This window comes from Gopherus flavomarginatus, chromosome 10 (genome assembly GCF_025201925.1).
Source record: "Gopherus flavomarginatus isolate rGopFla2 chromosome 10, rGopFla2.mat.asm, whole genome shotgun sequence".
In the NCBI taxonomy this organism is placed as follows: Eukaryota; Metazoa; Chordata; order Testudines; family Testudinidae; genus Gopherus; species Gopherus flavomarginatus.
Window position 1 is genome coordinate 72,742,046 of NC_066626.1, and position 144,179 is coordinate 72,886,224.

The following is a 144,179-nucleotide window of genomic DNA, read 5'->3' on the forward strand; positions in this document are numbered from 1 at the left end:
AGAATCCATGACTAAGAAGATTGAAGTGTCAGTAGTTTGACAGCGTGAACCAGGGGGAACCAGATGAGAAGCCCAGAACAATAGAGGAAATTGAAGAGATGAAATAAACACGGGGATGGATGTCACCATTAATAAAAATCAGCAGAGCAGTCAAACTAATGAAGAAGAAGACTCCCAAGGAGTGAACAATCAACTCCTCAGAGAGATCTACAACACACAGAGGGGGAAGAAACTCAGGAGAATCAGAAGCCAGGCAAGAAAGAGAGAGAAAAGTTATCATCCAGTGAAAAAAGGAAGGAGGGGCAAATACAGCAGTGTTCGAGCACCCAGGATATATTCTGCTCTGAGTGACGCAACCCCAGTGAGACCAGTGCACACTGGTATAACAAAGAGAAGAATTTAACTGGTTTAATGGTTGGGTGCGGAAGAACACCGGGCTCTAATGGTCTGATGGGGAAAGGGAGCATCATGTGTACTAGGAATTCTTATTTCTGAGGGGGTTTGTTTTACTCATTTCTTTTAAAAACTCTGGGCCAAATTCTCCTTTCAGTTACACAAGTGTACTCAGCAGGAATTTAGGACATCTTGTTTTGAGTGGACTATATCCTTCGTTTCAGAGTCTGATAGTCTTTTGCATACTAAGGCTATGAAGTAAAGCTGACAGCCCTAGACCGGCTAGCAACCAAGAGAGTGTCTCTTTAAGAATGCCCTCAGAAGGCATAAGGTTGGTTCATTTCCATGTTGATCAGCTGAGCCAGGCGTGTAATGCTCCCAGCAGGCTGGGAATGAGCAATTTTTTCTTAGCATGGTGATTGTTTTATTTCCTGTAAGTTCTGTAATACACTGCTAGCCCTTGTCAAGGCAAAGCATGAGACAGGATTCCGCATTATTCATTTGGGAAGCACTTGCAAGAGAGATGAATTTAGGTGCCCGCATTAGGAAATGGCTGGTTTGCTTCAATAATCAACTGATGTTACCATTATTATTAATCTAGTTTAGTTACGAGTATCTTATTCTTTAGAAGAATCTTTTTTTAACAAATGCCTATGGTAATTCAAGCGGGCTCACTACATTTGCAACTCTGGAATACATGCGGGAAAGCACATCTCTGGCAGTTCAAAGTGGCAGAACAGTTAATGGTCTTTAATCAATAGGGATCTTTGATATGATGAAAACCTTCCTGAAGACTCAGACATTCTCAGAGAAATAGCCCACTCCTTTCCCAGAAGTTAATGCAGGCCAGCGCCTCAAAAGAGCACCTCATCCAGTAGTTTGCACCCAGGGCATCTCAGTGTTGCTGCTATGAACATTTGAAAATCTGGTGATCAGCATAGAAAGTTCTGGCCAAACTATTCCACATCAGGAACCAAGAAAGCTCACAGAGTGTGTCTTCATTGCATGGGTAGCTCAAGTGATACCTCGAATTTTACCTCTGCTGTAACTCCCATCCACACACAAAAATCTCTAGCTCAGGTTAAGTGGCGCTTTATTCTTGAGCTAGCTGTCCCATTGTGGGGGGTGGGGGGGGCTTGGGTTGAAGCTTGAGTGCTGCTGAAGCTTGAGCTAGTAATGCAGTGGAGATGCAGCAGCTCAAGTTACAACTCCTCAGTATGTAATCCAATGACTCTGTGTAACTCCAATGTTGTTTTGAAGTGTGGTCACTCTCGTTTGCACTAGGCTAGCGAGTACAGTAGTTTGAGCACACTACATCGAGCTACCTGTTGCCATGAAGACAAGCTCATAGCGCTGCTGTTGAAATCATTTAAAAACAGTGACTGTTGTGCACATGAAATGCAAGGCATGTGTATTCCACAATTAGCAGCCATGGCAGTTGCCATGGAACTATGCTGCCTGATTTAAGCTTCCGTTTAAAAAAAGTTTCTCGTGATTGTGACGATAAACTTGTGAATGTGAAGAGGAGGAAAATACCGTTATATCTCAATTGGATGTTAACCCTGAAACCTAAAGATGGCCATTCAATATCAACCCCATCAGCTTTCTGACAGCAGATCATTTTAGCAGAACCATCCAGCAAATGTGCTTCTCTCACAATCCCACTCTGTCTCCCAGGCCTAGCCTGGAGGGGACATTTAGTATCCAACTAACACAGGAGCTGCTGTACTGAGTATCATTCATTTTCACATTTGATGCATTAAATTTGTTGCATTTTAACTTAAGTGAGTGACTTTCTGGCTCACTGCATTAACGCTGCAGAACCATTTCCTTCAGGAACCTTTCTGCAGATCTCATAGCCTTTGTCTCCGAAGGAATACTGGGTTGGAAACTAATCCAGATCAGCTCTAGCTCCTGAGCACTGGAAATGGACTGGGTTTGTTTTCCATGTGTGACCAGCAAGCTGAGCTCCCTCAACTCTCACTGAAATCAAAATACAATTCAATTTGATTTCTGGGAGTGGGAAGGTGCTAAACATCATGCAGAATTGGGCCTTAAATCTTTGACCCTTAATGCTTTTTAGGGAGACCGAGGGCCTTACTGGGGTTATACTGATGTAAAACTGGAGCCATGCAATGTTGACTGCTGGATGTTGCATACCTTTTCCCCTCCTGGATTGTTCCAATTTATACAAATAAACCCTGCTGGGTCTGCAGGATCAGGCCCGGGTTAGTACAAGTGGTTTATTATATCATTTCATGAGTCTACAGTAATTTTAATGGCACAAAAACAATGAACAACTCTGATTATTTTGCCCTAATTTTAACATCATGGCTTGGTACATAAAGAAGTTTGGAATGCTGCAATATGGCATCTGAAATTTACAGATTCATATCACATGTTAAATGGATCTTTTATGAGTTTGGAATGATGCCTGTAATTTGAAGTCAGAGTGTGCGACATCCTCTGCTAATGCTGCCAATGAGCTAAAAACATTTGAAAAAGGAGATTTTGGAGGAGATGTGGCTTTTAAGAAAGCCTCATTTGGCCACTAGACTCTTATTCTTACAAATCAGTTGTCAGTGCGCAGCCTGCTGATCGCTTCCCTAGGAAAGCGCTCCAATAATTTGCAATTGCTTTTTACTCTGCACAAGCCCTGAAACACCAAACTGCTTCCAGACTCAAAGCTTATAAAAATTTAAATGCTCCAATAATTTCAACTTGAGTCTGCTCGGTGTTGCTGGAGCTTGCCCTTCATTCCACCACTTTTCAGGGGGAAAGGGGAGAGGAGGAGGAAGAAGGTCCGTTTATTAGTGCTTCACTTTGGAAACGAGTCAAACAGCATCATAGCAGAGCACTTCAGCAGCTGCTGAGCTGATTCTCAGTGTATCATGAAAAAGGATTAGGAAAGCAAGAAGACTGCCTTGAAGGGAAAGAACCAACAGAGTCATGGCAAGAGGAGAATAATATGAAAAGAAGCAAAGGGCATAATCCTGAACTGGGCTCTGAAGAGTGGGCTGGGTGACCTAATAGATGGTTTTGTATATCCTTTACTCCCCAGTGAGATGTAGCTTCCTCTGGGGTGGAACCCAGCAGCTGTTCAACAGCACACAGAACATTAGCCAAAACATATACAGAACCATTGCAACTATGCAATGGTTTAGGACAGGAACTGAAGGCAAACATCATACCCAACTGAAATTGCAGAAGAAATGCAGGGAAGCAGAATGCAATTATCTGGAAACTAAGTAATTTGGTCATCTCTCATGAAAAGTGCCATGGGATTGGCAGGCCCTGATTCTGGACAGCATCCCTATTTAATACAGCTCTTAAGCATATCAAGTTAAGCATGTGCCTAAGGGCTGTCCAGAATAGGACTGGAATTAAGCAAGTGCTTTCCTGAATTAGGGCCACAATGACCACATACGATCAAGGCCTGACTTCTGCATCATTTGAAAGATGAAAGTCTCTTTAAAAGTTATTCACTATAAATCTGCCTCATCTGCAATTATTCTAAGAAAATGTGCTGAGAGCACTATTACAGCTAAAAAGCCGTGATACGCCCTTGCCAAATGAGACAGCACACGGAGAGAGTCTGGGTGAATGGGGGGGCACAGATGAGGGAGGGCACCTCCCTGGCAGTTTTGCTAGACCAATAATTATGAGCTTCTTTCTGGCCAGAGCAACAAATCTCATCCTTGTACAAACTAGAAAAACTGGAGAATTATATCACAGTTCTGCTAAAATAGCTATTTCCAGAATCTGGTGCTGAGGAACAGAAGAGAAGACACACCTTTGATGAAGTTAAAAAGAGAACTAAGTGAGCAAAATAAATCACTGATGCAGTGTTCTGCCTTGCTAGGCTGAAAACTGAATAGGATAATGAAGTATCCTTGTTTAACCCTCCGCAGGATGCCTGGAATTTTACAGAAATTGCTGCAACATTTCTCCCCGTGGGGAACAACTGAAGCATAGGATGGGATGTTTCAAAACAGCTATATCCTAACCTGAAGTCACAAAGGTATAATGCCCGGTAAGGTTTTATTACTTTAGCAAGGAGTCTGGATCTATGGGATTAAAACATAATCAGTTCTTTAATTGTAGCTTATTGAAATAGTTTATGAGTTTGCAAAGCCCACTATAAACTCTGTACATGAGACAGATTAGACCAGTGGTTCTCAACTGTTTTTTGGACCAGGACTCATCTGTAAACGTTGATGGCCAGTCCCAACGCAGTAAATAGCTTCAGTAGAAAATATGCAAGTATTTTGGCCCCCAAATATTTATTAGTCTCTACACAGCACCATAAATCCCTCCCGCCTGCACCCAGCCTTAGCCCTGTCACGGACCCTGCAATGGCTGTAGCCTCCCCCTTTATTCCTCACCCATTGCTTGGTGCTCTGTGTAGCCTCTCCAGGAGCATGGTACCTGCCTGCAGAGGAGCGCAGTCCTGGAGCCTCTACCTCTGCCCCGTCACCCCCAGCTATCTGCAGGGCGCTGTGCCCAGCTGCCCCCAAGCTGCCCAACTGTGCCAACTTCTCAGGAAAGGCCGAATGCGGCATGCTCTGCCCCTGGCTCCTAAGCGAACCCTGCGGCACTACCAGCAGGGCCAAAATGTGCACAGCCAGCCCCTGCCTCACTGCAGGTGCCCAGTGCACTTTTGCATGGGCACACGCAGAGCGCCGCAGGGCCCAGACACTTGCAGAATGCCAGGTGCACTGGCTGCAAGAGCATCCACTGGGGACTCTCACCTTCCCCCAGCTCCCCTTGGACTCCAGTCCCCCAGGATTCCAGTATCTGCCACTGCTTTGTGAGGCAGGAATAATCCCCCTTTCTCTCCCCCTGTGCTTACCAGCTGCCCCAGGTCAGGAAGGGGCTGTTCAGGAGCATTTTCCCTCTCGGAGCTGCTGCAGCGCAGGGCCGGGTGATGAAGGTGGGGTGCTGAAAGTTACTGGGGCTGAGTAGGAGACACATGAAGCTCCCTCCTGCCAGACTGGCCTTGCTTTCCTTGCCTGCAATCTCCATCTCCTGTCTCACACCTGCCTCCCCTCACGGGAGCAGCCACATGTCCTTTGGGTTGCCAACTTTCTAATTGCTGAAAATCAAACACCCTTGCCATGCCCCCTGCCCTTTCTTTTCCCTCAAGGTCCCATCCCAGCCCCGCCTCTTCCCCTGAGGTCCTGCCCCCCCGCTCACTCCTTTCTCTCCATCGCTCGCTATCCCACCCCCAGCCCGCTCACTCTCCTCTCTCCCGGGACTTACCTGCTGTCTGCAGAGCCAGACTGGGAGGAGCTGACACAGAGCCTGCCCACTTGCCCAACTGGGCCATAGCAGGGTGTGGGGGGGTTGGTCCTCAGAGCAAGGGGCCAGGAGTTGGAGAGGGGTCAGTCCCCATAGTGAGAGGCCAGGACCAGAGCAATCAGGGCACAGCAGAGGGGGCAGATAGGATGCTACCCAAGGCAGCGGCACCTACTTCTCGGAGCCCAGTCCAGAAGCCAGCCACTGCTCTCTGTCAGGTGTCAGCAGCTGAGCACAGAGCAGCCCTTCCATGTGGCTCCAGGCACAGTTCTTGCTCTTCCTGCCCCTCCAGTGATGGAGGCTGGTTACTGTGGCCAATCAGACTTTTAGTATCCAGTCAGTTGTGTTGACCGGACACTGCCAGATTCCCTTTTCGACCGGACACCCAGTAATCCTACATATCCTCCGAGTAGCAAGCCGCTTGCAAGGCAGCTGGGCACCAGCAGAGGCCATCATGTGTTGGGATGCTGCCAAATTGGTGTGGTCATACTGAATGAAAGGTGTGAGAACATGACTTGACATGACTGAACTGCGAAAGAGGATTCTGGGAGCAGAATCCTTCTCTTAGCATCAGGCAGATGGCAGAGGTGAAACTGACTGCCTCCATGCTGCGTGTATGATCAACACTGATCTTTAATTCAGCAAATATGTCCACTTGAAAACAAACAACATGTGTAGAACATCCGGAGTGGAGCATGGGCTCACCAGGGCACCTTGACCCTGTTGAAGGACATCATGCACGGGGCTGAAGTGAATTACTGATAAGGGAGTGAATGTGGGGTAATGTTCAGTTGGCACCACACTGAAGTATCCTCCTAAAAATACTAATTAGGTAAAAATTAGTAACCACACACCCACTGGGCATGCTTTTAAGACATGTGACTCCTTTGAGGAAAAAGAGTATAAAAATCAAGCAAATTAAATTACTGTTGGGATTCCTTAATTAACACTTAAAGAAGCAACGCTGCTCGACAGAGTAGCCAAAACTCTGCTCCATGGGCTCGAGTAGGATTGTGACCAGAGGGGTGTCAAGGCAGCCAAGCCCTTGCCTCGAGGGAATCCGAGACAGACCAGAGGGCTGAGAAGAACAGACCTGGAAGGAAGAAGCCATCCATAAAATTCGTAACCACCTTCTCTGTTTGCCAAGCAGGATCTGCATGAAGCGAGTGCAGGGCCTGTTTGTGTATGTTTGTGAAAGAGACTCATTAAGGTTATAGCTTTGTTAAGGGGAATGTCTAGCTCTGAATGTCTAACATAGGAGTTATGTGCTTGATCTAACCCTTTACCGCTTGTGTCATTCCTTCTCAATAAACTGCTGTGCATTGAAAAGAATTACTGTGGACCTTTCTCACTGGTATGACAGTAATCTGCTCCACCACGGCAACACTCCATTTCAGTGGTAGTAGCGCCCCCTGTTGTCAACACCATGCACATGGCAGAAATAGGCGGCTAGGCCAATAGTGTCTACCACATCTCTTCCGGAGGCAGTCAGCTGTGGGGGCTGAGATGGAAGAAAGCTGTTCCCCAGTGCACTCTTTCCCATAACTCTTTGCATCCGATTGGCTAATGGGTGGCACCCGCATGTTCAAATAACTTTATTAGTATGCACAGTATTAACATACGGCGAAGCACAGGAGCCATCTATTTTAAAAAATTGTATGCAAAATATCATCTATTTTTAAAGTTTCATACATTCTAGGTTGTGACCCATGGGTTGAGAAACGCTGGATGGGACAGACAGATGGCAGTGTGCACATCTTGTAGGGTAGTTTTTGAGGGACATTTTGTCCTGCAACATTTCATTGCCCATTATTACATGTGGATCTGGAGGTAGAAACCATAAATCAAGATCCCTAGTAATATGTAACAATGGAAGCAAAATGCCCAGAAAAAAAATCACATGATGAAATCTTCCATGATTATACATAACTCTTCCCAACCTTACTGATGACATGGAAACCTCCTACCAATCATTCCACCAAATTGTTCTTCAGTAAATTCCATCCTGTTCTTCCAAATGCTTACATAAATCATCGGTGTTGTCTCAAAGTCCAGTGTACATGCTTCCCTCTGCTGCTAAATATATATTTAAAGCCAAGTCACAGAAAATAATTTCCTGGCTATAAAGGGTGGGCAGATTTAAAATTACATTGTCTTTATTTGTAATAGTGCCTTTAATACTAGAGGAGCTTTCCCAGTCAGTTTTATACAAATTTTCAGACCCCTTGTTTGGGGAAAAGGGGAATTTTTTTCAATTTAGCAGAAAGATACATTTTGAGTGAGAGGCCAGAATGCAAAAAACCCCATCCCCGTTCCCAAACCTCCTTCCTCTTAATGTGCTCTGTTTAAAAAAAGCAACCAGCCCAACCCACAGTCACGTTATAGCTTTGTTTTCTGGGGAACGAGGCTAATCACGTTTCCATTACTGGGCATCTCTTTCTCGTCTTCTTTTTTTGTTAGGTCTTCGGGATCCACGCTAATGTAGAAATATCCCATGATGGAGAAAATGATACACACGGCAAAGAGGAGGCAAGCGAACAAGACAAACTCAGCCCACTGGAGAAGAAAAAGAACAACTCTGAGGACTCTGTACCTAACACGAAGGGCATCACACTTCATTTTAAAGTGGCTCCTTAAAAACAGTACCTTGACTTCCAGGAGTGCTCATGGTGGAAGTCGTGAGTGACTTTTCTTGTAAGCCACTTAGAAGCCTGCCTTACATATACCATGCTAATTATAAACAGATGGATTATAGATCAAACTAATTGGACCAATCAAATTAGTTTAATTAGGGCTTCTCCTCAGAATCCACTCTGAGTGTGCCCTATCTGCTTCCCCCCTTTTCAATGAATGGGAATACACTCTAACAGCTTATGGGCTAGGCAAAAATCTGTTCTGTTCCTGTGTATTTGAATTTAGTGTTAAATTTTAACTTAAATCAACCCCAGCCAGAACCTTTTCTGCAAGCCCCCCTAGAATACGGACAGTCTGCAGAAAACCATATCCAAATCCAACCCTGACTGATTCAGACCAACAGGGACAGCTACCCCTTGGGGACTCATGGGGCTCAGCCTGACCAATAATGACACAGATGTGTTGTGTGACGGGTGTTCTGAAGGTTGCAGTACCCTTTGCTGCCACTAGAGATCTCCTGGTGGAGCTAGAGATAGCTGCACAAACCCGAGAGGCTGCAGGATGCTTGGCTGCCTCCAGTGGAGTACAGGCAGCCAAGGCAAAAGACAGGGATTAACAGACTTCTGGGAGGCTACTGCAGCTCAGGCCCACAGAGGCAGGGTATATACAACATTCCACACATGCTCCCTGCTGCCTCTGCTCCAGCAACACCGCTTGTTCTGAGCACCAGCTGCTACTGAACAATTAAATAACAGTGCAGCCTCAGCCCGTCTCCAATTTGAACTGCCTGATTTGTGGGGGTGCAGAGAACCCCTTGCTCCCGCTGCGGCCAATGAGGCTGCTGAATGCTTGGAAAGAAAATAATTGGGCCCTAAATCTACCAAATGCTTTGCTAGCAGAGAGCCGGTCTTGGGATTCTGCCAATGTCATGACCTCGGTTCGAACGCGGTCAGTAACATTCAAAGTCATACCTGCTCCAGCAGCGCTGCTTGGGCAACAATGAGCACAATGACATTTCCAAAGGCCACGGTGAGCAGCCAGCCTGCCTGGAGCACTGATTTCATGCTGATGGGAGCCTGAAAATAACAACGCAGAGGCCTGATAAGTGGGTTTTCCTTGGTTTTCATGTTCAGCTGCTTTCCTTCCCTGTTATTTCCTGGCTTACAGGTGTGTGGAGGGGTGGGTGCTCTACAGAGAGAAACAGGACTGAGGTGGGAGGAATTTTCTTCTCTACCATGGCCACTTTCTGCCTGGCCCATGGCTGCAAGGTGATTACCAAGGGGCTGCACACTTAATTGTCCCCCATTCCTCCAAGCAGAGCCACACTTCTGGTCTAACACAGAGCCTGGGTCACGAGCACAGGGGCTTTCCAGGATGTGTGTAGACTGGGTCCAGGATGGGGTGTGTCAGGATAAAGGAGACATGTCTGGGACAGACCTGTGCCCCTGCTAGCCCCACTGCTGCAAGCCCCATAGATTCATACATTTTAAGGCCAGAAATGATCATCTAGTCTGACCCCCTGTATAGCACAGGCCAGCCATAGAATTCAACCCAATCAATTCAACCGCTCTAGCCCAATACCTTGTGGTTGGATCAGAGCTGAAAGAGACCCAGTCATGACTAAAAGTCTCCCAACTGATGGAGAATTTACCACATCCCTTCATAAACTGTCCCAATGGTTAATTATCTTCACAGTTAAAAATGTGTACCATATTCCCAGTGTAACTTTGTCTAAATTCAACATCCAGATGAATGGATCTTGTTATGCCCTTTTCTGCTAGATTAGCCCTCTGGTAGCAGATGCCTTCTCTCCATATAAGCACCTATTGACCATGCTCAAGACTCCTCTTGCCTTCTCTTCACTAAGTTTCTCTGAGTTCCTTTAGTCTCTCATTGCAAGACAAGTTTTCTTGTAGCTCTTTCTTGAACCCTCTTAAAATTTACAACATCCTTTTTAATTTGGAGACACTAAACCTGGGCTCCACTGCTGTACACAGAGACTAGGGTAGGTATATCTTCTTATTCCTCCTCAGTATTTCACTATTTCTACATCCAAGGACCACCCCCATTTCTCTAGTGAGAATCCAACTGAAAAGACAGGAAAGAGTTAAATAGTGAGGTTTTAGAGCCCAAATTTCCCTTGCATTACACCTGTGTAACCCCAATAATGGCATGAGGTGTGCACAGCTGTAAATGCAGTGGGCTTACATATGAGTAGCAGCAAGGGATCATTTGACTTCTAGATAACAGGTCAAATTATCGGCTGGTGTCCATTGGAGTCAGTAGAGCTGCATCAACTTGCACCAGCAGTGAACAGAGTCATTCATGTTACATTTTGGCTGCTGTCTCTATAAAATATGCACCAAAAATGAGAAGAAGAAAATCATCTTGGGGGAAACTGGTGCTATGGCATTTGGGTCCTTCCCCTTGAAAAGTGACTGACCCAAATTCTGCTTGTTGTTTCAGTCCTGACTTGATGGGAGATTGCCTGAGTATAGTTTAGAGCAGAATTTGGACCATCTACATTAACCATTTCCCCAAGTCTGCCTCACAATCCCAATTTCTTATAACTGCAACCAAGTAATATTTTGCCTTCCTAAAGCATTCTTCTTCCAAGGGTCTCAAGGCACTTTCAACACTTGACTGAATTTAGCTTCACACCCCTTCTGTGAGATAGACACATCACTATCCTCATTTTAAACTGAAGCACAGAGATGTTACCACTAAGTGTCATGCCCAAGGCCCTGTTACAACTCAGTGGCAGAGGCAGGAATAGAAGAAGGAAAAAAGAGTCAAGACTAATGGATTCTAAACTACAAACCATCAATTCCAAGTGCAATACCTGAGAATAAGAGAATGCTAATCCCGTAATGGAGAACATCACTTCCCCGGCTGATATTAACAGGTACTGTGGCAATTGCCAAGCAATATGGACATTGTTGGCCATGATATCTTCTGTCTTCCATGCTTCAATAGTGTTTGCAGAAGTCTAAGTGAGAAAATAAAAAGTCACATTGATTAGCTGCTGAAGTGTGAGATCTATATTACATTGGCTTCCATGCAGAATTTACCAAAAATGGGTTTTCCTTTAAAGATTGAAGCAAAATCCTGCCCTTGAACTCACTAGGTGGATCTGAACTGTGCTCTTCCTCTCTACTAGTAAAATTCTGGGCAAGTCAGGAGTGCAAGATACTGGAATCACAATGCTCTGCGCAGATCCAAGAGAGGATTATTGTTCTAAACCTCTGCCAGACGGACCCATATGGTTTATTGTAAATTCATTTACAATGCTTTTATTTTATTTTCCTAGATTTCAGTAAAATCTGCTCCAATTCAGAGAGAGAAAAATTTGAGTGGTAGCCAAGAAAACACTGGGCTACATTGACTAAAAGTCAACAGCAAACTCTGCTTTCAGGAAGGATATTATGTAGAACAGAAACCTGCAGAAGATGCACTTAATCACCCTAAAGGGAGGCAAATCGAGAGAGTGTATTTAGAAGGCTGAAAGCGGGGAGAAGAATTTCTGTGCTCACTAGACCCCAAAGAAATATCACTAACCCCTTAAAATAACTGGAGATTGATGAAAGCCAGATGGAGACACCGTCTCTAGCGATTTACATCTTACAGTTCAACCGTGCTAACATGCATACATGGCGTGTAGTTCATTTATTTATGCAGCACCCATCACAGGGGATCTGAGTGCTGTACAATTCATAGTAATAATTAGAACTGAGCTGGGCCTAGAGAGAAATGGCCACTGAGTCTACAGAAAAAAAAAATTTTGCCCAGAGGGGAAGAAATGGTAAAATGGAGAGGTCAGGAAGGTCAAAGATGACCTCAGACAAATGGGAAGGCCTTGCATGGAGCCTTAAGAGACAGCCACAGCAGGACTGTGGTCAGCGATAGAGTCTGATAGATGGAGCCCCTGAACTGAGCATCCCCTGCCCCATCCCTGTCCGCTTGGAGACAGAGCAATAGAGATGAACATGGACAGCCCAGAAAGGACAGCGTATGAGTGACGATCATTCAAGTACCTTGGACAACAATTCTTGAGGGCCTTGTATACCATGAGCACAACCATGAGCTGAATCCATTGTCCAACCTGGTACTGCTGCAAGGTGTTACTCATTCCCTCATTCTGATAGGAAGGAGCAAACAGTGGGGCCAGATTCCAAAGCCTCCACTTGGTCATAACTCAAGCTAAACTCCTTTTTGAAGAAACTGAGTGAGAATGTCAGGCTTTGTCCCAATTGGTTAGGTCATGACTGGCCATCCCTCCAGCCACCTGTGGCTTCCCTCAATACCAATCTACTTGAAGAGCTGCTGAAACTCTTGGGGCTAGTTCGTTATTTTTATGCATTAGTACAATATTGGCCAATCACTGTGGGGATAAACAAAAGTGAAATGAACATCCTTGATTTTCAATGTCCAAGCTGAAGGAAATGCTGCAAACAAAAAAATAAATAAGGAAAGAGCATAAACAAGCAAAGGGCTTGGGAGACTCTTGCATTTTTAGTATTAAAGGGGGTGGTCTTAATAACGTAGGTCAAGAACTCTTTGTTTATAGCACATGGCTTTTGTGTTAGTGGCCCCTTACTGATGGAGGGCAAAAATAGGAAGTAAACAAAAAATAGCCACATTGATTTATGTCCTGTGCCATAGGCTTGTGGGAATACATGGAAACAATTGGTCTTTGTGTGCACAGGGGTGCAATCTCTTTTGACAAATAAGAAAGCCCCTAAATGCACATTTTAAAAATAAAAGTAAGTGTGTGGGAGGGGCTAAGGGCTCCCCTGAGTCCTCACCAGCCCCCACTTCAAGTTGTTTATGTCCCCTCTACCTCCATTCATAGAATACAAGGGGTTCTTTAAGCAAAACAAACAAACCAACAACAACAACAGAAAAGACTTTTTCTCAGGGGAAGGATCACTTGATGATCACCTGTTCTGTTCATTCCCTCTTGGGCACCTGGCATTGGCCGCACATGTCGGAACACAGGACACTGGGCTAGATGGACCTTTGGTCTGATCCAGTATGGTCATTCTTATGCTCTCTTTTCCTTTTGAGATGGGAATCCAGAGGAAAGCAAAGGAAGGCACAGGTGGCAGTCTTAGGCAGTCTTTCACAAGTCAGCCCTTTGGGCTTGGGCTTTCAGCAGGTCTATTGCCTTTAATTAAAAGTCTACATCCAGCCCCTCTTCTTGGGGCATTCTGCTCTACAGCTGGTCCATGCAGTTCCAGGAAAGGCGAGACCAGCACCTGTGTTCCTCTTGGCTGATCTCTCCGTGGTCAGTAGTCTCTGACTGTTCAGCGCCTCCTTCCTGTGGCAGGTTTTTCCTTTTTAAACTCCCCCCTCCCCTCCCCTGCAGGCAGAGCTAGCTTTACAGGTATGTGCACCTCATTAGTGCTGAACAAGCCCAGAAGAGTTCATGAATCTCCTCTCCACTGGAGGGGGGTGGGCGGCTCCTGCACAGTACGGCTAATTTCAGTTCAGTAGCCTCAGTCTAGGAAGAGCAACATCTACCCTAAAAATAATGGGCTGGGCCTGAGCTAGAGCTAACCAGTGTCCCTCCATTCAAGTCAGTGCAGCTGCACCAGTTTACACGGCTGATGATCTGGTCCAATATATCATAATAAATCTGTGTCTGCTAGGGCTATACAGATGTTACTCTTCTGCATAGCACTGACAATAGGAATAGAATCCAAATTCTCGTGCTTCCAAAACACAGACTTCTACCATTTAAAATGAAGGAGAAACACCATTAGCGTCAGGGCCTATGATACATAGCTGAATCTGAGCAGTCCTGATTCCATCCAGCGGAGGGCAGCATTATGCATATATCTGAGTCAGCTCATTCCAACGTGATTATTTACACTATAAACCGACTTTTACTTAATCACACTACTGATAACATGAGTTGCAGAGATAAGAAAAACATCCCTTTGCAGAGGATAAACAAATTGGCCAAGATCCATTTGCTGATTTGTAGAACCGGACTGAGGTTGTTAAGGTAACCAAAATTGTAAAAGTTATCTGAGCAAAAAGATACCATGAAAATGATGCTGCTTATTGTGGCAAATGCAGATAGGAGGCTGGCATATCAAAGATTAATGCATAAACTTTGGAATGCTTGGAGTTCAGAGACAGACTTAAGAGTATATTCTCAAGGACTGGGTGAGTGTGATTCCTGATAGCATTTATAGGTTAGCTACATAAATCCCTGTTCATAAAGATGACAGCGTATGTCTATTCCCTCTAGAATTCTACACCCCGTTCTAGCCACGGCTGGTTATTTTGTGGTTGCAGTTTTTTCTTTAGATCGTTGGGCTTTCCAGACATGGACAGATCCTATTAATTATCCAAAAGGGAGACTTTATTATCAGGGAGTAGTTAACGGCACTTTGCTATCCGAATCACAAGACTGTGGTCAGAGACAGAGAGGACAGCTGAGCAGTGTTTTCCTGTCAGACCTGGTTTATCTGTATGGCTGTGCACTGGAAAGGCTTAAATAGTAACTGATCTCATCACATTTATATACTTAGCCTTTGCCAACCAGAACAGAACAGAACAGAAGATTTGAGCAAGGGCATCAGTTAAAAGGATTTGACCGTACATGGCTCAGAAGGTGCTCAAACCCCAACAAGGAGTGTTTTATTCATGAAACTCTTCCTTTCCATTGCTCTAAACCAGCTAAGAATAAAGGCTTTCCTTGGTAACAGCCCAAATTTATTACTTTGACCCCAACTGAGGACTGGAAGGACAGAGCAAGGTCTTTCCAATCTTACTCACCGTTTTGCACCCTAACCCCATCTAAAATCCACAAAACATGTCATATTGGCCTAGAAATTGGTAGTTTAGGTCTGGGGACATGGTAGAATGTTTCTGCAAAGTGATGTGGGCAAGGGGTTTCCGTTAGGATAGTATTTCAGTGACCACATATAGACAAGACCAGAATGCCTCATTCAAAAGATGATGTTTCCATCAGCACAGCAGCCCACTAGTACTTGCTGGGTCAGTATTAACGCAGTGCAAACAATGTTGCTTAGTGGAATTGCCAAGAGCAATTAGAAGATCACATGGTTTTCCTTACAGGGTTCCCATCCAATGTACTTGCCAGGCCTTACCCCTTATCTGACAAGATGACACCTTGTGGTGGGATGGCTGCAGGCTGCATTAATTCACACGGGTGGGTACCAAAAATCTTCCTCAAGCTCCCATTGACCCACATGTAATTCATGCCTTTAAATGGCCACTCCCCCATTACTACCAGGGCAAAGGAACAGTTGCCAGTGGAAGAGCAAGAGCAGTGACAGATATGGGCTGAATGCAGCATGGAAACAATATGTTAAAATAAAAGTGTACTTACGTTAGTTATAACAATGGTGTACGATGCTCCGAAGTCAAGCAGGCCTAGATCCAGGGTGACTTCCGTAGCTTCAGTTTTGCATTGTACATTGTATCTTGATACAAGGACAAAGTACAGTATTTCCTGGTTAGTTTCATAGACAAAGAGCACAGAACAGAGCCATTAAAAATACTCCTGAAGTGGACTAGGGGGATTGAATAGCCTACAGTTGTAGTCATATAAATCTCCATGGGCTGCTCTAGAGTTTTTCCTATTGCTTTGAGTTCCCTTCCTTTTAGGACTACTTTGTGAGTATTGGTTAAATTCAGCTTATGGTACATTAAATTCCTGGCGTTTTTTAATGATTTCTGCTTCCATCTGGCACTGATCTCCTAATTTCCTAAATTTATTTTTCTTCAAAATTAAATCCCGCTCCTTCAAGGTTTGTGGACCAGACACTTCAGAAGGGCCCATAGAGTCTTCAGCTCTCTTAAGAAAATGAGCTCTCCACCTCCACAATCTAGTTAACCATTTGCTTTCAAAAGAACAGGACTTGCCTTCAGATGTGTTCGTCTTGCTGTGGACAAGTGAGATTTCCATTCAGATGCATAGGGGCTGGATGCAGTTACCAGAGTGGCAGCTGAATCTCAGCAATAAAGTTCTTGGGCAGGGGTGCATAGGAAGGGGGGAGTTGTGCAAACTTTTTTTGAACCTAACAGGTGTTAGAGTGATGGGCACCTTAGAAATACCAGCGTATTCAGTTCAGACAGTGCTGCCAAACCTGAAGCCCAGCAGAGACAGGCTGAAATACCAGCGTGGCTTCTCCCAAGTCCCAGCCATACGAATGGCTATGGTGCCGACATCTCAGTGCTGATTATAACTTGAGCCCCACAGAGAATCACGCTTGTTATCATCACTTCAGCAGGGGCACTGTGCAGCTCTCCCGTAGTCCTGGTTAACAGATAACCATCCCTACAATTCCCCTGCCTCCAGCAAATCACACACCAGTTCTGGATGCCTTGCCCATTCTCTCCTCCTACATTTCCCAGACGACACGGAATAAGAATTTGGAGCAAGTGGGAGAAAGTCACACACTGTATTTTTGACACATTCCAAGAGGTTTGCTTGACTTGGCCCTTACAATAGCTAAAGTAAGATACTGGGCCAAACTGCTACATCTTTACTTGGGTAATGGAAATCCAGATTATGGATTTCAGAATTTGCCCCCTTCACTGTATCTTAATCATCTATCCCAAGCAGTAACAGCCTTGGAGAAAGAGCTAGTCTTGGCATTGACCAGATGCTGAATTAATCTGACTACAGATCACACAAAGGGACCTTGATCTGCTGGACACCCTGTGGCGTAACAACTCTGCTTCCCTCCAAGTCTATCCGAATGGGACAAGACTCTTGTCCCGCTCTCTACTCGGCCGACGTGTCTGCTTTTACAAATGTAGTGAGCAAACTGGGAGATGGTGCTCAAGGACCTTCGTATCAGCCCGAGAGAAGCCCCACCTAGCCAGAGGGGAGAATGAAATCTAGATGTAGGCTTTAGCTGAGTTAAGGAATCTTACTTTCCCCTCTCTAACGTTGTGTATTTTGAAACACTGTAGTTCTTATTAACACTGATGATCTCCTCTCTGCCAATGGTGACGTTGACATCTTGGTCCAAAGCATTAATGAACCTGCAAGGAAGCCATATTTTATTATGATGTCATATGAATCCGGAGAAATACAGCACCAGATATTTTACATGAGCCTCTCAATCTCTCCTAATGCACTTTTTACCTTTCAATTGTTATGGCCTGCCAGATACCAACATTTAAGCCTGGGCTGTTGCCCACCTATTCATTCTATGATTACTGGTTCCCACCCTCATATAATTTAACCCCTTATTTCCCCCAGAGTTGATTGCCACTGCACCCCCTTCCTCCCCTATGAACTGACTGTTAGAACTCGCAGGCAATCTCTGCGGGGCTGCTCCATGAGAAGATTTGACCTCTTCCAAGGAAACTAGGCCTTGCCTGCACAGTGTAGCTGTACTGGCAAGTTGACATGCAATTCATACTGGGAGTGCATTTGCCGGGATAGCTTATACCAGTTCCAAGTGAAATAAGTTTTACTAGCAAAAGGATTTTTTTGCCAGTATAACTGTGTTTACACTAGTGTTTGTGCTTGCATTTTGATGTTGGTCAGGGGTGTGATTATTTTTTTTTTTATGCTCCTAACAGACACGACTATTTCAGCAAAACATTTAAGTGCAGATCAGGCCTAAATATTGGAGCTGGTTATAATTTTTTTAAAACAAACAATGTTTTTTTCATCTACATGGAAGTTTCTATAGAAATGTCTTTTTCGACACAACATTTTGGATTGTTCATTGAAAAATCAATGTTGTTTCAGTTGCCAAAAACTGAAAAAATTTAGGTGGTCAGGAGAAAAGTCTCAGTAAAAGCAAAAATGTTTGCCCAACCAGCTGAAATTTTTCAGTTGCCAAAAACTGGAAAAAAAAAATTAAACTGTCTTATTGGCCAAAAAACAATCAAACCAAATGTTTTCAGTGTAAACCCCAAAAATTTTGAAGAAAAGAACTCAAGGAAAACTGAAAACCTTTTTCATTTTGTCAGAATTTTCCCCAGGAAAATAAAAAACTTCCTGATCAGCTCTACTAAGCATGTCTCCCTGTGATGTTCAGTCACTACTGACAGTGGTTATGAAAGTGCTACTAGATTCAGCTAACCCATAAGGCAATGAATGATACATTCTACTGGGGCTGTGCACCAAGCTATCTGGCCATTAGTAACGTATGTCTTCAGCAGAGAGGTTCTTCTTCATACCTTCCTTCCAAGAGGGACTTGCACTGCAGAGTTTGAAATCAGTACCCTCTTGTACAGTACTCGGTGCTGCCTCTGCAGCAGCCTGGACACAAGGGACAGGCCAGGCAGGGCTGGCTCCAGTGTTTTTGCTGCCCCAAGCGGCAAAAAAAAAAAAAAAAAAAAAAAAAAAAAAAAAAAAAAAAAAGCTGAGATTGGCGGCACTTTGGTGGCATCTCTACCGCTGCCGCTTCTTCGGCAACAATTCGGCGGCAGGTCCTTCCCTCCGAGAGGGACTGAGGGACCCGCCGCCGAATTGCCGCCGAAGAGCCGGACGTGCCACCCCTGTCTGTTGGCCGCCCCAAGCACCTGTTTGCTGCGCTGGTGCCTGGAGCTGGCCATGAGGCCAGGGCAGGCCTGGGACTGGGCATTCTGGAGATGAGAGGAAGGAAGCAGGAGGAAAGGGGGTGCAGCAGAGGCAGATCAGCGTGTGACAGACTGTCAGTACCCTGTAATGTACTGAACAAATTTTATGGATTTAAGTTAAACTTTATTGAATTAGGGTTAACACCTTTGGGGTACACAGTATTAAAAATGCCATTGTGTATGTGTTGTTGTGACATTGTATGTACCTTCTCAAGTAGGGAGAGGGGAGGCTAATGAACTTTCTCCATTATCAACCCTTTGATGTCACCTCCCTGGGGAGAAATGCACATACTCATTCAAACTGGATTCTCCAGAGATCAACCAGGGTTTAGATACACTCAGGCCCTTCTTCCTGATCCAGCACGTGACCAAAACCCCTGGTCCTTGGCAGGCCCCAGTCCTTAAGGAAGGATTGGGAGGACTTGACCTACGAGGAGCTCCTAAGATTGTGTGCTTGTTCTGATCTGAAGCTCTGATGAACTTGTAACCACAAGGATGCTCCTCGGTAGGAGCGCCGCCAGCTTTTTTGCCACCCTAGCTGGCAGAAGGACTCGCCCCCGAAATGCTGCCCCCGACAGAGGCGGCAGAAGGTCCGGCTGCCGCAGTCACCGCCCCCCAAATGTTAGCACCTTAAGCGACCGCCTAGGTTGCCTAATGGGTTGCACCGGCCCTACCCCTTGGGCAAGGTATGAAAAGACTGCACTTGCCAGAACCCACATGAGAGTTGGGATGAACTCTGGGAAGCTTATTAACCTGCATGGAGGATCTTTCATGGTTTTTAATATGTTTTCTCTGTACTGCTTTCACCTTAGGAACAAAGGCTGGCTTAGAAAGAGCTGTGGGGTGACATATGTGTAGCAATTATGCTGCTATCCATCTCTGAAGAGAAAAAAAGCAGGTATCCTAGAACAACTGTCTGGCCTGGACATACGCTGGTCAAAAGGGAGAGAGGAGTGTCTCCACGCAAGAGAGGCAACAGCTGGGGATCTGGAAACCGAGTGTGGGTGCCCTAGCTGTACCACTGAGAAGAAATACCCTTACCTGGGACACAGCACTTCTGTACAACTCCACCAAGGGTGCAAGTTAGGTCAACCATGTGCCAGGGGGCAAAACAGGCGGCCTCCCATTAACCTCAGTGCCATCCCAGCAGCGGCGTTGACACTGAATCCATCCCTGGGGGCCTGATTCTCTGCTGCCTGACACCTTGTATAATCCTTTACACCTGAGCAACATGGAGGTCAAACCCTGCCATCGCTTGGAATGGAGAATTCTGGTTTGATAGCTGTAGACAGATGCCCGCAAGGGTCAATGACTGCACAAGGTGAAGGAGAGGGGAGAATCAGGCCTGAGGTGGGTTGAGATGAATGATCATCATGGGTTGGGAAATTTCCAGAGCAGCAATGACAGGCCCAGTTAGCTGGTGCAGTTTTCCAGCCTGCTTGCTCCTGGTGCTGTCAGATCAGGTGCAATAGAGGACTATAGTGTCCTCCTCCTTCAAAGTGACAAGAAAGCAGTTGTTTTCTTGATTTGTGGTGGGTTTTTTTTCGCCATCTCAATTCTGAACTTCTTAGGAGGTGACTGCTAGTAATACCTGATTCTGCCTGGCAAGCGTGATGGGAACTTTACAGCTCACCAGGGACTGAGCCAAAGCGGCTGACACCTGAAGCCTCCTTCCACTCAGGAATATTGATTGGATTCAAACTCTGGCTGAGAAGAGCATCCAAGTTCCATTATCCCCAAACCCCATTAGATAGCACCATACAATCAACCCAAAAGCAATTCCCACCTGACAGCAGTCAGTCCCTTGTCTGGTTTTGTTTCCATGTCTGCAATCTAGAAATAAATCAAATAAATAATTACTATGGTTGCCTTTCAAAAGAGGTGCAGGGAAAAATGTAGAAATCAGGGGAATTAGGAACCTGATCCAAAGCCCACTGAAGTCAGTGGGAATCTGTAATGGGCTTTGATTCAGGCCCTAGGGATGAAATCCTGACCCCACTGAAGTCAATGGCCAAATTCCCATTGATTCCAATGGGGGCAGGATTAATAGACTTTCAGGCTAGACGGGACCATTAGATCATCTAGTCTGACCTGCTGAGTAATGCAAGCCATAAAATTTCACGCAATTACCCCTGTATTGAGTCCAATAACTTATGTTTGACACGAGCACATCTTCCAGAAAGGTGTCTGGTCTTGGTCTGAAGATATCAAGAGGTGGAGAACCCACTACTTCCTTTGGTAGTTTCTTCCCAATGACTAATCACCCTCACTGTTAAAAGTCTGTGCCTTATTTCTAATTCAGATTTGTCCGGCTTTAACTTCTTGCCATTGGTTCTTGTTATGCCTCGTGTTATGCCTTTCTTCACTAGATGAAAGAGCCCATTCGTATCCAGTGTTTTCTCCCTGTGAAAGTGCTTATATACTGTAATCCAGCCACCTCTTCATCTTCATTTGGATACGCTGAACAGGTGGAGCTTGTTAAGTCTCTCACTATTAGGCATTTTCTCCAGCCCTCAAATCATTGTTGTGACTCTTCATTTAATCATCATTTTATGATCACTCTATGCAGCTCCTTGTTAGGACCCCCAAAGGGGACACATGGAGGGTACGCAAATACACCCTGGAGATGAGAAGCGTAGCAGCAATTCTAAGATTAATTATATTCTCTCTTTTTATTTGAGGAAGGCCAACTGTGTTCAGGGCTGGGAAAAACAGGAAAACATGGTCCCTACCCAAAGGGGTCATAAAATCATATGGACAGATCCTCAGCCAGTGTAGCTCCATTGATGTTCTGTGGCCATTGAAGTCAGTGGAGCTATACCAGTTTACACCAGCCAAGGATGTGGCCCATACCATGCACAAGGTGATCAAAATATGGGTTTATCTCAAAGTAGTGCAAACGTTTTACATTCCACACCACTACACACACTTCTTTCCCTAGATTAGACTGAGTTTCTCAGGGCAAGGACCTTGTCTTCTGACATGCCTATAAAATGCCTATCATGTTTTTGGTGCTGTCTGCTGCTCTATACAGAATAAACAGTCATAATGGATAGTAAACACATGTATAATACGTAACAGCAGCATTTATTTAAATGGTGGATACATGGGAAATAACATCACCTTTTAGTGAGGCAGGCCAGTTAAATTATTATTGGCTGTAATCAATGCACCCTAGAGCTGTTTATTTCTTTATCTACAGTTCAGGGGCTCCAAAGATGGGAGAACATCACAGAAAGCTTCTCCAGGCTGGCTCTTACAAGGAAAGCACCACAGACCTGTGTCAGCAATGGGCAAACCCAGCAGTCCCTCACAACGGTGAGATATGTCCTGCTCTCAGAGCCAGCAGTACAGTTCCACTGACATCACAGAATGTAGCCAGTGAGAAAGCTGGCCCATTGCCTGCAGTGTAAATGAGGGTATCATTTGGACCCCAGGCTTTAGAAAAATAAGGGTCAGCTACAGCTCTAAAGCATGAAATGTGCACCTGCCCCTCCTGTATTCCTAGGCAGGTGAACCGGATGGAGGGGTGTCTCCCTCTGAGTGCAAACTCTGCCTCCTGGGTCCTGCCACTGGGGCATAGGGCAGGTATAAATTCCAACTGAGGCTGCATAGCAGCCCTGTCGACTGGGTTTATCTCAAAGTAGTGCCTAGGTGATGAGCTCACAGTCAGCCTTGCCTGGCTCCTCCCATGTTTCCCTTGAATTTGTGGCTGTCTTGGATAACTCCAGGCCCCAAGGCACAGTGTAGGGCTTGCAGCAAAGGTGCCAACCTGGCCCTAAAATTTACAAGTGATGCTGAGGAGCACTGAATCCTGGCACATTCAGAGCTGTTCTCAAAGCTCTTCCGAGCACATACCCGCAAGCCAACATAGTACTACTTCATTCTTTTAAGGGAGAAGATGACAAAAGTTTTGTGCTGCCAACTCTTGTGATTTTATCCTGAGCCTTGGGTATCTGATGTTTTTTCTTAAAGCCCCAGCTTCTGGAATCAAGAGTTCTCATGAGAGTTGTAGATTTGGAGTTTTTTTTTAAAAGCGAGTTTCTAGTCCTCACGATTGTGGAGAAAAGCTTGAGAATGGGACCCAAATGCAACCCAAAGGCTCCAAAACCCAGAAAGACCATGAAAATGAACTTCAGATGCAAACTGATTGTTTTTTATAATCTCCTGAGTTTTCAGCCAATCTTGTGATTTTGAGCATTCAAATTCGCAGTTTTCAAATGCGTGGGGCTGGCAACACAGAGTGACAAGGTTGAGAAATCCCAGGAGGAAGCATGTTTCAACATGAGGTCAGATTCCAATCACATTTACCCCTTGGTCAAATTTGGAGTACCTCTATTCACTTCAATGGAGTTTCTTTGGCTTCATGTAGGTGATCAGAATCTGGCACATAGTGTCCAATATACATCTCCAAGGCCATTGCAGCAATTCCTGAAACTGCACACCAAGCTGGCTCTGCTGCCGGCGCAGCGAGAAGCTAGCGTAATCATTTGTTCTGTTCAGTAAAACGAATGGCCCTCCTGTGTGTTTTTAGTAGACTTGTAATAACTAAACCTACAGACATTCCACTGATGTTTTCATTCTATGCCTGGCCCTCGAGTCTCTTTTTAACGTCATTGCTGTATAGAAGCTCAGATGCTCAGCTTCCCTATCTTCTGTGGCCCTGCTGCCTGGCAGGCACTATTCCGCTCTCTTGCTGCAGCATTCACCAGTTTAAACAGTGCCCAGTAACACTTGATGCCATAAAATCTGCTAGTTCGTTAATCACCAGCAGAACTGAGCACAGATTCAATGCTGCTAACTGCAAAGTCAAGTTTACAGCGTCTGAGAGCAATTAGACTCTGCAACTGAGCGAATGAATTAATGAACCCATTACCCCACTGTATCATCTCAGCCATTGAATTAATACTGTATTTACACTTCAGTCTTCACTTACTAAGTGGCTTGATAGGTTTCCCTCTGACTTGTAGACAATTAAGCTGTATACTGATTTTTCCTGCATGGTGTGGTAAAAAGTGGACATTGATCCTGGGGACTGCAGCTCAAACTCAAGATTTTGTTGTGCTCCATTCAACATTAATTTTGAATACTCAGCTGGGTCCTGCAAAAAGAAAACGGGCTCTGTTACATATTGTCTTCATAAGAGAAAAGATCAAGTTCCTCCTCGGGAACTGTAATCTCATTCTGGATTCCAGGAAAGTTGTAGAGACAGATTAATAGGGAGGGGAGTTAAGGTTAGCTGAAAGCATCCCAGCGTTTCTTGGTAAATGACATATGTTGACCTATGTGCTTGATGCTAGTCTACCCAGAGCTCAGAGCGACTCCTCCAGGTTTAATGCTACCCACTGCTCAGGGCATTCTCTCTGTGCTTGCTGCTACTGCAGCAGGACAGATCTTCCCCTGGGCTTGTTGCGCCACTCAACAAACTCTATAGCTACAAAAGAAGATTATGGACAGTCAGTGGCCAATGTGTTACCATGCTGAACACCTAACGAGGCTGGCATCCAATGTACTTTGGATCCTGAAAGGAGAGAGAACTAAGTTGCCAGGTTCAAGTTTGAGTAACCCCCCGTCCCTCCTTTTCTTTTATTCTTTCCAGGTAAATACATTTAAAGTCTAAAATTCAAATCCCAGCAGTGACATTTGATTTACATCTAAGCAATGAGAGACGCAGACTGAATGTGTTTTTTTTTTCTTCCTCCTGCACATGTTCATCCTGGGACAATTATCCTTTATTCCTAGTTATAGGTGAACGCAATTAGCCATCTGTTCATCTTCTGCTTAAATGCAACTCAAAAATCTCTGTTTAAATTTTGCCACCAAAGGCACAGTGCTCTGTCTCCAGAAGGCACTCCTTCCAGGCAGGGCTGGCTCAGGGAGTGAAAGGTAACAGCTTTCTGAGTCTCTAAACATATGGGAGTGTGAATGTTTCCTCTTGCAAGTGGGAGCCACAGGGCCCCGCCTGCTGAGATAACACCTGAGCTTTCTGTGAATTAGGAAGTCTATGTAGGAAGTATTCAATTCAGGAGAATACAAATTTGGGCTAATATTTGCTGCATACATTATTTGAGGTGCCATTATACTCCTACTGCCACTGTTCAAGGGCTTCATCTAAGGCCATGGACGACACTGGAAAGAATCTCTTTGGTTTCAATGGACTTTGCATCAGGCCCTTAATCCCAAAATATATTCTTACCTGAAAAGCCCCAGTGGGTTGCTGAAATAGGTCTTGGCCTTGGATTTTCACATGAACACTGTCATTTGCCAGATTCAGAACCTGAATGAAACTTTCTTTCGGAACAGGCGAGGGCATACTGGTTTCCTGATTAAAACAAAATGCTTTAAGTGCTAGTTTTACCCTTTATTATAGCTGCTTAATACCACTCAGTTCCTAGCTGTAATATTCTGCCTCTCTGCAGCGAGGATGCTGTCGGGTGCTGCGCTGTGAGACAGCTGATTGTAACTCTGATTTAGGAAGAGCTTACTTGGTAGGAACCTCACTGCCTGATCTACCATTCTTTGGAAAGGTGGTCTTCACACCCACCCCCATCAAATACACAAGAGAGATGCTTGGATACTTTTCCTGGATAGTTGGCCCAAGCTGATTTTTACACTGTACATTTCCCAAGTGCAGAGGTTTAATTGAATAGTGTATTACCATGTTAGATAGTGATACAATTATAGTGATGTCCATAGGTAGTGTTTTTGAATGCACCCAGCAACAATCTAACTCTGTTCCCATTGACGTCAACAAGTATAACTCCCATTGACTTCAAATGGGAGCAGAATCAGGCATGCTGAACACTGTGTCTCTATGTCTATAAGAGATCTTTCTAGCTTACATATACAATCACAATATCAAAGGGCTATTTATACATGTCTTTATCTATTGACAGAGAGGCAGAGAAACAAACATACATACGTGTACTTAGATCCTTATTGGAAATAATTTGTTAGTAAGAGCTTTTCAGAAGCATCTTGCATTATTTGCACACCTAACGCAAACCAGAACAGTCTGTTTTTAACCAGCCCACCCCACTTTTAGTGACTGCAAAGGCTGCAGTAATGCCTGGTTGGTTCTGATTTTTTTGTCTGATGTTATAAATCACTTGTCTTTGATAGAGATTTTAATGGCAAAAACTCTCATGGAGTCTGTTTTCCACACAAAGGTGCAATGCCTCATTGGGAAATAACCACACCCTGGGACCAATGCTCAGACAGAACTCTCATTGATTTCAGTGACAGTTTTGCCTGGCAAAGGAATACAGAATGGGGAGGAGAAATGAACCCACAAAATCTCATTTCAGCGAGTGGTTTCCCAATGACTTCATGAGAGCAGCAGTAAATAAAAGCCCAACTCTATGGGCCATAGCAAGTTAGGGATTACTCTGTGTCAAAGATATCTTGATGGGTTGGATCTTTTATCAGTCTCAGTGGAAGTTTTAAAAATTAATTCCTTATTAATTTTTTAAAAGGAAAAGATCAACCTATGTCTTCAAAATACCTGCCATGCTCAGCCTAGAAACAACAAATCGTAGTAACATGTATGACAGACATACAGAAATTGCAAGTGATTAGAAAACACCCAGAAAATAGGACAACTGATTACAAATGACTGTAACTAAATAAGTCTGAGTACACTCAAACCCATTGTTATTGAAAGCATTATCCATGCAAACAAATCTAATCCTAATGTAATCACATGGGAAGGAACAAAACCATTCCTACTTAAACACAGGCAGGATAAAACATTAGACAGAAGACAGGATACACTACCTATTGGAATTAGCCACTAGTGTTAATTAGATGTTTGTAAAGCACATCAACAATAGACAGCACTATATACTATAAACTGATACAGAGGATTGGCACATCAGAACGGCAAAGATTAGGAGGTGAGAGAAGCAGATAAGGTGATAAGTATTATTAAAAGTAACAGTGTGCTTAATTGTAAAGTATATGTTAATGAAGGAGATCAAGCTGTACAATACTTACAAGGAGTGTTATCCAACAGACATTAATAAAATAGCCCACTGGAAGCTATGTATCTACGTGGATTTGTGTGTATCGCCACATACGCAACGGCTCTGTACTTACATTTATTTTGATTTCTACAATGGCTGCAGCTGCAAACGCCAGACCTGCAAGGATCATACCTGTTGTCATTTTTCTAATAGGCCTGCAGAGTGAATGGAAGAGATTTCCTGAATCAAAGTGTAATGTAAAATGTGTAATACCATCCCTCAGAGTCAAAGATATTCCAAAGGCACGTATTAAACTGTCCAAACAGGTGCCATTGTGGATGATGGGCTGTTGAAATTGACAATCGTTTAACTTCAAACTATTCTATTATACAGTACAAGGCCAGCACTGAGGCCAATTAAAATTGATATGCCATGAAAAAAGCTCTTTGCTTGCAAGTTTCATATTATCTTGTTCCAAGCTCTTCTAGTGGGAATAGATTCTGGCATTATGTTAACTTGTAACGTTTGAAGAAGCACCACAAATGATCTATCTTCAAGTCCTTTTGGGGAAAAACAAAAAAGGTAGCAGGCTATTTAGCTCCAGACTTCAAGAACAAAAATATAGTTCACATCTTCAAAAATTCCAACCAGCTGCATTATCTGTGTGTTATTTCTCATGCAAATACATTTAGAGTCCTATTCAGACCAGGCTTACTGTACTTGGTGTAAACCAAGAGTAACTCCCCTGGAGTTACAGGAGTGATACAGATATGGAACCAGTTAAAATGAGATCTGAAGTCAGGTCCGAGCTGAAAATTTAAATTAACGCTAGACCCAAACCAAAACAACTCTGGATGCTTAGGCTGTCCAAAACCCAAATGTGGATCCATATCCAAATAATGCAAATGGCTCCAGATCCAAATTTCCTGAATGTTGGACTGTTGGAATTCCAGCTAGGAAGCCAATTTTTCAAGTCTGAGCCCGTCTCTCAGTTAAGTGTAACGAAAAACACTTGTTGACTCTTTACGCTGTTATAATAAATGAACCCATTTTGGCCCTGATCCTGCAGTAGGATCTAACAATCCAGACCCCTGCAGCCTTGTCGAGTCCTTTGGGGACCCTGCATAGCGCTAGCAGATGTAAATGTAAGACAGGGCATTGGTTTGTCAGCACCCGTGTCTTGGGGAGGGAAAGCGATTGAGTTTAATTCAGAATTATTTTTAGAGGCTTTTTTTTAGATACAGTATAATACTAAGATGGAGCAGAGTCTGAAACATGGAGCTTTCTCTGGTCCCTGTGCATGGCAGAGCTTTTAATCGGCATGTGAATTTAGGGCTCATGAGTGGAATGGATGAAGAATGGGTTATAATGTGGCTAGATGTCCAATCAGCTCTGCCAGCGTAAGGCCCTTTGAGGCGGGGTGGAGAAGCACTGCTCCAGTGTGCGCTCCACAGGGCACCATGTCTCAGGAGGGTATAATGCTTTCTTCTCTGAGGCGCGCATGGGGGAGTGTGACCATGACACTCCTCTGGAAGAGGGTGCAGCTTCTTGCCCTCTCTGCATCTTTCCAGCTCTGCTCACACAAGCAACTTGTTCTCTGAGGACCTGATCCAAAGACCACCAAAGTCAATGGAAGACTCCTGAGAGCAAGGACTGCCAATGAGTGTAGCTCCCTTCTTTCCTGGTGGGGCCTAAGTGGGGAAAGCCTCATTCAGGCCCTAAAACAAGAGGTCAATTATTTAGAGTAGTGCGAGAGGGTGCAATGAGGAGCTGTGGGATGAAATTAAGAAAGGGAGTGATGAGATTGACTGCTGGGGAAAATTCACTGTCAACAAGATCTGCTAGCGCCTGGGACACTCTGTCAAGGCTCAGGGAATCCGTTTCATGAGACATTTACTTTGGACTAGACAAAGCCCTACTGAACGCTCACTTGGGAACAATCCGGCACCCTCAGTAGTCAGTAGGGAACAACCCCCTGATGCGGAACTGGAAGAGCAGACCTAATTGCTCTTTTCCCTCTGTAAAGTCCATGGACTATGTGTTAGCTTGGTGGTGTTGCCAAATGCAGGACAGAAAGCTAAAAGCAAGAATAGGTTGTGGAATGAATGTAAGCTCAAGTGTCTTGTCCACCCAATCTTGTATAAACTTATTGTGGGTGGCAGGAGAGCTGCAAAGCTGCAAAGGAATAAAAACTTGGCAGTATGCACTGCCTCAAATACTTACGTGAAATTAAATCTGCACATGTCAATCAGGGGGTAGACTCCAAGGTCAAAAATTGGGATGAAGATCAGAATCAGGAGTGGGTTCAAGAACTGCAGCACCAATGGATGGGAGAGATTAGGCAATACAAAGTGATTTACAGTAATTAAACCCATAAAGCAGAAATAATTCCATTATAGGAATGACACAAACAAACACTCAAAACCTCCCTTAAAAATATAATCATACTTTGCACTTCAATATCTTCCTCCGTTTAAGGTTCACAGACATGAATATATTCATCCTTACAACACCCCTAGGAGGTGAATAAGTGTTATGAACCCAGTATTACCAATGGGGAAACTGAGGCACTACATTTTTAAAGAGCACAAAGAAATGCATTAACAACAGAGATGGGAGAATTTCCAAAGGCTCAGAGCTCTGATTAGGGAATCAACCCAATAATTCACATGTTTAATCAACAATGATGCACAAATCTTGGGTCTTCATTGTAGGGTTAAAAATCTCATGAGAACAGACTCTTTTTGTGAGATTTCCAACACAGACTGTTTCCAGTCTGCTCAGAAGTCTCATGAGAGCAGCTTTTCTTCTGGGACATCTGTGTGCATGCTGCCAAACAGCAGTGCAAATACAGGGAAATGAATAATGGCTGTGGGGAACAAACATCAAGGAACGTTCAGCTTGAGTTTTGAGTGAAGATTGTGGGGAAGAGATGACTGAATTTCTCTGAAGCAGTTCAGCCACACCTAGAGAGCACACAAGTACTGTAATCAACTGTGATTACACTGCACAGTCCTGGAGCCTTAAAATTCCACCTTCCCTGCAGGAAAGGACAGAGAATTTCTCTGTCCGGCGATGCTGAGCACAGCCCAGGCACCAGGAAAAAGGAGAGGTGGCTTGTGCCTCTTCTATGCAGGGGCTGCTGGGGGCTGGTTCCACCATCAGTGCATGTTGGAGCAGTTTAGAGGCCCACTCTAATTTGTACCCCAGCTGCAAAGACCCTAAGGAACCATTATGACAACAGAGAACAGTCAGGGAAGAGAAAAGCCGTGGCTGCACTCTCCCAAATCCCAACCCCAGCCCACACTGACATGCCCTTGACACATTTCCTGCATTGGACATTCCTGGACCGGGGGGTGGGATAAAGCTGGCTGTGCCAGCTCTGCACCAGTTAGCAAAACCCTCTGTGCTCACCTGTATTATGCCAGCATACCATGACTGCAGCACAATCATTTGGTCTTGCCTCAGAGCAGGACGCTGGACTAGATGACCTCTTGAGGTCCCTTCCAGCCCTACGTTCCTATGATTCTAGGAATTCCCTCTGAAGTCCCTTGTTTTACAGGAACTCACCGTTAGTCAACAGAATTCACCTGGCAGGGTAGGAAATCCCCTGCAGCACAAGGGGAAGTTCTTCTTCGAGTGATTGCTCACATCCATTCCAGTTAGGTGTGCGCGCCGCGCGTGCACGTTAGTCGGAAACTTTTTACCCTAGCAACTCCAGTGGGCCGGCAGGTCGCCCCCTGGAGTGGCGCCGCCATGGCGCCCAATATATATCCCTGCTGGCCCACCCGCTCCTCAGTTCCTTCTTACCGCCGTGTCGGTCGTTGGAACTGTGGAGCGCGGCATAGCTGTCCTCCACGTCCCTAGCTCTCCTTGTTATCTATCGTTTATCTCTAGCACTATTGTAGTTGTTAATTAGATTGTTAAGTGTAGATAGTAGTAGTTAAGTTCAGTAGTTTGTAAATAGTTCTTCGCCGGGGGCTTAGCCCTTCCCGGCACCCGGCACCAGGCTCATGCCTGGTTCGCCGGGCTTCAAGCAGTGTGCGGCCTGCAAGAAGCCCATGCCTACCAGCGATCCCCACGACGCGTGCCTGAAGTGCCTGGGGGAATCGCACAGATCCGACAAGTGCCGCATCTGCAAGGCTTTTAAGCCAAGGACAAAGAAGGAGAGGGATCAAAGGCTCTGGACTCTCCTTATGGAGGCGGCACTTGACCCGGCGGCTTCGCAGGCCGTGATCTCGGCGCCGGCACCGGATCGCACCGGCACCGAGAAGACTCCCCGGCACCGACCTTCTCCGGCACCGGGGACAGAGCCTAGGCCGTCGAAGTCTATTACTCCGGCCAGGCAGACCCGACTGGAGCGCCCGGCCTCAACATCGGCCGCGGCGCCGCCGGCACCGTCGACTCCGGGCCCGGCGGGTCCGTCGAGTCCGGTGCCGCCAAGCTCCCCCATGACATCTGGGGTTGAGATAGTGGTGCCATCCACACCGGAGACCTTCGCCTCGGCACGGGACCTCATAGCCATGACTGAGCCCACTCAGCTGCCACCCCCCGGTACCTCCGGTGCGGGTCGTGTCCAGAGGCAAGCCTATGATGTCGGCACCGTCTCGGGACTCACGTTCTCGATCCAGGTCCCGACGTCACGGTCGCTCCAGATCCTGCCGCCGCTCGCAGTCCCGGCACCGCTCCCCTCAGCGGTACCGGTCGCACTCGCGGCGCCGGTCGACATCAAGACGATCGCGGTCGGACTCCAGCCGCTGATACCGGCACCGCGATTCCAGGAGCCGATCCAGACATTACTCGCCGCACCGGTCGACCTCCCGGCACCGAGCTGGTGGCAGGTCCCGGTCCCGGTCGACCTCCCGGCACCGAGCTGGTGGCAGGTCCCGATCCCGGCACCGAAGCGGCGCCCGGTACCGGTCCAGATCCCGGCACCGTGACAGAACCCGGTCCCGGTCCCGGCACCGATATGACTCCCGGCACCGGTCCCCGGCACCGAGAAGATCGTCCGTGCCGGCCCGCGCAGACCCTTACCATCCAGGGTCCGCCCCGCCATGGCCCTCTAGGCAGCCGTCCGTATCTTCGCAAACGGACAGCGGGTATGCGCTGGGCACCGACCGGCAGGCGGCGCTGTTCAGCGATCCGCCACAGCAGGACCAAGGCCCGCATCAATGGGGATTCTGGACACCCTGGGCATACCATCAGGCCCAGGGCCCCCAACAGCTCCCTGCTAGGCCGGCGACTGCGGAGCGCAGGGCACCTGAAGCCTCGTTGTCTCGCCCCCCTCCCTCCCCGGATGGGGAGGAAGGGTCCAAGCATCAAGACTCCGCTTTGGCTCCTGAGGCAGAGGCGAGGGCCGAAGGAGACCCGCCGTTAGACACTCTCTTGCCGGGGGTCTCCTCATCCTCCTCCCCGGATGAAGCGGTGGCTGGTACCTCCTCCAACAGCCCCCCCCCGCTGGACCTCAGGGCGCACCAAGACCTCCTCAGGCGAGTAGCCCAAAATCTGAGTCTGCAAGCCGAGGAGGTCTCGGAGATAGAGGATCCAATTGTTACCATCCTCTCGGCAGACGCTCCCACCAGAGTCGCCCTACCATTCGTACGAACCATCCAGGCCAACGCCAACACCATCTGGCAGTCTCCGGCCTCCATTCCTCCTACTGCGAAGGGCGTCGAGAGGAAGTACATGGCTCCTTCTAAGGGCTACGAGTACCTCCATGTGCACCCGACTCCGTGTTCCCTGGTGGTTCAATCAGTGAACGATAAGGAGCGTCACGGCCAGGAGGCTCCAGCCCCCAAATCCAGGGAGGCCAGGCGGATGGACCTCCTCGGCCGTAAGGTGTACTCGGCTGGGGCGCTGCAGCTCAGGGTCTCCAACCAGCAAGCCCTACTGAGCAGATACGCCTTCAACTCCTGGGTGGCAGCAGACAAATTCAAGGAGCTGCTGCCACAAGATGCTCGCCAGGAGTTTACGGCCATCTTGGAGGAAGGCAAGAAGGTCGCATGCACGTCCTTGCAAGCCTCTTTGGACGCTGCAGACTCGGCTGCCCGTACCCTCGCGTCGGGCGTAACAATGCGTCGCATCTCCTGGCTGCAGGTTTCTGGCCTTCCGCCGGAGCTCCAGCACACTATACAGGACCTTCCTTTCGAAGGCCAGGGCTTGTTCTCGGAAAAGACAGACCCCAGACTCAAGAGTCTGAAAGACAACCGAGTCATCATGCGGTCACTCGGGATGCACACACCCGTGACGCAACGCAGACCCTTCCGGCCGCAGCAGCAACAACAGCGCAGGCCGTATTCCCAGTTCCGCCAGCGGCAGGACCTTAACAGGCGCCGCGGCAGGAACAGAAGGCGCAGGCACTCGGGGAACCAAGGGGGGCAGAACCAAGGCTCCTCTAAAGCCCCGCCTGGACCTAAGCCTTCATTTTGAAGGTGCGCCCGAGGGCGCAGTAACAGTTTCCCCAATGGATCCTTCCCCCCCGTTTTCCAACCGCCTTTCGTTTTTCCTCCCAGCGTGGTCCCTAATAACATCAGACCGCTGGGTCTTAAGCACGGTGCAGTCGGGATACCGCCTGCAGTTTGTTTCATTTCCTCCTTCCCGCCCCCCTTCCTCGTCCCTCTTCAGGGACCCCTCTCACGAGCAATTCCTTCGACAGGAGGTGCAGACGCTCCTCGGCAAAGGAGCTATAGAGGCGGTGCCGGAGAACGAGAAAGGCAAGGGGTTTTATTCCCGCTACTTTCTGATCCCCAAGGCCAAGGGGGGCCTCAGGCCTATCCTCGACCTGCGAGAGCTCAACAAGTACCTGGTGAAGTTGAAGTTCCGCATGGTATCCCTGGGGACCATTATCCCATCCCTGGATCCGGGAGACTGGTACGCCGCCCTCGACATGCAGGACGCGTATTTTCACATTGCCATCTGGCCACGTCACAGACGTTTCCTTCGCTTCGTTGTGGGGCCTCTTCATTATCAATTTGCAGTCCTCCCATTTGGCCTGTCCACGGCCCCGAGGGTGTTTACGAAATGCATGGCAGTTGTTGTGGCGCAGCTTCGGCGCAGTCGTATCCACGTGTTTCCGTATCTGGACGATTGGTTGATTCGGGGCACGTCGGAACAACAAGTCTGCAGCCATGTCCGCGTGATCATCTCGGCTGGGGGGCCCACCTAGGGACCCTGAGGACACAGGGCCTGTGGTCCCAGGAGGAGGTGGGGCTACACATCAACATGCGGGAGTTGAGAGCGGTCCGTCTTGCTTGTCAAACGTTCTGTCATCAGCTTCAGGGTCGCTGTGTCGCGGTGTTCACCGACAACACGACGACCATGTATTATATCAACAAGCAGGGCGGCACCAGATCCTCCTCCCTGTGCCACGAGGCGATACGACTCTGGGACTTTTGTGTAGCCCACTCCATTCACCTCATGGCTTCCTTCCTCCCCGGAGTACGGAACACGCTGGCGGATCGATTGAGCAGATCCTTCCTGTCACACGAGTGGTCCCTTCGCCCAGACGTCGCCCTCTCCATCTTCCGGAGGTGGGGTTATCCCCGGGTGGACCTCTTCGCGTCCAAGGGGAACAGGAAGTGCCAAGCGTTCTGCTCCTTTCAGGGCAGGGAGCCCGGGTTGATAGCGGATGCCTTCCTCATCCAGTGGTCGACCCACCTGTACTATGCGTTTCCCCCATTCCCTCTGGTTCACAGGGTCCTCCTGAAGGTGCGCAGGGACAGGGCTCACGTGATCATGGTAGCCCCGGCATGGCCCAGACAGCACTGGTACCCCATGCTGCTGGACCTGACCATAGCCGACCCAGTTCCCCTGCCGCTTCATCCGGACCTGATTACCCAGGGGCACGGGACCCTCTGTCACCCGGACCTGCAGTCGCTGCACCTAGCGGCGTGGCTCCTGCGTGGCTGACTGGCTCTGAGCTGCGCTGTTCCACGCCGGTGAGGGAGGTGCTCTTGGGCAGCAGGAAGCCGTCCACAAGAGCAACATATTTGGCCAAATGGAAACGCTTCTCCTGTTGGTGCGTGGAGAGAAATCTCCGCCCTTTGGAAGTTTCGGTAGCCGACATCTTAGACTACATTTGGTCCCTCAAAGGGCAAGGTCTGGCCATATCGTCGTTGCGAGTCCACCTGGCAGCTATCTCCACCTTTCACCCGGGTGCGGATGGTCGCTCTGTTTTTTCTCACCCGACGGTGTCTAGATTCCTTAAGGGGCTGGAACGTTTATACCCTAACGTCCGTCCCCCTGCTCCAACCTGGGATCTTAACCTGGTGTTGTCCCGGCTCATGGGGCCCCCCTTTGAGCCGTTAGCTACTTGCTCCCTGCTTTACCTCTCTTGGAAGACGGCCTTTCTAGTAGCTATCACCTCAGCTAGAAGGGTGTCGGAACTCCGGGCTCTTGTGGTAGACCCCCCATATACGGTCTTCCACAAAGACAAGGTGCAGCTGAGACCACACCCTGCTTTTCTCCCCAAGGTGGTCTCAGCCTTCCACGTCAACCAAGAGATATTCCTCCCGGTTTTTTTCCCGAAACCTCACTCCTCAGGCAGGGAGCAGCAGCTCCACTCGCTTGATGTCCGTAGGGCTCTCGCGTTCTACGTGGAGAGGACCAAGCCCTTCCGCAAATCCCCCCAGCTTTTCGTGGCAGTAGCGGACCGCATGAAAGGGCTTCCTATCTCCTCCCAGAGGTTATCCTCTTGGGTAACGTCCTGCATCAGGACCTGCTATGACTTGGCCCATGTCCCTACGGGCCGTGTGACTGCGCATTCTACCAGGGCGCAGGCGTCGTCGCTGGCTTTCCTCGCCCGTGTGCCCATCCAGGAAATCTGTCGGGCAGCGACCTGGTCATCGGTCCACACCTTTGCTTCCCACTACGCCCTGGTCCAGCAGTCAAGAGACGACGCGGCCTTCGGAACTGCAGTGCTCCATGCCGCGACTTCTCACTCCGACCCCACCGCCTAGGTATGGCTTGGGATTCACCTAACTGGAATGGATGTGAGCAATCACTCGAAGAAGAAAAGACGGTTACTCACCTTTGTAACTGTTGTTCTTCGAGATGTGTTGCTCACATCCATTCCACACCCGCCCTCCTTCCCCACTGTCGGAGTAGCCGGCAAGAAGGAACCGAGGAGCGGGTGGGCCGGCAGGGATATATATTGGGCGCCATGGCGGCGCCACTCCAGGGGGCGACCTGCCGGCCCACTGGAGTTGCTAGGGTAAAAAGTTTCCGACGAACGTGCACGCACGGCGCGCACACCTAACTGGAATGGATGTGAGCAACACATCTCGAAGAACAACAGTTACAAAGGTGAGTAACCGTCTTTTGTATCGCCAGAGGACTACGTTTCACCAAATACATAGCAAAATTAAGGAATTGATCCTGCACCATTAAAGTCAGTAGGAATTTTGCCATTGTCTTTAATAAGAGCTGGACTGGGGTGTGAGTCTAGTGAGTGAAATATGAATAAGAAAGACAACACATATACAAGGACTGTGCACTTTGTTCTATGGGTTCTTTTACCTGCATTTGGTCTGGCTTAAAGACTACTCCTCCCTGAAATAGACAGACATGCAAACTGATTAGTCAACACAACATAATACCATGTCTATTGATAGCAACTAAGCAAACAGCCCACAATATAGACCTGGGTAGCTGAACTGTCTTCTTGGGTTCTTTATCTTTGCTTGAGTGGTGGATGCTGTGTTCTCCTTGACATTTCTCTCCTAAGGATATGGTGTTTGAACTGAGCCCTTTGTAGAAGGGACATAAATCCCTGCACAGAGGACAACTGGGGGAGATCCGAACCCTGAAAATGTTTTGCTAACACTAGAAGCTACTGCCCCAGATTTGAACAGCCCTAAACTTGGTAGAGAAAGAAGAATGGGTATTATGGAATCCAGACTGGGATCCAAATGTTGAGCTTCCCCTCTACATCCATAATGGGATGAGCCAAACCTTTGCAACATAATGCTCCCAAATTCTGGGCAGCTTCCAAATATGGTTGTGGGATTGTTTTATTTAAGCCCATTTCTGGACAATGCCTGCCATTTGGCACAACTGTAACCCACACCCACTCAACCTGGTGCTCTGGCCCCCTCTCCAGGTGGTAGAACCCTAGTTCTAAAAGCATGAGCCTCTAATTCTGTTAGCCAAAGCTGTATCAGGCTCAACTACCTGGCCATGAGGCCCCTACGCCATTGGCAGGGATAGAACGCTGCACTTCGTGTGTGGGGGTGGGTGGGGAGGGGCGCTGCACAACCTAGTACTCCAAAAATTACTCTTTGGAAATATTTTTAGGAGTGAGGGATGTGTATAAGTGCCTGAAAGGAATAGCTTGGCAGTCTCCAGAGAGGAGGAAGTATGCATTTCCCCAGCGGCAGGTGTTTCTCTGAGCACAGAGCAAACAGATATTTTCAGTCAGAATGACTTTCATTTTAGAGAGACGAACCACCCCCCCCGCAAAGAGAACAAAAGTAAAATCTCCATGAAAGAACACAGCGTGCATTTGTCTCCTCTCTGAGAGAGTGCACTGAGCTGAGTGCAAAATGGCTGCGGGTCTCTGCAGACAGCAGAATCTGTGAGAGTCACAATTGCAAAGCTAAATATGCTGTGGCAGGGAAATATCCACTCCTTCCATCAGTTTGCATACTGTGTGCAAATTTGACATTAGTAAATAAGAGTCTACATATTTCAGCTCACACACGAACATATCAGACTTCCTTTTTCCTGTTAATGCTCAGTCCTTACTGAAGGACGACGCTTGACTGAGAAAGCAAGAGGGATTTTACAAAGAGAAATGTCAGGAGGCCTTGAAGAAACAGTTTGCCCTTGCTGTGCACAGAGGAAGTTGGACAGGTTGATACATTAGCCAAAAATCCATAGGAACTGTTGGGACAAAATGCTGAGAACAGTTTTATTTTCAGCCAGAGAGTGTTTAGTAAATGAGTTCTGTCAATTCTTAGATGTTTCATTAAGACATCACTAAACACAGAGACTATAATATTTCTAGTTACCAGTCATAAGGGCTGTGTGAACTTTCCTTCCAGGGAGGGAGGTATAAAATACAGAATTGCAATCTTTTCATGCCTCTCTTGTATTAATTACCCTAACAAGTGACAAATGCCATGGGCCCAATCTTCAAATGTGAGTGATATAATAGGACTCGCACTTTGGAGATTAAATCTGAATTTACACAAAGAAAATGGCCGTTTACATGCCCAAGTACTGATCTAAGTGTCCACATGTAAGATGTGGATGGCCTATTAAGACATACACGCAGTGCTTAATTTGTGCCAGGACTTGCTGGGGCTGAGTCCCGGCACCTCTTGGTTTAGCAGTTCATAGTCCCAGCCCCTTTGGGCTTTCTGTATCAGGTGTGAAAATAAAAAAACTGTTTGAGCTCTGGCACCTAATTGCTTGATCCCTGGCACCTCTTTCATTGCAAATTAAACGCTGCATACACATCTGTAAATGGGACCCTGTATGAAAAAATCCTTACCCAGCTGATTTACAAACATTATACTTGACTGCACGCTGTTCCATTGGCAATTTACATCATAAAAGGACTTTATGGATATTAACTAATAGATCCTCACAACATCTCCACATTTTACACCCGAAGGAGAGAAGTTAAGTGACTTGCTCAAGGTCACAGAAGTAGAACGCAGGTAGTCCTAGCTCGCAGGACTGGGCTTAGTTTACTAGGCCTCACTTCTTTCCGTAATGTTTCATGATCATTATGAATTCTGGTACGTACATCTACAACATTTTTTCTAATCCATAAAAGTGCAACTCTTACGAGGTTGTAAAGCAGCAGGTTTAACTATTGTGAACAATTAATTTAAAAAAGCCAGGGTTACTACTAGTTTTATAATCCCTAGTAATCTTAAATACTTACAAAGTCTGCATTCATTTGAGTAGCTTGCAGAGTCCATCTAGATCCCTAAGGACAAAACAGACCATTCTAAGTACCCTGGTGTGCTCTGAGGGATGGGAGAATAAGGGAACAGAGGAGAAGTGAGTGCTGGAAGGGCCTGACTTCTCTTCCTCTTCCTTCACTCATTCTCCCAGTATCTCTTCTGCTGTTTTCTCCCGCCTCTGGTTCCCTTCACTCAGCCTTCTTTTTCCCCTGTTTATAGGCATGGCACCTTCTTTTCAACCACCTCTGGCATCCACCCCATCCTAGAAACCAAGCAGGAGATTGAAGGCCAGATGCCCATGAATGGCAAGTGCTGCCTCATCAAGGCAAGTGGATATCTATTGGGAAGACAAGACCTCTGCTGCCCTCAATGCACTGTGATTTCCATGAGGTTACCCCAGATTTATATTGGCATGATGAATATCAGAACCTGGCACAATAACCATGTCTGTGATTTGTTATACTTTACCTGTTGATCAAAGAGAGCCCAGAACATTGGCAGTGGGATAAACAGGAAAAGAACTCGTGTCACCATTTTAATCTCCTGGATCAGTTGCTTCTATTAAGAGAAAAAAGCAGAAAGAGAAAATAAGAGTGGAAGAGCTAACAACAATTTCAGTCCCCATGTGTGAAGGTCCCTAATTAACTCCAAGGAATGGTGTGTCAAATTTTTTCATACTTAAACATGCTACTTTCACTATTTGCATTACAGAGAGCCTAGAGTCTCCGGTCAGAATCAAAGTCCCATTGTACATACACAGAGGTAGACATAGTCCAGGTGCTAAGGAGTTTACAATTTAGGAAGGCAAGTAATAAAGAAAGGCTGGCGGGAGAGACAACCAAATATACAGTATTTATATACATAGGCCCTATGAGATACTCATGTACTGGAGATGCTGTGTAGTGCTCAGTGCAGCACGGCTTTTTTAGTGCTGCATTTGTTTTACATCTTGAAGTTCACTAATGTTAATTAATTTCAGTGTATGGGGAAATTCATCTGTTCTGGCAATTGCTCAATGGCTCAGACACACAGCTTGACACAAGGTGTCCCTTTAAGGCTACCTTATTACAGCCCAAGAACCCAAGACGCCACCCAGCCCATGCCAGATCAAAGAACCAGACACTCAGTCACTTACATGTAAGTCATCACTTACTGAGTATTTTTCTGATGCCCAGTCTAGCCAGTGCTCCCTCTTCGGAATCTGTTTGGAGTGGTTTTTTAGTCGGTTTGTAATAGCAAACTAGAGGGAAGATCAAATGAATAACAAGGGTAACTTATGTGTATGTCAACCAGTCAGACCATCTCCCTTACCTCATCTTTCATCCCCCCTATCCACGTAGAATTTCCAGCTCAAAACTCCCCTCATCATTCTCAAACCTCCAAGGTATGGCCTATGCAGCCACAGAAACTATGCAATCCTGTTTTCTTTGTTCTGTGCCTCTATGTTCCTAGGATTCTGCTGCCCGCAGGAGCAGCTGCCTTTTTGCCAGGCAAAGTCAATGCTGCATGCTACACAGAAGACACACACAGTGTGCTCTCTCTCTTCCCACATGGAGACTTTTCTTGCTTTGCAGTTTTTCTAAATCAAACTGATATGGTTGTCCTTTGCATGGGGAAACTTAACACATGAAGTCACTCAATATTTTCCTGACCTCAGAATGTCTACCTGCATCTTCCTACACCCTCACCCCTCAGATGCTCACTCCAGCCCCAGATCTGCCCTTCTCCTCAATATTACACATTTGGTGTAATTCCTCTTCATGTCCTGCTCCCATCCTTTGGCTCTCCCACCAAAGAACCCTCTGAATCCCTTCCTCTTTTTAACTATCACTGTATTTTTTCCCCCTTATGTCTTTACTTTGGGATCGGTCCTGGGAGTCTCTGGCATCTCCTGAGGGATGCTCACAACTGAAGTCAGCAGGAACTGAGGGGTTGCAGGATAGGCTTTTTGAGAGTGATTCTCTCAGGGACTTCTCTTTTGATGCTGGTCTGTTTAAGAGGATCAGCTACATCCTATTCTTATCTCTCAAAGGCAAAGGTGACACCAGCCACCATGATCATTTCCTTCTTGTTTTAAAACCAGTCACAGGAAAAATCTTCTTATTTGAAATTCACTTAACATAACTTCATTTATTTTCCTTTTCTAAAAAGCACAGTTTAAATTGACCACTGGCAGGAAGGAATAAATGCCTCATTATTTACAGCAACTTCACAGCCAGAGGCTACGCCTACACTATGGACCTTACGGTGGCACAGCTGTACCACTGCAAGGTCCCCTGCATAGCTGCTATGGGAGAGAGTTCTCCTGTCCGAAAAATTAATCCAGTCCCCAATGAGTGGCACAAGAGCGTCTCGCGCCGGCATAGCGCGCGGTCCAACTGGTGCTTCTGTTGATCTAACTTATGTTGGGAGGGAGTATGGTTTTTTTCACACCCCTGACCAACAAAAGTGTTAGTGTAGACATAGCCAGAATTTTCATTCCTCTGTTTTCCTGCAGGTCTGTTTGTCGATTAACACTGTTGTCCCTTTCTCGAGCAATAGCTGATTTCAGGGCCTTGCAGGCTGGTTTCCCATCGGAGGACAAGTGGTTATTTTCTACATGTGATTTGTTTATTTACACTGTCTACACCAGTCCTTGAGAAACCAATAGCCTGTTCCCAGGAATAAGGACTGAGTCCAGTTAGAGACATTAAGGCAGACGGAAAATGCTTGCTGTTTGTAACAACTGCCCCAGATAGAAACTATATGGGAAAACTAGCAACAATACTGTACTTCTTCAAAGACTGTACACAGCTTGCATGCCAGGAAAAAGGACTAGTAAAACTGTGTGTTACAGTGCACTGGTGACTCCCACCATAACAATACCAAGCTGAGCTTGGTTAGTGGTGTCATAACCTTAGTCCCAGATTTGGACCTTAGCGTCCAAAATATGGGGGTTAGCATGAAAACCTCCAAGCTTAGTTACCAGCTTGGACCTGGTACTTGCTGCCACCACCCAAAAAATTAGAGTGTTTTGGGGCACTCTGGTCCCTCTGAAAAACCTTCCCTGGGGACCCCAAGACCCAAATCCCTTGAGTCTCACAACAAAGGGAAATAATCCTTTTTCCCTTCCCCCCTCCAGGTGCTCCTGGAGAGATACACAGACACAAGCTCTGTGAAACTACACAGAGTGACTCCCCCTCTCCGTTCCCAATCCTGGAAACCAAAAGCACTTTCCTATTCCCCCAGAGGGAATGCAAAATCAGGCTAGCAAATCCAACACACAGATCTCCCCTGATTTTTTCCTCCCACCAATTCCCTGGTGAGTACAGACTCAATTTCCCTGAAGTAAAGAAAAAACTCCAACAGGTCTTAAAAGAAAGCTTTATATAAAAAGAAAGAAAAATACATACAAATGGTCTCTCTGTATTAAGATGATACAATACAGGGTCAATTGCTTAAAAGAAATATTGAATAAACAGCCTTATTCAAAAAGAATACAAATCAAAGCACTCCAGCACTTATATTCATGCAAATACCAAAGAAAAGAAACCATATAACTTACTATCTGATCTCTTTGTCCTTACACTTAGAAACAGAAGACTAGAAAGTAGAAACTACTTCTCCAAAACTCAGAGAAAGCAGGCAGAAGACAAAAGACTCAGACACTAAATTCCCTCCATCCAAAGTTGAAAAAATCCGGTTTCCTGATTGGTCCTCTGGTCAGGTGCTTCAGGTGAAAGAGACATTAACCCTTAGCTATCTGTTTATGACAAGTGGGTACGTGTACTACTGCTCTCTGCTGAACTAATCAACTTTGGAAAAGTTACAGGACAGCTAAAAAGAAAAATGAACCTGTGATTCGGCCACTCTGTGACTTTTCAGAGTTTCCTCTCAGAGAGCATAAGGGTCAGATTCTACTATCCTCACTCTGCAAGTCACCCCACTGACCTCAGGAGAACACCTTGTGGAGTAAGGCACCATTCAGCATGAGGAAGGGTGTTAAAATCTGTCCCCAAATGAGTTTCCTTTCCTCACATCTCATCAGTGGCACCACCAAGAGCAGAACCCAGGTGTTCCTGGCTCCCAGATATCTCCAGATTACATTATTATATAAAAAAGGTACAAAACTTACCCCAATGAAAATGTGCTTTTACAATGCTACAACCTGTGAACGGTGCAGGAAAATGATGGGACAGAAACAAGCTCACCGCAATGCACTGGCAAACTTCAAGTAGGATGTTCCCTCGCGGCGGTGTTTTTTTGTACATTCCACTTCCAGCAATAAATACAACTGTAAAACATTAGAATCCAAATCTGGAATTCTTCCTGGTGCCACATGGCTGTGGGCTTCTTCCTGTGCAGAGAACTCCCAGTGACTTCAACAGGAGTTGCACTCGCAACAGGATTGGACCCAGGGTGTATGTAGCATAAAACAAACACATAAGCATGCATGTACCATCTACCCCCCCGACTGTGAGTATAATGTGTCATTTACATGTATTCAGTGGCAGACACTGTATACAGGGAGATTTTCAAGGACTCACAGGGCAGTTTGGCACCCAATCCCCCTTGGAGATCAATGAGGCACCTAATTCCTATGCGAGCCTTTGAAAAGAAACCCCACTTTGCATGGTCTGAGGCAACATTATAAACAGCCATGAACTAGGCAGGCCATTCATCCAGTTTTAAACTGGACAGTCCTCTCTGTGGTTGGGTTGTTGCCTGTCCAGTACTGAGATAAAACTGGATGTAGTTTTGTCCAGAATCAAATGGGGGACACCATTTTGATGAGCACACTGCTCCGCTGCCACCAACATCTGCGTGAGAGGTCACCTTGGCAGGAGTGGAGCAGCCTGCTCTTCAAAATGGCATCCACATGGTGCATACACAGCCCATGCCACTCCTGGAAGTACTGGAATGTCTGGTATTCTGAGACTGCAAGAGTAGTCACTCTACCCTAAACCAGGGGCTGAAATCTGAAACTCGAACCAGATCTAAATGTTGCATTTGGTCCTTATCTGCAACACAGGCTGAGCCGAATGAACCCCTACCATTTATGAACACCTAGAACTTTGGCAAGTGGAATCCAGATGCAAGACTGCATCCAAATTTTGCATCTTGAGGCCATTTCTAGCATTATCAGTCAATCAAAGTTGTTTTTTTCATAGATTCCAAGGCTGGAAGGGAACATTGTGATCATCTAGTCTGACCTTCTATATAACACAGGTCGTTGAACGTCCCCAATATAATTCCTAGACCAGATCTTTTTAAAAAACATCCAATCTGGATTTAAAACATCCAATCTGGATTTTAAAATCGTCAGTGATGCAGAATCCACCACAACGCCTGGTAAAATTGTTCCATGATGCTCACTGGAGTTCACAGAGATCAGCTCTGAGTATGATGAGATGGACAATTTGAAAGATCTTTCCATGCCAAATCATTCTCCCCAAGCACAAGATATATCCACAGCAGAACAGGCTTCCTAGAGTGTTTGTCTGAGATGGGGATATTCAGGATGAAGTATCTCAAATACCAGGGTTACCTTAATTACCTGCATTGGCAAAATGCTGTCAGTTTTAATGGCGCAATGCTCTCCCTTTCACAGATGTGTAAAATGAAGCACAGAAATGGCTAAAAGCCTTGTGCAGAGTCACAGATTGTGAAACAGAACCCATGGAGTCTTCATTTCTAATCCCCTGCTCTAGCCACTAGACACATGTAGTGCAGCTTGGCAGGAGGTTAAACTAGATGACCCTTGTGGTCCCTTCTAACCCCATGGTTCTATGATTTCCAGCCTTCCATTGTAATGAGTATATATTCCGTGTCCTAACACGTTGCACCTGGACCCCATTCATTTTGACATTTATTCAGCATGCTGTAGGAGAACCACAGCAGAAAATAGATTTATAGTCAATTTGTGCAATGAAATTGTGCAATATTTGCAAGTCAGTTTTCCCAGGCTATTGATACCCTGCTAGAACTATTTGTCATATACGTGTGTAGGAAACATCCGGTAGTCTCTTAAACTGATTGGAACAAACCTTGTGGGAAAATGGGCCGCTTCTCAGAGCCAGTGACCATGCACTTTTTGAAATCAATTGCTGTCACATTAATCGTTGGCTCATTATCTTTTTCTAGTGTCCTGTTCTGTCCTCTTTGCTGGAGGCTCTCCAGAAAGATGCCATGTTCATTATCTCTGGAAGAGTGAATTTCCAGGTCACTGATGTTACGGCTAAGCCAATATTTTTTGAAAACTGCATGATCTCTTGGACTGTTAATTAAACTAACAATCTGGAAGAGAACTCACACAATGCAGTGACGAAAACTCTTGAGTGCGGCATAATAAGGGGAATGAATGGGACTTGTTCTCAACGGTCGTTAACAATTTTAAAAGAGAAACAAACAAGTCAGTGTTTCTATTGGTCACTGAGGAATGGCAACAGAAACGCAGCCAGCATTTGCTATTTTATAAGGCCTATAAGAGACATATGTTCGCAATAAGATGATGCGGCTGAAGTGTTGAATTTGGGAAGCTATGTGCCTGAGACTGAGGAATCGTAATGTACAGTATTCTTAGGCTGTAACAGTAATTGAACGAGCAATCACAGCCAATCAAAGCAAGGCAGTTGCTCTAGTCTCAGTTAACCCTCCTGTGGGAATCTCTGGATTGTGAGTAGGTCATGAAGCAAACATTGGATACAAAGTTGAGATGGCCCTGAGCTGCAAACTGTGTGAGTTTGAGGCAGAAGCACTGTGATCAGCTTCCATCCCACACATTGGGGAGCCTATTGTGACAGATATGGTAATTTCCTGAAATATGTTTGGACTATCTTACTGTACTACGTGTATGTATCGTTGTGGGCCAGAGATTGTATGTAGTTCCCTGTGGGAGGGTGACCGCAGCCCCTCCAGGAACTAAGAACAGTGTGTGTGGTGGGGGGTTGGCAAATTCATTCAGGTTGGAACATCCCCAAAGACGTCCCACCACCTGGAGAAGCTTGTACATACTAGTTCAGACTGGATTCTCCAGAGTCCAACAGACAAAGAAAGGACCTTTAGATAAACAGCCTGAGTTTAAACTAACTCAGAGCTTTCTTTCTGAGTCAGCAGACAGACAAGCCCTTCCCTCCAAGGAGGGCCCCAATCCTTCTTGGGAAGGATTGGAAGAACTTTGGCCTACAGAGACCCCATAATACTGATGGGTGGCCTCTGGTTAGCTTTTAGCATGCATCTAGGAACTCTATTTATATCTATGTTTTTGCTGAAATGCTTTCACCTCAAGAATAAATGTGCTTGCTTAGAAAGAGCTATATGCTAACTTATAACAGCTGGCAATTCCACTGTTCATAGATTTCAGAAAGAAAGAAAAGTATAGACACCAGTCTGTTTAGGCAGTCTGGCTTGCTGGAAATATCTTAGTGTAGGCAGGGAACTGTGCCACTTGGAAAAACCCCAGCCAGGAGGGAAAGACTGGTGACAGCTGAGGAGTCAGCAGCCTAGAGTGAGTGCCCTTGGTGGACCATGAAGGGGAAATCCAGGTGCAATTGCCCTGAACTGAGAGACCTAGGACTGCATATTGTGGAGGCCCCAGAGGCCAAATTTGCTCAAGGACAAAGTTGCAAACTACCGCACTGGGACATTTGCTTTGCAGCCTCTCGAAGCAGAATCATATGAGGCCATCATATTGTGAGATACACCTCACAGCATCAGCAGATAAGTGTCACAACATGGCACACGCTGCAGAAAGGCCATGATGTGACAGCCGCTAATCTGAACTGCCATTTTATAGGACATAGCCAGGCCCATCCTGTGAAAGTGACAACAGGTGGCAAGGCAACTCCTTGCATAGGGGGATCAGCGGAACAGAACATGTGGATTGTCCTGCTAGTAGGGATTTGTGCGAGGGAGTTCGACACTTCCTTTGTTCTCTGTGCAGCAGAGGAGGAGAGGTGTACTGGGCAGTGAGAGGAAGCCTCCTGAATGGAACATTCTAAACATTGTGATTGTTTCCACTTACCCAGGGCTATAACCATGAGTGCTGCTGGGACACCGAAAGCCAAGGCATAGCAATCTCCTCCGAAGCATTTCACATCCCCTAAAAGAGATCATCATCAAAGCATCTCATTTCACCATGTTTAAATTCAACGCATGCTCCCCACCCTGACTCCTCCACTGCGACCTCTGCTGAAGCAGTCACCTCTCTCAGCTCTCCACTTGTGCAGCGGGTTTCGACATTGTGCACCCAACCCACTTAAAACAAGCGTGCTGGGTCTCCACTGATGGTGGCAGTTTGGAAGCAGAACTGGCACAGCAGCCTCTTCCAACTACAGCAACGGTGAAAGGGGCCAGTCCTAACCACGCTATTGCGACGAGCAGTAGCAGATGCTGCATGGGGCAGAGGGTGCTGCTACTAAAGCAGGGAGTAGCAGCAGGGTCAGAGAAAGCAGGGGAGGGCCCCCTGAGTGGATAAAAAAGCCCTGCATAAAATAAACTGATCATTTTACATTTATTTTAATAGGCTTGGGTAATCAGTACAGTGGTTCTCCACCATTTGGGGGCATCTTATCTCACTTCTATCCCTGTAATCAGGAGTAGCCAGGGTGAAGCCATTGGTATACCAGGGTAGGTGAGATCACAGAATCAGACCCTAAGATTTCAGCTGTATGAACCAACTCCCTCTGTATTCTATTGACTTGTGTCCCCCTGCCTGGCCCCAAGGGAAATAGCCTGCTCCAAACCCCAGTCCTGTGATAACTCATAATGAAAGTAGCATTGTGAGAATGGGGAATGGAGCAGTTCATGCTACAGTACAGTGTGGGAACATAGCACAGAGTTGTACCACGACCCAGCACAGCTCCATTCCTGTGGGTGCCTGGAGAACCAATCCCAAACAGAGATTCAGTAGTATATCTGCACACCAATGGTTAGAAACTACTGCTATTCGTACACTCGATAGTAGTAAATAAATGTGGTTTAAAAACCCACATAGCTAAAGCAAAACAGGAAACCACTGAGCGAAACCTCCGGTCATTACTGTGTATTATTCATGTGCAAAGACACAGTCAGTTTCAAAGTTGTGTGTGTCTATCATTTATCTGGCCACTTTCCAAAGAATTAGCTGAAATCCAATAAACCGAACAGTGACACTCTAACATGTACATTTAACTTGTGACATACAGCATGGGCAGAAACGGTTGGATTTTGCCATCTAAATCCACATATTCAACATGAAGCTGCCAAGTTTCAAAGGAATTGCTTCTCTCTCCTCTTCAGGAATCGCAGAAAATGATTAGAAAACCTACACCTTCCTTTATACTCTCACTCTCCAGTTTGGTTTGATGTTCCACTGCACTGACATAGAGAAAAAATTTTAAGGGAACTGGATTTTCATCCACCCACAGAACAAATTTAGCAACAGCCTCTTAGCAGTGAAATGTTGACATGGGTAAGAGAGAGAGAGAGTTGTAGTTTGTCTTTTGCTGTGTGCTTTGGCACGAATATAGCGGACACACACACCTCTAACTCCAGGAAACAAGCAGGATATTAAAATAATCACTCAGAAGAAAACCTTCTGGAAGATGTCAGAAAAAATTGCTATTGAATGTGCCAGGTACCTCAGTTTATGGGACACTGCCCTCTTCTCTGTATGTTTGCCTATTTATAGATACGGCCCTACCAAATTCACGGTCCATTTTGGTCAATTTCACAGTCATAGGATTTTAAAAATAGTAAATTTCATAATTTCAGCTATTTAAAATCTGAAATTTCATGGTGTAATTGTAGAGGTCCTGACCCAAAAGGCGTTGTGTGTGTGTATGTGTTGTGGGGATGTCACAGGATTGTTGTAGTGGGGGTTGCAGTACTGCTATTCTTACTTCTGTACTGCTGCTGGTGGCAGAACTGCTTTCAGAGCTGGACAGCTGGAGAGCGGCTGCTGCTGGCCGGGAGCTCAGCTCTGAAGGCAGAATCACTGCCAGCAGCAACGCAGAAGTAAAGTTGGTATGGCATGGTATTGCCACCCTTACTTCTGCACTGCAGCGGGGTGCTGCCTTCAGAGCTGGGCACCAGGCCAACAGCCACCGCTGTCTGGCTGCCCAGCTCTGAAGGCAGCGCAGAAGTAAGGGTGGCAATACCATAAATACCCCTGTAAAATAACCTTGTGACCCCCTTTTTAGGTCAAGACTCCCCATTTGAGAAAAGCTGGTCTCCCCTGTGAAATCTGTACAGTATATGGTAAAAGCACACAAAAGATCAGATTTCGCCATCCGTGATGTGTTTTTCATGGCTGTGAATTTGGTAGGGCCCTATTTATAGGGTGCCAGTCACTGAGGTATCTGGGCACTGAAATACAGTGACATAAGTGCTGCAAGACTCAGAACAAAAATGGGTTCTGCACAATGGGTGGAATGCAAAATAGGCCTTAAATAAGGCATAGGCCTTGTGCGGGTCCTCAAAACAAGCCACTCTAGGCCATGATCTGCAACCTGATCCACGCAGGCTGAGCTTTATGCCTGTCTGGAGTCCCACTGAAGCGAGTGGGGCTCTGCATGAGAGCAGGGGTCAGTTTGCAGAACTGGAGCCCTAGGCAGCACTGCTAAAGTAACCTAGAATTAAAGCCTACAAGGAGTAGGGTCAGATCAATCATTATCAATATGTTACCTATGGGCTGCAGAATATGCCAATTCCACATTAGCAGGGAGATGGCCTGATGGGTCTTCTCCATCTCTAAATTTTCGATTCTATGACTCAGGCTGGCTTTAAAGAAAATAAACACAGCCTGTAGCATGGTATGTCTGACTCTTCTGCTAGTTTCCATAAATCTGTTATGCAGCTTCAGCAGGATTAACAAGGCATACATTCAACACCCTGGTCACTCAGAAGATAATGTAATCTCTGACATTCAATCATTATAAGAACCTAACCATCCATAGCAGAACAGTCACAGTGCAGCTAATTTAGTGGTTCATTCTCAATCAACACTGACCTCTCAATACAGGAGTAACAAATGTGGAGATCAAACTTCCCGCATTAATAGCTAGATAGAAGACTGAAAAGAATTTGCTCCTTTCTTTGGCCTAAAACGAGACAAGGTAACATCAATATCACGGACAAAGCGCAGCATTGGATTTGCAAACGGAACACTATCAATGCTCTTGTTAGGAGGGCTGGGTTAATATTGACACATGGTGCATAAAATACAAGCTAAAGGCAGGCAAACCAGCTTGCTTTTAGGTGATGGGATAGGTTCACACAAATTAGTTCATGTTACTGAAAAGCACTTTGGGTCTCTTGGCATTTTGGAGGAAAAGCTGCTGCTCTGTAGCTGTCAGGAAGTTGGAGGGGGTAAGTGTTTACTTATTCGGAACAAGTAGCTTGATTCAGATTCTCTGTCACCTAATTCAATCCAATTTGGCAGCGCTTGACAGATTGTCATTTGTTCCCACATCCTGGTTTTTTTTTTCCTCAATAGAAACAGAAACCTATGCATTTTGAGGAGCTTGCAATGACAGCACAAATGAGACAGTGTGTGTGAGAGAGACTGATCTGCTGGAGAGTCTGGGAGGAGAAGCTAAGAATTACGAAACTGACTGTTGTGATGATTTAACCAGCCTCAAACAAATAGGATCCATTAAACCAGGGGATCTGATGCTATGTGGTTTCACCAACCATTGCTACCCTTAGAGGAGTCATGGGGGCTACTGCAGCCTGTGCGGGAAAGGTGCTTTGGTCTCTGGTCTCTGCAGCGAAGTGAAGAAAGTGAAGAGCCAGCTGCTTGGACTGTTCACTGATCTCCTGGATTTGGTCCCTACTGATGGTTTAGGCCTTGTCAGTGCCAGCCAATCTAGCCTGCATATTGTTAGTGAATGGTTTATCTAGGAGTAAGGACCAATGAACCTTTATTCAGATAACTGCCCTCGTAGTTCATGTTTTTGGTTAATGGTAAACAGTGCCGGATTCTATTAAGTCCATATTGCTATTTTTAGCTCTCGCAATCTATTTCAGTTAGTTAATAATCTTCAGAGCTAGTCTATATAGTTAAAATATTACACTTTTCTAGTCACCCTACTCCTGCGAGGTACTTATAGTTACAAGGGGCTGAGGGACCCAGCACTGATCTACCTCCAATAGCAGGCAACACTTTTACAATGGGATAAAGATGGGGTGGAAGATTACTTCTCTGCTCACTTGGGTTCTAAGTTCTCAGACCACACCTCTAACCCTTGGTATTTGAATGCCACTGCATTTTTTTATTTGTTTAGCAGGATTCAAATCCATGACCTTTGACATCATAAAACTGCTGAGCCATAGAGCCCTCTGGATGAGAAAGTTTTAGTCTGGTCTCCTCTTTCACTTCCCAGTATGCAAAGGGTAGCTTGAAAGGAACAGCCAAAGAAAGCTCACTCAGGCTCTGCCGGTTTTGAACACAAAATATCGCACTGAATAAAAACTGGTGCCATGGGTAAATTAAGAGCATTGGTGGCAATGACAGTTTAGGCTTTGAAAGAGGAGCTAAGAGCAATTTTAACAAATACAAATAACATTCACCTCATTGTGGGCCGGTTTCTGAGAGAGAACCTCTGTGAAATTAGTAAGGCACTTTCAGATCCTTGGATGTTAATGAAAGGGGGTGGAATTGTGTCTTTAGATATAACGGGGTGAAATCAAATAGACTGAATAGCAGGGAAAATATCTTAATGGAGAGATCTCTTTGATCATGCAAGAATCTCCCAAAAGAAGTGTGAAAGACCATTTGCTTGAGACATTTAAAATGAGACTGAACAAAGCTCTAGGAAATATGTAGGCAGGCAGGTGGGTGAACAAAATGACCATATGGTCTTTCCATGTGTAAATTTAACTATATATAATGTCTACTAGATTAGCAAAAAAGATAAACATTAATACTTGTAATTTAAATAGCACAGAAGTAGAAGTGCCTTACAAGTACCCGCAACTTAAACCCTCAGAAAACCCTTGAAAACACTTAACAGATAGGTAAACTGAGGCACAGAGTGGGTCAGTATCTTGCCCAAAGTCACATTTGTATCTGAAACAGGAGTAGAATGCAGGAGTCCTGACCCTCAATTCCTTGCTCTAATCACCAGATAAAAATTGTGCTTCTTGCACATGATATTGCAAACAGATTGCTTTTTGTAATAACATGATTATTTTACCAGCACGTGGCTATTTTGTAAAGAGAACAGTGATTTGTAAAGAATTTTGGTCATCACATTTCACACGTTTACAGATTTCAACGACTTCAAAAAATGATCTGAATGCCAGAAGTGTGAACATAAAAAATGACCTAGCAATTTTTATATTACACTCATTAGAAAAATATATCCTTCCTTGCTTTCTTAATCTTTGCAGCAGACATATGTTCATATCATGATTTGGATTAGCAAATTCTGAAAAAGGTACCATTCATGATCATCCTGATCGCCCTAGCAACAGGAAAATAAAGAAACAAAGAAATGGTTTTCTGTATTATACAAAGCATAACACATTGTTTGAAAGCAGAATAATAATGCATAGAAGCTTTTGCATTTACACAAAATCTTGCCAATCTGATTTTGTTCAGCTATATTTAGTCTGGACAACCAGTTGTCTACAGACAAAAATGCTTGGAGAGGAAATTTCCTGCAAATAAATCTTTTTTTTTTTTTTTGCGTGTGTTCTACCTTACCTGCAGCTCTGAGCCAGTGGCCCCTATAATTGTTCATGGAAGCACTGCCCAAAACATGGCAGGTCCAAGGACAATTATATTCATAAAGTTCTTTGAAGAAAACGTGTTCAGTATTAGGGATTAAATTCAGGTTTGGTGTAAGTAGCTGACACCCTACTGACATCAGTGCAATTCTGCCCACAGGTACCACAGAACTGAATTTGTCTCTAGATAAAAAACTTTTCAGCGTCCCCATGAGGTTAATTAAAGGAAGGTTACTTATCAGAGTTGCAGGAGCACTCTTGTTATATAGTCTCTGCAGGTCCTCACTTAGATAAATAGGGATCTGCAGAGGCAGTTTTATGTATGTAGAAATATTACTATCTCCACCATTTTACATATGGAGAAACTAAATCAGTGATCTCAAGTACTTGCTGAAGGTCACAGGAGTCAGTATAATTGGGTGAGAACCAGACTTTTTATTTTGCAGGAAATTTCATGATTTTAAAATGTCTTCTACTCCAAAATGGGGGTGAAGGAATCTATATTGCTCACAAAATGGAATTCTGGGGGGAAAAAAAACATTTCATTCCAACAAAATGAGAAAGTTTTGTTCTTATTTTGACTTTTTAAATTTTATATTCTGTGATATAATAGAAAACTTTTTTAAAATGAAACACAAAGTAGTTTCAAAACAGAAAATCAAAATGGAATTTGAAAATGTCAATTCTGTAAAATTGCCACAAAAAGCATTTAATTTCAAGTCAATTTGACATTAATCTGAGTCTGCCTGAACTGCTTTGGTGCCTCATGGGAGTTGCAGTTTGGGTGCATCATGCTCCTGTTCTCTTCTATAGGCTGGGCTCCCTGGCTGGACTACATATCCGATGACACACTAGTCTCCCCTCCAACTGAGCCATTTTGGTGCATCATGGGAGTCCCCTGACTGTGGTGCATCATGGGAGATGCAGTCTGGCTAGAGATCCCAGCCCAGAGGGGAGAATGGTGGCACGAAGCACCTGGACTACAGTGCTCATGAGGCACTATAATAACTAAGCTAAAATGAAACATTGTGCTATTTCCAAATTGAAAATTTTCAGAACATTCTGTTCTGTGAAAAATTTAGATATTTTGACTTTTTACCCTGATTTGGTTCCAAAACAAATGTCAACATATTGGAATTACCCCCAGGATAGAAATTCTGATTTCCAATCAGCTCTAATAAACAAGGAAGCAACTGGTTGGATGGAAAACGTCAATGAACACCTAGAATCTTCAGTCAGCAGTGCTGGTGATGTGGTAGGTAGCACTCTCCTGTCTGGCTTAGTATGAACCAGTGTTGCTAAGGATCACAAAGCCAATGAAAGTGCTGCCTTTTGGATAAGATATAAAGCTGAGGTGCTCAACACTTGTTGTCATTAAAGAGGCAATTTCACACATATAGAGGTGACAATTTTGGTGTCTTCCAACTCAGGAAATAATCTGTCTACCTACTTCTCCCCTGTGCCCCAGTTTTAATCAAATATAATATTTTTCTTTTCTTAGTGCCCCCAAATTATTATTTTGTGCAGCTACATGTTAGTGACAGAGTTACTGAGTTGGCTCAGAGGCAGCAGCAGTTCAGTGGTGACTGAAGCTTTACCTCTCTCAAGGCTGTTGTGAGGGGCCATTAACTAATGTTTGTGAAGTGCTTTGAGATTCAAGGCAGAACAGTGAAGTACTATAATCTCTCTTTCTCAAGGCAGAGCATGCTTTCATTTGATTGTAGTTTGATCACGTCATATACCTCCCCGTACACTGATACACCAGACACTGCATAGTTTAGAAAATAAAATCTTACATGTTCTTCTTCAAACTGGTCCCCACCAAAGGCAGCCACACAGGGTTTGATACCTCCCGTTCCAAGAGCAATCAAAGCCAGGCCAAGCATGGACAGAACCCTTCAAATAGGGAGGAAAAACTTCAGCACAGAACCCCTTTAGGATAAAGCAGAGCACTCTAGCTACATCTTAAACCAGATGTGTCATTTATTAATCTGCACATAGGCTGTGAGTGAAGAGCAAGCTGAGATGGGCTAGGAACAAAAGAATTATCCCCAACCCCATCCCAAACCATCAAAACATAAACCGAACCATTGCTTTCGGAGTGTTGGATAAACTCAATTAACTTTGTCGTTTTCTTGCATTTCTGAGTATCAACCAGGTATGAAAGTAGAAGTGCAGAGATGCATGAGAAAGTCAATTTCTGGTCCAGCTGGAAGCAGGAAGTACCAGAGGTCAAGAGAGAGAGTGAACTTTTTCTTGTAAGATTTTCAGGCCAGATTTGCCAGCAAAAAAGGTTTTGATCAGCATCACTTTTGGGTTCTTTCTGCACCCAAACTCCTAACCTAGTGAGATCCATACATTGCTAATTGCAATCAGACAGTGGCCTTCCAGAATGCTTCCCAGCTAGCTTTAAAATACATGGGGTTGGACGGATCCAGGGAACTTAGAAAGGTGTCTAGTAAATCTGATGTTGTTTTGCCTGTTGTGCACATTTTCTGAGCTGTGCCCAGCTAGCAGTTTATCAGACATGCCAAGAAGCGAGTTGGGGAACTGTACTGGGGAGAAGACTGATTGAAGCTCTGGAGGGAGAGAAGAGAGATGCACTGAAGAACAGATAGGTTCCTTAAGTTGTGGTCCTGCCAACCTGTTTTGGAAATGTGCTCAAACTGATGATTTCATGCTCCACTGACAGACACACACAAAGTTGTTTGCACTTTCCCTAAACTTCACCCACATCATTCTGCCTGAATTTTTCTTAGCTGGTCTCGAGACTGGCCATTATCTCTAGTACAAGTTATCTGCTTGGTTTACAATTATGAAGCTGCATAAACTACACGATGTATATGAATAAAAGCATCTTGTGCAAATCCCAAAGGCTGGTGGCCTGACAAAGGGAAGACACAATTAGAGATGTCTATTTGGGAGCTGTATAAATGAATAACCATAATAATGTATCAAAACACCAGTTCGAAGACTTACTTACACATGAACAACCTGGTTTCCCACAGTTGGTATCGCACCAACAGACTTTATCACGTGGCCAATCACATAAACAATGGAGAGGTAGATAATCGTCCTAAGAAAGAAAACAGTAGCAGCTGAATACTTGTTGGGTAATTTATGACCTGCAAACAGAATGCATGTCTGCATTTCCTGATACAGTGGGATTGCTTGACATTTGCACTGGTAACTGGCCAGTCCACAGCATAGGCAATTCCCAGGCCTGTAACTTCTGTGTCAGCATTGAAAGTGTCATAGGAAAGAGATAGGCAAATGGGTTCAGATGGTGGGGTTAAAATTAACAGAGAGGGACAGACATTGCTTTGTGCACACACAGATCTCCAGGTGGAATTAACTAACCATGTTCCAATTCAAAATGTTGTTTCAGGTGGTTATCCAGGTCATATTTAGTTGATTAACACACACAGGCATTTGCCAGCTCACCTGCCAAATGAATGCGTACTTTGGAGGGTGCATATTGTATGCTCATACACTCCAAAGAGTTACGTTGTGTCTGCGTTTCAGGCAGATGTTTTTAAGAGCAGCATTGACAGATGCAGTGGTTAGGATAACACAGTGTGATGAAAGCACTCTGATGATCCCATTCTAACAGCAGCTGAGGCTCCAGAAGACAACTTGTGATCCAATGGTCACAACAAAAGTTGGGAACCAGAGCAGCCCTGAATGCGTTCAAATCCCAACTGACTCAGCTAATTCCTAGGGATGTAAGAATTGCCAGATGGGATCAGACCGATCTAGTCCAGCAGACTGTCTTCGGCCACGTCCAGACTAGGGTATTAAAATCTATTTTAGATACGCAACTTCAGCTACGTGAATAACGTAGCTGAAGTCGAATTTCTAAAATCGAGGTACTCACTCGTCCAGACGGCGCGGCATCGATGTCCGCAGCTCTCTGTGTCGATTCCGGAACTCCGTTCGGGTTGATGGAGTTCCGGAATCGATGTAAGCGCGCTCGGGGATCGATACATCGCGTCCAGACTAGACGCGATATATCGATCCCCGAGCAATCGATTTTAACCCGCCGATGCCGCGGGTTAGTCTGGACGTTGATTAGTGGCCAGTATCAGCTGCTTAGGCAATAACCCTGCAATAGGCAGCTAGGGCATAACCGCCCCGGGGAAAGTTTCCTCTGAACTCCTACTACTTAAGAGATCTGCTTGAGGGTTTATATCCTTCAGGTCACCGACACCCTTGTATATCAGTGAACTCAGCTACTAAACTTGAGTAACCAAGCTGCAAAATAAAACCTCCCATGTTACTTTGTTTGTTTGAATGGACAAGGGAGTTTGGAAGCTGGATTTTAGCATAAGGGAAGAGGATGTCGGCGGCCTGTTGGGAACATGCTAGCAGAAAGAGGAATCCAAACTGGTTTTCTCTTGTTCAGAACCTTGTTTCTAGGACAGCATGAAGTGGGAAGTCCATGCTCAGTTCTGGAAAAACGGGAGATCTTCATGTTGTTTTTGAGAAGACAATATGGTCTAGACATCAGAACACAAGACTGGGAAGAAGAACTCCCGGATCCTTATCTCCACCTCTGCCACTGACCTTGGGCAAGTCACATGTTAATCTCTAGGAGTCTTGTGGCACCTTAATGACTAACAAATTTATTACAGCATAAGCTTTTGTGTGCTATGACCCACTTCTTCAGATGTATGGAGTGAAAATTACAGTAGGCAGGCATAAATATACAGCACAAGAAAAGATGGGAGTTACCTTACCAAGCCCGGGGGAGGGGCTGGGGAGGGAGTCAATGATTCAGTCAGGGTGGATGTGTCCCTTTCCCAACAGCTGACAAGGTGGTGTGAATGTCAACACAGTAAAAATTATTTTTTGTAGTGCTAATGATGCCAGTTGCATCAGGGTGGATGACCCATACTCAACAGTTGATGGGAGATTACGTCTTGTAGTGACCCAGCGATTCCCAGACTTTATTCAGGTCTAATTTGATGGTGTCAAGTTTGCAAATGTACCTCAGATTCCTCACCTGTAAATTGGCAAAATAATGGTTGCGTACCTCAGAGGGGACTTATGGGATTTAATTTGTTAATCATTGTAAATCATTTATTGAGCCTCAGATGGAAGAGAAATACAGAGCATTATTAAAAGTAGTGCTCCAGCATCTTCTCTCTCTCTCTCTCTCGGTTTTTATACCATGCCTACCACCGTGCTCTACAGGTACCTTGAGCCTCATGGGGTATCTTTGAATCCTGTGCCTCATCACCATAATACTGTGCCACCATAATACACACATCATGATTCCCCACATGCGAGTGCTGAAGCACTTCTTTTATGGCAGCCCTGAAAACGATAGGCTTCGGCAAGCATATAAGCTGTTCACTCCTTATTGGAGGGGTAAAGCTGGTGGTTTGTATATTTGAACTAAAGAGGTTTCCTTCCTTACTTGAATTTTCCCAGCCATGTGTCAGCGATGAGAGCTCCAATGACAGGTGTGAAATAACACAGGCCTGAAAAGGCATGGTATATGGTGGTGGATAAGTTGTCATCCCAGTGGAGGAAATTGAGAAAATACAAAGTCAGCACAGCTTGAAAAAAAGGAAACAAACAAAACAGGTCAGATAATCCATACACACAACCAGGCAGGTGAACAAGGTGCGTTAAATCACTGTGACTAAGATCAACTGAATTGTTTGTATAAGACTATGATGCACACAATGGCATGGAAAGAATTAAAAGTCTTGGACTCGTCTTTGTGACTTTTCTTTCCCCGCCTGTCTTGCGGTCAGGTATCATTACACTTCTCATTAGATCCCTTTCATACTATAGTAGTAGGGTCCCTGGCTAAGATCAACTCCAGTACCTCCATATTTAATATCATGAGTCCCTCCTACATGAACTAAAGGAACAAGTCATCATCTTGAGCACAGACGCTGACTTATAAACTCCTTAACATAGTCCAGCTTTTGGGGGCGAGACAAAGACCCACATTCTGCCAGTGTGCAGTACGCTCCCCCTCTGCCTGAGGACACTTGCCCTGAGCATCAGTGATCCACAGCAGTTCAGTAGTTACATGTGGACAGTGAGGTGACATGTAATGTGCCTGTTTTCTTTTATGAGGCTGATCCTGAGTTCAGCTGGGGCTTTGTCTTATACAAGGACAGGATCTGGATGTCTGTCACCTGAACGTGTTCAGTAAGGGTGATACTCACTCCTTTTGGGTAAGGCTGGCATAAAGACAGGCAGGAGGTTTAAAACCACAGGGAAAGGGTAGCATGGTGGGCAGTTAGGGTGGAATAGCCATGTGGTAGATCTCCATATTATCCTGTGCAGCAACCAATGTTCAAGGTCAGTTTAAAGGGAGACCAGGGCCGGGCTACAGGATTTGCGTTTATACAGATCCAGCTGCTTAGAAACCTACAGAAGCATGTGGAACAGAAGCAGCTGCTTCATCAGCCTATGGGCTGGAACAGGGGCTGTCAAAGATTGTGCTGCACCCTGTAAGCAAAGGTGACCCGAGGAGGCAGTGTTGGGATCAGGTTAAGACTAGGGCTCATTTTGCTACCGTATCAAGGATTAAGATTTGGATCAGAATTCATTATTGCCCACAAATCTGCAAATGGCAGATCCCATATGGCAAGGCTGTCCTGAAATCAGCTGATATTTGATGGTGGAAATCTAGCAAGATCAATTGAATCTCTGAGACTGCAACCTCACGGGGAGGTTCCAGCTATGTCAGATAGAAGCCCCCTTCCCAGTCTGGCATCTGATCTGAAACCAAACCTGTAGGTGCAAATGTGGATCCATGGTTTCAAATCTGACCCTCCCACCCACTGAAACTGGAAGGGGTTCTGACTGGCTAGTCTGGTTTCAGGCCCCCTCTATTTGGAAGTGTATCGATGTCCTGAGTGCATACCGGGACATATTTTTCTGCCAGCCCGATCCTAATCTCTGATTTTACACAAGCAAGTTTTGGGTGAGCATGCCCTTGCCCACATAGTTTCCTACATTGCTCGTGTAAATGCAATAGGTGCACACACAAATCAGTTTATGGACCAACTCAGAAACCACGGGAAAACCTGATCCAGGATGTACATGGGGTTTCAATTAGTTAAACTGATACTTTGAAGAACTCTCTCTGAGTCAATGTGCAGTAAAGCAATGGGCATATATTTGAAGACAACAGACCAGGGTGAGGGGGGCCCTGCCAAGAAAAGCAAAGCAGGGTTATTAGATACACCGTGTACCTTTCATGCCATAGTAGGAGAAGCGCTCGCAGAACTCGTTCACCACGATGAAGGCAATGCTGAGCGGGTAGTTGGTGCCACATAGTTTCTATGAGAAACAAATAGGAACATGCTGGCTTTGTGAAAAGCAATGGTCCCAGCAACGTCTTCCCATGCTATATGATGTCACGGATGAGTCCAATCCAAAATCCCACAGCCAAACACCCCAAATTCCAAGGAGATTAACATCCACATCCCAGCCATGTAATTCTGGCACCCCATTATCACCACACACTAACATCAACTCCCCAAATGGTATTGAGGATCTGGTGCTGCAATATTTGTGACAATAGTTCAGGGCTTTGCAGTTTCCATCCTACTGTCAGAGATGGCAGACAGCAAGGAGGGCTGTGTGAGCTCATGGGATTTTTTAAAAAGGCATGAAAATGATGGGGTATGGATGACATGGGATGGAGAAAATTGCATGCTGAGAACTTGCTCCCAGTTATCTTTGCATGATTCGTTTCTGCACTACCATGCATTGCCAAAACTTCCCCAAAGACAGTGCAGTTGCAAATTGCACACTGGGATACCTACACATGGTGCACCGCACTATGCAGAGACACAAGTACTCCTGGTGAGTACCTGTAGAAGCCAACTAGTCATGCACGAGTGATATATTAACTGCAGTGACTTTATGCCAACATAACTTGTGTCAGCCAAAGTCCGTAGTGCAGACACGGCCTGATTTGTGGGTAAGGCTCCGTGTCTGTCACTGAGGTCATGGAAGTCATGGATTCCGTGACTTTCCTCAACCTCCATGACTTCTGCAGTGCCAGTGTGGCTGACCCCTGGGCCACCCAAGCAGCTGGCTTCAGGGCCAAATGCTCAGGTGGCTCCGGGGACAGCCACACCAGCCGCTGTTCAGGTGGCCCCTGGCAGCCGTCCCAAGGTGGCTGGAGCAGCCATGGTCTGCTGGCCCCTGCAGCGGTCCCCAGGCAGCGCGCTGGAGAAGCTGCAGTCCACTGGCCCCAGCAGCGGTCCCCAGGTGGCCGGCTGGAGCAGCCGCACTCTGCTGGCCCCAAGAGCTAGTGCCGATGGCCCCAAGCATCCCCCCAAGATTTAGTCACAGGTATTTTTAGTAAAAATCATGGACAGGTCATGGGCCATGAATTTTTGTTTATTGCCCAAGACCTGTCCATGATTTTTACTAAAAATACCCATCACTAAATCATAGCCTACTCATGGGTGGTGTTTGTGTTTTTAATTTCTTAAAGAGCCATATTATGGGGCCAAAATGACATGAGATCTGGTCTTCCCAGTAGATTTTAGCTCCTGAAGGATGGAAATACTGATTTCCTCTTTTTTCAGCCTCAAAAATGGCTCACAAAACACAAATACAGATGCCAAAATAGATGTTTATTCAAGCATGCCCAAATATTGAGGCATTTTGGGTTTATTTTAATTCCTGGAGTGACAGAATATTTTAACCTCAAATACCAGTGTAACAATACTTTTTCTTTTTCTTTTTTTTTTTTTTTTTGGCCAGGCATGTACAAGAACAATGAAAGACTGTATGAGTGAATTAAAAAAGAATAAAAAATTAAACCTTCAAGAATTTAACCCCATTTGTCTAAACACAAATATTTTGGTGCATCATTTCAAACACATTTTTCATCTCTTATTTATGGGATAAAGACTTCAGCCATCATACCTGTTTCTTCAGAAACCTTCTGACCATGTGCCCAGGTTGAGCAACTGTTATTAATGTTATTTACTATTTACTCTGTAGCTATAAAGTCTGGAATATGCTTTGTATGCAAAATCCTACATAAGGTGGCTTAATTTCTCAGATTTGTGCACTAGCACCCCTTGTTAATTAACACCCAAAGCATAAAAACTTGTAAATATTGCAAGTGTGGATGCACGCCCAGGCGCACACACATACACATTCACACCCCAGAGTGTAATGTCTGCCTTTCTCTAACAAGTTGTATGTAATCAAGAAAAAGCAGAGAAAGGGAAGTATGCAATTCTGTCTTATTTTGCAAACAGAAATAAAAGTACACTACATGAACATTTCTGCCTATCCAAAAATTTGCAAGAGAGTCCTGATTTTCACAGTCCTGTGCGGCTAGTGTGCAGAAAATTTTAAAAGTTACAAATTTAGGGCCCAATTCTGCAGACGCTTATTGCCACATGTAGCGATTACTACCCACTGAAAGTCAAATTGCACTTCTCACATCAGTGGTCACTAACAGAGCTGTGACTTTTTGGTTCTCTGGTTACTTGGAAAAAATTGGGGTGAAGGGTGGAATTGCTTCAGGTCAACCAGAAATAAAGTCTCTGACAAATCAAAAAAATCATTTTGGGGCATGCAGTGTTTTGTTTGACTTGAAGCAAAACTTTTCCTTTCGTTTTGAAGGATTTTTTCATTTTCTAATTTTTTAAAATAAAATTGAAGTAAATTTCAATGTGAAAAGTCATTGTGCATCAAAGAAATCAAAATGTTTTGTTTCAAACAAAACAAACATTTCAAATGAAACAAAACATTTTGATTTTTTAGGGAAAAAAATCATCTTTTCTTCCAACCAAAACAATGGCAAATTCAAAATGGATTTGTAAAATGTTTTGGTCACCCTGACTGCATTTTTCAGTGAAAAAAAGTTTCATCTGAAAAACTTCGCCCAGCTGTAACTACGAACGCTGCGTGTAGCAATTGTCTGCAGTATTGGGTCGTTAGTTTTGGCTTCAGCATCATGATGTGGCAATGTTGTGTTGCGAGGAACCAATGAAGTGGTATCTTCCCAAACTGATGTTGCATCAGCATGCGATGTCATCTAGGAAGCAGGAGGCGGCAGCATAAAACCAAAGGCAGGCTTGACAGTTAAGAAATGCTGAGTCGTTGTCCCAGCTCTATCACTGACTTGCTCTGTGGCCTTGGGGCAAAACTTTTAAACTTGGGTATCTAAAATTAGACAACTTAATCCATACTTAGGACAGCTTCTGCCACACTTACTGACACTGAGTAGTAGCACTTGACTCTCCAACTAGTCCCATTGAAATCAGTGGTGCTGCTCTTGGAGTAATGAGCTCCTCAAAAGTATACAGAGGTGGAAGAATCTGTTACCTAGATAAGGGCATAATTTGCAGAACTGTTGAGCGCTCACAGATCCCAAGGAAGTTGACCCTTGTCACCTTTGAAAATCAGGTCCCATATGAAGGTGTCTGTATATTGATTTAGGGCCCAGATCCTCAAAAGTATGTTATAGGTGCCTAACTCCCATTGGCTCTAGAATTAAAAGGAAATATTCCCATTTACAAGCACAAAATAGCAGCTGTTTTTATGGGCCGCAGAAGTCAGGTCCAGAAAAAGCAAACTTCAGGCTCAGTGGAAGCATGACAAAATGCACAGATCTCAATCGCTGGATGAGAACTAGCCTGAGAGGCAGCACACATGTCAAAGCTGCATGGCGAGAAAATGATTTGCTAGATCTGCCTTTAAATCTGCCTTTAAAGCTGAAGATTTTAACCAGAGCCTCTCACTCTGGAGACGGAGCACTGGAATGTGCGGCAATGGCCAGTGCTAGCATCACATCTGTTTCACTGCTCAGCAGCATCTGGAAACTGCCTCTGTAGTGGCTTTACAACAAACTGTGCAAATAAATAGGCCCACTGCGGAGCCCCTACACTCCTCCCTGCCCTCCAAATCTTCACTTCAAAGGAACTATTCTGCAAGAGAAGGAGTCTCCAGGAAAAAGGCAGGAATCAAAGCTGCATTTCCCAAAGAATCTGACAGCTCATTTCTCCCCATAAACTGCCCTTTCTTAATTTAATCAGGTTAGCAGAGGGGATTTTGTTTTGAGTTTTTAATGCTAATTCCAGTCCAAGGCAAGACGGAGTGTCTATCTGCAGGCACAGCACGACAAGGGAAGGAACAGAGTGATCCTGCAAGGTTTGGAGTGAACAAAACAGAAAGCAAAAAAAGGAAGCCCGATGTCATACTCACCGGGGATTTTTTCTGAGAAGAGAAACCTCCTCTGGGGGGATCATCTCCTGCAGGAAAAAAAGTGAATAAAGTTTCCTTGGATTTGTTTTTCTGAAAAGCGTTCATCTCCCTTTTCGCCTCGCCTGACACCATGGTATGTAGCTGTTCTGAGTTGACTGGAAGACTTCCAACCGCAGGACTTGGAGTTTGATTCAGTTAAGTTAACCCTAATCAAGCACATTTCTGCACTGGTGGGGATGATACTAGGAATGACAACAACAGAGCTGTTGTAGTAGCTCATCCTAAATCACTAATGGATTTGGGTTCTCAGCACTTTGCATTGTTTGTTTGGCACTCCCCTGGCTATCGTGCATGAACTAGCCCGACAAAGAACCGTGTGCCACAGACATATGATCCCAAGAACAAATGCCAGATCCAAACACCTCTGGAGCCTGTTGAAACTCAGATTTAGGAGCAAAGTTTGCATCTCAGACCAGTCTCAGTAATAACAGATTTGCATCTGATGAAGTGGGTATTCACCCACGAAAGCTCATGCTCCAATACATCTCTTAGTCTATAAAGTGCCACAGGACTCTTTGCTGCTTTAACAGATTTATTAAATTCTTTCCAGAGCTAACAGGTGGACTGGAGAAAAGTACCACATGGATAGCACAGTGACAACATAAAAGATATTACCTCATCCACCTTGTCTTTCTAACAAGCTACCTGTGGGTTATACTTGTGATGTCCACCTCTGCTGCACCTTTCAGACCATAGCCCTGATGGGTTCCTGAACCCCATTAAACAAGTCCCACTCTACTCTCAGCATATAGATACACTTGATATTTTCCCCACATTCAGCTCCCCACAGCAATCCTGCAATCCCCTGTAGAACCATTTAATTTGCTGCCCTCACACAGATCCCTCCCCCATACTCCACCAGGACAGCCCCAGGTGGACCCCCCAATTCACTGCCCCATTTCCCCCTGAGAGAAGGCCTAAATCCCTCCCCCTGTAGAAATCCTTCAGCAAGTTCATTCTGGAGGCCTCCTGATGTGCTCCCCATGGTGCTGAATGACTCCTGCATGGTGCAGTGATCCCTTGATTCCCACTGAAGACGATGGGAGTTAAAGGTGCTCAGCTCCTTGCAGGACTGGACCAATAGACACCCAATGCCCTTTGCCTATATACGCCCCTCCCCCTAAATCTTCTGCACGGGACTCTGTGGAGCTCTGTTCCACAAAATATATCCCTGATGCATTGGCCACACTTGCAATACTGCCGGCCATAAAGCCCCATATCCATTCCCTCCTGGAATTTCCCATCTTGCATTTCCACACCCACCAAGGCTCCCTGAAGAGCTCCTATCCCCCCTTCCCCAAGATCCATGACTTTGCCCTGTCTAGAGACACCTAGGTCTGACCATTACCATCTTGTATACGGACAACCAGACACTTGTCCAACACGAGCACAGGAAAACTGCCTTTTGATCATAAAGGGAAGCCCCACCAATTTCTTGCTGGCTTTACCCCTTGCACCTTAATCATCAGTAAGAACACATCTTCTCTTGTGAAGCAGACCAGCACAGGTTGACTTCAATGCACTAGCTGAGAAGGTGGTCCGGTCAGAATCTGGCTGCCTCTGTGCAAGATACACTGCATTGGTGGGGATGCAGCACCCCTAGCTGCTGGCACAGCTGTGAGGAAAGATCTCCTGTCCTCACTTTTGGATGCTTATGCTGACTCCATAATACTGCAGGCCTGTCTCCTGATTATTAATAGTCACAATACCTTACATGCCTTCACAGTAGAGCCTTTCATTTGAGGGTCGCAGAGCATATACAGCGGATCATTAATTTAGTCTCCTGTGAGGTGGGTAATATTATCCCCATTTAACAGATGAGGAGACTGAAGCACAGAGAGAGAGTGACTTACGCACAGTCACCCTGTGAGTCAGTCACTAGACCTAAATGTCCATTTGAAATATCTCTCTTGATAATTATGAGTCGGATCCAGTGCTCACTGAAGTCAATGGAAAGACCCACTGACTTCAGTGAGCATTGCATCAGGACCTAGCTGCTTTTCTGGTGTATCATCAGGCAGCCCTGCCACAGAAGACTCTGGTCTTCCACCAATGCACAGGTTTGCAGTGGGAACTCCAGCAGCAAATGAGCTAGACCAGTAATAAAAACAGGATGGAAAATGTGGGACTGGACTCCCATGCTGCTAGCACAATGAGATGCTTTGATTTTTTCACAGTCTTGCACCTACTTATCCTGAGCACGTGAACAACCCCAGGGCTGCCAAGAGTGGGTTTGAGCACCGGTGAAAATTTTTTGGGGGCCCCCCAGCAAGGGCGGACCAGCTAAACAGGGCTGTGTCATAAACAGATAGTTAAGGGTTAATGTCTCTTTTACCTGTAAAGGGTTAACAAACAGGGAACCAAACACATGACCAGGGGACCAATCAGGAGACAAGATACTTTCAAATCTCAGTGGAGGGAAACCTTTGTTTGTGTTTTTTTGGGTTTTGCTTTGTTCTCTCTGGGCTCTGAGAGTGACCACACATACCTACAGGCTCTCCAATCTTCTATTCCAATTTTGTAAGTATAAAGGTAGAAAGGCGGTATAGTCTTTTTCTTTGTTTTCCTTTATGTGCAAATGTGTATTTGGCTGGAAGTATTTTAAATTGTATTTCTATTGGAGGAGGCTGTTTCTCCAATTTCTTAAGCTGACAGACCCTGTAACTTTTTAGCATCTAAATTGCAGAGATAGACCTTTTACTTTTTTTCTTTCTTTTTATTAAAAGTTTTGCTTAAGACCGGTCTGATTTTTTCCCCTTGCTGAGGCTCAAGGGAATTGAGTCTGTACTTAACAGGGAAGGAGAAGGGAGGGGAAGGGTGGAATCCCTTTGTTTTAGATTCATGGAGCGTGAATCTGTCTTTCTCCCCAGGAGACCTAATTTCTCTGCGTTGTGATTCTAGGGGTTTGAATCACAGTAATCTTCCAGGGTAACCCAGGGAGGGGAAGGCTGACAAAGGCAACGGTGAGGAAAGGGGTTTACTTTCCTTGTGTTAAGATCCAAGGGGTCTGGGTTTTGGGGGTCCCCCAGGGAAGGTTTTGGGGGGACTAGAGTGTATCAGGCACTTGAATTCCTGATTGGTGGCAGCTTATCAGATCTAAGCAGGTAATTAAGCTCAGGGGAATTCATGCTAGTACCCCAGTTTCTGGACTCTAATGTTCAGATTGGGGAAAGGTACTATGACAGGCTGACAAAGCCAGGAAAGCCAGGCCCCGGGCCCGCCGGGCCCCAGTAATTTGTACCAGCTCCCTCGCTTCTCGTTGGCCGCGAACAACCCCATGCTTTACATAAGATAAGTGATTTACTTAGAACCAGTAAGAAAACTTGTATCAGGTAATGGGCTTAGTATACAACTTACCAAAAGCATTGCAAAGATATTTACACAATTGATGACCAACAGAAATTAGCAGACAGAAGTGGGGAAAAATTCATACCACCAGCAATCAGTGTTATTTTGTTTTACAGGATGCTGAAAATGAGGCTTGGTTTACACCTAAAACTTTTACCGTATAGTGAAAAAAACCACACACCCCCTAGCAATAGAGCTATGTTGACAAAGTCCTCCATGTAGACACAGCTATGCTGACAGAGGAGTGCTTCTATTGGCATTGCCAATGTCATTCAAGGAGGTGATGTTCCTACACCAGCAGAAAAACTCCTCCTTTCATTGTCTGACATTGCATCTACACATGGTGCTAAGCCAACCTGCTTGTGCTGAAATAGGCTCTGTAGTGTAGATGAGCCCTGATTCTGCAGAATTAAGAGAATAAACCTGAAAATAGCTAAAATAAGGGGAGATGCAAATGAATACAAAATAAGACTTGATCATCTATGGTTGTTGCAAACGCCTTAAATTCTGTTAAGCTGATTCTCCGGTTAGTTACAACAGTGTCAGTAAAGAGGAATTCAAGGGACGGCAATGGAGTGACACTGGTCTTAAACTAGTGCAAGTAAAATTATAATCAGACTCAAGACTTTGTACATTTTAAGATGGTTCAATGAGCCAGTATTTGGATCTGGACCCAGATTAATTTAATGGTAGACTAGGGGGTTGGGTTGGTTTCATTGATGTCAAAAACCTCATGAGCTGTTCCTACAGATCTCAGCCCCAAATGGCTGTCTCAGAAGCCTTCTACTGTAGTGGGACTTGCAAGATCAGCTGTTTGTTGGTCTCCTCTGAATTCCTTCCAATTGCCAAAAAAGGGCTGAGAACTGAATTCAGCATTCCAGGCTCAGTCTTACCATCAGGGCCATCCTTAGGCACCCACAGCATACGGGGCTGCGTAGGGCACCTGAAAATTTGGGGCATCACTGGGTCTTAGTGGCCACTCTTCTGGATTTCCTATCCCTGTTCTGACCCTTCCGGCAGGCTCCCACAGCTGGCTGCTGCAGCCTGGTGATTCTTATTCCGGTAACTTAAAAGTGAAAAGGCCTTCCGGTGTGCCAGATCTATTAGCACAACACTGAAACTTACAGAGTCATTCAAGTGGTAATGAAGCCATTTAACAGGCATTTGCCAACCCCCAGGTATATAATCAAGTGTTTACTCAGAACATGTTAGTCTACAGGATCTTAGGGCTTGTCTACATCAGAAAGTTGCAGCGCTGGTGAGGGAGTTACAGCGCTGCAACTTAGGAGGTGTACACATCTGCAGGGCACCACCAGCGCTGCAACTCCCTGTTTGCAGCGCTGGCCGTACTCCCGTTTTGTCTCGGGTGTAGAGGATCCAGCGCTGGTGATCCAGCGCTGGTAATCAAGTGTAGACACTTACCAGCGCTTTTCTTGACCTCCGTGGAATAAGCAGGTATCCCAGCATACCTGAGGAAGCCTCTGGTAATCAAGCTGGTCTCCTTCCCCGTCTTGCTCTCGCGTTCCCCGAACCCCGAGCAAGCAGGTCTCCTTCCCTGCGGTTTGCAGGGTGGTTCGGGGAACGCGAGAGCAAACCGCGGCGAAGCTGGTCTCCTTCCCCGGTTTGCTCTCGCGTTCCCCGAACAAGCAGGTCTCCTTCCCTGCGGTTTGCAGGGTGGTTCGGGGAACGCGAGAGCAAACCGCGGCGAAGCTGGTCTCCTTTCCCGGTTTGCTCTCTCGTTCCCCGAACCCCCGAGCAAGCAGGTCTCCTTCCCTGCGGTTTGCAGGGTGGTTCGGGGAACGCGAGAGCAAACCGGGAAAGGAGACCAGCTCCGCCGCGGTTTGCTCTCGCGTTCCCCGAACAAGCAGGTCTCCTTCCCTGCGGTTTGCAGGGTGGTTCGGGGAACGCGAGAGCAAACCTCGGCGAAGCTGGTCTCCTTTCCCGGTTTGCTCTCGCGTTCCCCGAACCCCCCTTGAAGCCGCCCAACAGCGCTGCAGTGTGGCCACATCTAACACCACTTGCAGCGCTGGTTGCTGTAAGTGTGGCCACTCTGCAGCGCTGGCCCTATACAGCTGTACTAATACAGCTGTAACAACCAGCGCTGCAAAATTTTAGATGTAGACATGGCCTTAGTTTAAAATTTACTTTAAAAATATTTCATTAGTGAGTTGGTGAAGATTATAAAATCACATCTCGAAAAAATCCTTGCATAGATTTTTAGATGCACAATCATATTTAGCCTTAAATGCTTGGATCTTCAAACATACCGTTTTTTAAATAAATCCTTCAAAAGACCACTGTTATCTAAAATACATATTTTAATTTTTAATTACTATAGTAAAAAAAACAACTTGCTTCCAAAGTCTTCCTGTCCTTTCTGTCCATCCCTTTCTCCCTTCACACAGCCCCACCTCCATTAAAGAGCACCCTTAAAGGGACAACACCCCTTTCCTTCCAGATAGCTGGACAAACAAGTTTCCCTTTCTTTACTTCTGACTACCTGGGGAACTACTTTTAAAAGAACCCTCCAGCAAAATCAGTGCCTTAGTAAGATATAAAATCCTTTGCTATTCCTAAAATCTTTGGAAACATATTTTTTAAGGTTGGTGAAATTTCATAAACATGTCTATTGTTATGGAGATCATACAAAGTAAATTCGTGTTCCCTTTTTCCAAAAGCAATGAACATTGTTATGAACACACTCAACCTCTGTGACTGATTAATTTAAAATAATGTCTTTGTTTCAGTAAGTTAAATATGTAGTAATCTGGAATGATTACTTTATGAAGGCTTAAGAGTACATTTAAACTATAAAACAGCTTAGAAATACTGATTAAGAAAATGTAAAACAGAAGAGCTGCATCATGTATTCCATAATATTTAATGTTGTATTCAGCAGGATAGCTGACTCTCCCTTACTACGAAGTTTTTGAAAATAAATCTCTGACAAACTTCAGGACATATCAAAACACCTGTGACTGACGTTTTTTATTCCCAAATGTAGTGCTTTTAATTAGGTACCTTCTGCATGGCCATTCTGCATGAGGGAGAGGCTACAGGGGTCTCTGTGGGGAACTGAGACTCTCTGCCACCGGGAGGTGGGCCAGGTTGGGCTGCCGTCGGGCATAGGGGCAACAATTTAATAATAGTGCATAGGGCACCATAAATCCTAAGGACAGTCATGCTTACTACCATGTAACCACTTCTCTGTTTTGTGATATGCCTCTGCGTGTCCCTACTGAGTTGGAGGGGTTTTGTTGCTATATTGCATCATGAGCAAATATCTAATTAATAATTCACAGTCACACACAGAGATAGTGTGTGTGAGGCAGGAGTGCAATTCTTCCTCTCCCAGAATACCTCCATTTTCCACCTGATACATTAATTTGCATTTCTCTGGCCTGTGTTAATTTAGGCCCATATTCCAACAAGCTTTCTTAGTTCCCCCAAATTTGCTTTTTCAAAATCCTTCAAGTCCTTTTGTCATTTTGCAGTACATAGTGCTCATCCCCAAGCCGCTTCAATGAATACTTCACACACTACCCAGGCCTAAGGCTTGTCCCAATTACCACTGAAGTCAGCGGAGGGTTCCCATTGACTTTAATAGAAGTTGGATCAAGCCCTAAGCTTCTCAGCTCCCAGGCTATTCTTCCTTGAAATTGACATGGAATTACCTGTGGTCTATTACACCATTCCTTGGCATGCTACACTGAAGTAGCTCATGGTCAATAATAGCAGATACATGTTCTATTAATATCATATGGCCAATCAATTCTAATCAGTAAGTGCTAGATTCAGAATCACTTCTTTTCAGGGTAGATTTCCTACTTTCTGGATAACAGAGTTGTTCTTTACAATGTAACTGGGGGAACTGTTTAATGCACCTCTGAGTTACAAGCACCTCAGGAACAGAGGTTGTTCATAACTCTGAAATGTTCGTAACACTGAACAAAACATTATGGTTGTTCTTTCCAAACTTTACAACTGAACATTGACTTAATACAGCTTTGAAATTTTACTAGGCAGAAGAAAAATGCTGCTTTTAACCATCTTAACTTAAATGAAACAAGAACAGAAACAGTTTCCTTACCTTGTCAAATCTTTTTGTTTTTTAAACTTTCCCTTTATATTTTTACTAGTTTAACACAACACTGTACTCTAGTTGCTTTGTATGTGTGTGTGTGTTTCTCTCTCTGCTGCTGCCTGATTGCCTACTTCCAGTTCCAAATGAGGTGTGTGGTTGATCAGTCAGTTTGTAACTCTGGTGTTCGTAACTTTGAGGTTCCACTGTAGCTGTAATTTCCACCCCACAGATGTCTGCACAGTACTCGTAGGGGACAGTAACAGCATCCTACGGTTCTGAGTTCGTAGATACCAAAGCCAAAAGGGACCACTGTGATCATCTAGTCTGACCTCCTGTATAACACAGAGGCCATAGCACTCCCCCAAGAGCAAATCTTTTGGAAAAACATCCAATCTTGATTTTTAAACATTGCCAGTGATGGAGACTCCACCATGACACTTGGTAAGTTGTTTCAAATTCATTCAAGTGAATTAACAATTAGGGCATTTTTCACTCTTGTCCTTCTCCGGTCCTGCAGATCTGATACCCACTGCAGTTTCTCGTTTGCTTTTGATTCATTGGATCCCCGTCTGAAGCATGACAAAGTGGGAAATCCTGGTATTTTTGTTATGGCTCTACGGCAGGCTGCTGTGTGTTTGGTTGTTGTGATGTGCGACTTGCAGTGGAGTTAGATCACAAGGGGGCTGTTATACGTAGAACTCCATGTGGATACACACTTATATCTGCAGATGTGGATATCTGCGGTGCTGCAGAGCTCTACCGGGAACCACAGTGGGGAAAGGAGCAGCACGTCGGGCTGCCACTCCCAGGATATTAATTTGTATTCGAGCAGAGATCTAGTTAGAGGGACTGCGCCAAAAAAATAAATAACTGAAACAGATAAAAGTCCTGGAGGAAACAAATAGAAAGGCTATTTATTGGGGAATGCCCCTAGTCTGGCTCCATCCAGGAATATGCTAAAGCCTGGGATCAGAGGAATTCTCAAAGAGCCTAGAAAAGACAAGGTGATTGGGCGAATTAGGAGGGGCTACCCAAGGTATGTCAGTAAAAAGCGGACAGGCGAGTAAACACACAGAGACAATTGACAGGCTGGTTCTCCTGACTCTTAAGGTCTAATCTCCCTTAGTCAGCACCACTTCCTTAGGTATCTTACTTACTTTCCACCTGGCCAATGCATCTGTGTACACTTATTTCCACTCTGCATCTAGAGAAGATTTGCTACTAGTAATATCATTCACTGCAATATTTTCATTGTTTTGCTGATCTTCTTTTTGACTTGATTCAGAGATTCCAAGGCCAGAAGGGACCATTGTGATAATCTAGTCTGACCTCCTGCATAACACAGGCTAGAGACCTTCCCCAATATAATTACCAGAGAGATCTTTTAGAAACACATCCAATCTTGATTTAAAAATTGTCACTGATGCAGACTCCACCACAACCCTTGGGAAATGGTTCTTAAGTACTATTTTGTCTCCTCCTAAGACAATAATAATATAACACCCTATGGAACCTTGAATCCAAACATTTTTATAAGAGTAAATTTTCAGATGAACTGAGATACAGAGGGCCAGATTCTTAATTGATGTAAAACATCATAACTGCATTGACTGAAACAGAGCTACACTGATTTACACTATCTGAAGATCTGAGTCAATGAAGTTAAGTGATTTGCCAAAGGCTAAATAGCATGTTACTGGCGGAGTCAGGAACAGAACCCAGGAATCTTGAACCTCAGACCCACATTCTAACCACTAAGCCCCATAGCCAATGAAAATGAAAGAAACCGTATTCTGCTAGACTCATCAGCATTTTCTTTGCATTCTCTCTTCTTTTTTTTTAAATTAGCAAGGAAAACAAATATAAAATTTCTCACCAGTTTGGTTTTTCTTTGCTGTTTCCTTTGTACCTTTCTCCTTTGCCATGTTTGCAATTTTCTGTGCTCTGTGTGATCCCAACCCTGAGTGGCTGAAAATTAATTTTGCTGAGTGATCCTGCCTATCTATTTAACTTTTGTTAATGTTTCACGTTACTGTAGTGACAAGTTAGTCACCAAGAAAATGCCATTGGACAGTCTTTGATTATTCACCTTCAAGAGGAGCTGAAGTTATTTATTCTCAACTTCTGTAAACAGAAAATCATGCATGGACAGGCCACACATGTAAACTATTGGTAAATTACAATCAGAATGTTCCCTATGTTTTTCATGGTAGACATTCTTGAGAAGTCACATTTAGTTTCAGCTGTGGCAGGGTGGGGTAGGGTAGGAGGGTGTTAAATAGAATTATTATGCTGTTGAGGGAACAGGCTTTTGACCCAAGACTAATTAGGCCAGCTCTACGGTTGGCATAATCTAACATAGCCCTATTGACCTGGATGGAGCTACTGCAGTACACAGCAGCTGCAGATCTGGCCTTACCTGAGTGAATGCGACAATAGTTGACGCTGTTCCGAGAGGGGCTTCATCAGCTCTTAACAGGTCAACTTTAATTCTAAGCTCTTCTTGCATCTGGTGTGTTAGCCTTTATTAAATTGATGCCCTATTCATCATGCACAGAGCCCTTTCTTCACCTCCCCCGCCCCCCCGTACTTTAATGTAGCAAAGGCAATGATTTGTTACATTAAATCATTTCCTGTATACAAATCATTTCCTTTGCACAATTTTTTTACTTGCCTTTCATGTTTCTCTTGAACTAACCTCTAAAGGGAAGCCACAGTATCTCCCTACAGAGAAATGAGTGCCTGTCTTTCCCTGCCCTCCTGCCGCCCTGCCCCCCCCCGATGAGCCACTACCATCCCCCAGTGGTGACCCAAACATCGCGATATACTTAAAACAATGCGAGTGTGCTAATCCACAGTTATCAGTGTACATCAAACAATAGGAATTTTAATAAACAGAATCTAATTTTCTTGGGTTTATTTATAATTATTTATTTTTCAAAAACCCTATAATAAAAACGTTATCACTTTCTATTCTAGTCTATAGGGCTTTTCAGTAGGGGAAGGCCCCTTCTCCAGACACACTTTAAACAGTCAAATGAAGGGGAAATGGCTTGCAGCAAAGCTCAATTGGCTGAGCAGTGATGTGAAATACAGGTCTCCAATGACCCCTTTGTTGCCACATCTCAGGGCCTCTAATCCATCCTCATCCTCTTTGAGCTGTCCTCTGCTTTGACACTGCTGACCACAGCCTCCTCACCTGCCCTGAGTTTCCATGATCCTGTCCTCTTTTCCTCCTTCCCCTAGCCCATCTCATCAGCATCATCTCCCAGCTTGATTCTCACAACCTCCTCTTTTCCGGCCTCCCAAGCTTGACTCCAATCCCTCAATCCATTCAAAACACGGCTGCTAGGATTCTCTCTCCATCATTCTAACCTCATTACCCCCATTCCCCTTCTCTGCTGATTTACCCTTTTCCCACCATATTATAGTCAAACTTCTTGGCTTCTTCTTACAGACTTTTCACAGCTTCACCCATCCTTACTTTTCTGCTCGTCTATGATTGCATCCTTCATGTCCACTCCAGTCTCCCAACAGGCCCAGCCCCCACCATCTCTTTGTCCATTGGTCCTACAAATATCTGTGCCCTTTCTTTCATTCTGTATGGAACGCTTTTCCCTGAACTGATCCATCAACTCACTCTTTCTCCTCTTTGAAATCTCTCTTCAAGGCTCACTGCTACCAGCCAAGCCTATAAGAGATCTGCTGACAAACAATGTCAAGGCTTAGGGGAGGGAATAATCATTTCAATATGATGTGAACATAACATTTATGTTGTCTGTATGATATAGCTTTCCCTCTTTCTCCTCTGTCATGTGGCAATTATGTTCTTAGTTCCTGCTCCCACTGATACCTAAGCACATATGTAACTTTATATAATTCCATTTGACCTCCATCTGTCAGGATGGATAGAAGGGAAAAAAATGACAGTCAGAGAGAAATAAAAGGAAAGAGTGAAAGGTAAAAGTTGTAGTGGTGAAAGGAGAAGAAATCCAACAGGGCTGCTCACAGAGACAAAGTTACTCATGTGCTTCGGTGTTTGTAATATCAAGGCCTTTGATGGTAAGCTCTTCGGGGCAGGGACGTTGTCTCCCCAGTATAACACATGGGCTCCTGATCGGGGCTATGGTAATAAATAGTGCTAATGACATGGGAGAGACAGGGGAAAGCGGCTGGGGTTGAGTTTCTTCTCTTTAAATTTCTTCTTCGTTCATCAGTACAAATGTTCCCTTTCAACCTTTCCTCTGTTTACCTGCTATTGCAATTCTTTCCCTTCAAAGATTTGCTCAGAGGTGCCTCCAATTTTAAACTGACTGTAGAATGGGTTTTCTGCAGAGCTTTCAGCTGCTGTTTCTTCCTCCTTTGCTCTCTTACTTTTCTCCCAAATCTTTGCAGCAGGGACGGTCTGTTATGTGTTGAGTATGGTGCATAGCACGATAGACCTGATCTTGACAGGTGCCTCTAGGCTTTACATCAATACAAATAAAGACACTTTTGTACTCCCCTGACCCAGGGGTCTAATTCAGCCCTTGGTGTAAGTTAGTGCAGACTCAGCTGTAAAGTCATGTGCTCTCAGAGCATGATTTAAGTGGCAAAACCAATCAGGAAATTTATGACAAAATGGTTTTCCATCTAAAAATGCCAATGTGGGAAAGGGTCTGTTTGGATGAACTTCCTGCTTCAAACAAAAATTATGAAAAAAGTTTTGAAATTGTCTAAACCACCTGTTTTGACATCATCTAAACAAAAAGTTCTGATTGTTGGTTTAAAGTGACTTTTTGTTTTGAAAGTTAAGTTAATTTGTAGTAAGAATCATCTTTTAAAAAATTTTCAGATAAAAATGAAACATTTCAAAATTATCAAAATAAAATGTTTGGCTTGATCAGAACCAAAACATTTGTTCAAATCACTGGATCATGAAATTTTTCAAGCTTTTGACTTCCCCCACCCCAATACACACACATCTCAGTTCAGAATGGGAAAATTTATTTGAAATCACCAACATTTTCCCAGGATGGGAAAACTGTTCCCCACCCAGCTCTAACGAGTAGGACTCAGTTAGTGCTTAGATCTAGTGCAGGTCCTCAGCACAGGAATGAATTTCACCTGATTTTCCATTTTTCCCTCAAGCAGCACTTCATTTGTCTATGATGTATCAGATATGAAGTCAAGCCTTGCACTGTGGGATGATCTATTCTGGCTTGATCCAAAGCCCACTGAAGTCTGTGAAAAGACTCTCACAATTAGGTATTCTATTCCGAGGTTCCATTGAGGGTCATTTAAATCAGTGAATGTTCAGGCCCTTGATCTTCAGTTTGGATTGCCGGAACCTGCCATGTCCCTTGAATGTGTACATTTCAGAACATGAGTTCCGTTGTCCTGATTTGCATTCCTTTCCTCTACATTCCCTTTGGTAATGCAGGGCACACTGTAAGAGTTTCTGGGATGCAGAACACCTTTCCAATATAATCACATCATGGCTAGATCAATAAACATTTATGAGGTGAAAAGTAAAAGAAAGGTCAGCGGCAAACTGATGGTTTTCAGCAAGAAAAGGAGAGATGAGATAAGGAAAACAGAAAGTGAGCTAGACAATCTGTTAGAAAATAAGCCTAAAGTTTGACTTATAAGGATATAAATAACACATTCTGAACACCTTTTTTTAGGTTCCTAACAGATTAGGGGCATTAAACTTTCATCAGTCTACATACACAACAGCCTGTATTTCTTTCTGTCTTGAGATCAGCATGGCTTGGATTATACAGCAACTAGAAACAAGCTGTAAACCAAGGGTTCTCAAACTGGGGGTCAGGACCCTTCAGGGGGTCGCAAGGTTATTACATGGGGAGGGGATCGTGAGCTGTCAGCCTCCACCACAAACCCTGCTTTGCCTCCAGCATTTATAATTGTGTTAAATATATTAAAAAGTGTTTTTAATGTATAAGCAGGGGTCACATTCAGAGGCTTGCTATGTGAAAGGGGTCACCAGTATAAAAGTTTGAGAACACTGCTGTAAACTGTCCTGTTCATACCTAAACTTGGAATGAGGGAATCAGGCCATGTCTACAAGACAGGTGCTACAGCTAAGGTGCCGTAACTATGCCACTGTAGCATAGATGTGTCCCACGACGCCAGGCCCCTGTTGCGCTAGGCGCTGTACAAACACAAAAAGACAAACCCTGCCTCAAAGAGCTGACAATTTAAGTATTAAAACCAGGGACAACAGATGGATGCAGAGAGACAGACAGAGCAGCACACCAGCAGCCAAACCATTGTCCATTTTTTTGTACTCATCATGGCATAGAAGAGTTTGAAGGAGGGATTTGAAGGAGGACAATGAGGTAGCTTTGAGGATGTTTATGGGGATCACTTTCCAAGCACGAGGGGCAGCATGGGACCAAGCATGGAGGTTCTTGTCTGAAAATGTAACAAGTGAGCGACGATGGAGGCTGACCCCATGGGCCGATCAGGAGTCGACATTTCAATAGCGAACGAGAGATGCTAGGTAGGGTGGGGATAGGTCATGAAGGGCCTTGGATGTGAAGCCACGTGGTTTGTGTGTGGTGCAATAGAGAAAGGGGAGCCAGTGGAGGGAGGCAAAGCGAAGGGTGACATGGTCAAACAATGGGCTAGGAGAATCAACTTTGGAGCAGCATTCTGAGATGAGCTGGACAAGGCCAGAGAAAGAAATGTTGCAGAAACCAAGACATGATATGACGAGAGTTTGAGCTGCGTGGCTGGCTAGGAAAGGCCTTATGTCAGAGATGCTATGCAGAAAGAATCAGCAAGTTTACACACAGCCTGGATGCGAGGACCTAACTTCCCTGTGACAACCACACAGAGCAGCACTGCGAGAGTAGTGATGTGTTTATGCTGTCTCCACAGTGATAAAAGGCTAAGCAATTTGTCTACTTCTGTGCTTGAATTTGTCTCATCTGCCTTCTTACCTCCTCCCCTCATCCCACTTCTAGGTCTCTTCTGCCCTGAACATGTTGTCCAGGATGCTTTTCTCCCCTATGCACCTGCAGCTGGCTGCCTGATTCCTTTCTCTCACTGGTGTCTTCAGTCCACAACATAGACTCTGTTTCCTCCTCATTTTACAGACTCTTCTTCAGTGAGGTGAAGCTGGAAACAAGGAGAGTTGGCAACACATGACTAGCCAGCTCTCCCTCCGCCACTGGAAACCCAGAGTGTAGTATCATGCAGTGGGGGAGAATTTGTGGGGGAGGATTTGTTTCCTACTTGTTAGAAGACTTGGAGTCAGGACACCTGGGTTCTATTCTGTCTATGCCATTGACTTTGCTGCACATGCTTGAGCAAGTCCTTCAACTCTCTGTGCCTTTGTTTCTCCATCCATAAAATTGGGGAAAACAACATTTATCTACCTTCCGGCAGGGCTCAAAGGTTTGATTCATTAATGTCTATAAAGTATCCGGGAGATCCTCAGATAAAAGATACTGTGTAATTACAAAGTTTGCATGCAACCTTTATAGGATCACTAATCGTTTTATTTCTAAAGAGCGCCAGGAAACTTGATGTACGCCACAAAGAATTTCAGAATCTTTGCTGTGCTAGAGCAGGTGTTATCTCTGTATTTCAGCACATAGTTTGTTGTTTTAATCTTTGTTATTATCATACAATCAATGTTTTATTACGGCAATCTGCAAGAATCACACAACATGGATGATCCCAAAAATATTTCTGAGATAAGGAAATGGTTGAGCTGATTCACAGCTTTATCATTTGTTTGTCTGTCAGCTGTGCCTGGGAAAGCTGTGCCTGGGAAATTGCTCCGATGATGGTCATTGTGTGTCGATGTCAGACTCTTGCTTCCCAGAACAAGCCCTCTACTCTCAGCTCACACATGGTCAGAGATCCCGTGGTGGTCAGAGGAAACGCTATAAAAACACAGTGAAAGCGTATCTCAAGAAAACGAATGTGAACATCACAAGCTGGGAAAAGCAAGCCACCAACTGACTCCAATGGCTCCACATCCTCCATCAGTCAGTGGCCCACTTCAAGGAGCAGCGCCTTGCCCTCAAAGCTGAAAAGAGAGAGAGATTGAAGGAAAAAGAAAGAATTTTCTCCCAGCCAGCAACTGACCCGCCAGGAAATGTCTGTACCTACTGTGGGCAGCTCTGCGGTTCCAGGATCGGATTCCTGAGTCATCTCAGGCCCCATCTGTAAGTCCGTGGTAGAGATCGTGCCAGTGATGTCTAATTGCTCCTCTCTATACCCCGGGGACTGCCATTCCTGCAGAGTATTGAATCTATCACCCTTCCCACTATGACCTGCTACCCTCCCACACCATCCCCTGTCTGCATTACCATCCAGAGAGCCACGCAGCATACAATTTCATCCAGTGGAATTCATAACATCTTCCTCCTCCCAGTTTCAGAAATGAACTGTCATTTGGGGGTAACTCAATTTTTCAGCTTCCCAGTTTTAGCTCTCTGATGGCCTGAGCTCCAGCAGCTCCCACGGACGCCAGCTGGAACTGGATGTGCTCAGCCCCTCTGCAAATGAGGCCTTCGGGGCTCAAAGTTGGAGGCACCCCAAGATGGAAGCACCAAAAATTACAGGCCCCTTTTAAAAACACTGGCAGAAGGAAACAGCCACTGAGCTCAAGCCACTCAGTTCATGTTATGCAAGTGTACACAGTATACAGCATGGTTATGGTTATACCTGGGCTGGAAACCTACCCACGCTGAAGTCAATGAGAGACAGGACAGAATGTATCCATCCTTTCCTGTTGCTTTCTCCCTGCCATGGACCTAATCCTGCAAGGGGCTAAGCGCCCTCAAGTCCTGCTGATGCCAATGGGAGTTAAAGGTGTGCAGGCTTTCCCATATCACATTGCCTCTTTCTGTCCTATATCCTCTTGCAAATTGGCTTTGGGTTTATTCAATTTGCACTTCTCCCAGAAATAACCAGCAGCTTCAGCCAGAGTTTTTAAAAAGCCCCCTCAAGGATTGAACTCACAACCCTGGGTTTAGCAGGCCAATGCTCAAACCACTGAGCTATCCCACCACTACCATTGCCTGAAATGGAAGCAGGCTCTCTGTGATCAAACTGCTTAAACAATCCTTTCTCTGTCTTTTAATTGCCAAAGCGCTCTCAGATCATCAGCATTGCTAGGGTGGCAGAAGGTTAAAGCAAGGCATTGAAAGCCAAATTCACTCTACTGACCTTGGCTCCTTAGGATTTTCTAATTCATCTTTAAGCAGTTCCTCAGTTCACTATGAAGGGTAACAAAACAATCCTCCACAGATTGTCCAGATAGTTCTACAGACAGCGATTAACCACTGATCTGATCATTCCTTCCCTTGATTGCCCATCACCTGCCAATCCTGACAACTGCAAAAACCACTGGCTGAGCAGAGTGTGATACCATGATATGCGACACATGCAGATTTTGGCAGTTCCAGCGAGGCACTTGCAATCTTTTGAAACTGGTGCCTTGGAGGAAACCATTGCTAGGCAGTCGGGTAAGTGGAGCTCAGCTGCATTTGCAAAAACGAATGGATGTACCAACTATGAGGTAGCGTAGGGAGAGGCAAATTGCAGCACCGGCTGCTGTGCTGCAGGTGGAGAATTCCGTCATTCGGAGAGGGCAGGTGATGGTTCACCACACACTGAGCCTGGGTGTTCTGGCAAGGAAAGGGAGCATTCATTTTCACCAGGGACTCCTTAAGAGCATACAGAGATGATGCCCCTTCCATGACCAGGACTGTCCAATTCTGGGAATGTGTTGGCACAATCTCCCTCCAGGTCCTTCTGTCACTTGTGCCCTGTAATAATGTTTACTTGTAGTATATTATTCTCCCACTAGATTCATAGATTCATAGACTCTAGGACTGGAAGGGACCTCGAGAGGTCATCGAGTCCAGTCCCCTGCCCTCATGGCAGGACCAAATATTGTCTAGACCATCCCCAATAGACATTTATCTAACCTACTCTTAAATATCTCCAGAGATGGAGATTCCACAACTTCCCTAGGCAATCTATTCCAGTGTTTAACTACCCTGACAGTTAGAAACTTTTTCCTAATGTCCAACCTAAATCTCCCTTGCTGCAGTTTAAGCCCATTGCTTCTTGTTCTATCATTGGAGGCTAAGGTGAACAAATTTTCTCCCTCCTCCTGATGACACCCTTTTAGATACCTGAAAACTACTATCATGTCCCCTCTCAGTCGTCTTCTCTTTTCCAAACTAAACAAACCCAATTCCTTCAGCCTTCCTTCATAGGTCATGTTCTCAAGACCTTTAATCATTCTTGTTGCTCTTCTCTGGACTTCTCCAATTTCTCCACATCTTTCTTGAAATGCAGTGCCCAGAACTGGACACAATACTCCAGCTGAGGCCTGACCAGCGCAGAGTAAAGCGGAAGAATGACTTCTCGTGTCTTGTTTACAACACACCTGTTAATGCATCCCAGAATCACGTTTGCTTTTTTTGCAACAGTATCACACTGTTGACTCATATTAAGCTTGTGGTCTACTATGACCCCTAGATCTCTTTCTGCCATACTCCTTCCTAGACAGTCTCTTCCCATTCTGTATGTGTGAAACTGATTGTTCCTTCCTAAGTAGATGTCTCTCTATGTTGTAAAGAGTTCCAGGCAGGGTGTGGTCCTTGGGTAAACACAGAAGACAAAACTGGAATTCATTCTGTGTAGAAACCTGGTTGTTGGTGGCTGTAGCTATTATCTTTAAAAGCTCTTCCTCTTTAAGCACATCTGTGGTTTTCTACATTCCCTTCACCTGGGTCTGGACTAATGGAAGCCAGTACAAGCCATGAGTCGATCTGATCTTGCCAAATTTGAGCCAGTACTTTCAGGTGTAGGTGATCTCCTGAGATGTACAAATCCAACTGATCTAAAGAAGGTTTTGTGTGCTTAGCAACTTGCAGGACTGGACCTCATGTTTAGAGAAAATAATCCTTAGAAGTAAAATGCACAGGGCACATTTTTTCCATCTCTCCTTCAGTTTTATCTCTAACTATAAGTCAGCGAATAATTTCATTACGGAATGTCTTAGTATCATATTCAGCCACGGATATCTTTTGGATGATACGCAGCTCTACAGACTCAGCGATTAAAATTCATTCTCTCCAAGATAAAAACATCTAGAAAGAATTCAACATTCTTCAACATTCAGTTTTCAACATTCCTGACATTTCCCATTGTTAACAAAGAGATGATCTAAGAATAGTAAACTCAGAAGGGTAATTTCTCTCTTATATTAGGTCTGATTGATTAAACTTATGACAGAGATTTTATTACTTTTGTCCTTACCTCACATTTTCAAGGAGGCCTTGTCTAATATGGCCCAGCCTCTGTTTTGAGTCCTAAACCCTTAGATAAGCAGTTTCTTCAAGTTCATAATTTGATTCAGAAAGGCAATTTTCCTTAAAGTTATTCTAATCAAGTAGTCAGGGCCCAAACCATAGAGATAGATTGACTGCCAGCAGCACTTAGATCTTTCTGAAAGAGACTGGTTTTAGATTAAAAGAGGAAAACAATTGTTATTTTTACAGAACCAATTTCTATTGTGTCGTAATGTCTTCAAATATTTGCATTTACTGCAGAGTTTCAGAATTATCTACAGAGATAAAAAGAAGGCTAATATATTCATCTCTAGCTTTGTTTAATAGCAGGATGGATGGATAGATACCTCAAGACGAGTAGTGTGTAAGTGTAATGCTCCTATCTGTGTTTATTAATGACTAGCCTTATACACTATGGAATGTACAGCACTCTTGTAAATTACATTAACAGGATGACACATGGATGCCTACAGGAGACTATAATCCTGTGTGTATTTCTGTTAAATTTCAGGAAATGGGTATATTCTTCTCTTCAACCATCTCCAGTTTGATATTTCAGTGCTAGGTAGTAGATTACATAGGTGCAAAATTAGCAAAGCAGGTCACCAGACGTTTATATTAAAAAAATGCAGACCCGGTTATGCACCTATATGCATATGCATTATTGTTATTATTCGTATTACAGTTGCACCTATACATTCCAACTAAGACTGTGCTAAACACTATTAAAAAATCACATAGTAAGAGACAGTCCTGTCCTGATAAAACTTGCAATTGAAATAGACAAGAGAGGCAAAAGTGGGAGAATGGAAGTATTGTTATCTCTATTCTATAGGTGGGAAACCAAAGCCGAGCAATTAAAGCCCAGATCTTCCAATGCATTTGGGTACCGAACTCCCCTTGAAATCAATGGTCCCTTTGCACCTAGTGGATTTATACCCCCATAGAAAATTGGCTCCTAATATCATGGGTAAGAAATGCTGAAACATTCAGAGTTTACAAAATAAGAGAAGTCTGATAAAAGAAACTTTGCCTGAATAGCTGAGCTGTTGTCCTGACAGCTTCGTTGAAGTCAATGATGCCTTTGAGGGTTTAATCAGGGAGAGCATTATGCTGTAATTTCAGAGCAGACATCTTTCCAATGATGATTATCCTGAGGAATCTATAAAACCCCTGAGGAAGACGTTAATCCCTTCATTCCTAGGCAGAGTTGCAAGCCTGGGAGAGGTAGCAGCTACTGATACAAGGGGGAGTGTGCTTCCTCTGCATGTAGCAGTACAGCGGTTGCTGTATCCCACATGCTTTCTCTTTCTGCCTTTGGCCTTTGCATAGGGACAAAAAGCTGCCCTAACAGGCCAGTGAGAGGTTCTCCTTGTTCAGGGAAATCCCTGGCTATCACAGAGCAGACAAAGCTGGCTGTATATCATCCATACCCAATCTACCCCACAGTGCACAGTTTGTGGCAAGGGCAGCAGAGGATGCAGATGGAGCTTTGGTGACCCTGGATCAGCAGACTGGGGAGCTGCTTTAACTTATGCCAGTGGCTGAATCAGCCAGCAGGAGCAGGGGAAAGCAAAGGTGCAATGTACCATACTCGTAACAGTTCCAAAGAGTTTACAATCTAAACATCTGATGAGACATAGATAGATACAACAAGCAGATATGGTAACAATGAATTTATGACAGGGTAATAATACAACTTTAAGGCAGCCTTTGTCCTCCCTTCCCGGGGTCCTTTGTCAAGCACAAGAATCTGTTCCATGAAATAATGGCTTATTTTGAGACATATACACTGAGTAAACCCTAGACCTGAACCCTTCTAACCCGAAACTCCACTTCTGCTGAAACTTGGTTGTGTCCTGAAGTGTGGATCATTTACCCATTAGTTTCTCAGTTATTCAGTCTACTGTTGGTCAAATGTTTTGCTTTCCTTATAGATTCAAAGCCCAGAAGGGACCACTGTGCTCATCTAGAACTTCCCCAAAATAATTCCTACGGGAGATCTTTTAAAAAATATATCCACTTGATTTAAAAATGGGCAGTGATAGAGAATCCACAATGACCCTCAGTTAATTATCCTCAGCTGTTAAAATTTTACACCCTATTTGCAATCTGAATTTGTCTAGCTTCAGCTTACAACCATTGGATCGTCTTATATCTTTCTCTGCTAGACTGAAGAGCCCATTATCAAATATTTGTTCCCCATGTAGGTGCTTATAGACTGTCACGCCTTAACTTTCTCTTTGTTAAACTAAATAGATCAATCTCCTTGAGCCTATCACTCTAAAGCATGTTTTCTAATCCTGTAAACATTCTCATGGCTCTTCTCTGAACCCTCTCCAATTTAGCAACATCCTTCTTGAACTGTGGCCACTAGAACTGGACATGGAATTCCAGCAACATTTATACCATTACCAAATACAGAGGTTATATAAACTCTCTATTCCTACTCGAGATTCCCCTGTTTTTGCATCCAAGGATTGCATGAGCCCGTTTGGCCACAGCATTAAACTGGGAGATCATGTTCAACAGATTAGTCACTATGATCCCCCAATTTTTTTTCAGTCACTATGTACTTGGATAGAGTCCCTCTTCCTGTAAGTATGGCCTTCATTCTTTATTCCTAGATGCATACATTTACATATTGTTTGCTTGCACCCAACTTGCCACGTGACCCAGACTGCTTTGTATCAGTGACTTGACATCTTCATTATTCACCATTCTCCCACTTTTTTTTGTCATTTGTAAACTTTGTTTTCTTCCAGGTCACTGATAAAGATGTGAAGTAGCATATGCCCAAGAACTGATCCCTGTAGGATTCCAATAGAAACACACTCACTTGATGATGATTCTCAATTTACTGTCACATTTTGAGACCTATCAGTTAGCCAGTATTTAATCCATTTACTGTGGGCCATGTTAATTTTGTAACTTGTTTTTTAACCAAATTGACTTGCAGTACCACATCAAATGCCTGACAGAAATCAGAGTATATTACATCAACACTCTTACCGTTATCAAACTTGTCATCTCATAATATATATACATATATATATAGGGATAGTTTGACAAAACTATTTTCGATAAACTCACGTTGACTGCAATGAATTATATTACCTTCCATTAATTCTGTATCAATCACATTCTGTATCAGCCACTCCATGCCTGGAATTGATGTGAGACTGAAGGACCTATAATTAGAGGGGTTGTCCCGTTCACCTTTTTCAAATATAGACACAACATTAGATTTCTTCCAGTCTTCTGGAACTTCCCCAGTGTTCCAAGAGTTATTGAAAGTCAATATTAATGGTCTAGAGAGCTTCTGAGCCAGCTCTTTTAGGCTGCAATAAAACATTGCTTTATTTCTTAGAATATACAACAATTACACAGAAGAACAGAGAGAGAGAGAAATAGGTGGGATACATACAGTTGTACATGTCAAGGAAGTGGCATTCGAGTCAGACCTTCAGCCTGGCTTAGATTTTAGCTGGAATTTACAGTTTGGCCAGGGCTCAGGTTCACATCTGAGGGCACGCAGACCTTGTGATCTTTTTTTGTGAAATTTCAGCCCAAAATAGTGGCATTTCTCATGAGATTCCTGCTATCCTTCCAAAATCAGCAATTCTCAGAGTTTCCCCTGATTTTGGGACAAAATCTCCCAACACAAATTGATTTTGTGGGGCTTCAAGCTGCATATGAACAGGAACATGGACCACTTCTAGCTTTGGACCCAAACAGAAATTAAAACTGAACGGGTACACATGGGTCTGGGGATTCACATCCCAGCTCAAGTCCCCAAATACACTGGGGCACTCAGATTCAAGAAGTAAAGGTTCTGATCCATCTCTAATATATCTGATCTGCCCAGGGAGCTCTAAAAGAGCTTGTTAAATTTGAAATTCTAAGCATGCTGCTGAAGACGCATCCTTTTAAAAAATAATTCTTCCCATGAATGACACTATCAGCTTGGTTACAGACATGCCATAGCCAAGAGCAGACAAGAGATCAATAAGGGGACATAACTTAAAAAGCATGTCACGTTTGGGACAGTCCCCAGGGAGAGCCCTGGAATTGTCAGTGCAGTTAAACTATCACTAAGAAGTAGGTATCTGTCCTTGTTAATTACTGAGGGAAACAATGCATGAGCCAACAGAACAATAAGAAAGAAAGGCCAGGATTTTCAGCACCAGACCTCGGCACTTTCCAAGCTAATTGATGTATATGGGGAATGACCCAAAGACCGCTGAAAGAATTGCCATATTGGATCAGAACCATGATCCATCTAATCCGGCATCCTGTCTTTGACAGTGACCAGCATCAGAGAAAGGTGCAAGAAATCCTGCAGTTATAGGATAACCTCTCCCCAGAAAGACTCCTACTGACTCTATTAAGTGTTAGTTCCCATGCATACAAGTGTCAATGAATTTAAGAGGTCGTCTACACAGCCCCACACTGTGGATTATGGATAGGTGAGTTGCAGTACATACTAAAGTGTTGCACTGTAACTGCCCCATGTGGACCCTGAATTTAAAGGTACAAGGTTCATGTTAACGTGTAGACAAACCCTAAGATTGACTGGTGCAGCCAAGATGCTTCTATACAGTTAAATCAAACCTATTTCAGAAAACTGGCTAGAAATCTGGTCAGAACAGGCATTGCAGAGAAATTTGGGGCACTTTTGCTTCCAGTGCTGGCTGCAAATAGAATAAAACCAGCTTCCTTTGTGTTATTTTGTCAGTTCTGGAGCTGGGCAAAGAATTTGCCAAAAATCACATATTTGACTCATTTCCTATCTTTTCCATTGCTAACTATCTGGGAAAAAAATCCCATTTTTCTTGAATTTGTTATTCAAAATTATTTACCAAATAATATCTACAAATAATTGCAGCTCATTCACAAACAGTTCCTTCAGAATATTAAGGATTGAAATTAAGCTGTTTTGATGGGACATATAGGTCACCTGGTCTCTCTCTGTTCTCTGATTGGATAAGCATAACTTGCAGATTTAGAATCAGGTACCTGATGTGAGCACTGATGATTATGAATTTGAAATTAACTTCATGCGAATTATCTGAAATTCTTGCTGAAAAGTCTCTTTTCCCAGCAAACCTACCTGTTAGAATATTCACAGAAAGTGAATGCAGAAGGAACTCAAGCATAATCAAATTCATTGGAAAGAAGATTCGTGGGAATTTAAGATCTTTCACTCAGATCCAGGCATTTCCATTTTTGCTCCCATATGGGAGCAAGAAAGTGCCGTTTCCTGAAGATGAAAAGCGGTGGTGGAAAAAGCGACATGAACTTTTAAAACCTCAAGAAATGTCTGATTTGAATTTATGGAAAGGATTTAGGTTGGTTTTTATTTTATCTGCACTAATTGGTATTTGAGTGTCTAGGTGGGCCAATCTGATGAGTGAGGTAGGGTGACCACACAGCAAGTGTGAAAAATCGGGATGGGGGCGGGAGGTAATAGGATCCTATACAAGAAAGAGACCCAAAAATCAGGACTGTCCCTATAAAATTGGGACATCTGGTCACTCTAGAGTGAGGTAGAGGTTACAGACAGGTGACTAGCTCCTTAGAATTCACGCTTAATTTGCACTTGGTTAATCTTTGGCATCTTTATTGGTGGTTTTGACATGGTTAGATACGCTTGCAATGTATCTCCCTGTTCTGATCTCTCTATCTAGATCCACTTGCTTCCTGAGAATTAGCTAAATTAATTTTAAAAATTCATTGTGTCCTTAATTTACCTTAATTTCTTTAGGATGTTAATTAATATATTCTGTGCCACTCATTTCCTTCATACAGATGTAGGAGAGTCCTCCTGCATGCAAACACGACAGAGAGCAAGTTCCCATAGGAAACAGTCTATTCTTTTGATTATTGAAACATGGTTACAGCGAATTTCCTTTAAAATATCAGAGCAAATCCTTCAGCTCTCCTTCAGGCTTCCTTCAGAGGTTTGACCAGTTTTGGTACTCCATATTTAGCTATTATTCCAAAGAAGTGCTGGCGTGTCTTCAGAGGGAGAAGGGAGAGATTTAAGTGTCAGGCATTGTGTCTATCATGCCCAGTATCCTCCACCAAATCTGAAAGCACTTTACCAGCTGTAGGCCAAATTCTGCTATCCCTGCTGGCCAATAGGAACTTTGCTTGAAGAAGGACCACAGGGTTTGGCCCCATTGGACCAGATTTTCAAAAAAGCTCAGCAATCGTACATGCATTTGAGGAAATTCAGCAACCATCTAGGCATCAAAATAAGTGGCCAAATTTCCAAAAGACCTTTATCGTGTTGGATGCTGAGCTTTATTGAAAAACCAGCCCCAATTGCGGGTGCTGACCCTTTGACAATCTGGCCAACCATATTCACATCCAAGAATCACCTTGCTTGTCACTGAAATGCAGCTATCTCTGCACGTGTGTGTGTGACAGGCAGACAGAAGTGTGGAGCAGGGGGAGGGTGGGGAGACTTTCACCAAGGACATAGGAAAAACACCATGGGTTCTTTAATTCCCAAAGAGAGCAGAGCGAATTTCATTTTTAAAGTCTCACCCACAAGACTTAAAGTAAAATTCAATCTAAAACTTCCCTGGGGAAAAGATAATGGGCCTGAGCTGACTGCCTGGCTGTCTATCCAGGTGCTTCTAGGCCCCCAATCCGGTAGTATCCAAGCGAGTCAAAGACATTACTGATTCTGCCAGGATTCAGATGTAGGGTTCCAGTGAATCTAATTATTTCAGCCCCAATGCTTCAGCCGCTAAGACACCCATGGCATGTTAGTCATTTAATAAGGGCAATCGATGAGTGATGTATTCATCATTTTAGAGGAGATAAACAAGCCATTAAAGCTGTTTGCGAATGGCTGGAGAATAAATTAGAGAACATTATTAGACACGACCGTGTCCCTAGAGACTGGAATGAATACACTAAGAGCCAGATTATTCTCTTGCTTATGCTGGTGTAAATCAGGAGGGACTCAGCTGAAGTCAATGGATTCATACATGCATAATACAAAAGGGTAGACTCAGGCCTTTTGAATGCATCTCCCATCTAGACTGTACCCTTGCTCACTGTGCATTGAGTCCTACGTAAAACCTGTGGTGGTGTTCTTTGCTTCTGGTTCTTTTGAGTGATGTTCCAGGGAAGTTCTGGAAAGCAGTCAAAAACTGGCATCAGTGGACCAACTTCTGATATCATTGATGCCAATTTAACTGGAGTTACTCCAGAATGAGACCAGTATAACTGAGATCAGAATCTGAACCTGATGCTGGATGTATTTGTATAATTGTAAATTAATTTGGTTGTGCTGGAAGCTGCCAGGCAGAGTCCTAGAGACTGAGGTCCTCCATATATTGCATGGGCAGTAGCAGTGCAAGCTTCCCCCCACACCATCCAGCAGCACACATGCCATGCCCCACATCCATGTGCATCAGCTCTGAACTGGAGGGACCAACTGTAGAGATAAGAAGGTAGTTTAGTTGCTACGTCCATACAGTCATAGACCCATCAGACAAGACTTCCATGAAGGGCACCAATCAGGAGCAGCCCTGGTAGGTTTTCAACGTGCTACTGTGTGACAGAATTCTGCAGCAGCATAAGGACAAGCAATGCTACAGCAGATTTGTCTAATCTCCCCCCCGATGCTGCTACAGCAGAAAGTAAGGCAATGTAGACAGAGTGAAAGCCTCAGTACACAGTCGCATGACCAGATAAGTTATTAGTAATGCTCAGTTACACCTCAGGCTGGGGGTAGGGACATACAGACACCAGCATAGCTGACAATGGCAAGGCTTGCAAGAAGGCGATAAAGAGCAGTAGCCCTCTTCCTTCCAGCATCTCAGTCCCACACATCTCAATTCTGTGACATGCCTGGTCTCCCATTCACAAGGATGCAGGAGTTGCAAGGTTGTTATAGAGTGGAAGGCTCGAAGGTGGTGGCATAGGATGTTACTGCAGCACCTTCTCTGGGTAATGTACAGTACCTGCTCAGGAATAGCGCTGGACTGAAAACAAGAATCCTGTTCCATGAAGAATTACAAGACAACAACCCAGACCCATGCCCGAATAGCCAAGGCATTCCTCTGGGATGTGGGACACCTAGGCTCAAGTCCCTACTCCACCTGATTAGGAGCAAGGACTGAAACCTGGGTCTCCAAAATCCCAGGGGAGTGTGCTAACCCCTGGGCTAGAGCCAGTCTCTTCTGTTGGAGCCATTCTGCAGCCTGGCGGTGAGTGCACTAACATCAACTGGCTACGGTGGGGCAGGTCTCTCTTTCTCAACAAAAATTTCACCAAAAGATACTTTTCCACAAACAGTTCCGGTTGTAGCCAATCAGTATTTTCTGACAAAAAAAAAACTTTAGTCAAAAATTTCTAACCAGCCCCGTTTAGTGTGTCATGTAGCAACAACCGCATGAATACTCAACTTAAAGTGAAACATCTAGTTGACACTTGGCATGCTCAAAGGCATAACATATTAGCATAGTCACATGCACTCATTTGCATAGCCATGCCCATAGTTGTAATACAATCCCTATCCTTGCCACCATGACGCATTCATCAAGTACTGTATAGGACCACATTATCAAGATAATTCAGCTATATGTGTGTCACTGATGGCAGAATTTGGGTCATTATTGAACAAAGCAAGAAAGAGCACACCACATTTACTGACTTTCTTGCTGGAGCCTGCACGGCTGTGTATGTGTCGATGTGATGCAGTAGGGACTGTCTGTGTGGGGAGTGGGAGAGCAGGGGAGGACTTTAGGAGATGGACGATGCCAGAGCCTGTAACCTGAGCTAGGTAAGGGAGGGGAAAGGTCAACACCTTTGCCCGGGAAGGGGACAAAGGAAGGGAGTGGCAGGAGGGAAGCAGTTAGAGTTTGGGGCTTGGGGCTGTGTGGGCGGAATTCAGGGTATCCTAGCTAGGATCCAAGCACCCTGAAAGCCCAGAAGGACTCGGTGGAGGGGTCCTGACTGTGCCTGCAAGCTCTGCTGTAACCTGTGTTCCTGTTGTCCAATAAACCTTCTGTTTTACTGGCTGGCTAAGAGTCACTGTGGGTCCCAGGAAGAGGGGTGCAGGACTGGACTCCCCCACACTCCGTGACAACTGGTGGCAGCGGTGGGATATACTGCACCCCGTGGACGGCGCTTCCTGCAGTAAGTGACTGGGGAGCAGTAAAACGAAGGGGTGGTTAACCCCTGGGAGTGTGTGCCCAGTGAGAAGGACTTTGCAGTAACAGGGTCCCCCGGGGGATTGCAGCGAGCGGTCCCAGGGGCGGAGGAGTCTGCAGCTCGACCCTGGTAGAGAGGTGGTGACCTCAAGAAGGGCTGGTGCACTAGGGGTCCCCCTGGAAACCGTGGGGAGCGGCGAGCACCCCGGCCTGTGAGTGGTCAGCAGGAAGATGTATGCCAAGCGGCGCAAGTGTGACCTGGTGGAGCTGTGCAAGCAGAGGGGGCTGCACCCAGGGAGGCTCAGCAAGGACCAGCTGATTGCACAGCTGGAGCAGGGAGACCGCATGAATGAACGGAGCCCTGTCTCTGAGGGAAGCAGCCGAGCAGATGCAGCGCAGGCACCAGTGTCTGTCCCCGCTGGGAGTGGTCAGCCGGCGGACGAGGGCTCCCCGAGACCCCCCCTTCCTAGGCGTAGAGGAAGGGCGGGGAGGAGCCCAGTGTATACCGAGGGCACCGTTACACCCCCGGCCAGCAGGGGATCTGCCCGGCGAAGCCCACCCCCCAGCAGGGGATCCTCCCGGCAACGCTCGGCATCCGTGGAGCGGATGCGGCTGGAATATGAAAGGGAGCTGAGACGGGAGGAGCTCGAGTTAAAGAGGCGAGAGCTGGAGGAGAAGGCGAAACAGCGTGAACATGAGGAGAACCAGCGTAAACATGAGGAGAACCAGCGTAAACATGAGGAGAACCAGCGTAAACATGAGGAGAACCAGCGCCAGCGTGAGTGGGAGGAGAAGGAGAAACAGCGTAAACATGAGCTGGACCTGGCCCGGCTGAGGAGCAGTGAGGCTCCAGCTGCTGTGAGTGAGGGGGGACCCAAGCCTACAAAGAGCTTTGATAAGCACTTGCTGCCCCGGCGTAAGGAGGGGGAGGACATAGATACCTTCCTGACGGCCTTTGAGAATGCCTGCGAGCTGCACAGGGTTGACCCTGCAGACAGGATTGCAGTTCTCACCCCCTTACTGGACTCCACAGCCGTGGAGGTGTACAGCCGACTGAAAGGGGCGGAGGCAGGGGACTACGAACTGTTCAAACAGGCCCTGCTCCGCGAGTTTGGGCTGACTCCTGAGATGTACCGGAAAAAGTTCCGGAGCCAGCGTAAAACCCGTGAGGTCACATACCTACAACTGGTCAACCGGGCGCAGGGGTATGCCCGCAAATGGACAGCTGGGGCCCAAACTAAAGAGGACCTGCTTGACCTATTCATACTGGAGCACCTGTACGAGCAGTGCCCGTCCGACCTGAGGCTGTGGTTGATGGACCAGAAGCCGGAGAACCCGCAGCATGCAGGCCAGCTGGCCGACCAATTTGTGGACAGTCGGGCAGGGGATGGCAGGGAGGAGTCTCGAAGGAGCAGGCCTGCCTCAATGCAGAGAGAGAGTCAACATGGGACCTCCCAAAGGGGGCCTATGGAGAACCCCCCCAAAAGGGGAACATCCAGCGGCAGGTCCCTCCGACCCACTCAAGGGGACCCACGAGATATGGGCTGCTATCGCTGTGGCCAACGAGGTCACATACGGGCCCAGTGCCCCAAGCTCAGGGACAGACCAAGCAGACCCAACCCGCAGAGGGTGGACTGGGTAAAAACCCAATCGGAGGAGGGGCTACATTCCCAGGAAAGGGGGGTTGGCAACATACCACCTATGGATGCTCCCGGTTCCGGGTTTTTGGTTTACCGGGTGGGCGCGGGGCTGCCCCTCCGGAAAGAGTGCATTGTTTCCCTGGAAGTGGATGGGAGGAAGGTCACTGGGTACTGGGACACGGGCGCAGAGGTGACGCTGGCCCGGCCCGAGGTGGTGGCCTCAGATCGGATGGTGCCCGACACCTACCTGACCCTGATGGGCGTGGGCGGGACCCCATTCAAGGTACCCGTGGCAAGGGTACACCTGAAATGGGGGGCCAAGGAGGGCCCCAAAGATGTGGGGGTACACCAATATTTGCCCACTGACGTGTTAATGGGAGGGGACCTTGAGGACTGGCCTAGTAACACCCAGAGTGCCCTGGTCGTGACTCGTAGTCAGAGTCGGCAAATGGCACTGCGCCCCGAAAACGGGGAAGGTACTCGACCTGAGGTGCAGGACCCTAACTCAGGGAGCGGGGAACGCCCAGGGGCACGGTGCATAGAGGCTGCGGCCTCAGACCCAGCCAGCAAGAGAGAGCCGGTCCCCATTCCTGTCCCAGCTGCGGAGTTCCAGGCCGAGTTGCAGAAAGATCCCTCCTTGCGGAAGCACAGGGACCGGGCTGACCTTAGTGCGGTACAGACCATGAGGAGAGGTTGCAAGGAGAGGTTCCTGTGGGAGAAGGGGTTCCTGTACCGAGAATGGGCTCCCCCAGGGGAAGTAGAGTCATGGGGGATCAGGAGGCAGCTGGTGGTTCCCCAGAAGTTCCGTCACAAGCTGTTGTACCTGGCCCATGACATCCCTCTCGCAGGGCACCAGGGAATCCGGCGCACCAGGCAGAGGCTGCTACAGAACTTTTACTGGCCTGGGGTCTTTACCCATGTCCGACAGTACTGCCAATCCTGTGACCCCTGCCAGAGGGTGGGGAAGGCCCGGGACAAGGGGAAAGCGGCTTTGAGGCCTTTACCCATCATAGAAGAACCTTTCCAGAAGGTGGCCATGGACATAGTGGGACCTCTCAGCAAGATGACCCGGTCAGGGAAGAAATACATCCTGGTGGTGGTGGATTTTGCCACTCGCTACCCCGAGGCGGTGGCCTTGTCCTCTATCGAAGCAGACACAGTGGCAGATGCGCTGCTGACAATTTTCAGCCGGGTGGGGTTCCCCAAGGAGGTCTTAACGGACCAGGGGTCCAACTTCATGTCGGCCCTGCTCCGGTCCTTATGGCAGAAATGTGGGGTCCAGCACAACTGGGCCTCAGCGTATCACCCCCAGTCCAACGGGCTGGTAGAAAGGTTCAACGGGACGCTGAAGATGATGCTAAAAACATTTATGAACCAGCATCCGCAAGATTGGGACAAGTACTTACCTCACCTGCTGTTTGCATACAGGGAGGTACCCCAGGAATCTACCGGGTTTTCACCTTTCGAACTGTTGTATGGAAGGCGGGTGAGGGGGCCCCTAGACCTGATGAGGGACGAATGGGAGGGGAAGGCCTCTCCCGAGGGAGAGTCAGTGGTGGAGTATGTCCTGACCTTCCGGGAAAGACTGGCCGAGCTCATGGGCCTGGCCAGGGAGAATCTGGCCCGAGCCCAGAGGAGGCAGAAGGTCTGGTATGACCGCACAGCACGAGCCCGTGCCTTCGCCACCGGGGATCAGGTGATGGTTCTTATCCCCGTGAGGAGAAACAAACTCCAGGCCGCCTGGGAAGGGCCCTTCAAGGTTATCAAGCAACTGAATGAGGTAAACTATGTGGTGGAGCTGTCAAACCGGGCACATCACCGTCGGGTGTACCATGTGAACATGATGAAACCATACTATGACAGGGGGAATGTGGTGTTGGCCGTGTGTGGACATTGGGAGGGGCAGGGAGATGACCCCTTAGTGGATCTATTCCCTGGGACAAAAGCTGGTTCCCCCCTGGAGGCGATTCCCCTCTCTGAGCAACTGACCCCGGGCCAGCACGCTGAGATCAGAGGGGTGCTGCATCTGTACCGACAGCTGTTTTCCAACCAGCCTGGACGCACTAATTTGACTGTCCACCGGGTGGAGACGGGGTCACACCCCCCTATAAGATGCTCCCCTTTTCGGGTCACTGGTAAAACTGCCCAGGATCTTGAAAGAGAGGTCAGGGACATGCTGGCTTTGGGGGTGATCCAGCCGTCTTCCAGCCCTTGGGCCTCGCCAGTAGTGCTGGTTCCCAAGAAGGATGGGTCAATCCGGTTCTGTGTGGACTATCGAAAGCTCAATGCCATCACCGTATCTGATGCCTACCCTATGCCCAGGCCTGACGAGCTCCTAGACAAGCTGGGAGGTGCACGGTATCTCACCACTATGGATCTTACCAAAGGCTACTGGCAAGTGCCGCTGGACGCAGATGCCAGGCTGAAATCGGCCTTTATCACCCCTCTGGGGCTCTATGAGTTTTTGACCCTGCCCTTCGGCCTCAAGGGAGCGCCGGCCACCTTCCAGCGCCTGGTGGATCAGCTACTGAGGGGGATGGAGAGTTTTGCCGTGGCGTATATTGACGACATCTGCGTCTTCAGCCAGACCTGGGAGGACCACGTGTCCCAGGTTAAACAAGTCCTGGACCGACTCCGGAAGGCTGGGTTAACAGTAAAGGCTGAGAAGTGCAAGGTGGGGATGGCTGAAGTATCTTACCTGGGCCATCGGGTGGGGAGCGGCTGCCTGAAGCCGGAACCAGCCAAGGTGGAGGTGATCAGAGACTGGCCTGCTCCCCAAACCAAAAAGCAGGTCCAGGCCTTTATTGGGATGGCGGGGTACTATCGAAGGTTCGTGCCCCACTTCAGTGCCATAGCCGGCCCCATCACTGAACTGTGCAAAAAGGGGAAGCCAGACAAGGTGATCTGGACTGAGCAGTGCCAGGAGGCTTTCCGGGCGCTGAAGGAGGCTCTGGTTAGCGACCCAGTTCTGGCAAACCCAGATTTTGACAAGCCCTTTATGGTGTTCACCGATGCCTCAGACACGGGACTGGGGGCGGTGTTAATGCAGGAGGATGAAAAGGGGGAGAGACACCCTATCGTGTACCTGAGTAAGAAGCTGCTACCCCGGGAACAAAGCTACGCGGCCATCGAGAAGGAATGCCTGGCCATGGTGTGGGCCCTTAAGAAGCTAGAGCCATATCTCTTTGGGCGACACTTCACCGTGTACACCGACCACTCTCCCCTGACCTGGCTGCACCAGATGAAAGGAGCCAACGCCAAGCTCCTGAGGTGGAGCCTGCTCCTGCAGGACTATGACATGGACGTGGTCCATGTGAAGGGAAGTGCCAACCTGACAGCGGATGCGTTGTCCCGGAGAGGGGACCCTGAACTTCCCCAGGTCACTGGGCAGAGTGACCCCGCTCAGTTCAGTCTCGAAGGGGGGAGAGATGTGATGCAGTAGGGACTGTCTGTGTGGGGAGTGGGAGAGCAGGGGAGGACTTTAGGAGATGGACGATGCCAGAGCCTGTAACCTGAGCTAGGTAAGGGAGGGGAAAGGTCAACACCTTTGCCCGGGAAGGGGACAAAGGAAGGGAGTGGCAGGAGGGAAGCAGTTAGAGTTTGGGGCTTGGGGCTGTGTGGGCGGAATTCAGGGTATCCTAGCTAGGATCCAAGCACCCTGAAAGCCCAGAAGGACTCGGTGGAGGGGTCCTGACTGTGCCTGCAAGCTCTGCTGTAACCTGTGTTCCTGTTGTCCAATAAACCTTCTGTTTTACTGGCTGGCTAAGAGTCACTGTGGGTCCCAGGAAGAGGGGTGCAGGACTGGACTCCCCCACACTCCGTGACAGTCTGCACATCTGGCTATTACAGGGAGGCAATGTAGGTGCAATCTGGGCACAGATAACTTAGTCTCCAAATTCCACACCAAGAGAGAATTATGCATCAGTACTAATAAACACAGAGCATTTTGATTTGAATGATTTCAGGGAGTCAATGGCTGCTGGCACAAACAACCTCTTTCATGAGAACTTAGCAGGGGAGTAACTTAATGGAGCTAGAATAAAATGCATTCACCCAGAACTCAGATTTGAAAGAAATTGCTTTTTTCTGAATCACTTGGCTGCACTTTTTTGCACACTTTCCCTGATCAGTGTGCTAATTAACTCAGAACTGTTTGGGCAAAAAGCTTTGGACCTTTTTCCTCTTGCCCCAAGGAGCAGGTTCTTTAGAAAAATTAATTATAGATTTTCTTTTCAAGTTCAACTTGTGCAGACTTTGGGTGAGATTCAGCCCTGGAATAAGCAGGTGCAATTCCCACTGCAGTCAATGGGCACTGGTCCTGCTTAAAACGCCCTCTGGCCTACAAGTGGAGGGTCTTGACTAAGGACATTGGTTGTAGTCAAATAATTGATGGGGTTTCATTGTCATTATTTGCTGAGGGCTAGATTGTCAGTGACTAATCCCCACTTACTCCTCTACTTAGCTGTGCTCAGATTACACACAGGCATCAGTGAGGAGTGCAATACTCCCCCAATACTGGCTGCTGTGAGTGGGAGGGGGTTGAGGACTCCTTGTGATGCAGTATGGAATCTGGGGGACACTTTAGGATATTATGAATACCAATATTGTAAAATCACAATGAGTTAGGCCAGACATGGCGTGTAAAATTCTACAAAAATGTTCTAATTTGCCAAATGTGATAATCTTGTTTATATGTTTGTATCACCTTGGTATTAGGGGCTATAGATATGCAAGTATGTCTGTATTTCAAAACTTGTGCTATGCTTCTAGGTGACACCCCCAGACAGTTTGGCATCAGCACTGCCTAGCCTGCTTGATGGCCCGTTAAGGACCATCAGCTATACAACTGACCCACTGAGAGAAGACAAGGGATACACTTTATGACTCAGTAAGGCATGCAGGGGCCTGCCTATGGACAGAACTCAGACTTTCAGGCCATGTGCCAGGCAGCTTGGGTCTGGAACAAAGGAAATCAAGCTGCATGGCAAAAGACTATAAAAGGCAGCTGCATCTTCTCCATTTTGTCCTCATTCCTGCTTCTCACCTCTGGAGGAACTTTTCTACAAATGGAGCTCTGAACAAAGGACCGAATGACCCATCCAAGCTGTGGATGTGTTCCAGAGGGACTTTCAATCCCGCAAACTCACCAGTACTGTTAGGAACCTAATGGACTTGGAAGTCTTTGTACGCATGTGACTGTTTTACCATTTAACATTTCTCTTCTTGTTCTTTCTTTTTTCTTTATAAGAAGCCTTTAGTTTTAGACGCGAAAGGACTGGCTGGCAGAGTGGTTTTTGGGTAAGATCCATACCTATGCTGACCTGGTGAGGTGGCCGACCCTTTGGGGTCAGAAGACAATTTTACATACATGAGCAGTTTTTTAAATGACTTCTCCCTGTACTGGACTGAGGTGCTGACCGGGAGCCAGAGAACTGGAATGCAATATGGGGGCTGTGTGATTTCTTTTTTGCTTACTGATAACCAGTGTGGGGGAACAGAAGCAAAGTTTGTGACCGGTTAGAGAGTTTAACTTCAGTGTTACTCCCAAGACTGGTGGGTATCTGCTCTCCCTTTTGCAGCCTGCCCTGACCTTGGCATTTCCAGTGAGAGCTGCCCAGGCACCCTGGGTCACATCCCTGACTCCACCTACTCTAGTCACCAAACAAAGTAGCTCAATTCTATGAGGCAGGGACCACCTCATTGTTCTGTGTCTGTGGGGGGTCCAAGGTGCTACCACAATACAATAAATAAAAATTGATGGCCAGGTGCATAGGCTGAAAGGAAGTGATAACCATGCTGCTGGCTCTGCAAAGCTGTGAGATGCATTCAGTGAGAGCTCACTGCCAATACTCATGGCACTGTTCAGCTTGCTGAAAAGTACTAATGGGAGCACTGGGCATGGAGAGGACAAAGCCTTTTTATTGGATGGCCTCCCAGTCAGTGTGTGAGTAGGGTTCTTTCTCTCTCACACACATCGTGAATGGTGGAGGGTTGGGGGTTGTTACGTGCAGGACTCAACTCATTGTCTCTTCCCAGCTCTCACTTGCAAGGACAAATCCTGCAAAAAATGCCATTGAATTCAATGGGAGTTTGGGCGTGTTCCAATCAGGGATTCTATTCTGCTCATTGGAGAGAGGGCCCGATTCTCTACTCAGGGAGACCTGTCTAAATCAGGAATAAAGTCCACTGAGATCAACAGAGCTACCCCACTGTGAAACTGGAGTAAATGAGAGGAGAACAGGCCCAGAATGACTAAGCCACAAAATTCACATCTGGATCCAGACTTCCTCACAGTCCTGGGTGGCGTCAGATGGTGAATTCCAGCCTGAGTCCCTCACTGCCCAAACCTGACTTCAGGTTGCTTTGCTTTTCTTATCTGTCAGATCCCCCTTTGGATGTGATCGTGCTGTAAGTTTACATGGATTACAATGAGCCAAAAAGCCATGGCAGTTGTGGCCAGTCCCATTTCTTGCCATATCTCCTCTTATAATCCTTAGGGCTGTCAGGTGGTTCTGTAGCAGGCACCACTGAGCTGAGAGCATTGAGACGGCAGTTAAAGAAAGGCTCTCTCAGCTCCCTCAGGGTTCACCCCACAGGCCTCCAGAAATGAAGTTTTGTCTACCTCATTTCACACAGTAACAGCCTCGATGACCTCCCACGTAACAGAGATTGCAGCACACCAAGCAAAATCAAGCGTGTCCTTTCAGTGTCCTGTGGGACAGTGTGTGTCTTTAAGGCACAGCCCTGCATTGGCAGTGGGATAGAACTGTACTACCCTAGAGGGAATTCAGGGAGACTAATCTCACCCCAGCTCCTTAACATCCATAGGACGGCGTGCAGCCACTTAGGATGGTACAGCCTGTTTCCCATCCCCCACCCCCAGTGCATCTGCCTGCTCTGCCAAGCAACACAGAGACGGGGAGACCTATCCAGGGCAGGGCCGGCTCCAGGCACCAGCATTCCAAGCTGGTGCTTGGGGCGGCATTCTGCAAGGAGCAGCAGTCCCGTTGTTTTGCCCCCAAGCAGTGCGCCGAATTGCTACCGCAGAGGGCAGGGGCAGTCCGTGTCCCCTTAGGGCGGCGGGCGCGTTTCCACGGTGAGGGCAATTCCGTTGCAGCTTCTATGTTTAGCTGTCCACGGTGGCTTCAGCTAAACATTGAAGCTGCCACCGAACTGCCGCTGCCGCAGAAAAGCACCTGCCATCCTAAGGGCACACAGACTGCCCCTGCCACCCGCGGCAGCAATTCGGCACGCTGCTTGGGGCGGCGAAAACTGTACAGCTGGCCCTGATCCAGGGGCTCAGATCATCAGATTAATTGCTGGCTTCATCCAGCTATTTCTACAGAGGATCTTAGTCTGTATTTCTTAGAATAGCTTTAATGGGGAATTCTCAAGACTGGCTAGCGTACAAGAAAGAATTATTTGAAACTGAGATGGCTTGTGCCTTGCACTTAAGTGGTAAAGTGGTAATCATGTGGACTTCCCAGGATACACTGAAAAGGCCCTTCAGGCAAGCTGGATGAGGTAATATCTCTTATTGGACCAACTTCTGTTGGGGAGAGAGACAAGCCACACAGAGCTCTTCTTCAGGATCCATAGAAGTTGGTCCAATACAAGATGCCACCTCACCCCCTTTGTCTCTCTAATATCCTGGGACTAGCACAACTACAAATTCAGGCAAGGTCAGAGGTGAAAGTAAGCTGGTCCGGTCCAGTCCGGTGTACCGGCAAGAGCCAGTACACCATGCCAGACAACACAGGCTTCCGCAGCAGGGATTTAAAGGACTCTGGGCTCCTCGCCGCAGCGGGCAGCCCAGAGCCCTTTGAATCCCGCCCGCGGCTCCAGCGTCCGGGCTGGGGCCGAATTTAAAGGGCCCTGTAAGTCCTGTAAGTTACTTTAAGTTAAGTCCTATAAAGTTACTTTTACCTCTGGGCAAGGTGCAATCAGCCCAAGCTGATTTATTCTTAACTCATCACTGTTGGGGGCAAGAAGGGGAGGAGAGACAGGGCAAGAGACAGGAACAGCCTGAGTGTAATGTCATGGCAAATTAGATCACACGAGGCCTGTCTCCACTCTGTCCTTTTGCTCCTGAACTGCACTGACACCACCTTCCAGCTAACTTCCTGAGTTTACAAGACCGTTGTGAGAGTGGAAGGTAGAATTTAAAAGGGTTTGAAAAGTTAATAGAAGAGAGAAAATCTGCAGCAGTATATCCTATTAGAGATGGACCAGAAGCAGAACCACCACCCCCCTTTCAGGCTTGGGGGGAAAGCTCAGACTTTGAAATTGGAATTAACAAGACATGCCACCCCTCACCTTAATTATATTGCGCATATTTTACTTCCCTGTCTTCCAGCTTCCATGTACTTTAATTGCAAGCTGTTCTAGATGGGCATGCTTTGTTCTACGTCTCTGAGGCATCTATCACACTTTTGGGTACTTGATAAATAACAGTAACAATAATTAACAATTAGGAGACATTTTCAGCCAAGCAGATCTTCCTTTAGGCCAGCACAATTTGCACCCATAATATTTGTGTGTGTAACAAACTTTGCAATCATCAGATGAATGGCAGGTGCAAATGAGCCTCAGCCTGCCTCATTTGTCCCCACAATTCTGCATAATCACAAGAGATGGCACAAAAACATTTCGCAATAAAAACTGGGCTCCATCAGCTCAGGATATAAAATTACATTTTATCCCATGAGGCCATGCAAGTTCAATGTGCCATGACTTAGCTGTTTTGACTCAGATAAGCTAACTACCCAAAGGAGCAGAGTAGTTTGATATAAATGTGCTCACTGCACCAGGAGTGCTCTAGAAATGGGGTTTCTTCAAGATCTCCATTATTTCCCTTATTTCTTAAAGGGACACTGTCAAGATAAGGGAAAACCAAAAATTCCTAACCTGTGTTACCAATACTACCCAACTTCACCCAAACTGAGAGTATCTTAAAAATCTAATTTGCTGTTTATTCACTCTTTGCATTTCACAGGGAAACTGCTCTGGCCAATTTCCCTCTGTGTTTTTCATCAGTTTCACTCAGGGGTTCACTGCATGGGATCTGCCTCAGGGTGGGGGCTGGGCTTTTTCAGTCAGAGGATGTGCCAGTTGTTTCTCATTAGACTGTTGAAGAGCAGCTTTCACATGCAAACCCTCCTTCCCCTCTTCTTTCTTCTTGTTTTAGAGTCCCTCAACTCTGAGCTTAAACTTACTTGACAATCACCATGGAATTGTTCAAATTAGGCCCAGTTGTCCCCTGTGGAAAAGGAAGGGATGGGAAACACCTAGAGCCAGGTAGGGGGCACTAACTGCATGTCATTGGTCTCATTTGCCTACAAGCAGCCCTCCATCACACATGCTCCAGGGGTAAGAAGGGCAGGACGAACTTGAGAGAGCCGGGCCTGGAGTACGGCTTTATCGACAGCATTGGCAGTTCTGCAGGGATATCCCACAGTGTCAGAGTTCACTTGGGCAAGTTCCTGAGATGGCTGGAGAGCGGGGAGGTGGCCAGCAGGGGAACTCATAGGGACATGGCTCCACTGGCTGCCACAGAATCAGGAAGGAAGAGGTCGGCCAGAAGACAACAAGCAACCTTTGCACAGCTGGCCTGGGCTGTCAACTGACCTCTGGAGGCTGCACAAGTCCTTCCGGCCAAATCCCCTCCAGCTCAGGAACGTCTTGAAGAAAACACCATTACTGCAATTTCAGCGTGTTTCCTATTTACATTGTAAGCTCCTGGAGGCTCTTTGTGTTACACTTGCATAAAGTGCCAAGCACAGCAGGGCCCCAATCCCTGAATGGGGCCTCCAGGCACTACCACAATACAAATCACAAGTAACTCCAGCTTCAATACAAGATTATTCTCCTTCTGCTTTTCTCCTAGTTACCACTTCCGCTCTATGGCCAACTGTGGAATTTTCATTCCAACAATCTAGTCTTTCCACACTGCCACCACCTACAGTGGAGATTCAGATGAAAACATCCACCTGGTCGTTCTGCTGCAATGTGAACTTACACCGAATCTTTGCTTTTACTGCTTGACTTACAGCTCCAGTGCCCTAGCTTCTCCTATTTGTCAATTTCTCCATTTCTCATCTGACCTTTAGTACTTTATAAGGAATCTTCTATTTATTTCAGTAGGCGGCCAGTCCTTGAAACTATAATTACTCCATTATATCACCATAGCCAATTCTAAGTAATTTTCCAGAAGTTCAGTTCAGTCCTCTGCTTGCCTAAGGAGATATAAAAATTTACACCTATTATAAAATTGAGAATAAAAGCTGATTGCAGCAGGTAAAGACAATAATGTGCTGTAATGTTAACTAGCTCAATTGCATTGCATGTCTATTTAAAGAAGACTTGTCTGATTGTCAACAGGACGGTGATTTAAATTCCTGCTAAAATTACCACCATAAAAGTAACAGCGTTTTATTACATTAGTACAGGGAACAGTTATGTACATTCTGGACTTTTATGCCTGTTGCCAGTGATGAGCAAGCTATTAATTATTAAGCCAAAATGATCTGCTGAAAAAGGCAGCAAATTTAGTTCCTAAAAAATTTTTTTTAAAAATCCAGCAAACTGAATGGCAGAGTTGGGAACAGAATCCAGGCTGCACATGGGACTGTTCTCAAGGCAGGCATGAAACAGCAAGGAAGACTACTTCAGTGGTTAGGGAGCTAAACCAGGATTTGGGAGACCCCAGTTCATTTACTCTTCCATAGACTGCCTGTGCAACACCTTGCATAAGCCTCAGTGTGCCTGTTTCCCATCTGTAAAATGGGGATAACACCACACTTGTGAGATAGGGGGAAGTGCTATCAGGATAAAAACAGTGAGGATTGCAAGTTGCTGAGGGGCCACTCTAGATAGGACAGAACTTCTATTGATGTCAAGGTGTGTTCTTGATGCAGATCAAGGCAATATGGCCAAATATACTATGAACAGAGATAATTTCATTCTGCACTGAAATGCAGCCTATGGGTAACCATATACATACATATAGTACTGCAGTGCCCTAGCACAAGCCAAGCAGTTGCAGTGCAAGCTTCCCCATATTACCCAACCTACACACTTAAACTCTATGCGGAGCAGATCACCTTGCATTGCAAGAGAGTAATTCAGTCTTGATACCAATGCAGCCCTTGAGACTGCTGACAGGGTAGGCAGTTTGTGCCAACTGTGGCAGTGGTTTTGTGATACAGACACTTGTCTGTGAAAAACTGAACTGAGACCCAGCAAACTCATTTCATGCAGACCACCAAGCAGCCAACTGATGTGATAGTGATGCCTTTAGGATGCTATCAAATCCAACATGGGAAGGATTAGAACCAGCAATTTATCAAAAGAATCTTGTTCATTCACATTCATCTTACTCACCATTTATTAACTCTTTACTCAGGATTATTCTAGACTGCTGAGTAAGGATAGCCAGATTTGGCCCTTTATTGCTGTTACGGTTTTTCCCAAGAAATTTGCACTGGAAAATGTTTGCAATTTTGAAAATAATGCCTTTGTAAACACTGTGGCTTTGGGGGTTCCACAGGATAATAGGACCATTATGGCATAAATTCGTTAGAAGTGATAATAGTTCAAGCAGGCTATAGAGTAAAAATCAATTGTGTTAAACTGTATGACCCCTCTAGAATTCATTTCTTTTGAAGTTCATTCGATTTCTGTAAATAAAAAAAAAAAATCTCACTCAAATGGGCTAAAGGGAAGAGCTTTGGAGAACTCTCAGCATCCCATTATATTTGGTACAATTTTGTGATTGGATTTGCATAAGATGATTTCTAATTAGGAACCGCGGCAGCTTAGGAACATTGGTCTGACTGACACAGAGAGCACTGCAGGAGCAGCCAAGATAGGAAGAACACATGCCTGGAATGTGAATCGCAGAAACTGGCCTTCAAACTTACCATTAAAGAAAGATTTGATCTGCTATGAAAAATACCTCATCAGCTGGAACAAGGGCCCTCACAGAGCTATGAATCATCTTATCAAGCAGAGCACAGGAACCATGCACATATAATGACCAATCAGAGGGATTTATAGGGCAGTCTCTGAGTCAAAACAATAGAAAACACCCAACCATCCAGATGACACATCAAAACGAGACAGCTGCTAGAGGGGAACAGCAGGCATGTTTTGTAAGTTACCCTAGTTTAGTATGTGGGAGATGGGTTAAAATACAAAAGGAGGATTATAACATTAAGGCGTGGGACTGGGACTCAGGAGATCTGAATTTATTTCCCAGCTTTGCCACAGACTGTGTGTGGGAGCTGAGGGAAGTCATCTTGACTCTCTGGGCCCTAGTTCCTCACCTGTAATGACAGTACTCTCCTTACCAGACTTGTTTTTCGATTGTAAGCTCTTCTGGGCAGACACTGTCTGTCTACGTGCTTGTACAGCACATTTTACACTGGGGCCCCCAATCTCAGCTGGGCGTGCTACCATAATACAAATAATTAATAATATTTGTCAACTTTTCAGTGTGTTTACATTTGGGAATGGCGGTTGTTCCCGCTCCCCAACACAGAAAGGAATATGAAATAGACCAAATTCCTTTCCCCTTCATTAAAGCTCTTCAGAGGGCAGGTCTCTGGTTTGGATGTTAAGGGTTTTCATAAGCTACACAGAATATCACCACTCTTTCTGGGACATTGGCTATTGCCTACAGGACCTTCCACCCACACAAAGTAGTAAAGTCTCCAAGTGGTCCCTGGTGGGGTCTTTTGGAGCCGAGGGGAAAAAATCGTCCTTTAAACTGCGGAAATCTTCAGAGTGGAACTTCAGAGCTCCACCAACAGTGGAAATAGAAAGCAGCTGCACTGACAGTCCCAGTTAGGAGCAAGGACGTGCAAAAAGGGCTTTGAAAAACAACTGGCCTTTCATCTTCAATAGCAAGCTAAACAATTATAAACCAGCTGAGCTTAGCAGGGGAAAGCAAATCACTGCCACACAGTACATTAAACATGGCAAGGCCTTCAGATGCTACATTTTGTCAATCTCTTTTTTAGATAATGTGCTCTTTCCAAAGGCTAAAACGTGACCTGATTAATAACAATGAAGACGTTCCTCTGGATCTCTTGTCAGTTTCACTGCCCATGTCCTCTGCTTAGTTTACAACAGGGGAAGGAGGAAGGTGTGGACATTCAGGCAGAGAACTGGAAGTTAGAAGATCTGGGTTCACTTTTGACTCTGCAGAAGGCTCCCTTTGTGACCTTGGACAAGTCACTTCATCTCTCTGACTCCATGTCTTCATCTATAAAATTAGGATAATTCTAATGTTATATACATATCCTGTGGCCATGAGTTCCACAAGAACAGATTGGCTAACTAAGTATTGTACATAAATACCTTTGTCTGTTTAAATTTGCTGCATTTCAATTGCATTTAATGTCCCCTTGTTGAGAATGGGTGTTCACACATTACCCAATCTTCCTTTTCTATACCCTTCACTATTTAATATATATTTAGAGAGGAGACACATAAAAGGGAACATGGTAAAGTCCCAATCCTTTCATTTTCGCCTCACATGGAAGACTTTCCAGGACTCTGATCATTTTTGTCACCCATCTCTTAACTCCCTCAATTTCAGCTGGATTCTTTTAGAGACAGGGTGACCCCCAGAGCCAAACACAGTATTCCAGAGTGCACCACTGATTTGTAAGGACAGCCTTTTATGTAGCCCAGGTGGTAATGCTCTTCCATGTTCTAACTTAGTGCACAGATATACCTAGCCTGCCTGCTCCCAGTGCCATATGCCAGCATGTCCTCTCCTCCTTTACCAGTGTTACTTAGCAAATAAACCTGGAGAACTGCATGTTGCAACTAACCTTTCCCCACTCTGCTCCACATTGGGATACAAGATGACTCAGTGCACACGGAAACCAAACCCTGCTTTCTCTGCCGTCAGGGCCGGCGCTTCCATTTAGGCGACCTAGGCGGTCGCCTTGGGCGCCAGGATTTGAGAGGGCGCCAGACTGCTCCGGTGGACCTCCTGCAGGCGTGCCTGCGGAGGGTCCGCTAGTCCCGTGGCTCCAGTGGAGCATCCGCAGGCACGCCTGCAGCAGGTCCACCGGAGCAGCGGGACCGGCGAGCCGGCCCTGCGCCTAGGGCGCCAAAAACCCTGGCACCGCTCCTGTCTGTCGTTACATCTTGTGCCCAACTTTTTGCTGTTTGTCAGGCTGAGTGACCAGCACAATTCCTCTCTGGCAAATGCAAGCTGGTGCAGACACTTGTGGTTAAATGCCTGGTGTTTGCCAGATGTTTTTGTATCCGCCAAGAGCAGACAGTTGCCCCCCAGAGGAGTTGCCTTGAGACGAGCCCAGCTGTTTTACTCTGCTAAAATGTGCGCTTTAATTTGCTTTCACTGCTTTCACCAATGAAACTGCATATGGGTCTCTGCTTTATTCTTTAATTCCCTGCAAAGCAACACCAGGGTTTCAAGAGGGACCGTTTGCTAAGATCACAGTTCTAATTACGACAAGATCACGTACAAATAGTGCCTACTCACATGCTAAACAGTGCAGCACATTTAGCATTTCTACAGCATTTTCTGGAAGACCCCTGGGAGCACGACTTCTAGATTCCTGACTAGGATTTTGAAACAAGCAATGATGACATTGCCCCCTGAGAACTTGTCCCACATTTTAAGCTGAGCAGAGGACATGCAGGGAAAGGCCCTTGGGAATTTAGTCAGTGGATGAATATTTATACTGTGTCTGAGCCTGTTCCCACTGAATTCAGTGGCAAAATTCCCATTGATTTCAATGGGAGTAGAATCTGGTCCATGTGATGGTTACAGACTTCATTGGTTATATTTTATGTACCTCATTCTCAAGAATCTCAGCAACTTGATTTCAGATCTCAGTGACCCGAGCTGTAACACCTTCTGCCTGGGGACCAGAAAGTGCTTTGAAAAGATTAGCGAACAGAGGGTATGTACACACTACCACTTATGTCGGTATAATTTACGTCGCTCAGGGATGTGAACAAGCCACCCCCTCAAGTGATGTAAATTACACTGACAAGCACCAGTGCAGACAGAGCTATGTTGGTGGCAGAGCTGCTACTGCCGCTTGTAGGGGCTGGAGTAATGAAGTGGACGGGAGACCTCTTTCCCGTTGGCTTAGAGCGTCTGCACTAGCAGTGCTACTGCGGTGCAGCTGCATCAGTGGAGCTATGCTGCTGTAAACTCTGGAGTGTAACCATAGCCCAAGACTCACATCATCACCGGTGTGGTAAGTATTTTGTGTCCTCATTTTACAGATGGTGAAACTGAGCCACAGAGAGGTGAGGTAACTTGGCCAGAGTCACCCTGTAACTCAGTGACAGAGCCCAACTGTCCCACCTCCCATTCTGGTGCTTTAACCACAGAGCCTTTGCCATCTAGAGATAGCCACAAATATATCCACAAGTTGGTAGCAACACCTACCTCTCAGTGCCTCTCAGCTGAGTATCTGGGCATATTTTACAAACATGCATTTATATCACCCCTGTGAAGCTGGCAAGTATCCTTGTCTCCTTTTTTCTGATGGGGGAAATTGAGGCACAGAGCGGGGACATGATTTGCCCAGGCCACCTTGGGAGTCATTGTCGGAGCCAGGACTAAGACACCAGGAGGAATGTGTGAGCAGCAAGGAGATTACAACTCTGAATCTCATCCAATTTCTCAGTGCCCAGCATGCTGTCATTTACTCTTGAACAAAGCCCTCAAATATCCTGAGATGGAAATCAGCTGCTAAAGCCCCTGTGAGTTCCCCAGCAGAGCTGTGTGGAGGGGAGAGAGACGCAGTGGCACAAGGAGGAGGTGGGACCAGGGGCTGAGCAGAGAAAGAGGCGGGGGGAAATCAAGGGGAGGGGAGGAGCTGTATTAAGTAGCATGGTCCCTCCCTCAGCTATGCCAGGCACTCTGACAGCCCTCTGCAGAGCACAGCAGAAGGCTGGCCCTCGGTAGCACCACTATCTTGGCGTTCCGGGTTAGTTTCTTGTTATAATTGATCCTAGATAGCAAAAAAGACGGTTACTCACCTTTGTAACTGTTGTTCTTCGAGATGTGTTGCTCATATCCATTCCAGTTAGGTGTGCGCGCCGCGCGTGCACGTTCGTCGGAGACTTTTTACCCTAGCAACACTCGGTGGGCCGGCAGGTCGCCCCCTGGAGTGGCGCCGCCATGGCGCCTGATATATACCCCTGCTGGCCCGCCCGCTCCTCAGTTCCTTCTTGCCGGCTACTCCGACAGTGGGGAAGGAGGGCGGGTGTGGAATGGATGTGAGCAACACATCTCGAAGAACAACAGTTACAAAGGTGAGTAACCGTCTTTTCTTCTTCGAGTGCTTGCTCATATCCATTCCAGTTAGGTGATTCCCAAGCCTTACCTAGGCGGTGGGGTCGGAGTGAGACGTTGCGGACTGCAAAACCGCTGCGCCAAAGGCGGCATCGTCTCTAGCTTGCTGTACCAGCGCATAGTGTGATGCAAAGGTGTGCACAGAAGACCATGTGGCCGCACGGCAGATTTCCTGTATGGGGACATGAGCCAAAAACGCGGCCAATGAAGCCTGAGCCCTGGTAGAATAGGCGGTCAGGGGTCCCGTTGGCACACTGGCCAAGTCGTAACATGTCCTGATGCAGGACGTGACCCAGGATGCGATACGCTGGGAGGAGATTGCCATGCCTCTCATGCGTTCTGCTACTGCCACAAACAATTGTGGTGAACGCCGGAAGGGTTTTGTTCTCTCAATGTAGAACGCGAGAGCTCTTCGGACATCCAAGGAGTGGAGCTGCTGCTCTCTTCGGGATGAATGCGGTTTTGGGTAAAAGACTGGCAGGAAGACGTCTTGGTTAATATGGAAGGCGGAAACGACCTTAGGGAGGAACGCCGGGTGCGGTCGCAGCTGTACCTTGTCCTTATGGAACACCGTGTATGGAGGGTCCACGGTCAGAGCCCGAAGCTCGGAGACTCGCCGGGCCGATGTAATAGCGACTAGGAAGGCCACCTTCCAGGATAGGTACAGCAGCGAGCATGTGGCTAAGGGCTCGAAGGGGGGCGCCATGAGCCTGGTTAGAACCAGGTTCAGGTCCCAAGTAGGGGTAGGCCATCTGACCTCGGGGTAGAGCCGCTCCAGGCCCTTGATAAATCTTGACACCATTGGGTGAGAAAAGACGGACTTGCCAGCCTCGCCTGGGTGGAAGGTGGATATAGCCGCGAGGTGGACGCGTAGAGAGGAGATCGCCAAGCCGTGCTGCTTGAGAGACCACACGTAGTCCAAGATGGTGGGGACTAGTACGGCGAGTGGATCGTGGTTGTGCTGACTGCACCAGCAGCAGAAGCGTTTCCATTTCGCTAGGTAGGTTGAACGCGTGGAAGGCTTCCTGCTGCCCAACAACACTTGTTGTACTGCATCAGAACAGCGCAACTCGGATTAGCTTAACCAGCCAGGAGCCATGCAGACAGATGGAGGGATCGTAGATCCGGATGGCGCATCCTGCCGAAGTCCTGTGTGATCAGGTCCGGCCAAAGAGGTAGGGCAATCGGATTTGCCAGGGAGAGATCGAGCAGCATGGTGTACCAAGGTTGCTGCGGCCACGACGGAGCGATCAGGATGAGGCGGGCCTTGTCTCTCCGGACCTTGATCAGGACTCGATGGATGAGAGGGAAGGGTGGGAAGGCGTAGCAAAGGCGACCCGTCCACGGTATGAGAAACGCGTCCGACAGGGAGCCCGGGGAGCGGCCCTGCAGAGAGCAGAACACCTGGCATTTCCTGTTCGATCTGGAGGCGAACAGGTCTATCTGGGGAAACCCCCACCTCTGGAAAATGACATAGAGGACGTCCGGATGGATGGACCATTCGTGGGACAGGAAGGATCTGCTCAGGTGATCCGCCAGGGTGTTCCGCACTCCCAGGAGAAAGGAGGCCACTAGATGAATAGAGTGGGCTATGCAAAAGTCCCACAGACGTATTGCTTCCTGACACAGTGGGGAGGACCGGGTCCCGCCCTGCTTGTTGATGTAATACATGACCGTTGTGTTGTCCGTGAATACTGCAACACAACGACCGTGCAAATGGCGTTGGAATGTCTGGCATGCTAGGCGAACGGCCCGTAGCTCCCGCACATTGATGTGAAGAGTCAACTCTCTCTGTGACCACAGGCCCTGTGTACGCAGGGTCCCCAGGTGCGCCCCCCAGCCCAGCGATGATGCGTCCGTTGTCAGGGACGCTGATGGCTGTGGGGCGTGAAACGGGAGGCCCGCACACACTTGGGAGGGCATTGTCCACCAGCCTAGGGAGCCTAGAACATTCGGTGGAATCGTTACAATTGTGTCTATGGCATCCCTGCTTGGTCGATAGACCGACACTAGCCAGGTCTGCAACGGGCGCATGCGGAGTCTTGCGTGTCTGGTGATGAAGGTGCATGCGGCCATGTGCCCCAGGAGAGCAAGGCACGTTCGAGCAGATGTGGTCGGGAAGGCCCGCAGGCTTGTGACCATGGACACTATGGCTTGGAATCGGTGCCGGGGGAGGCTGGCCGTCGCGAGGTTGGAGTCCAGCACTGCCCCTATGAATTCTATGCTCCGCGTAGGCACCAGAGTGGACTTGTCCGGACTGATGGTCAGGCCTAGGCTCGCAAAGAGCTTCGTGATGATGGCGATGTGTCCGGTCACCTGCTCTTCCGACGTGCCTCGGATGAGCCAGTCGTCAAGGTAAGGGAAGACATGGATACGACGACGTCGCAGGGCAGCAGCGACGACCGCCATACATTTGGTGAACACCCGGGGGGCCGAGGAGAGCCCAAAGGGGAGGACCGTGAACTGGTAGTGGTCCTGATTCACCACAAAGCGGAGATACCGTCTGTGCAGGGGGAAGATCGCAATGTGGAAGTACGCATCCTTCATGTCGAGAGCGGCGTACCAATCTCCTGAATCCAGGGAAGGAATGATGGTTCCTAATGTTACCATGCGGAACTTGAACTTTTTGATGAATTTGTTCAGGCCTTGCAGGTCCAGGATGGGTCGTAGGCCCCCTTTTGATTTGGGGATTAAGAAGTACCGGGAATAAAACCCCTTGCCCCTTAGCTCCCTTGGCACTTCCTCTATAGCCCCAATGGACAGAAGCTTGTGAACCTCCTGGACGATAAGTTGCTCGTGAGAGGGGTCCCTGAAGAGGGACGAGGAGGGAGGATGGGAGGGGGGTGGAGAAACAAACTGAAGATGGTAACCAAACTGCATCGTGCTCAGGACCCAACGATCCAAAGTCAGCTGGGACCATGACGGTAGGAAGTGGCGGAGGCGGTTGAGGAAATGAAGTGGATTCAGAGAGGGGATTGGTAAGCTGCTCTCGGGCGCACCTTCAAAAGTTCACCTTGGGTCCCTGCGGTGGCTTTTCGGACCCGGAAGTGTTACCCCTTTGAGGACCTGACTGTCGTCTGCGATTTGGCCGGCCTCGCCTCCGGTTGAAGTCTTGTCTGGGGCGAGGCGGGGGGTAAGTGCGCTGATGGTAGGGGTGGAATGGCCTTCTCTGAGTCTGGGGCGTGTGCATTCCCAGAGAACGCATGATGACCCGGTTATCCTTTAGGCTCTGTAGCCTGGGATCAGTCTTTTCAGAGAAGAGGCCCTGCTGATCGAATGGCAGGTCCTGGATCGTGTATTGCAGCTCCGGCGGTAGTCCGGAAGACTGCAGCCACAATATACGGCGCATGGCTATGCCCGACGCCAGAGTCCTTGCTGCTGAATCTGCGGCATCTAAGGACGCCTGTAGCGAGGTTCTGGCGACCCTCCTGCCCTCTTCCAGGAGAGATGAAAATTCCTGGCGTGAGTCCTGAGGGAGCAGCTCTGCAAATTCGCCGACAGCCTCCCAGGTGTTGTGGCTGTAACGGCTCAGGAGGGCCTGCTGGTTCGCCACACGGAGCTGAAGGCCTCCAGCAGAATAAATTTTACGTCCCAGCAAGTCCATGCGTCTGGCTTCCCTGGATTTTGGAGCAGGAGCCTGTTGGCCGTGGCGTTCCCGGTCATTGACTGACTGTACCACCAAGGAGCAGGGAGCGGGGTGTACGTAGAGGTACTCATACCCCTTGGATGGTACCATATACTTCCTTTCCACGCCGCGGGCAGTGGGTGGAATGGAGGCCGGAGACTGACAGATGGTGTCCGCCTTTGCCTGGATCGACTTAATGAAAGGGAGGGCTACCCTGGTCGGTGCCTCCGCCGAGAGGATGCTTACTACTGGGTCCTCTACTTCCGGGACTTCCTCTACAGGAAGGTTTATGTTTTGGGCTACTTGCCTCAACAGGTCCTGATGTGCCCGGAGATCGATCGGCGGGGGCCCTGATGAAGACGTGCCCGCTACTGCCTCATCCGGGGACGAGGACGAAGACACCCCAGGGAGAAGCGGTTCTTGTACTGAAGCCTCCTCCAGAGGGGCCTCCATTTCCCGGGAATCCTGCTGCCCCATGGTATCCGTGGGGTCTTCCTCCGTACCTGAGGGGGGGGGCCGACTGATTGTGGCCTCTGGTGCACGACGCTCCGGTGGGTTGGAGCGAGCTTGTCCCGAAGGTTCGCCCTGGGCTTGGTGGTATGCCCAGGGCGTCCAAAAGGACCATTGAGGTGGACCCTGGTCCGTGCGGGCGTGCACATCTGAACCCCCGTAAGAGGCGCTGTCCATATGGGACAAAGCGGACGAGAGCCTCGAAGGCCAGGGAGGAGCCGCCGATGACTGTGGCAGGCCTCTGCACATCCCGACGTCGCTGCGCGGTGCCGGTGAACGGTACCAGGAGTCATGGCGGTACCGTGATCTAGACCGGGACCTGCTACCAGCTCGGTGCCGGGAGGTCGACCGGTGCCGGCCACTGCCGTGCCGGGATCGGCTGCGGTATGAACATCGGTGCCGCGATCTAGACCGGTGCCGAGAGTAGTACGACGGCGACCTGGATCTCGAACGGTGCCGCGAGTACGACCGGTGCCGCAGGTAGCGGTCTCGGGACTGCGAGCGGCGTCTAGATCTCGAGCGGCGACGCTGTGAGTGGTCCCTCAATTTAGATCGGGACCGCTGCTCGGTAGTGCCTGGTGAATGCGGCCGTACCATGGCGGGCTTGCCCAGCGATTGTATAACCCGCACCGGCAGTGCCGGGGGTTGGGGCAGCTCGGGCTCTGTCAACGCAATGATGTCGCGTGCCGCTGAGAAGGTCTCCGGCGTGGAGGGCGCGACGAGCTCGACCCCTGTCCTCACCGGGGAGCTGAATGGCACCGGACTCAACTGCCTCTGAGGGGCCGGAGTCGACGGTGCGGCGACGCTCGGTGCCGCGGCAGATGACGGTGCCGGGCGGTCAGATTTTGAGCCACGCTCTGACTGTGGTGCAGTTGCAGGCACCGCAGGAGCCCTGTGCTTTTTGCTCCTCGGGGAGAGGGAGCGGTGCCGGCTAGGGTGCCGGGCCGGTGCCGAGCGGGAAGTTGGAGCCCTCGCCGGCACCGGGCGGTCCGGAGCAGAGGCGACACTTGGTCCCGGTGCCGGAGTCGGTGCCGACGGTGGGGGAGTCAGCGCTGCCTCCATCAGGATCTGCTTCAGGCGACTGTCCCGCTCCTTCTTAGTTCGGGGCTTGAACGCCTTGCAGATCCGACACTTGTCCACAAGGTGGGACTCGCCTAGGCACCTCAGACAGGAGTCGTGCGGGTCTCCTGTTGGCATCGGCCGATGACAGGCCGCACAAGGCTTAAAGCCGGGTGAACCGGGCATGGGCCCCGGCACCACGGGGAGGAAAAAGGGGCGAACCCCCGATCCTCAGTATAACTATTTACAACTATACTTACTTAACTTTATAACTACAACTAACACTATAATAACTAAACTATATACACTAGACTACAGAAGAGTGAAACGCTAGGGAGGTGGAGAACGGCTAGGCGTGCTCCACAGTTCCAACGACCGACACGGGCGGTAAGAAGGAACTGAGGAGCGGGCGGGCCAGCAGGGGTATATATCAGGCGCCATGCCGGCGCCACTCCAGGGGGCGACCTGCTGGCCCACCGAGTGTTGCTAGGGTAAAAAGTCTCCGACGAACGTGCACGCGGCGCGCGCACACCTAACTGGAATGGATATGAGCAAGCACTCGAAGAAGAACTTGTGTACAAGTTATAGATTGGTGCTAGCTGTTGAAACTTCTGGTGCAATCCACAGACCTTGGGCCATAATCATTGTCTTCTTAAGCTGATGATTAGGCCAAATTCAATACAAGCTAGTGCAATGCTACTGCAAAGCTGCTGGAGCACCTCTTCACTACGGGTGATGTGCACTGCTTCGTCGGTATAAAGAAGTTCTCCTATCAGCAGGTGTTTCATTTTCCGTTTTGCTCTTGAACATGAAATGTGGAAGAGTTTTCAGTGTGGTCTTGTATGGAGATGTACACCTTTGGTGCTAGATGAGAAAATACAGCAAAGCAGCAGAAAAGACTATACTGAAGAGTCCTGGTGCCAAAACATATCCCAGTTTGACACCACTGTGGATTTCAAAGCTGCCAGAGGGATCAGCATCATACTGGACTGTAGCCTTTATACCATCATGGAAGGATCAAATCAGACTAAGGGGGATTGGGGAGGCAAACAATTCTCTCTAGCAATTGGAAAAGGCCCTTTCTGCTGACCAGGTCAAAATCCTTTGTAAGATCTATGAAGGCCACATATAGAGGTTTTCCTTGTTCTTGACACTTGTCTTGCAGTTGCCTTAGTATGAAGACAATGACAATAGCTGATCTACTGGCATAGAAGCCATACTAACTCTCTGGATATGCACGTCCATTTGACCACAGGTACTAATTTTTGAATGCAAAACCCACACCATGTTCATGGCTATTGTTTGCCTTTTCCATGCCAGAAAAAACGGGTAATGCATCTCGCATAAAGAACCTGTGTCAGCTAATCTGGTTGCAGAGGAAGTGGCTACATCGATGTCAAATTTCTCTAAGTCTCTGTCAGAGAAGGCTGACTTTCTAGGGCCTTGGACCTATTCTAGTTTGACATTCCTGTGCACATTGTCCTTTTTTTTCCAACAAGCAAGTCCGGAGAGGGCAACCATTGTAACCAAAACTTCGGTGCATATACCTAGGAAGAAGGGAAGGAGGCAGAGTCTTGCCTTAGGACAAAAGCCCCCCTCAGAAGTACTGACTAGGCCAAAGACTTGAAGAGCATGATGTTTGGAAGCCAGCACAGCTGCAGGAGATGCCGGAAGGGTCGACAGGAGATTTGATTCATGATTTTCTGCCCTGGCCTTTGTTCAACCAAGAACTAGCAGCAAGGCAGCAGTGCCAGATGGAGTTACTCCTTTGTGGATATTATTTTTTATTCCAGGGGTATCTGGCATACCCCCACTGAGTGGTGGAGTTCCGAGTTTAGTTGCTGAGCACCCAAACCATGGCAAGTTGCATTGGTTTAGGTGGGACCGGTAGCAGGCTATACGTGCCTGCCCTGACCTAATGTAAGTAAGCAGTGGTTCAAATAACAATGAAATAGAAGCAGGAGATCTCACTGCCCCAAGGAGGGGAAGTCTGCGAAGGAGCCTGGAAGGGGGAAGCACTCTCTCCACTCTTAGTTCCAGAGTGAGGTAGAATGCAGTTACATTCCTGTTGCATGCACTGTAAGTACCCTTCTGAGACAGGAAAACCAAAGCTGCAGCTAGCAGACCAGATCTCTCAGCTCCTGGCCAGCATGGGCTCTCAAGCAGTCTCAGCAATCTTAACTATGATCAAGAAACCTGGACATTGGCCTTGCCCTGAAAATGTTGACTCTTTTTCTGCCAGCCTGATTATGATCTTGTGAGTTACTCTCTACATCATGCACGTGGCCATAATATCTATATTAGAGTAGATCTTGCTGACACTCAACTATTCCCCTAATTCACACCCCGGTGATCTTGTGAGAGTCAGTCATGTCAACGTGGCAAATGTGTACAAGTCCCCTACCCAACGCTGGCCTACCCCTAAGCTCCCAGACCCAGCCATTTAAGCTGCAGATTTTATTACCCACCATATCACTTGGGGATAGAAAGTCAGATCCAAATGGAGTTGACCTTTGGGACTGGGCCTTGCTCTCTGACCTTCATGTCATCCATGACCCAAAACAAAGGGATACTTTTCATTGTGCCAAATGGAAGCAAGACTATTTCCCCGACCTCACCAGGACTATCAGCACAAGCAGTCATCCAGTTCAGTGTATTGGGAAACTTCCCACAGAGTCAACATCATCTGATCCAGACTAAAGTTGGAATAATCAGATTTATTGTGAGCACTAATACAAGCCCTCAGTGGAACTATTGCAAAGCAGACTGGCCCAGCTTTACTCAATTCACCGACCCCTACTTCTCTTGCATCCAGCATAACTACCCGCCTGAAGAAGCTTACTTGTGGTTCACCAAAGCCATTTACAAAGCTGCCAGCAAGTCAATTTCAAGAGGTTGCTATAAGTCCTACATTCCCTCCCTAGATGAGGAGTGTGCAGAACTCCTCAAGCAATATGAAGAAAATGCAATCTAGACATGACCACACATCTTTTAGACAGCTTGTACGCTTCTAGAGGAACAAGGCGGAGCTGGCTACTGCAGAGCTAAACATGGCAAGATATAGCTGCAAAGCCTGGGCACTAATCAAAAAAATTGGTGCTGCTCAGAAGCCTTTGACACAGCACCATGACCCAGTCTCTCCTAACAGCCAGGGCAGATAAGGACAGAAAGTTTGAAAGAGAGGTGAAGAAATAGCAACAACACAAACAGAGCGTAACTGAAAAGGCTTCCAGCTTTTCACCCCATCTGAAATAGAAAAAGCAGCCAAAACACTGAAAACAGGAAAAGCCTGTGGCTTGATAACATCCCTCCTAAATTCCTAAAGAAACTGGGAAAAATGAGCAGAGAGTGGCTAGCAATCTTCCTACAGAGTCATCCAGAAGCATAAAACACCTACGATCTGGGGGAGAGCAAAAGAAATAGCCTGGCCCAAACCAGAGAGACCGCTGATTTGCTATGAGTTATGGTCCCATCACTTTGCTAAGCTTTGCAGACAAATTAGTTGAAGGTTTATCCTTCAAAGAATTCTCCCCACCGCTGATGATCTCCTGAGTATAGATGAAGCAGGTTTCAGACCAAACCAGTACACATGTGATCAAGCACCGGCGCTCACCACCTACATCACATAAAATTAATTAATTTCAAGGGAGTATCTCACACTAACGCCCCCATTCAGTCTCCCTCCCCCGCTGTGCCTTGTATACCAAAGAACATACCATGAGGTGAGCAACTTGTGCCCCCTCCCTCTCAGTGCAGGCCCCAACCTCAGCAGGCCTGTTATAAGCCCAGCTGTGGGCAGTGTCCAGGGCCACAGGTACACCTGGGGAAGCAGAGACAAGAAGCTCGCTCTCAGCAGGCTGTTTGCAGTGGAACAGACCCATGCAGCCGCACCCCCTCCTTGCTGAACTGAGTCCCAAGAGAGATGATGTTCCCCCCTTCCCAAGTCCTCACCCACTGCACACAAATGCCTGGGGTAAATGGGGAATAAGCCCCCTCTCCCCCCTTGCCTGGCTCCTGAACTCCCCCCCGCTGTGCTGAGTTCTGGGGAGAGTTGGATTGTTCCCCCCCTTCCTAAACTCCACCCCTATCCTGCTGCAACCAAGACCTGGGGAAGAATGGGGCACAACTCCATCCCTGACATACTGACCAACCCCGTTTCCACCTTGCACTGCCTGACCTCTGCACCATCACTGTGGCCCCACACTTCAAATTTACCCTTCCTGCCCGGCCATTGGCCCCCGAGCCCAGCCAACCCTGCCCCTCCCGCACTCCCAATGATGGAAGTAGAAGCAGAGCAGGGGCCAGCTTCATTACCCAGTATCTTGTTCATCAGCCACACATGCTCACTGACTCAGAGAGAGAGAGGCCAATGCACACTTGTGGTGGATGCACAAGATAGTGGATAATGTAGTTTTTATGCAGATCACATTAATAAATTGGGAGTTTTCTGGTTGCAAACAGGAGTCTTCCTGACACACCAGAACACTTGGTCAATCTGCAGACCAGGCAGAAGACCGGTGTGGCATTCCTAGATCTTACTGCTGCATGTGACACGATCTGGCATACAAAGCCTAGCATACAACCTGTCATTGGTCCTAATTAAGTGTACTATCATGGCTGTGGAACTGTTGCTGAGATTTATTTGGACACACACAAAACATTCCTGGTGGTCTCAAAGCAATGGTCTACCGCAGGGCCAGGTTCTAGCACCAACCCTTTCCAACAGCTTCACAAATGGCCTTCCCAGCACCATTGCCAGGCATTTTGTATATGCAAACGACATCTATCTGGCAGTACAGGCTCCGGATCTCAGAATCTAGAAGAAGTATTGAATGCTGACATGAAAGAGATGTCCAACTATTGTAAAAGATGGAGATTTAAACCCAGGGCCGTCCTTAGCCATAGGCAGAACAGGCAGCCGCCTAGGGCACCACTAGGTCTGGGGGCACCACTCTGCCGGGAGCCCGGACAGACATACCTGTCAGGGGAGATACCATGATCACGGAAAGCAGTGGAGCATGTAAGAGCAGGGCTGCTGGGTCCTAGAGAGCCAAATGCAGCACAGTCTGAGGGAGGGGATTGGCTGCTGAGGTCTCTGGGACGGGGTAGGGGAAGGAACTCACCCGTGAGTGTGACTCTTTCCCCCTGTGTGAAGTGAGGCAAGTTTGGTGGCTCTGGCACCAGTATCCTTTGTTGTCCACCATAACGTCCATTCTTCTCTCCTCTGCCCCACGGAGCACCCCCCTTTCTCCCTCCCCCACACAGAGCACCCCTCTCTTCCCCCTCCTCTCTGTCAGGATGAGGTGCTGGGAGGGGGTTGTCTGGCTGCCTGCTGAGCAATGAAAGTGAAAGTAACTCACTTCCTCGGCAGGCAGCCAGGATTGGAATGGTTGCACAGGGCTGGGCTGGGGATAGCCAGATAGCATGTGTGAGAAATCAGAACAGGGAGTTGGGGTAGGGTGAGCAAATGTCCCACTTTTATAGGGACAGCCCCAATTTTGGGGCCTCTTTCTTATAGAGGTTCCTATTCCCCCCCCCCACCCCCTGTCCTGATTTTTCACATTTGCTGTCTGGTCACCCTAAATGAGAGTAACTGGTGCCTATATAAAACAAAGCCCCAAATATCGGGACTGGCCCTATAAAATCAGGACATCTGGATCTGGTCACCCTAGCTGGGGAGCGTCTCTCCCCCCAGGGCTGGTAGTGATCCATCTCATCCGGGGGGGAGCTGCACAGGGCAGGGTGAGCTGCCGTGGCTCCATGGGAGCCCCGTCCCTGAGATCTGATGCTGTGCTAACTTCACCATGGTCCATTGGCCTGGTGGTGGTGCCCATTGGCGTGCGATCGGACCTGAGGGTTTGCTGCTGCTATTACCACTCTGCACCCCAAGAGGTGGATTTTGGGGTCCTGCAGTTTTCCACCTATCTCCTCCTCTACTGCAGCTGTTGGACCAGCAGGCTGGGGGGTGAGCCAAGCATGAAAGCAGTGCTGTGTTGCCATTTAGATTGTCATTTAACAAATTTGTTTGCCAAAAATGCTTGCTAACAATCCTGAATTAAATTTCAATTAAAAAAAAAATCAATATCTTAGCCAAAAACAGAAAATTAAGTTGTTGACAATTATTTGTGACAAGTTTGGTATGGGGAAGGGAGTGGGCCAGTTTTCATCAGAGAAACAAAAAATATTGACTGACTTTCCTATAGCCCTGTTACTGCTAAATAGAGCCCTCCAACAATAGTAATATGCTCATCTCCTTAATAGCGTATACAGCAGGAGTCAGCAACCTATGGCACATGTGCCAAAGGTGGCACGCGAACTGATTTTTGATGGCATGCAGAGGTGGGCTGAGCGGCTCAGTCCGCCACTGCTGTGGGGTTCCAGCTGCTGCCCCATTGCCATCCAGGGTCCTGGCCGCCAGCCCCACTCATCACCCACTGCTGGCCTGGGGACCCTTAAGGAACCCCAGGCTGGCAGCGGGCTGAGAAAACCGGCAGCTGAGACCTCAGCTGAGCCACTCAACCTGCTGTTGGCCTGGGGTTCCATTCACTCAGCTGATAGGCGGGCTGAGCAGGACTAAATTCAACGAAATAGGAAAACAAGAGCAACTAATGACAAAGTGCAAGAAGCTAGACCAGTGGTCCCCAACCTTTTTCGCCTGGCGGGTGCCAGACAAAGGACCGTGGTGGCAGACGAGCATCCGCTGAAATGCTGCCGAAATTCGGCAGCATTTTGGTGGCGACACCTCTGGATGACGCTGCTTTCGGCGGCAAACGGTGTCATCCAGAGGCGTCAGCCCCAACATGCCGCCGAATTTCGGCGGTATTTCAGCAGATGCCTGTCCTCTGGCCAGTACGCAGGTGCACTGAGAGGCCTCTGCAGGCGCCATGGCGTCCGTTGGCACCATGTTGGAGACCCCTGACCTAGAGAGCCTCCTGAAGCACGGTGATCGTTTTGATTTAAATGAACTTGAACTGTATGAAGAATTAAGTTGTTGCCACATGCAAAATTGATGATGGAGATTGTACAGTTTATTCATATCAGCAAACTTGTTGACATATATCCTAATGTGTATATTGCCATTCATATTTTACTGACAATTCCTGTAAACAGTAGCATCAGGAGAACGGAGTTTCTCAAAACTAAAGCTCTTTAAAAACTATCTCCACTCTCCAATGAGTCAGGAACACTTGACTGGTCTTGCTATTCTTTCAACTGAACAAGACATCACTTTGTCTTTGTCATACAATGACATTATTACTGATTTTGCAGCCAAAAAAGCCAGAAAGATTGCTTTTAATTAAAAACAAATCGTTGTTTCAATACCTCTTCATATAAATTTCCAGTAAAATTGTTGATAAATTTTAAAAAATATATTATTTGCATCATTCTGTCAAATCAGAATTTTTTCTATAGTGCTACTTCTTTAGTGCTAGTCCATCAGCATTACAGTGTGCTTAATTAAGTTAAACTGGTTTTAATAACATGCATGTGGCAAGTTTTCCAAAACTGTAAGCTTATGTTTGTGTTGTTAAGAGCAAGACAGGCACAGGGGCACCAGTATAATAATCCCGCCTAGGGCGCCATATATCCTAAGGATGGCCTTGTTTAAACCTAGTACCAAGAGGGCATTACACTGGGTTGTACCTTGACTTCAGGACCATCTTACCAAGGCCTCACTGAAAACAAAGACAAGAAACAACCTGATCACAAAACTAGCTGGTTCTACCTGGGAAGCCAATATGCCAACACTGAGAAATTCTGGATTTGTCTTGTGCTATTCTGTAGCAGACTATTGCTCCCTGATGCAGCTCAGCTCTTTTCACACAGCAGGAGTAGACACTCAGCTGAATGAAAGCACGCATGCAACAACAGCTACTATGAGCCTGACCAACCTGTCCTGACTACCAGGTTCTCTCCAGCATTACCGCTCCTGACATCAGGCAACACGTCACCTTCAGAATTTGCTCTTCAAGGTACAAGACATGCCATATCTACCCCTTGTTTAAAGGTGTGTTTAATCCACTCAGGCACTGTCTTAGCTCAGGTCACCCCGTTTGGACAATTCCCTTAAGGAACTTCGATGTCGGTGGCATGCTAGTTGGCAAGAACAAGCTTCAAACATAGTCAATGTCTATCTTGCGACAGATCCATCAGTCCAGCTTCTTCGTTTTGACCTTCCACCCCACCTCTGGGAAAAGCTCAAGCTCTTCAGATGCGGAGAGATCAAATGTGCTGCTCAGGACTGTAAGTGGGGCCTTTGTGACTCCCCTCTTTGCCACTGTGGCCAGTTGGAAGAGGAAGGCCAAATACTCACAGGCTGCGCCCATGGGCAAGGGCTGCCTGATTTCCTCCTGGACTAGCATTATCCCCTTCCTTCAGTTACTGAATGGTTAAGACACTTAGACTATCATCCATGACTTGACCATCTAGTATAGATGTGGGCAAACTACAGCCCATGGGCCACATCCGGCCCACAGGACCATCCTGCCTGGTCCCCGAGCTCCCAGCCGGTGAGCCCAGTCCCCGGCCCCGCCCCCTGCAGCTGGGCTGTGCTCTGGCCTGCCGCTCCTGCTGGGCAGCGTCGGGGCTGTGAGCTCCTGCTGCTGGTAAGGGGGCAGGGAGCAGGGGGTCCTGGGAGCAGTCAGGGAGGAGGGGGTGGTTGGATGGGGCATAGCTTCAGGGGGGGCAGTCAAGGGATGAGAACAGGGAGAGTTGGGGAGTGGGAGTCCCAGGGGGCCTGTCAGGGAGCAGGGATGTGGATAGGGGTCGGAAGGGCAGTCAGGGGACAGGAAGGAGGGGGGGTTGGATAAAGGGGTGGGATCCCAGGGGGCAGTTAGGGGTGGGGGAGTCCCAGGAGGGGGTGATCAGGGGACGAGGAGCATGGTTGGATACGGGGTGGGAGTCCCGGGGGGCTGTCAGGGGGAGGGGGTGCAGATAGGGGTCAGGGCAGTCAGGGGACAGGGAGCAGGGGGGTTGGATGGGGGCAGCGGTCCCGGGAGCGGTGGCTCAGGGGACAAGGAGGGGGGAGATTGGATGGGTAGGGGGTTCTGAGGGGGACAGTCAGGGGTGGGAAGTGACAGGGGGCGGATGGGGGCAGGAGCAAGGCTATTTGGAGAGGCACAGCCTTCCCTACCCAGCCCTCCATACAGTTGCACAACCCCAAGGTGGCCCTCAGGCCAAAAGGTTTGCCCACTCCTGATCTAGTAGATGCAATTGCAATATATAGTTGAGGGAGAGCTGTGCTAGACCCAACCACTCCCCAACTTTGACCCCAGCTTGTAAATGAAGAGTCTCATTTCTGGGACTACACTAACAATCATGAGATTCAGGTGAGAGCCCATAATCATTGTATCATACACACCCAGCCTAACCATCATCTCCCAATGTTCTCCAAGCAATTCAGTCCAGCCATTGAGATGATTGTGCAGAATGAGCAAACCAGACTGTAAGATCCCAAAGTAGCTTTGCCTCTACCTGTGGCTGCTTCTAAACCAACAGGATTAGGGGACTGATGCACTCAGCCTCCATATACACAGTGGGCTAAATCAGTATCTTTCCATCATGGATGAGTCACTTCCAACAGGGCTATTAAATTATTACATTGTGTTATTATATTAATGTCATTCCTGCTTTCGGGAGAAGATAAGCTTTCAATTAACGGCAGATTAAAATTAGGTTTATCGAGAGACCAGCTGCATTCCCACAGTGAGATGGCCCTTTTTTTCCTTTCCCGTCCTCCTCTCCACACTGTAATGCTGATGAAAAGAAACATCTCTATTCATTAGGGGGCAGGGGGGAAGCAGCTTGGACTGCATCAAGCCTCTTAACCCACATCTTGGGCTATTATCACTGATCTGACCCTTTCTAATAGCAAAAACCTCACAGGGTTGAGGTTTGGCAGCACGTTTCAGTGGCTTCATGAGCCATTCGTTTTTATGTCAGAGCATCTGACAGTTTCCATTACAGGGAGTGAGAATATTAAAAGATATTCAAGCAACACGGGGAGAAAATTAAGCATATAATGCAAAAGAACTGTGCAGATTTTAATTACAGATTCCCCCAAAAATCCATAAAACCACTGATTAAACACCTAATTACTTTTAAAGAAGTGAATAAACAGTCAATAAAACCAGCAGTCTCTTACCCTCTTTCTTCTGAGCAGGGACTGTACATATAATGCATGATAGTCATTTTATCATGAGCAAGTAAATGCTGAACATGGGGGTGAAAAGGAGAAACAAAGCTTCAGAGAGTCCTTTAAAAAGAACTGTTTTGACAGATACTTAATCCTTGGCTCCACTGAAATCAATACCGCTGTACTGATTTACATCCGTGGAGGCTGTGGCCCATTATTTCTAGCCAGGCCACCGTTGTCCAGGATTGTATTGGCTTTATCAATAGCCCACCTGCCTGTGCCAGGGTAGCACTGTCCTTTACTCCAGTTCCCTAAAGGTCCAGTTTTGCCCTCGGGCACTGAAATGCAGCTTCATTAAGATTTAAGCCTCTGCATCCAAGGACAGAATCTAGCCCTCCTCTACATGTTTTATCAAGTACCTTCTCAAACGCATTGAGTGATCGTGTTCCAGTGGCCTCCTATGGCCTCTGAGCTGGGAACTAGCAGACAGTCTTCAACAACGCAATCAGTGCAGACCCAGACAGCACAGACAGCCATTGGGCTCACAGTACAAGAGAGTCATGGTGGGGCTGAGCCTGGGTTAATTGCTCTATTAGGGAGAAACTTAAAACTCACAAATAGTTGAAGATCTGTGGGTTTGGACTATGCTACAAGCCAGAACCCTGAGAGAAAGGGAGGTCCTTCACCCAAAGGGATACCTGTGCTGAAGCCCTCTTGCCCCAGCTGGGGGGCTTGCTCTGCTGGCCCTCAGTGCCTCGTGTGTAGCCCTGTGAGCCTCTGTGGACTTGCTCAGGAGTAGCTGATGGGCATTTAACAAACACTGGTGTTGATGTACCAGAAGGAACAGAGTCCAGCTCACTCCCTTAGCTGGGCCGGCTCTGTAGAGCAAACAGCAGTCAAAACTTTAGAAAGCCTTCGTTGTCACTAAGGTCAGTAGGTGTGAGAAACATCACACATCAGAGGCTTACAGACAAGATCTGCTGATTCAGCAGCTCTCCATGTTTTACAGTCACTTTTCAGAGCTAAATCACATTTCGGATGTTGCCTTTTGTTCTACTGCCTAACCGTGCAAACCCGAAGCACGAGTGATTTCATTCACATGAGCCGTTTCAATGAAGGCAACGGGAGTAATCCGAGGCATAAAGTTACACAAGTGCTTCTGTCTTTGAAGGATCTAGGCCAAAGTTATCATCTTATCCATATTAATAGGCAGTTACCACCTTACAACTCCTTCCTGGTTTGGGGGTTGGGACGTTTTTGTCTCAACGTCTCTTTAAATCCCCCCTATATAATGGCAGTAGTAACTCCATTGACACCAGCCAGTCAGGAATGTTCTTGGCCTGTACAACCAGGCAGAGCCTTGTCTCTCCCCACCCCAAAAAGCCTAACCTTTGTGTAACATGCAAAGCAGAAATACTCACAGATAGTTAGGCCCCTAGCCCCCACTGAAATTCATGAGAATTAGGTGCTTACATACCTTTGACTATGTGGGCCAAAGAACCTTTACTATGGAAGTTGCCCAAGAGAAGACATTGCAAGGGGGAAATGTGATCCATTGGCTAAAGCACAGGACTAGGAAGAAGAAGCAGTGGGTTCTGTTCCTGCTTCTGAGATACCCCTGCTTAGAAATCAACGAGAGGCATCTTAGAAATGTCAGTGATATACAGATCACTAGTTCCACCACTGACTTGCTGAGAAACCTTGGTCAAATTGCTTAACCTCTATGCCCTTCAGTTTCTTAGACCCTACTTCAAATGGGAATTGTGAAACTAAATTCAGAAAAATTAACAAAAGTCTTAGACTTGGAGAGTCTTCCATGGAAGGTGCTATAGTAGTAGGTGCAAAATCTTGATAAACCATGGGGCTATCCGTATGTAATGAAGCACTTCTCCTTTGTACTGTATAACTAGTATATGGGGAAGCTGGAAGGAAATGGGGCTAATGTACTGGATGGGGTCTTGGGCAATCTGGATTTGATTTCGGCTTCCATCATGGACTCCCTCTGTAACTTGGGGCAAGTCACTCAGGCTGGGAGTTTCAAAAGACTTGGTCACCTAACTCCCATCAGCTCCTTTGAAAAGTCCCAGCTTTAACCACTTCGTGCCTCCATTCCCTATGTTTAAAATGGGGATAAGGATACTTCCTTTCTCCCGCCCTTTGTGTGTCTTGCCTAAATAGACTGTATGCCCTTGGGAGCTGGGGCTGTCTCCTTATGTGTACAGCACCTAGCACAATGGGGCCCCAAACACTGCTATAACCTTAAAGGCCTAGAACACTCTTTAAAAGTTGGGGACCTATCCCCCCCACCCACAGGCATGGAAAACCTGCTGCTTCTAATGGGGAGGCTGATTTCAAAAAGAAACCTTATGTATCAGCTTGGAGGGGGAGAGGGAAGAATCTTGCTTTGTGTATAAGAGGGGTGGTTTATCTGCTTGCTCCTGAATTCGGAGGAAATAACAGATTGCTTTGCAAGCAAAATGGCATAATAAGATGTGTGTGGCTTCCAGTGACAGTGTGTGGATTTACAGTATAAAGATATATAGTGCCACTTGGAACAAACCATTTCTAACATCAAATGGCTTTGTATATTGATTGCCTGAGGATGTGTGCAGATACTCTATTGCCAGACATATAATGGAAAATATTATTTACTCACTCTAAGAGCCAGATAAATGGCTGGACTATGAGAGGGAGTAAGGCAGCTCATCAACAGACTGAATGGAAGGAAAGTGTGTGTCACACTGAGGGAATCAAGGTAGATCACCACTGAAGTACATAGAATTTGCAGAATATCAGGATTGGAAAGGACATCAGGAGGTCATCTAGTCCAACCCCCTGCCCAAAGCAGGACTAATCCCCACACAGATTTTTGCCCCAGATCCCTAAATGGCCCTCTCAAGGATTGAACTCACAACCCTGGGTTTAGAAGGCCAATGCTCAAACCACTGAGCTATCCCTCCCTAGGGCTGAAGTAAGATGGTGCATCCTGCATGTCATTTGAGATGGAGAACCCTTGTGACATTCCAGCCTCCTGCTCCCATCAGAAGGGCTTGCCTGGGGGTGGGAGTTGAGGGACATTGTAAAGAGCAAAGAGGGTTTGTGCTCCCTTCAACTGCTGGACACTGTGGGAGGTATGAGGAATCCCTGCCTAGTTCTGAGCTCCTTTATCAGCCCTCAAGCCTGTCTGAAGCATGTGGAGTGTATCATATATGATTCAGGGAGCTATATATACACAAGATGGTGGGGCCCTCTACATGCTCTGGAGTCCAAAGAGAAAAGCGTTGGTCTGTTTTCATTGTCCCACATACAGATCTTCCTGAGCCAGGTCACATCCACAGTCATGATCAGGGAGACTTCAGCTGAAACACTCCCTCCAGTGCAAACCAAGGTCTCCAGGGACAAACTCCCCAATGACTGAGGTGGTTTTGGATGGATTCTTCTTGCCCATTTTGGAGAAGCACCTCGAGGCCTCCCACAAATGAGCAGCAAGGCAGCTCAAACGATGGGTAATGAAGCTCTACCCAGGTGCGTATGTAGCCTCCACCACAAACCTTTGAGTACTTTCCTCTACAATACGTAAAACAAGCAACCCCCAATCTTCACCTTGTCCCATCCTTTCCTGTCCCCATCCCTTTGCCCATGGCTAGCACTTGCAATGTTACACTAGATTTAGATCATAAGCTCTGTGGAGCAGGGACTGTGACATTTTAATCTTCTGTAAAGTCCTTAGTGCACTTCAGTTACTAATCCAATATCTGTCCCCATACATCAGAAACCTACAGCAAGGCAAGGGCCTGGCCTGTGTATTAAAGGAGGAATGGATTGTAAACCTGGCTTTATGTTCAGTAGTAAGAAGCTTCACCAAAGAGACTCTGATGTCACTGGTCTACAAATTTTGAGAAGTTGTCTGCTTCAGAGATAAAATGTGATATTTATTATGTATTTTGATGTGCTGAATTCAAATATGACAATTAAAACAACTGATTGGCTACTGTTTCTAAGATATTTAAGTTTCTACATTTTATGTCTCTGTATATTGTGTAGATAGTAGAGTTTTAATCATAAATTGGAAACCTAGGTCTTTTCATGCGTTTATGGTTGCTTTACATGATAATATTTCACCTGTCCTGTTTATGTAACACTTTAAAAATCAGCAAAAGGGTTATAAATAAAATTTATTATGAAACAAAAGGCAAAAAACTATTATGTACATAGTTTAGTCCTATTCAGTGTCTACTCGGCGCTTCTTGGCTTGTCTCTTGTATTCATTAAATGGAGCATCTCTTGTCACTGTCCAGCAATAGTCTGCAAGCATTGATGGCCTCTATTTGCCCTGATAGCCTGCCAGGAGATTCCACTGCTGTAGGCTGGAGCCCAACAGCTCTGCCTTACTCTTGGGTAGTTCCAAATCCCTGACAAGTTCATTCAGTTCACATGTGTTTGAGGTGTGGTTCAGAGGAGGAGGATGGGAGAAAATGTGGGTCCTGTGACATTGATGGTTCAGGACCAGAAGTTTCATCCTCTTCCTCATCTGACTCGAGAGAGAATGATGCTGGTGCATCAGGAACCGGCAGTCCTTCTCCGTGGGGTACTGGGCGTATAGCTGATGGAATGTTTGGATAATGCACAGTCCACTTTTTCTTCTTTGACACACCTTTCCCAACTGGAGGCACCGTGCAGAAGTAACAATTGCTGGTATGATCTGTTGGCTCTCTCCAAATCATTGGCACTGCAAAAGGCATAGATTTCCTTTTCCTGTTCAACCACTGGCCAAGATTTGTTGCACAAGTGTTGCAGCATATGTGTGGGGCCCACCTCTTGTCCCGATCTCCAATTTTGCAGCCAAAAGAAAGGTGATAGGCTCTCTTAACCATAGTGGTTATACTGCGCTTTTGTGATGCAAAAGTCACTTCACCACAAACATAGCAGAAGTTATCTGCACTGTTCACACAAGTACGAGGCATCTCTGCTCACTTTGGCTAAACAAAAGTGTGTCCCTTTGCAAAAATCAAACACTGACAAATAAGAGAGCACGACACTGTATGATTTCTAGAGCTGATATAGGGCAATTTGTTCAGCAGAGTGATGTAAGCTTCGTTATGATTGCATCATCCATGACTTCTAGGAAGAACATGATGCAATTCATATCATGTATGACGCAATACCAGCTTCAGATTGCATCATTCATTGTTTTGCCTCAAAAGCAAGTACTGTCCAAACCCAATCACAGATTTATTCATCGATCCAGTTAAAGATGTATTTTAGTCATTTCTGGTTTAAACTGAGATCCTTTCCCTTTATAACTCACTTATCCTCCGCCATTCCCAAGTCAAGGGTCATATATACTGACCCAATAGCATATCTTGAAAACGAGAGCCAATCAACAATTTTAAGCATCATTTTCGTTCTCAGTGACCCAGAATTAGTAAAGTTGGACTACATTTATTTCAGAAGCATTTTGGCTGTAGAGCACAGTGTTTAAAGGTCTCACTATTCTTGTAGTCTTGCTGCCACCTCGAGGCCATTTTTGGAAGTGAGCTCTGAAAGCCGAGTAACAGCAAAATGCAAGTGTGTTTGTTCCACTTTGTCTGCTTTTCTAGGCCAGGGTTAAACTTTAGCTAAAGAAAGACTCATTTGAAAATAGGAAGGATTTAAAATATATATAGATTTACTCTAAATAGTTTGTTGTAAATTACAGGTAGGTTTCCAAACGGGTTGAACTACCTGGTTCCCCAGCCATGAATATGCATTGCAAGGCTGCTTCCCCATGCAGCACTTTGAGGATTTAAGGCAGAGGTTCCCACATACGTCCTTATTTGAAAAGGTTCCTATTCAGCTGCACTCAGAATCCTTTGCCCCAGATCTCTGTGATTCAAAGATGATGCCTGGTCTTTTAGTGCTTTTAAATAGGTGCTGACAAAAGCCACTACACAGCTTCTGAGGAGACCCCAGGTCAAGTGGTTTAACCAAACCAAGTTCAGCAGCAGACTGGAAGGAGAATGAGGAGCAAGTTGGTGATCCTCCCATCCCAAGCCACTGACTGGGAACCAAAGTCATGATTGCCCACATTGAGAACTGCTGGCTTGAGGGGTTAGTCCCTGCAGGCGCTGAAGACCGAGTCGCTTAAATGTTTCTATGCAATTAACACTAACACAAACAAAAGAACGAACATTTAGAAAACTCTCTTCTTAACCAATCCGCTGTGCAGATGACACATTATAGCTGTTCCAACTCCAGCCACCTGCATTCAGACCACTTTGGGCCATGTATGTACAATACGGCCTTCTTCTAATGAAACCTAGTTGCACTCAGTCCATTGCTCTTGGATTTGTTTGACAGCATGGTCTGATAGAGGTAAATGAGGAAGGATTCTAAACGGAAACGGTGCTCCCACATTAGATGCAAAATAGCAATAAACTTTGTCCAGCTTCTGGGCTGTATAACATGCCCTGCACCAGAAGTTCACTAAGCACTGGTGAGCCCATGGAAGTCTTACATTACCTCAAACTGAAAGCTATGCGGAAGTATGTTTTACTTAAACATTCAAAAAGTATAATTTGCTGCTGTAGATGAAAGTATTGCCTTAGTAAATAGAGGAAACAAAACCACAGGTTATTTACGAAAGGGGCTTTGCAACTTTACAGGGTGCACAGCAGCAAATGATTTAATATATGCTTAAGGGATAGCATAATATATATCATCTAATATTCTTGCATCTATTTGGAGAGAGAGTGTGTACTGAATAAGTGATGTTATGATATAGAGGTTTTAATGGCATGAATTTGGGAATGCTACAGTATTCACATGCGGCAAAGTGTACCTCCCCGGTGTGATGCTGGTTACTTTTTTGAACTGGAGGCATTTCCAGACACATGGATTCTGAATGTCTTCATTAACAGTACCACTACATGAACTTCAGGCATTACTGTTTCACTGAACAGCTTGATGTATTGTCTCAAGGCAAACAGTTATTATTTCTCTTTACCTCCCAGGCTACTAATTCTCAGTTTTGACTTCTGTTGATGTGAATATCATGATATATTTGTTTTCTCCATTTCACAGAGTTAAACTGAAGTACACAGAAGTTAAAATAGTGTTATACTGTGAGATAACCGATTGTTGTTTGATGACAATTTCACTCTCCCTGCTGTCTGAGAAGCCATTTGACTCCCAAGATATCTTACTGTATCTAGACATTCCTACCACTGTAAAAAGCTCTCTCAGTCAAATCTATTATTTTTTTCACTTATCTTCATTGGGCAATTTTTAGCCATCTTAAACAGAGCAGTTCCTATTTCTTATGGAAGGGAGCATAGATTGACACAACTTAAAAAAAATTAAACTTCTCAGAAGTTTGATGTAATTAAAATTCAACAACAAAAAAACTGAATAAAGAATGTAATGAAGTGGATAATACCCACTGCTTTAAAAATAGGCTCATTCTGATTACCAATTGGTTTCCTGTTGTCCTCCCACTTCAATTCCAGCATGATTTTAGCAGCCACTAGTCCCACAAACTCTTAGAGTAAAGATTAATTCTTTATTGCCTATGAAAGATGGGGTTGCAAACTTTTGAGTGGTATATAGCATTGCTTCAAGTCTACCAGTTCTCAAGAGCGCAGCCACTAAAATCATAGTAGAACTAGAGTGAGTGGTGGTTGGAAAGCATTGTGGTGATCAGAATAAAAATGGAGTTCAGGGACACCTTAAAGACTAACAGATTTATTTTGGCATAAGCTTTCACAGGTAAAAAAACCCACTTCTTCAGATGCATGGAGGGAGGATTACAGATACAGGCATGAATATACTGGCACATGAAGAGAAGGGAGTTACCTTACAAGCGGAGAACAAGTGTTGACAAGGCCAATTCAGCCAGGGTGGATGTGGGCCACTCCCAATAATTGAGGAGGTGTCAATACCAAAAGAGGGAAAATTGCTTTTCTAGTAAGCCAGACACTCCCAGTCCCTATTCAAGCCCAAATTAATGGTAAGTTTGCAAATGATTTGTAGCTCTGCAGTTTCTCTTTGAAGTCTGTTTTTGAAGTTTTTTTTGTTGAAGGATGGCTACTTTTAAAAATCTACTTTCCCCACCTGGAGAAGTGAGGAAACAGATTGACAGAGCAAGGTGGGTACCCAGAAGCTACCTACTACATTACAGGCCCAACAAGGAAAACAGAACACCACTGGCCACCACATACAGCCCCCAACTAAAACTTCTCTAGCACATCCATGATCTACAACCTATCCTGGAAAATGATCTCAAACTGGGGGTCGGAACCCCTCAGGAGGTCATGAGGCTATTACATGGGAGGTCACAAGCTGTCAGCCTCCACCTCAAATCCCTCTTTGCCTCCAGCTTTTATAATGGTGTTAAATATACCAAAAAAGTGTTTTTAATTTATAGGGGGTGGGGTTGCACTCAGAGGTTTTCTGTGTGAAAGGGGTCACCAGTCCAAAAGTTTGAGAACCACTGGACTAAGCCTTTATGATAAGGCTCTTTGAGCCTATCTTTAAAGTAAGAGCAAGAAAGCAAAGCAGGACCAGTCAGAAGACAGAATTTCACATGGCCTTAGAAGCACATCTGTCACTTCCAATACACTTAAGCACTAGGAAGGTGGTGTAATATTGGCACAGCTTTTTCTGCCCTTAAAAGAGCCATTATTATTGAAAAGCAGAACTCTTGGGTGGAATAGAATCACAATATTCAGCCATCTGGCCCTTCTTAGGACTTCAGTGGAAATTCATCAGATTGGCTCTCGCCTTCGTCTGCAGCACTAATGATGCTACAAGATCTGAAACTGGGTTACAGATCAAACGTGATACACATTTGCTTTTACTTGTGAATATGAACAAAGGAAGCAACCAGCATTTTTATTTGTGCACCATTAAGTCATTTGTTGAGAGATTCCCTCCCACCCCAAATAGTCCTGGATCCAACTAAAAGATTTCATTGCATTCAAGAAAGTTTGTGGGTGATAAGCAAGTGGCTGGACCAAGGTAAAACTGCTGCAGCTGGGAATGCAAGAGTTTCACTTTTGTTTTAAGCACAAATTGCTGTGGAGATGCTTGCAGACAGCACTGGTTATAGTATTTAAATGGACAGTACTATTTATCTATTGTTTAGAGTCACTGACCTGAGCAGCACTAAAGAGGGTCCTTGGCAGTCATCCCAGGTATTAGGGAGTTGATTACATAGATTCTATGAAGTTCCAATACAAATCTATGTTGAAGACTCAGTTCTGCACAGTGGATTCTTTGAGCCTGATTTTCCACTGCCTACACCTTGTCTCGTGACTTAGTACGAAGGCAGGTAGACTGCTCAGGAAGAAATACCGTACTCACCCCAACTAGAATATTTTACACCCCATTTACACTTGCCTTGCACAATGTAAGCAACAATGGAGTGCACAAAACAGCTTTTGGGTATTCCTGGCATGCAGGAAGCCTGATCCACATTCCACAGGGCATTAGGTCACAGGAGTTTGATAATATGTTTGCCCTTGTGATGAAGTCAAGGCCAGCTCCAGGCACCAGCCCAGCAAGCAGCTGCTCAGGGCAGCACAGCTGGCTCTTCAGCAGCAGGTCTCTCACTCCCTCCCGGTGCAAAGGACCAGCCACCGAATTGCCCCCAAAGACTGAAGTGGCAGCAGCAAAGCTGCAGATCACAATCACTGCTTTTTTTGTTTGGCTGCTTGGGGCAGCAAAAGCCCCAGAGCCAGCCCTGGATGAAGTGCTTGATTGGTTTCAGACTCTCTCCTTGCTCTAGTACTGCAGCACAAGGAAATTGTGATACTTTGTGTGCTGTACCTTTAAATCTCTAAGAAGCCTGCATTTAGAGTTCAGCTGCCATTTTCACATGGTGAGAACCCCTTTCCCCTCCCCCAAAGTCCATAGAAAGACTGGTCTATTCAGATTCTTATACTCCACCCATCACTGTGGGTCAGGGTTGCCAATTTTGGCTGGACAGTTCTGGAGGGTTGGCAACTCTACCATAGGTTCACATTGACTTGAAGGAGACTCTTTGCAGGTTTATTGGTATGTGATTGTAATGAGTTCACATTCACCTCTCACAAGCACCCTCTGGCCAAGTGTGTGCACCAGTACTCTGTGGTGGGTCTTCAGTGACTCAGCCCTCTGACCAAGTCACACACAGTCTGTCTGTGAGATAAAAGCAAAGCAAAACCCCTTCCAGGGTACAAGTCCAACAGGGGCCTGTCTCAGTGCCCTCTAATGTCTCTGTTTGTCCCTGCTCTGACAGAGTGGTGCCCCAGGGCTTCTTCCCTGGAGGCAATGCCACTACCATTCAGTTCCCCTTCTGGGGTGCCTCAACATCCAGGCCACTCCCCACCCCCCCCCCCAGTAAATAATGAGAGGACCCAGGCCCACCCACAATTCCAGGTTCCAACCTAGGGACCCTGTAGAGAGCAGCCATCTGCTGTGTCCCTTTAACTATATTGCACAGCTTCTCTAATTCTCTGAGCCACTTCCCCACACCATCTTCACCCTTACCTCAGGGCTTTGTCCTAACAGAGTCCCAGCAACCAGCTCCGGGCTCTTTCTCACTCTCCCCAGCTTCTGGCAGCATGGCCCTGTCTGAGGCTCTGTAGCACCATCAGCCAGACACAACCACACTCCTACAGCTCCAGCAAGGAGCTGAAGTCACTCTAGCCCTGCAGCTCTTCTTATATTGACCTGCTGGGCACTGATTGGCTGCTTCCCACACAGCTGCTCTAGGCAGGTTGGAGGACCTCTCTACTGCTCTTTTCTGGGGTAGGGTGTCCACAAGGCCTCCAGCAGGGGGCCTCAGGTCCTAGTCCACCCCATCACAATGATGTTGCCATCTACTGACTGGCTCACAAAAGAGATAATAGGCCTAGTACTGTGTGAGGGAGGTTCTTCTTTAGCTCAATTAGGACAGGCCTGTGTTTCTGGAAAAGACGGGTCATGTTTCTAACCCTGGAGCCCCTCGCATGTGTGCGTGGGTGGTTTATATAGTAATTGTGTCTGTTACCTGCAACATTGCATTACAAATGGCTAGACTGGAAGCTAAACCTAAGGCATTTAGGGCCAACACGGCTAGATCAGAATGTAAGGAGAAGTACAAGCAATAAAGAGAATTGTGTTAAAAAATATGAACTATCTATACGAAGCAAGGAGAAGTGAGTTAGGAGGGTTATTAAAAGAGCAAAAAGAGATATTGAGTATCAGCTCTACAGCAAATATTTTAAAACAGTGCTCTGCAAACAGATCTGCAACCGAGTCAACAGGAAAAATTATTCTGCTAAAAAAAGAGGGATGAAGTAGAGACAGCAAGAGAAGAAATTGTGGTATTTATGAAGTGGAGGAAGTGTTTTGGTGTTTTTTAAATTTTCCCTGTGTCTTTGCAGAGAAGGAAGAGAGGTCTGAAAGCTGTGACAGGGATTGTATATCTTGTCAGGAGAGGGTTAGATAATGGACAGACAACAGACATGGTTATGGAAAAAATGGGACACTCCTCAAGATACATTAAATGTTTGAATGAAAATATCCACAGCAGCTGTAAGGGAAATAAAGATAGAAATTGTAGTGCATCTGGTCTAGGGAATGTATTTAGATGCATTTAGGAGGGTAAGTGAAGGAACCTTGGAACACTCATCTTGACAATGACTATGTGTAATAGTGGAATGCCTAGAGGCTCCAATCAAGGCTTAATTATCATAAGTGCTGTGTATACACATAGTAAGAGACAAGCAGTCCCTGCCTCAAAGAGCTTAGGCTTTGTCTACACTACACAGGTTCTGCTGATATAGCTATATTGCTTTAGCTGTACCAGCAGAGCCCCCTAGTGTAGACACAGCGTCTGCTGACAAAAGGAGATGTTCTGATGGTATAGTACAGGGGTAGGCAACCTATGGCACGTGTGCCAAAGGCAGCACGTGAGCTGATTTTCAGCAGCACTCACACTGCCCAGGTCCTGGCCACTGGTCTGGGGGGCTCTGCATTTTAAATTTAATTTTAAATGAAACTTCTTCAGATTTTTAAAAACCTTCTTTACTTTACATACAACAATAGTTTAGTTATATATTATAAACGTCTAAAAAGAGACCTTCTAAAAAGGTTAAAATGTATTACTGGCACGTGCAACCTTAAATTAGAGTGAATAAATGAAGACTTGGCGCACCACTTCTGAAAGGCTGCTTGTATCTAGCCCAGGGGTCAGCAACCTTTCAGAAGTGGTGCGCCGAGTCTTCATTTATTCACTCTGATTTAAGGTTTTGTGTGCCAGTAATACATTTTAACCTTTTTAGAAGGTCTCTTTCTAGAAGTCTATATTATATAACTAAACTATTGTTGTATGTAAAGTAAATCAGGTTTCAAAATGTTTAGAAGTTTAATTTAAAATGCAGAGCTCCCTGGACCGGTGGCCAGGACCCGGGCAGTGTGAGTGCCACTGAAAATCAGCTCGTGTGCCGCCGTCAGCACATGTGCCATAGGTTGCCTACCCCTGATCTAGCCTATTGGGATCACAGTTAGATGGATAAAGGTACAGGGCAAATGACTGTGAGGCCCCTGGACTCCCCACCACACACACACCTGTTCTCAGTTTCCATACGGTGTCTGCTGTTTAGGATTTGTTCCCCAAAATGATTGCATGTTTTAAACAACAACTGTAAGTATTAACTCAAGGGGCTCTGCCTGATAAATTTGCTACTCTTTCAAGTTGGCTACAGGAAGATGAGATACATAGCTGCTCATAAATAACAGGTTCACGTATATAAATCATCTCTCCACTTCCATCCATGAGAGTCTGAAGCTAGAAGTGTATAGTTCATGATCACTTAGTTATTACGCAGCTAAGTTTCAAATGTGCTAATATAATCTTTGAACTAAGCTATCATTGATCAGTCAGCTTTGCCCCAGCCCCAGCCTTGGAATACTGCAGACATTAAGTTGTCCAGCCCACAGCCCTCTGGTAGTACTTCATACCATCAGCCCATGACTACAGCCTCCTCTAGTTCAGTTCTGGGATTTCCCTCAAGAATTCTACAGCTGAAAGGAGAAATTCAGCATTAACTGCATCCTGGCCTTCAGACATTGAGACTGGCTGTAGCTTAGTCATCCTGCTGCCTTTGCTTCTGACTTTGAATCTCATCTGCTTAATGGCCACATAAGGCAATCAATTTTTCACCACTGCTGTCTGTCCAGGAACAAGATGTTGGACTCCACTGTAAGTTGTCTTCATGATGGCAGCATCCTTTTCCATGGTCCTGCGGTCACTCTGTCTTCCGGGTGGGATCCAATTGAAGTTTGTGCTTCTGCAAACTTGGGAGGGATAGCCTGATGGCCTGCCTAAAGCACTGTAGCTGTCTCAGTCTAACTGGGGGAGGGATAGCTCAGTGGTTTGAGCATTGGCCTACTAAACCCAGGGTTACGAGCGCAATCCTTGAGGTGGCCGTTTGGGGCAAAAATCTGTCTGGGGGTTGGTCCTGCTTTGAGCACAGGGGTGGACTAGATGACCTCCTGAGGTCCCTTCCAACCCTGATATTCTATGATTCTGCAGTCTGATATATGCAACATGTCATGCAATCTCTCCAATGAATTCCCAAGATTCTTCATAAACAACACTGGTGGAGTGCATTCAGCTTCTTGTTGTGTGCCAAGTTTCAGGCATACAGTAGCATTTGTATGTGCCAAGTTTCAGGCATACAGTAGCATTTAGACAACAATAGCTTTATATAATCTTCTTACTCTTGCCATATGTTTGACAAATGGGAAAACGATCTACTGGCTTTACCGATTCTTGCCTTCACTTTTTTAGTGAGCTGGCCATGGGCAGATATTTTATTTCCCAAGATAGACAAAGTCATCAACTCTTTTGTACTCTTCTCCATCAACCACTCAACCACCAGTTTTGACAGCATTCTCTCCTATCTCCCGAGTCTTCGTCTTCTGAGTACTGATAGGGAGTCCCACTTGGACAGCTTCTGCTTTTATGCTCACAAAGAATCTTTCCATTCCACCCACGTTGGTATATAGAATGATCCTATCACTGGCAAAAATCAAAGTCTTGCAGCTTCTCTCTTGCCCAAAGAATACCATTGTCTTCAACACCTGCCATCACTTTTCTCATCACAAAGTCTATGAGATGAAGAACTGTCATGGAGTGTGGGGGAGTCAGGGCCCTGCACCCCCCACTTCCTGCGATTCACTGTGACTCTCAGCCAGCCAGTAAAACAGGAGGTTTATTAGATGACTGGAATACAGTCTCAAGCAGGACTTGTAGGTACAACCAGGACCCCTCAGCCAGGTCCCTCTGGGGGGGCAAGGATCTTAGACCCCAGACTTGGGGTTCTCTGCCTCTTCCCAGCCCTCCCAAAACTGAAACCAAAAACCCCTCCAGCAGGGTCTCTCCCCCTTCTCCCTTTGTCCAGTTTCCCGGACAAAGATGTCGACTCGCCCCACCTCCCTTCCTGGCTCAGGTTACAGGCTCAGCTACCATCCTTCACCTAAAGTCATCCCCTGCTCTCCCATCCCCCATGCAGACAGTCCCAGTAAAACTAAACGACATTCCCAGGTCAATCCACCCTGCACCCTACTGCATCACAAGAACTGATGGTATGAAGTAGCCCTGGAGCTCAGTGCTGGACAGGTTAATGTCTGCAGCACTCTGAGTGATACTGAGTTGACTGAACTAATCTAGAATGGATACTCAAAGATACATATTAGCCCATTTGAAACTCAACTGGGTAATTACATGATAATGTAGTGTATATGACCCAGAGTTGTGTACCCGAGTTCATGTGCACAACTCTCAAAGAGTCATGCGTCTGATGAAGAGGATATTCACCCATGAAAGCTTATGCTCCAATACTTCTGTTAGTCGATAAAGTGCCACAGGACTCTTTGTCAACTCTCAAAGAGAGCAGGCGTCATTCCTTAGCAGACAGAACAGTCTGGCCCTTAGAACAGATACTCCCACCTCCTGCAGCTGGAGGGAAGACACCTCTTGAGGCTAAAGCACAAGACTAGCAATCAGAAGATGCAGAGTCAGGAGCCAAACCCACCACAGGCTTATTGCATGACCACCACAACCACTTATGCTCTCAGTAGATCAGTTTCTTCCTTTATAATCAGGGATGCATAACACTGACTTGCCTCACAGGTGTGCAGAGGGCCTGTTTATCTTGAGACCCTTGCAGGGAAGGCACTCGTAGAAGCGTGAAGCTGTGTTTGGAGTGCTCAGAGACGGCAGCAATGAATACTACAGGAATGCTTCTAAAGAACCAATAAATCTTGTCTCTTAACTGCAGTGCATTGCACGGCAGCTAATGTCCCCATGTAACTGCTGCTGAAGTACATTATCTAGCCATGTATCTAGTGCCGGCGTGCCACTCAGCATTGGTAAGCAGCACAAGTGTGGGGGCGTTAGCCCTGTGTTCCCATTTTGACTTTGAAAAATATTACAGTCACTTTAAGGCTTTGGCTTGCCTCATCCATTAAGGGGTCGTTACTCACTGTCTTCTCTGAACGGATGGAGTCCGTGCCCTAAGTGTTTTCCTTTTAATAAATGCCACTGACTTTTACAACGTGCTCTCTACTTAAAAAACAAAACCACCAAAGCAATGCCAAGTTGTTGTTTTTTTAATAATTTCAAACTGGACCAAGATAAACTGACACAGCCACTTTGAAGTGCTCATATGATAACTTCAATTGCTAGCCAATGGTGGAGTTGATATCATTACCAAAGGGAAGAGTTTCTATTACCAAACCTGTAAAGCCATCTGCCCACCCAACGGGTAATTGTATATTTCCTCCACCCAATGAGAAATCTTTTTCATTAAATTTTCATGGTTTCAGCAAAATTTTCATCAGAAAGTTGACCCTGTCTGGAAAAAAAAATAGATGTTTTTCTACAAACAGTTTTGGTTTTCCAATGAACAAATTAAAAAAAAATTGAAGAAAGCAGATGGACACTTCCAATGATGTTTTTCACTGGTTCAAAACTCCCAAGTTTTGTCAAAAAACATTGACAACATTTTTGGTCGCCCCTACCACCTCCCCCAGTGTTCCTGCCGCTGAGGAATATGCCTAATGTTCTAAAGGACCCAATGCTCAGTTGACACTTCCTTGTATCTGAGTCCTCTAGGCTAAGGGCCCAACCTTGCCACCATTATTCATGCTGTCGTACTTACTCATATGAGTTCAATGGGACTATTCCTGTGAATACTCAGCATAGGCAATGGTTGCTGAATCAGGCCCTCATAAAGGGGTAAGTGTTTCTGCTGATCTCTAACAGAGTGTTCTGCCCTTCAGCAGCCAGAGGCCTGGGACCAGACAGCCCTGGTCATTAAGTAGGTGCAGCTGAGGAGGGGAGAGGTGTTACCTAGAAAGAGCTGGTTTAACAGTAAGGAAGGGGAATCAGGAACAGCAGGGAGTACCTTGGGAGAGACACCAGTGGGAACCTGCTGTGGGGAAAAAGGTCTCCAGGGAGAAAGACCTGGGAGGCAGTGCTCAGCTAAAAGAATAAGAATCCTGTAGTAGGACCAGACTCAAACTACGTCTACATCTACTGCTACAGTAGCACAGCTTCAGCACGGTAGTGCTTCAGGTCAGATGCTCACTACAATGGGAGGGGCTCTCCCACCACTGAAGTTAATCTTCCTCCCTCGGAGATGGTAGTTAGGTCAATGGAAGAATTCATCCTTCAACCTGGTGCCATCTACACATGAGGGGTTAGGTCCACTTAACTGCGTCACTCAGGAGTGTGGATTTTTCGCACCTCTGAGCAGCGTAGCTGGGTCGACCTAAGTTTCTAGTGGAGGCCAGCCCTCAGAGTACGTCTACACTGGAAATGCTACAGCGGCACAGATAGCATTTGTGTAGACCCTACATATGACCCTACATAATGACATCTCATGGGGGTGTGAATTTTTCATACGCTCTCCCCCAGGACCATAGCTAGGTCAACCTACATTTTAGGTGTAGGCCAGCCTTGAGAAGCAAAGGGGAAAGCCCCCTGGGAGCTGTAGCCCAGGAGGCTGAGGAACTGTTTGTGCTTTTTGCCTATGTTTGGAAAATAAAACTGCCTGAAAACAGATTCTGGGTGTGACAGCGGGTCTTTGTGGCTGGGGACAAGCCAGCACCTTACAATCGCTCATTACCCCCTTTTCTTCCAGGTGTGCTTATGATGGTAGTTCATATAGTTTTGTGTCGTTGGCAACCTCGTCAGCTGCAATTAGAATCAGGGTGAATTCTTCACCCTTCAACCATGGATGACTGAGCCTTTCGCTGGGCCTGTTCAGAGATCAATCTGAGAAATGGCTGTGCAGGAGCGAATCTTTAAGGCATAAAGAACTTGGATGCTATTCTAGCCCTAATGGAATGACAAACGTGCTGCTCTAGGACGTTCAGGAGTGATGGATCCACATCCCTAGCTCCCTGTAATATCCCAGTTAATACAATACCATTAACTTCGAAAGGTACTGCAAGTGGTAATGCTTTGGGCCATTAATTCTAACAAAGTCAGCGTGCTCTTGCAGTGACATTTACTCTAATTAGTAATACATCCTTTTACTTAACAGCACCCTTCTCAGGAAATAGTTCATACTTGGCTGCATCATAAACAGAACAACTTTGGAGGATGCTGCTAAGGAGCTAGGACCAAGCTGCAAGTACTAGAAAGCAATGAGAGAAGGGATAGAAAAGTAAAAGGGATAGGCAGAGCAAGAGCTAAAGTGAGGGAAGAGCAAAGAAAGATGCCACGAGTTACTTGAATCCTTTGAGCTGTGGCTGCCTCTCCGCCGATTGTTCAGAACAGTGCAGGAGAGATCAGGTAGAGGGCGCTAGACCAGGGGATGGTCCTATCATCATGCTGTCTAAGGAAGTCAACAGTGGGAAGTGCAAAGGAAGATCAGGAAGGGGGTGATTTGAGGTGGTCTCTGCAGGGGTGAGGTTAGAAGGTATCAGCAGTTGGAAGGGGGTGAGAACGTTTAGAAGAGGACTAGAGAGGTGGATGAGGTATAGCAAAGATTTTACACTTCGTAGGAGCAGTCTACTCATGGATCACAATGAGCTTCGCAAATTAGTGAATCAGGTCTCAGCTTCCACTCCGGACATGGCATTACTCCAGTCTTGCAGGAAGAGAAACAAACACCCAGCAAGGGGAAGTGATGTGCCCAACACCATACAGACGTCTGTGCAGAGCCAGGAATAGAATCCAAGTCTCCTGACTCCCAGACCTATGCTTTAACTAGAAGATACTCCATCCCACACCCTTGTTCACAGTTTCCTAAATGGTTACGCTGTCGCTCTGTGGGAGCAGTACACCCACTCCCTGGGGGAAGGCAACACATCAGGACACACTGCAACAACCTCACAGGTCACCAGTGCCAGACTGATGAGGATGGACTCAAGAGGAAGCCCCGTGTACGCCCCCTCAGCTGCAGGCCTGGTTGCGATGGTGCAGTGCCTTTAAGGACTGATAAAAGCATAGAGAGGACTCTCAGGGGCAAAGTGTCCCAGAACCTCAGGTTTCTGGGGAATCAGGAATCAAGACAAGCAAAAGCCCTTGGGAGTGGGACAGAGGTAGATTTGGTCTAAAATGATGGCTGCAATGAGGGATAGCCAAGCACTATTGTACAATGGCTACTAAACTATGCATGTGCTCCCTGACATAGGCACCAACTCAGTGGGTGCTCTGAGGCTGGAGCACCCACCAGAAAAAAGAAAAAAAAAGTGAGTGCTCAGCACCCACCAATCAGCTGTTTGGCTGGCCCTGCTGATCAGCTGTTTGGTGGTGGTGGATTGGGGCAGGGAGAGGTGAAGCAAAGGCAGGGTCGGAGGGGGAGGGGAAGAGCATGGGTGGAGCACTCACCTGGAAAAATGAAAAGCCAGTATCTGTGCCCCTGTATATGGGCACATACAACCCTGAGGTGAGTCAGTCACCAGGTCTGTCCCTGGAGCAGATTAGAGCAGCTTCAGAGCTACTCAAATCTGTGTCATCTGCCCAGGTCCTCAAGGAGCCATTATAGCAGGCAAGGATTGCTGGGGTACAGGTGTGATCCATGTGCCAAATAGGGGGATCTCTTTTTAAGAGATCTATTGCGGGGGAGGCAAGGAGTGAGTTGCATCTGGGTCACTGCTGCTAGTAGGGTGACCAGATATCCAGATTTTATAGGGACAGTCCCGATT

General features: G+C 46.3%; 1 protein-coding gene across 2 annotated transcripts; it reads right to left on the reverse strand.

Annotated features, from left to right (window-relative positions):
- Window positions 1-7,271: 7,271 nt before the first annotated feature.
- On the reverse strand, window positions 7,272-73,147 carry SLC15A2 (solute carrier family 15 member 2). Of its 2 annotated transcripts, XM_050917050.1 has the most exons (23): window positions 73,060-73,147; window positions 63,692-63,738; window positions 59,704-59,791; window positions 57,903-58,044; window positions 55,464-55,556; window positions 54,277-54,376; window positions 49,758-49,848; window positions 46,791-46,868; window positions 42,979-43,061; window positions 39,942-40,028; window positions 39,257-39,346; window positions 38,767-38,811; window positions 36,390-36,422; window positions 29,097-29,185; window positions 27,007-27,088; window positions 25,106-25,231; window positions 23,846-24,010; window positions 20,696-20,742; window positions 17,245-17,355; window positions 15,692-15,785; window positions 11,168-11,314; window positions 9,297-9,401; window positions 7,272-8,247 (listed from the first exon to the last, which is right to left on the reverse strand). In XM_050917050.1, exons 1-23 carry the CDS (start codon window positions 73,106-73,108, stop codon window positions 8,071-8,073), a joined length of 2,169 nt encoding a protein of 722 aa, XP_050773007.1. In that variant the 5' UTR covers window positions 73,109-73,147; the 3' UTR covers window positions 7,272-8,070. The 2 variants fall into 2 exon arrangements, with proteins under 2 accessions (XP_050773007.1, XP_050773006.1); XM_050917049.1 differs by lacking the exon at window positions 73,060-73,147 and having other exon boundaries at window positions 63,692-63,853.
- Window positions 73,148-144,179: the final 71,032 nt, after the last annotated feature.

Bases quoted from the DNA above. Each gene is read 5' to 3' on its own strand.
- SLC15A2 (XM_050917049.1), bottom strand. From the start codon at position 63,823: ATGGTGTCAGGCGAGGCGAAAAGGGAGATGAACGCTTTTCAGAAAAAC. The intron at 55,557-57,902 runs GTAAGGAAGGAA...TTTCTTTCTTAG, and splicing joins ACATGGCTGGGAAAATTCAA to GACGATTATCTACCTCTCCA. The intron at 43,062-46,790 runs GTAAGTGGAAAC...AATGTTTTACAG, and splicing joins ACTCATGGTTATAGCCCTGG to TTGTATTTATTGCTGGAAGT.